This window comes from Perna viridis, chromosome 10 (genome assembly GCF_037379345.1).
Source record: "Perna viridis isolate PV_CMFRI_1.1 ecotype Kerala chromosome 10, ASM3737934v1, whole genome shotgun sequence".
Taxonomy (NCBI): Eukaryota; Metazoa; Mollusca; class Bivalvia; order Mytilida; family Mytilidae; genus Perna; species Perna viridis.
The window spans coordinates 29,735,528-29,846,443 of NC_142454.1; the positions used below are offsets into that span (position 1 = coordinate 29,735,528).

The window sequence follows — 110,916 nt, forward strand, 5'->3', positions numbered from 1 at the left end:
AACTTATTGTTAAATTTTTTGCCTTTGAAAGGCGAAATTCAGCTAGGTGTACAATTCATGCTCATGAGAGCCTCTTGTTTTGTGCACGTTTTCATTTTTTATTTTATTATATTTAGGGTGAATTAACAAAACACTTGCTAACTCGCATCTGCTTTATAGTTGTCTGGTAAATAATTAGGGTTGTTGAATTGTTACATCACAGATATATATGTAAGTAAGTATGTACTTCTGTAAAAGGTTGTAAGCCATTCTCCATACTCCTGTCATTCTCATGTGTGAAACTTTGAAAAGTTCCTACAGAATCTACATGTATATAAAATATTGTCAAAATTTTCCCAAATCTAGGTTCTTTTTTCTGGAAATTGAGTATAGTGACCTGCAATGTATATTTTTTTATTTAAAAATTTTGCAGCATGTTCGTTCAAGGTCATCTTTGAGAAAAATTCGGAAAATCAATATTATAAGGTATGATCTACATTAACTTCAAATAAACTTTACCTCATTATACCCCTACAAACAAAGATTGGGGGGTATATTAGAATCATCCTGTCTGTCTGTCTGTCCATCCCTCTGTCCACATCCCTTGTATGTGGAACTCTTGCTAAATCACTCAAGGGATTTTGATCAATGTTCATAGGAAGGTTTGGTTTGGTACATTGTAGATATGCATGAAGGAATATAATTACTGTAGGAGGAGTCAAAAGAGAGGTAATCCAAATTAAATTTTTAACATGTTAAAACCTAGTAAGCACACCTCTTCTAAACTGCCCTATGGTCTTTGATGAAATTTTATAGGAAGGTTGGGTATCATATGTTTATGTAGATGTGTATGAAGAATTATACTAGTAATTACTGTTGGGAGTAATCCAAATTAAGGTTTTACATGTTAACATGTTTACATGTATACCTCTTAAAACCACTGAAGGCATTTTGATGAAATTTTATAAGGAATTTGGGGATCATGTGTTGATGTGCATGAAGGAATATATTTACTGTCGGAGGACACCAAAGGGAGATAATTCAAATAAGAGTCAGATGTTTTAACCTTTCCTAAACAGCTCAAGGGATTTTGATAAAATTTTATAAGAAGGTTGGGTATGATATATTTATTTAGATCTGAATGTAGGAATATAATTATTGTTGGATGACTCCAACGGGAGATAATCCAATACAGAGTTTTACACGTTAAAACCTTTTAAGTGCAACTGTGCCTTAACTACTCAAGGGGTTTCAGTATGTTTTTTTCATAGGAAGGTTGGACATCATATGTTGATGTACATGAAGGAACATACCAGCAGTTACTGGTGTGGGACTCGAGAGGGAGATAATCCATATGAAGGGCTTTACATGTTGAAACCTTTTGACAGCAACTCCTAAAACTGCTCAAGGAATTTCGATATTACATGTATTTAATAGAATGTTTGGGATAGTGTAGATGTGCATGATGGGAATGATAACTCCAAAGGGAAATAATCAAAACTGAAGGTTTTACATAAATAAATGAATGTAAAAATATACCACAAAGTACCATAGCTCCAAAGGAAAGTTTGAAATGATATTGGGGGTTGTAACTGGAAATATTTACGAATAAGGGGGTAAAAAAGGGACTTTTTAATTCTGGTCAAATTCTTACCCTTTGTCAAATATTTAATTGGAATCAAAATTCAGAGATGAATGAAATAAGCTTATATGGTGTATCCATACTTACCCATATTGTGTAGGGTTCGAACTCTGCTGTCATATTCAGCTACTCCCAGCGAAGGATTTTTTTAAAATGGTGTTACCGCCTGTATTCTTTTTGGAGAATTTGACTTTTAGTTTCAGAGTCTTGTTCTTATTTTATGTAATATTTTTCCCCGGGAATAATTTCACGTCTGACAATAACTTGAGAGGAAAAATATCCTTTTTGCATCCTTATACATTTGTATTGTATGAATTTACATGTACTTCAGCATGACAGAAGTATAAAAATTCTGCATTCATGCCGGAGCTGTTTGTTCACATTTTCCTGTTTTTGTATGTAGTACGAATTATTTTGACAAAGTTTACCATGAGTGTAAATACTTTACAGCAGGCAATATTCAAAATACAGAACGAGATTTCCCGCTTTAATGATAATGTACGCACAAACTCTCCTAGGCTAATTTTACGGGTTTTTTTTTACTTATTTCTTGTTTAGATGGTTTTTTTTTTCAATAGTTCGTGTTCTTTGTAATTTTTATATATTTGAAGTTTCTTTTTGCGTTTACTTCAATCTCTACACAATTATTTAATACCTTTGTTAGAAGGTCTGTAAACTCTTCCATTTGATGAAATTCCTTCTTCTTCACATTTTTATGGGTTTTCTCACATATCACATGATAACTTGAAAACCCATTTCAGCAATAAATATCATACACTCATGGCACAGCTGTAAATTTTGTATGTTCAGGCACGTAGCTGAGGCCAAATTGAAGAATAGGCAAAATTACGGCAGGGGGTCTTGGGGCCGATGAAGGCCTCCCACAGGTCCAGGGCGGAGCCTCTCCCCCCCCCCCAAGCTCCGCGGAGATAGCGTTTTTAGGGCATCATTTATGCCTCTCCTGGATGTATTTTATCTAAAAAAAAATTGGCAAAATTAAGTGCAGGCAAAAGCTTTTTTGCCTAACGGCAGCTACGCGCCTGATGTAATATAATATATGTATGAATAAAAACGTCTTAATTACATGTACAGATAGAATAACTGTGCAAAAGCTGTAAAGAACAGTAATTGTAAAATTGTCCCCGAAATTATATCACATCTCACAGTTTTATCAGTACTTGGGACGGGACAGGAGTTCTGATTATTTTAAAACATTGTTCTGATATCAGTCGTTACAGTGTTGGTTTCTGTTACAATGAAACAAATATACCATAAATAACGGAAGAAAATAAAACAGATTTAGAAAAAAGAAAGGGAAGTGCGGAGAAACTTTGCCCTGTCCTCAAGTACATGAACATGTACCTTTGGAACTTTCGTGGTATTGATCTTGAGGGTTGTGCCCTTACCCATGAAGAACAAAGTTTAATTTTTTCTAGTGCATAAATTTGGTCATGTATATAAATTTAGTTTTAATTTCAGGTCTCTGCTTCGGTAAATGTTTAAGGATAAAACTTTATAAAACAGTATCACTATATGTATGTTCCATATCATAAAAGAAATGTTTAAAAAAAATAAAACAATGCGGATTCAGGACTTATGAACAAAAACAGCAGGATGAGCGGTATCTGGTTTTATTGTAAGCAAATCCTCATTTCGGAAAATAGTAGTCCAGACCAAATAAATCTAGCGTGATTTTCAGCTAACCTTTTTGCAAGCTGACAATATTCACGGTATTATTCAGTAAGAAACAATTTTGATTAAAATTTTATTTTATTATTTTATTGACAAGCAACGACATGTATAAATTGAAATTCACGTACAAAATACAAAGCCACTACATAACATACAGTATACAATATATAGCGAACTATAAAAGGCAGCGCAAATTAAGGAGGTAGACCTAGGGTAAGGGACACTTCTCCTACAAATCACTGGAATGTTTGTATTCACCTTTTACATCAATCTCATGTAAGCATCAAAGTAAAATGGACTGATTTCATGCTGATTCAAAGAAAAGCTTGAAAGGTTTAGGTGAAATTGAATATGATACACACACATCACTGATTTCAGGAGTGATGTCTCTTACCCTAAGTCTACCTCCTTAAGCGAATCCTTCATTTGTAGAAGAGGGGACCCTCGTTTTTTCTTGAGGAAAAGAGTAAAACGATAGTGCTGATCTTCGTCACGTATTTCAATAATACAAAACTACAAATCATATAAATAACAAACTTGCAGAACTATTTATTAATTCATATACTATGATTACATGGATAATTTTTCCTTTCCGAATATAAAATTGTAAAAAATATTTTTTTTTAATTATTCGACCAAATTTGTTTGGACCCGCCTACGAAAAGACACACAAATATAGTAACAATGTTTATGTGCACGTACATATATGGTTTTATATTTTTGTTTGCTACAAATTAAATATAAAGTACTGCAGATCAAAACTACATATATTCTATCTATTTTATTATGATTATGCTGTCTTTTTGAAAGATTCCTTTTGTTTTGTTTAATTGTTTTTTTTCTCTCTCTCTCTAATCAAACATACTGACAACTGATCTCAGACTGAAATTTAAAGAAAGCATGTATTAATGTAAAATACAGTAAGCTACGCAAAGGACACATTGCATGTGTATCATGTAAATGTCGATAATTAAACTTTGTAGAGCTTTTTAACTGACCGCAAGATTTACCACCGTTTGTCTATGCAGTGCATGGTACACATGTTTGTTCCGACGCAGTCGGTATTGAGTAGGCATTGGCATCACGTGACACACATGATGCTTAAGTATGACAACGTAGGCGATGGCAACCGAGAAATTCAAGGCATCATCAATCCAAAACAGTCTTTGAATTTGATATATTAGATAATTGTAAAAAGGTAAATTGTTGAACCAATTAAATAATTCATTGAAATACGAAACATACAGTACATTGATCACTCAGTTTACCAAATAAAGTCTAAAATAAAAAAAAAATCTCTTAAATTATACCAGTTTTTGTTATTGAGGATCGTTTAAAGGCGTTTGGATGACAATTAATATCTCGGGAATCTAAACGTAGTAGTTTATATATTTATTTTTAAAATTTTTGATATGGTAAAGTAGTATCATTATCAATTGCATTCTCGAGTTAACTATTTTAACGAGTAGACAGACAAAGCGAGAAAATGCATCAGCTACCCCTTTAAGCTATTCCTTGTAACTTTCGGATTTTAATGTGCAACTGAGTGCCCAGGTATTAGAGAATATCACCTTTTCCCGTCTCTTTGTAAGTCGAAACCTTCGTTGATTTTGTCAAGTGTCATTGTATGAGTAATGAACTCATCAAGCATTATCTCCCCTCTCATGTATTTGTTGACTAATTCGGGTACGTCTCTGGCTCGTCTGAAATCTAACCAAAGCGGAATAACTCAAAAACATTTAACAGAGAATTCAGTGAATTTAAATACTACAATTTTCATAATTGTACATGTTACTTCTACATGTACCCTGTGTGTACTAATCGAATATTACATGTACACATGTGCTTATGTATGCACCAGAAAAAAACTATTTGATAGTGCCTGTATTATGGTACATGTACATATGCAGTGCACATGAGAAATTTCATGTACATATACCTGTGTAATTACGGATTACGGATTATACCGCTTTAGTGAGCGAAAAGTGTACAGTTTGAAAGAAATAATAAAACTGCGATTAAAGTGAGTAAGCTTGGGGCTGTTATTTCTGTCTAATAGAATAAAATCACGAAAAATAAAATACCTCCATACAAAGCTCCAGTGATGGACCTTCCGTAAAGTAGTTCAAAAGGGGGCACTTTAATGGTGTCGCCATCTGGTGCAAGGCCAACAACACAAAGTTTTCCCCAACCTTTGTGGGTAGAACAAAATGCTTGTTCCTTGAACAGAATGAAAATAACAAGTTATTATTGTACAAGTCTGTAAGAATCAATCAAAATGGTAAGAAATTCGCAAATACATCGATATGACAAAAAATTCCACACATTCTTTTTCCTTCGTCTACCCTGGACATGACTTTTTATGAGCAACTTGGCGGGTGTTTCTCGAATAGCAGAGGACGCTTACCCTACCGGTACACCTGGTCCATGCTCCCAATTTTTAGTGGAGTCCGAGTTTCTCATTTGCTTTCATTACTTTGTATGAATTATTTTAGTTAATGTTCCTTGTTGTGTATGTCTGTTTTCCATGTGTGGTCTTTCTCCCTAGATTACATTCTTATTTTTTCCACTAAAACCTTGTTTCCCTTGATTACTCTTTCGATTTTAATTGCCGTAACTAATCTCCGTACCTGAGATTGATTTTAGAATTGTACCAGAGATTGATTTTAGAAATATTTCATTAGGCCTAAAAAAAGCTATAGGTTACCAGTAATCCAACCGAGCCTATTTTAACGCCTCCTACTCTAACTGTTTTATGACATCGACGAAAATTATATTTAAAAAAAAACCGGAAATTGGTTGTTCTCCGTCTTCGGTTCCTTTGATTGCGCTCAAAACTATCGGCATGACTGCTGATGGTTCCACAGTATTTGCTATTATAATACTGAAATCCCGACATATGGAGACCAGGAACCTACTTATACTTGAAAATATAAAGACTTAGATTTATATCATGTGTATATGCAAGAAATTCAGGCAACGTGACACATTCATAAACTGAAAAAAAAACCCCGACCGTAATTATGGAGGGGACGTTTCCGTAAATACATATTTTTAGACCTTATAGAGAGTTAATAAATCGAGGATGAATTACCCATAATACTTGTTAAATTACAAGCCTTACCATAGTTTTTGTAGTTCCAACACACTCAAATGCGAAATCCAGACCACCATTTGTCTTTTCTCTTATGACCTCGTCAATTGGTTTGTCGTAATCCAGAGGGTTTAAGCCTTCAGTCATCCCAAATGTCTTTCCTAAGTATACAGAAAAAATACAGTGAAACCTCTAGATCGCCAAATCAAAAACTTGGCGGGTGTTTCTAAAAATGCAGGAGACGCTTAACCCCATTGGTTTACGTGTTCCAAGCTCCGGTTTTATTTTTCAGTTGAGTCTGGGTTGCTCATTTACTTTTGGTTCCTTAATCAAGGAAACCAAGATTATAACGGTTATGTCATGTTCTTTGTTATTTGTGTTTGTTTTCCATATCCAGTATTTTTCCTTGGATTAGATGCTCGATTTTTGGTTCGCTTGACTACTCTCCACGATAATCCGAAAATCTTTCTTCACAAAAAAAATTTGAAGCTCCTTTAAAATCTAAAAAGGGTTTGGTTTGACAGGTCTCAGTAAATAATCACTGTTCCATTATATAGTAGACATATGCCAAGCTGACAACAGAAACCAATTACATTGTAACAAGGTAAATTAAATGGAGATCGAAATGATGCTTGTAATAATAGAAACAAAAATAAAATAGAAAAGAAAATACCGAAACTGTCTGTATAGTGCCATAAAATTTACCATCAGAATCAACCAACATCAGTTTGTAATATATTCCCTGTTGCTATTGCGTAAAATAGTTTAAATTTGATAATTTGATTTCATATTTTTATGACAAAACAGGACTCTAAATGACTGTAACATTTTCTATACAATAAAAGAGTAATGGCTTGACTACATAGGGACCACATTCCATGTAGTAATAAAATGAAATCACAAGCTTGTGCAATATGAAATACATGTACATTGTACTACCAGGGACAATACTGCCCGATATTCTTAAAATTACAAATTTTACACAAAGTCATGGTAAATTTAAAAGACTTCGTTCCTTTCTGGCTTCCTTTTGAACAGTTGATATAATACTTAATATTTATATTGACTGAACATTTTGAATTAGGATATACATGTATGTACATATACCCTAAAATTAGGAGTGGTTCTTTTGAGATACATTATTTTTTTCCCGTCTGGAGTCCGTCCTTATTTAATCTAGTGTAACTTATTGTTATTTGTGTATCATTATATATATATAATGATACACAAATAACAATAAGTTACATTTTTGGACTTTGTGCATGCGGTGTTGCCATAGATTTCACAGCGGTACAAGTTCGAGTCCCGCGGAGGGAACGACCAAAAATTTGCATCGCAAATTTGACAGTTCTAACATCGTTCGGAATTTTTCAGGCCTATCTATATGTTTACATATCTTCCCTGTATCAATTAGATCCGATGGAGCAGTGTAGCGAGTAGAGTCGTCACATTCTGAGACGTTGTATAATATTGATTTGTTGTGACATGCATCATTAATTTGATCCTCTATCCTACATAATAACACCTAAATGAACTGTACCGTACTACCATACATCGTGTACTAAGTTACAGCCCTAGATTTATCCTACGAGGAGGAATGACCCGGCTCGCCAGCGAAAGCTATATTTTTATATAGCCTAGCTGGCCCAGTGGTCTAGGGCGCTGGATTTTGTGCAGGCGGTGTTGCCATAGATGTCACAGCGGTACAAGTTCGAGTCCCGCGGAGGGAACGACCAAAAATTTGCATCGCAAATTTGTCAGTTCTAACATCGTTGGGAATTTTTCAGACCTATATATATATATATATATATGCACGACAATGATATAACGTTTAGGTTTAGGTACAACATGTAATGATCGCGTAGTTGGTGTTATTGACCTAACTGGACATCAGTATATATATTCGACACCTTTGAAGTATACCGATCATCTTTATAATCGACGAAGTAAATAATGCCTTCTCAGTATTAATACCTACCCAGTTTTAATTTATCAGGATTGATATCAATTCCAATAATTCTAGCTGCTCCTCCAGCCTTGCATCCCATAATGCAAGCCAGACCGATACAACCGCATCCCCAAACTGCGCATACTGATCCGGGTGTTACCTACGTTGATAAACGTTTCAATTTACATTAAATAAAGCAATAAAACAAAAAAAAAAAAAACAACAAAAAACATAAAAACTTAGGGAGACAAAAGAAATCACAGATTGCTATCATCATTAAAAATTTCTATGGTCATCACCATGACCTAGTTGATAATTGCGGTTTATCTGTTTCAAGAATGAACAATGAACTATATTCATCATAGAATGTCGCCCTCTCTACCGGACTAATACTTAAGGGTAAGTGTTTGTAAAGATCAGGCAAAATGGGGTAAATCAGAAACATGCATGTCAATACCCCACCAATCTGACAATAAACTATATCTCAAGGATGCCTTTTCTATTTGAAAAGACCATTTATTTATTTGATCTCTGCATCACTGGATTTGCTAAAAAAATATTTTCAATAGAATCTTAGAAAAATTAGGTTTTTGACAGAGTTACCTGCCCCTGAAATGTTCATTTTCAGTGCATTTTAGTGGAATTGTAACTCAATAGTCCTGCAAGATATGGACAATCTTGTCTATTTTCCTTGATTCTGATGGTGCAAATAGTCAAATTAAACTATGAAAATCATACCATGTTTCACCTACCGCCTGATTCTTACCGGGACTAACATTTAAGTAACAGTCTTTGAAAGAATCATGTAAATACTGTAATATGTGATACACACACAAAAAAGGCTTCATATTTTTATTTTTGTTACAAAGTTGATTTATATATATAAATCTATATAATGAAATGCATAAGTTTTCATTCCAATCAGTCTTCTTCTACGAGATAATTGTCCAGTAGACAATACAGTTTCTATTGTATTTTATTGTCATTTACAGAGTTATCTCCCTTAATTTTTGAATTCTACAGTGCATTCTATTTATACATGTAATTTTTATCTCCTATAAACAAGGGTTAAATGAAAACCCACATGTTAATTTCTGTTTACTATAACATTTTAAACCAAATATCAAAAATTAAAATATGTAGGCTTGCCAACCATGAATCATATTTTGGATGATTCTTATCTGGAGTGCTACTTATATGGTGTAGCATACCGGAGCTGTGTTAACAGCAGTGCCATATCCAGTTGGGATGCCGCAGCTCAGGATACAAACTTTCTCCAAAGGAGCTGCTGGGTTAATCTGAAAATTACAAAATATACAAGAACCATGCAATATAAGAGCGTGTGGCTATTTTTATATTTTGAACAAGTTTTTACAACTTAATTATTTAGAAATAATTGCCATAATTCATTTAAGCTTATAGTAAGTAACTAAGTTGACTGTAATTTTGCACAAATTCTAAATATTACGTACTAAGGCGCATTAGCGTACAAATACAATATGTTTTCATATGCTTTTTAGATCTTCAACAATTATCAAAGTACAGGAAATTTCATAAAGACACACAACGCAAATATCGCGTCACCTATAGCTCGATTTTTAATATATATGTAGGTTATAGAGCTAGGTCATTGACAAATTAGCGATCGGGACAGCAATCCCGATATAATTCGGTAGAGGCGTTTTACATGTACTCGATATACTATGATTAGATTTATCATTGAAAAATAACAGGAACCACTGTTTACAGACTGCTCCTCACCAACTTTCATACCTCCACAAGAGAAACAACAGGAACCACTGTATACAATCTGCTTCTCATCGTACCTTCACAAGAGAAATAGCAGGAACCACTACGTTCAGACTGCTCCTCTTTAACTTACATACCTTCACAAGAGAAATAACAGGAACCACTGTTTACAGACTGCTCCTCACCAACTTTCATACCTTCACAAGAGAAACAACAGGAACCACTGTATACAATCTGCTTCTCATCAACTTACATGCATGTACCTTCACAAGAGAAATAGCAGGAACCACTATGTTCAGACTGCTCCTCTTTAATTTACATACCTTCACAAGAGAAATAGCAGGAACCACTGTATACTGGCTGAAAGTACTGGTATCGAAGAAATGAAAAACAGTCTGTCCTTTGATACTGAATCTGGATGTACCGTCCAGTAATAACCCACTGGCATAGTTATTGCTTGAAAGTAAATATGATATAAAGAAGTTTTGGTAATTCAATTTCTATGAATAAGATAGTCAAAACATCAAAAATAACACACACAAAAAACGGGTAATTGAAAAACAAGCTGTTGCTGTTTTACAAATGAGAACTACATGTACTTGCGTAAGCTAAGGTAACATGTACCTGGAAGCTAATATTGTTGTTGAAGAGTTTAAGTAATGAGGTGCCGTAAAGGGTATCAGCCCAGGTACACAAGTGAAGTTTGTAAAATGTTCTTAGTATTTAAAACTTGTATTCCTTGTTAGGTTTTCAATCCATTTGTATCTTAAATTTGATTATTGTCTTTTTCTATTGTTTGAAGAGAGTGCGCATGCGCATCTACGTATGTGCTTTTCTTTGTAAGCCATTCTTGATATAATATCACGAATAATACACAGCGTACTGACTGCTTGCTTTTTTTTTACTTTTTTAAACCTTTACCAGCAAGGAACTGAAGCAGTACAATTTCAATCTAATTCTTCCATTTGGTCACAGCATGTAGGTAGTTGCTTAATATGTTAAAATAACTTAAATAAGTTTAACTGTAATAGGATTCAGTTTATTATTGCTTTGTGTACATGTACATTTTTACCTCTTGGTATTCAAGAAAGGACGAGTTACATGTATAATACCATTTGTACCTACCATAAAAGACTGAAGTGCATGTAGTCCATGATTTTGCCTACATGTACAATAAACTTAAAGATAGTTAAGTGACATTCATTTTTAATGATACATACTCCATAAAAACCTCACAGCAAGTGTTCTTGCCTCCAGCCTTACAGCATCTGCACTGGTTACATTCAGGGAGAAACATTACCATCACTGTATCTCCTTCAAAGTAAAAAAAAAATGCTTATTTTCCACCGGAACCTCACAGCGGGGGTAAGTTTCTGCTATACTGTATGGTTACAGTTGGGATGAAACATATCCATCACAGTAGCTCCTTTAAATGGGAGATAAACTTTACCGTCCAAATACATTGTACTCATCAATTTGCTTAAAGACTGTTCGCCATTTGGTCCAAATTTCATCTTACATGTACATGTATATGGTCCCATTAATTTGGCTTACATGTATGATATGTATGTGTATGAAGAAAAGACAACACAAAACGTCATTACACATATAAATGTATTTAATAAAGCTAGAAACACGTATACGAAAGGACATCATAGTCGTATATAAAAATAAAACTTTTTTTTTTCCTGTTGCTTCCGATTTGATACAAGAATTAAGCATGTCATTCAACAAATGTGTTTTAATTAGAAAAGTGATGTTCTTTACTAGTTATTAAAATTGACTACAACAAAAATATCTAGCGAGGATGTATCATAAACGATATGTTTTCATAGGACATGGATTTCATGCCTTCCTCCTTTTCCCTCAAGGAACCTCGCTTTGCTCTAATGGGTCCAAGATTTCTTCCACGTCGATCTACTTTTCAGAAACCTTGATCCACCTTAGCATCGTGTAAACAGTAGTTCGGTATTTACATACAGTTATAATGAAAATGTTATGCAATGAATGATAACAAAATATAAACAGGACATTCTTTTCAATGATAATACCGACGAGCGTATAAACAAACTACAATAACTAGGTTGGTTGTCTTTATATAAAATAATAAATCGATTTGTGATGAAAGAAAGAGAAAGGCAATCGTTTAAAATTAACAGAGGATACACTTTTAAAGCATTTGTTTTTTAATTCTTATTTATAATACCTACATGTATGTCATAAAGTAGAAGCTTGCATTTTATTGCATATGTGTATCAAATTATTTCTTGCAGAAAATGTACATGAATGAGGAGGTGGACAGGGGGTACTTCATCTCCGCTTTCCTCCCTCTAGACCACCGCCCCCCACACTCCTGGCCTCCGTTTCCAGACCCCTTTCATTTTATCCCTGGTTATGGACCCCAACCATAATACCCGCTCCCTGTTTTCTTCACTCCCTGTTCCGCGCCCCTTCAACTACCGTTCCCCACCCTTTCAACCACCGATTTTCGCCCCCTTAACCCCGTATCCATAATTATTCCTTTGTTCACCATACCATGTATGGCTAGTCTTTTAATACAAATAAGTTTACACCAGCTTTTACTCAACAATTCTCCAACGCCCGAACAGAGTATCTAGTTTTCATACTTTCCAATCCATTGATCGAAACAGGTAACTCAAATGATTGTAATTTTTCCCGTTAAAATCAATTTTACATGTACCACCTATAAACGTTTACATGTAACTCTGCGAACACGACAAAGAAATATAATTAAACAATCTGTAGAAAAAAAACATTTTGTTTGTCTGGAATTTACCATAAAAAAATTATAGTGTACAAATGTACATGTGATATGGTTTATGAGTCTGGTAAGGTACTCAGTAAATTAACAGGAATGAGTCTTTACCCTGAAACGTGTTTGCATATGAATACGATGAAAACAATATATATGGCGATTTACTACTCCTGTACTAAATCGTGATTATGTAGAAGTTGTAAGTACAAATCGGTTTCCGATTTTGAATGCTTTTCCGGATCAAATAAAAATGAGAACAAAACTAACAAGCCCTATAAAACTCTCTGTAGTCATTAGGTTTTGGATATTTAACGTGCATTTCGCTGTTTTAAAGAGCAGGGTTATATATATATTTTTTAAACCAGCCATCAGTTCATAGTTTTTTTTGGAGACCATGAATTTAGTTTTGGCTACCTGAATCACGAGAACTATTTAAGCCCCCTTTTAGAAATTTTGTGTAACTTTTTTAATATAAAAGATTCAATAAAATGTGAAATGTTGTGTTGTGTTGGCAAAACAGCGGCAGAAAGCGGAAAGACGAGATCTAGTAAGATAACACAAACCACCGAGAAGCAAAATGGCTAAGGTAAGCGTTTTTCTGGTAACAGAGATAACGGAGGTTCCTCCGTGCATAACTGAGTGAACAGGGAACTCAATCCTCATAAACGTAAGGCCACATGTACACACTGTAAATAAATCACCCTGGTAACAGAGGACGTGAAATTTCGGCTAGTACCAGTCGCAAACCGACCGCTCTGGTAAAAGATAAAGCCTTATTTAAACCCACCTTCCCATGGTACTACTGCAATTAAAACACAATATATTCCAACACCGAATTATAAGATCACGATCCCTCTAATCTTGCCAAATTCGGCCAAAATGGATATAAGAATAAGCGTGTCCATCCCCAAAAGCGCGGAAAAAGAGAGTTAGATACACCACTTTTTAATAATTTATACTACATGTGTGTATTCATCAAATGTGTACCATCGTTCTAATATTCCTTAGCGACCGAGTTTTCTCACTTTTCGAGTTTTTTTTTTTTTTTTTTTTTTTTTTTTTTCGAATTTTCTCTACTGTATGTTTTGTGCAGTGGCAGTATTAGCATTGTTGTTGGATAGTATTTTGCTCAAGTTTACTGCCGTGTTCCATAATGTAAAAGAAAATAATAGATGAATAAAAGAAACTATACAATAGTAATTGAAAGTAAAACCTTCCTATGATTACCCAAAGTCTGTTTGAATCTGCAGATGCTAAACCCCGAATTTACATGGTAATTGTTAAATTCCTAAAACGCACCTCTTCTCACCGTCCTGAACGAGCCCGGTTTAGATTTTTTGGGGACCTGGTTTCTGTAACGCAAGATGGCGGACAGGCACTTTGACGAAAGGTAGGTGTCTTAATATATATCTTTCTGTTACGACGGTATGCATATTTGTAACTGCACATGCTTAAAATTCTAACAAACAAACAGCAATGATACTCTATTTTATTATCAATTATACAAGTATACTGACGAACATGCCTTTAATCTCAAAAGACCATCGATTGAAATCTTGTTTATTGTGAAAAAAAAAAACGAAATCAAGTGGAGGGTCGAGCATTCTGTCAATCATTTCATCTTATAAGCTTCATAGCTCCATCGTATCAAATTGTTACAGCGAAGATAACGTAAGCATTGAAGGGTCTGAAAATTTCCAAACGATGTTAGAAATGTCTCGAACTGGTACTGCTGTCCCACTATAATGGCAAAACCTGCACAAAATCCAGCGCCCTAGACCACTCGGCCAGCTAGGCTATACGGGACAGCTCGATCATCTAGGTTTGTTATGTAGGATAGAGGAACAAATTAACGTGTATACATATTCCCCCCTAAATGTCCGAGTTTGTTCAATTTTTGTTTTAATTTTATTATTTTATGAAGAGACTTTGATCATGCTTTTAATATTTTCATTTTGTTAAATGTTCTTGCCGTGATTTGGCCCTGGTCACCGAAACGGCATTAAAACACAACAATCAATCAATCAATTAATCAAACATTGGATTTCTAGGTCATGCCTCCTTCTGATTATGTATACCTAGCTCTCTGTTTTTATCAATGTATCCTTGTTTTTTCTATTTAATTTGTCAATCAAAATATTTACATCTACATTAACGTCAAACTTACTGCAGGTTATCTAAGTTGAAATTGAAAATAGAAGTCTTTTGATTTGTTACTCACGTATATTAGTTTTATTAGAGAAACCTTGACAAATGATTTTTTTTTATTTTAAATATTGTATTTCAAATACTGACTAAATTATATAACTTAGATTATTTATGACAAAAGAGAAATTTTAAGTTTATTTTGTGAATAAAAATTGTGTTAAGAGGTAATTTGACATAAACTAAATATCCATTGAATGATTCTAGTCTTTGCCGATGGAAGACGAAGCTGTTTTTATCGTTAGGTTTTGATTGACGCACTGCTACCATCGCTTATGTAGCGACCGACGGGAAAGCACGAGACTTCCAATAACACACGCTTTGTGTCTGTCATTCAATTCCTAACTGCAAACTCACTTCAGGAATACGTAACTACCGACAGAAAGATTTTGAGCTCACATCTACATGCATGCAAGACGTCGCCGACGCTTTGTCGATCCCTATCAATTTGTAACAAGCCTTTTTTTCCCAATTACTCATCCTGGATTTTTCACTATTTATTTCATGCTTTGCCCCAATGCACTACCTCTTTTGAATAATGGTTAAACTTTTAATCGTTGGATAAAATACATCGGTCAGTAAATTTCAGCACACATGCATTAAAAGTTAACCAGTAAACAGTGTGGCATTTGTCACAGCGAAATCGAGGAATGTAATACCAATGAAAATATGTTAAAATATTTTCTATGTACGTGTTTATCTTTGATGTGATTGCTACACTGATTAGGGACAATATTTCTATTAATAACGATAAATAATTGTTTATCAACATCCTAAACTACGGAATTGTACGCCCATGAACTCAAAGAAAACATTTCCAAAACAGAAAAAAAAAATGTTAGTAATACACATATTCCGTACCTTCTTGAAAATTGGTGACTCCATCGCCAACGCTTTCGACAATGCCCGCGGCCTCATGACCCAGGATGACTGGCATCTTAGCATCGATGCACCCATTTAGTATATGGGCATCACTGTGGCATATCCCGGTATTGATTATCTGAAATAGATGAAGGGCGCAACAATGACAGCGATGTAAAAACAAAACAAAAACAAAACAAAAACAAAACTAAAAAAAACAAAAAAAACAAAAAAATATCATTGGTTTTGGAACAATGCTCAAAGAAGAAACGAACAAAATGTAATTGGGTACCTGTAATTAAAAAAAAGAATCAGAAATCGACTGAAAAATATAATAAAAAAGTTAATAAATATCAGCAAAAAATACCGAAGCGTTATCAGCGAGAAAAACAGTCTAATTCCATTTCAAACTGTATACGTATATAAACTATGAGAAGGTGCGCGTTAGCAGCAACACAAACAGTCGAATTCCATTACAAACCGTATACGCATATGAACAAGGAGAAGGTGCGCGTTAGCAACGAGAAAAAAAAACAGTCGAATTCAATTACAAACTGTATACCTATATGAACTAGGAGAAGGTACAGCAATTTAGAGTCATAACCGTTTAAGAAAACAAAACAAAACAAAACAAACAAACAAAAAAAAAAACAACAATAAAAAACAAATTAACAAACAAACAAACCAAAAAGCCAAAAATAGACTTTTATTGATTGTATACAGACTCAAACCATTATGTAATTTAACGAACAATCACACTTTGAATGGTATGAAACCTTCAGACTACTGGTTACGGATATTTGTATTGATCTTGAAACGAGCATACTTGTTCGTATTAATATACAACTCATTCCTTTATGGGAAATATCACGTAGGCTTTTCTGTGTGAATTTTATCAATTTGTACAGAACATACATGTATATCAACTGGATTTATAGAACGAAACACACCAAAACATATTTAAGATTTGGTTTGTCGTTGTGCTATTTTTTAACAACATCATCTTACAATAATTATGTTTGCATTGGGAATGTACACAGTGCAGATGGTTCATTTAAACAATTATACATTTATTTACATGACGATCTAACGTATCTGCACATATTTACATTACTTTGAAAAAAAATGGAGTTGATAAATTAAGTTTTAGTTATTGTAAGAATTAGGACAAATGAAAACAAAATCAGAAACATTCATGTCAGTGCCACACCAGTCTGACAATATAATCATTATCTCCTTGATGCTGATGGTTCAAATAGACAAATTACACTTTCAAAATAGTGGTTTTTTTATACCATGTTTCACCTACTGCCTGATTTTCGCACAGACTGACATTTAATTTATGGTAGTATCCTGAGTTTTATCCTTGAGTCGTTTATTTATAAACTAGGTCATTGACAAGATAAAACTGCCTAAAGTATCCAAAAAATAAAAATGATTCGCTGAGAAGCCAGAGAAATCATCGTCAAACTATTGACTATTCAAAATGCAAATAATAAATTAAGTCTTTCTAAAATTATATGCAGTTCGTTTTGAACAAACATACAACAGCAGATCTCCATTTATTAAAACAAACAAAACAAAACAAAACAAAAACTGATGAGTCACTTACTGCAGACTGGCCTTTTCCCAAAATGTTGGATAAAATAATAAATTTGATGACTATTCACAGTCAAAATGTAACTGATACTGATAAATTAAATACGTGTATTTAAACGCTTACTTCGTTGTGATCAGTCATTTATTAACCATCTCAACATTTAAAAAGTTCATTAACTCAACACGAATGTGGGTTGTTATAAACAATTTTAAGACATCAAAGTATATCTAGGGTTGACATGGACATAAATTGTCTTATTCAACATTTTTGTTACTTTGAGTAGGACAGAATATGACTAATACAGTGTATATCAATGACTCTAGGTCGAACTATTTTGTTTACCTCAACACAAACAGTAGTGCTGCAGAAATGTTGTCTAAATCAATCATAAAAAAGCTTGTATGTAGACATTTCTGCCAACTCATCCAAATCAAATGTGTTGACACAGTCATTTACAGTCTAACTAAATATAGTTTGTGTTTAGGTCAACAAAGAAGAAAACAGCAGGACCTATATTTTCTCAAATTAGACAAAACTCAAGAAAATTATCCTAGTCCATAAAAATCAAACAGTTGCTCCCTTATAGATAGCGAACGTCGCATTTCATTATGAACATATGCAGATCGATGCTGTATTTACTGTCAGATCTACATTTTTCTTGGGGAATAATCTGAAATCGCTTGGTTAATACAATAAAACAAATTAACAACAAAAATGACAATGTTGACACCACTTACAATATTGGCTTGGAAAAAACTTTACCAACCTTTACACGAACCTCACCTCCCTTAGGAGGTGCTACTTCAACAGTCTCAATTGATAGAGGTTTCTTTGGTTCCCAGCATACAGCTGCCTTGCATTCAATGACCTGAAATTCACATAGGATATGTCTATATTAATAGTCAAAACAAAAGTTAAAAGAGTATAGCATCAACAAGGAAAGAGTTAAAAAGGGAACTATGATTCACGCGAAAATCAAACAAATATAATTCAGAGACAAAGACCAAAAATGAAAAAGATACACAAACAACAATATAATGAAATAACTAAAATAGTAACAAAGCAACCAAAGTAAATGAGCAATTCAGACTGCACTGAAAACTTGAAGTAGGGGCCAGGTGCACTGGTAACGTAAGTGTTTTCTGCGTTTCTAGAAACACCCGTCGAGTTGCTCATAAAAAGTCAAGTACAGAGTAGACGAAAGAGAAAAGGAAAACTATGACACACTGAACACATTGGGTCTCACAAACAGATGGATACACTGTAAGGATCTATGAGTTCATGGAGACGACCATAAAACTTCTGTATTGATTACTTCAATCTTGTTCATGTAGCAACATAACTCTGTTCCAGAAACCTAATTGTAAGAAATTTAGCTCGGTACCAAAAGAGCAATGATGAAAAATAAACAAGCAGATACCACGAATTAAACAATGAGTTATCAAAGTACAGAAATAACAAACACATAAACAAACGAGCAAAATAGAATATACATAGACATACACTTGTTAAACGGTAATATGTGAATGTAGAAGGGATTTATACTCTAACAACCATTATATAATTCACTATACTTGTATTGGGTTTAAAAACATAAAGTTGAGGACTAAATTCACTTTACAATTGACTCCGTCAACAATACAGTATACCTTTACTCCCATTAAAACTAATACATCACAATAAAACAAAAACAAAAATAAAATTAAACATTAGTACACATGTGAACTAGAATAAATGTTACCAGCAAGATTTATACCAGTAATTTATTACATTTGCATAAGGCCTCTGGCGTCACAAAAAGTCGTGAGTAATGATGTCACAACCTAAAATAACATTGTGACGTCATAATTTACATCAATTTCACACTTACGACCTTTTGTGAAATTGGCACCTGAGGCGAAAAGATATATTCAGTTCAACTAGTTTTCTTTCTACTTCCTTAGAAATCCTGAATAAGTTACATGAAATTTAACGTGAATTATGGAAGATGATCGATAGATGCCAAAATATCCACAGCGTCTGAAACTGCGAATGCTAAATACGAAAAGTATAAGGTTTTTAAAACCATTGAGTATCTCTTAAGGTAAACCGACGAAACATAGCGTTGTGGATAAGCTACAAGGTCTTTTTTCAACTATCTTATATTCTAATTTATTGGTTCAATATCAATTCTTTTCGCTGCATTTAACTAGAAAATATATGTAGCTACAAAAGGACACAATAACTGCAAAATAAAAACAAACAAGCAATAAGAATAACAGATGTCTGAACCTGCGTCACTGTCATATTTTTGTCAGTACATTCAGTATGTATATACATGTATTCACGGAGCAAATTTAGAAATACATTGAAGGTTACAAATTCCTACATACAATATCCTAATGATAGCATATAATGAACTACCGAAAACAAATGGCTAAAATCAACATGTACAAATGTAGGGGAATAATAATCAAATTTCTCCATAATTGGGTGAGCGCATCTTCAATAAGTTTAAATTGTATTATTTCAATACCTTTTGAGTTACAGATTACACAAAGAAAGTACCTTTACACGTGACGGACGGACGGAGTGGAGTGGCTACTGTACCTGCTGTCTTTGTTGGTGACGCAGATAAAAAGCATAACAATAATCGGACCAAAAAAATAAAATAAACAACATGAACTTTGAACTAACAAATAAAGTTAAATGAGTGTTGTACATCAGTCTACCTTCGAAATATGAAATGCAATTCCAAACAATAAATTAGAAAATAAAACAAATCCATACCTAAAGAAATAAACGAAAGAAACAAAATGCAATAAAAATATGGAAGTAAAATTCATACCTTTCCTGATGTTGAAGACATGATGACAGTTTAGTAAATCACAACAATCACGTGCTTGAGGGTAAAGCACCGATGGAGATTTAAATCACGATATACTTACGCGCATATAGTGCAGATTTCGGCAGTGTCCCACTTTTTCTTATAAAAAATCAATGAAAGAGAACATATTCATCCGCGCTGTTTCGATAAAGGTATTTCTAATGTTGGTTAAAAGCATACAACGTTATATATTGGAGAATGTGTGTTGCATTGAAATAACTTAGTTATTTGTTTTTTTAATCAGATAATCAAGGATGTTTTTATATAAATAAATGCGTAGAAATTAAAGGAAATAAGGCCCATAACAAAGAAATATGTTAGTGTATACATACTAACTTTTTACAAGAGAAGAAAAGAACACGCACACACTAAAATGAAACGATAAAATATTTACAGAGGTTCCCAGATAAGATAACTGCCTTCTGAATTTCAAGAGCCATTTCAAACGGACATTGACAATGACAATTGCTTCTTTTCAATGGTGAAGTGTTAAAAGATATAATGACATATTACAATTTTAAAGAGTAATTGTCACGCTTAAAATACTGCAGAGGTTTTCAGGGATTTATATGTTCATATTTTGTGTCAAATGTATAAACTACTACTACAGAATACAACAAGAAAATTCATGCACAAGTCCAAGATATTAGATAAAGCCTGAACAAATTATGTGTTTCCCCCCGACCCTTTTGTTAACACCCATCCCCCCCACACACACACTAATTTTGTTATGGCGTCGGCGTAAATTAAATGTTTACAAAATTCATTTTTTCCGTCATCGATTCCGTCTTTAATTATGTTTAAATCATTCTCCAATGTGGAAGTCGCCATACAAGCGTCCGTTTAAACGCACGATACAGGCGTTCGTTTATTTCTGTACTTTGATTATTTCAATGATTCAACTGTTATTCTTATATTTTTTTTGTATTATTAATATACAAATTTTCATTCAATATATTTTCTTTCGTCATTATTTTTAATGTTATTATTTTTCATCGTTCGTCTATCGTGCGTTTAAACGCACGCAGTTAGCGTTGGTCTATCGTGCGTTTAAACTCACGCTGTTAGCGTTCGTATAAAAGCACGATAGAAGCGTTTGTTCAAACGCACGATAAAAGCGTTCGGTTATCGTGCGTTTGGTGAGCGTTTAGTGTTCGTTTGGTAGGCTTTTAGCGTGCGTTTAGGTAGCATGCGTGCGGGAAACCTAAACGTCTCAAGGAGTGTATATATGCAAGAAATGCAAGGGAACCAAGGTTATAGTGGTAATTAAAAGAATGTAATCCAGGGACAAAGACCAGACATGGAAAACACACATACACAACAAAGAACATAAAGTAACTAAAATCATACATACAAAGTAACAAAAGTAAATGAGCAACTCGGACTCCACTAAAAACTGGGAGCATGGACCAGGTGCACCGGTAGGGTAAGCGTCCTCTGCTTTTCTAGAAACACCCGCCGAGTTGCTCATAAAAAGTCAAGTCCGGGGTAGACAAACGAGGGAAGGAAAACTATGACCCGTTGAATAAATCAGTTTTCATGGTGCTGATGGATACACCATAACAATCCACGATTTCATTATAACGACCATAAAACTTCTATAGTGATGACTTGAATCTTGTAGCAACATAACCCTGTTCCAGAAGACTATTTGTTAGAGTTCTAGCGCGATACAAAAAGTCTGCGTAGTTTCGGCAAGCTCTGGCATAACGTTTGAGTTGTGATATGAACACTCCATACGCAGGAGCCGAAGGGATGTTGCCACAGATGAAAGGAAAGTTGACAATTCTGAATGAAAAGTCATCACGTTTGTCGTAAAGTTTAGTCAATAGTTTTTCTTTACCATCGATTTCTAAGTGTAGGTCAAGATATGAGGCTGACTTCACAGTGTCTGTAGAATCCTTTATCTCAAGTTCTTTTGAGTAGATGCGATGTATCAAATCCCCGAAATTAGAATTGTTTAAAGATAATACGTCATCTGTATGGCACACATTCTTAAATTGTCAATAACCAAACCTTCCTGCCGACCTTAATTTTTGGGGACGTCTTCGGATACACATATTTTGTTATAGCCTTAATACAAGTGTGACTGAAACAACAAATTGCGTTCGTAAAAAGGCTTCCTATGATCTTTCTTTTCACTGAAATCAAAACATTTTCAAAAAGTAATTCGGATATTTACATCTAAATATTATGCACTTTGAAACCAACTCCAATAAAGCATTTCATACAACTCTTATTAAATGAAGAATCAATGGGATATAATTAAATATTCTGCTGAAGATACAATTTGTTTTAGTTATATAACGAAAAATTGCATAGCTCTGAAAACCACGTAGAGCCATGAAGTCGTAAATGCATACAACGATATCATAATATGCATAGACTATTATTAGTACAAATTTAGGTTATCAGTCTGTCTACACCATTTGACCTGGGAAATCCACGTTAGAATTAATTTAAAATAAATTTGAATAGAACGAAATTCAGTAGCTTAGTTGCTAAATGCATAACTGGAATGTGCATACAATAAAAACTGTGTAATAATTTGCAATATCTGCATTTTCAATTGTTTAGAATAAGTTCGAGTCTTGGTTGTCATCTTATTGATATGGAATGCATATGGCAAAAGTATACAAAACATGAGCATGATGTTGCAATATAAGAAATAATCTCATACGTTGTATTTCGTTACAACCCTATATGTACCCCCACTTACATTCATTCCGTTACAAATGGGGGGCATCTCTTATCGTGTTTTAATTTTTGTTTTATGTTACCGGTATTTTACTTTAATTTTGTTTGGTATGTTTTTTTGTTTTGCTTTTTTGCTTGTTTTTTCTTGTTTTTGTTTTTGTTTTTGTTTTTTGTTTTTTGTTTTTTGTTTTTTTTTTTGATACTTTTTGTTTTGTCTGTATGTCTTTTTCCCAAAATTGTGCGATATTTTTCGTGATTTCTAGACCAATAGTTTTTGTTTTATATTTTAGCTAATATAAGGCGTCCATATACACTGCGGCAAATTTTTTATATCATTACATAATGCCAGGCGTACACGTTTACAACAAAAAAAATAGTAGGAATCTTACACCGCTGAAATTACTACACTGAAATATAAGATTCCCAGACTGGTGAACTTTATTGTAAAGACGAATGGTTGATTAATATAAAAATATCATGATTTATTCCAAATTTGAAATTCTTAGGGTCTTGGTTTTTTCCTTTCTTTTTAAAATTGTGTCAATATCTGAAAAAAAATATCGAAGCATCATGAAAAGTACTCAAATTCAGAACACCAAGCAAGAAGCTACATGTATTTCTCTGTGTGTACAGAAACGTCATAAACGTCACAAACGATGCCTCTTTTCCTTGAAATTCTGAAAGGCAGAGAACAAGAATACTAAAATGATTTTAATACAAAGTGAAATACATGAATATTTTGATTTCAAAGTTTGCATACATATTGAAAGATTGCCGTTGTGTTAGTTAACTTATCATCTTTTAGTCCTACATTCTTACTTGCAGGGTACATATGTAGAAAATGACATTTTAATCCCAAGGCATGATAACCTTGTAGTTCATTGAAATGATTACTTTTAATAGTCGATGATATAATTAACAGGTAACTGGGTTAAGTACATAAAACACACTGTGAAAGTCATAACGACGTCTGAATTTGCAGTGACATATTTGTTATGTAATAATGTAATCGATTTGCTAGCTGATCCGGTTTATCTAAGTTTTAGTGGTCAATTATGACCAATGATGTATTTAAGATTAAATCCTCATATGATGAATTGTTCGACAAAATCAGGGCCCAGCGCCACAAAACTTGAAAACATTACTTAAGTCTTAGACAATTAACTGTTTGTGACGTCATCAATTTCAAAGGTTGATTTGAGTTACCATAGAAGAGCAATCAATTGAACCAATATATAAGAATATAATCCAGGGACAAAGACAAGGCATGGAAAACAGACACACACAACAACGAACATATAATAAATGAAGTAATACGTACAAAGTGACAAAAGTAAACTCCATTAACAACTGGGAGCATCAGTAGGGTAAGCGTCCACTGATTTTCTTGCTTTTCTGGAAACACCCGCCCAGTTGCTTATAAAGAGTCAAGTCCGGGGTAGACGAAAGAGGAAAGAAAAACTCTGACACGTTGAACAAATCAGTTTTCATAGTGCAGATGGATACTACGTAACGATCCATAAAACATCTGTAATGATGTAGCAATATAATCCTGTTCCAGGAGCCTAATTTATAGAAGTCTAGCGCGAAACAATAGTCTGCGTAGTTACGGCAAGCCCTAGCATAACGTATGAGTTGTAGTATGAAAACTCCATACGCAGGAGCTGAAGGGATGTAACCACAGGTGAAAGGAAAGTTGGCAATATTGAATGAAAAGTCATCACTTTGTCGTATAGTTTAGTCAATAGTTTTTCTTCACCATCAATCTCTAAGTAAGTCAAAATACTTTTGATTATGTCACTGTACCCGTAAGATATTTCAGTACCTAGTCTGCGTATCCAGTATTCCTCTCTTTCCCTACGATAGTTTTTACTGAGGACGGGACTGTTTGTTGGATGGTAAATTTTTTTCAAGAATACGAACTTTCATAGAGAGGATTGAATGATCTAGTTGCTTAATATGTTGAAAAATTGTCGGGAATATGTTGGTATTAATTTCCAAACGATTACCGCACATTCGTTTGTTCAATCGTTCTTTTGTGTCACCCACATAAACTAGACCGCAAAAGTTGCATTCTAATTCGTAGATTAAGTTTGTCGATTTGCACCTTCAGTCGTCGTCATTTTTCGTGTGAATGGTTTTATTCATAAGGGTATTAGAAATGAAAAACAGACAAACACAACAAAGAACATAAAATAAGCAAGATTACACATACAAAATAACATTAGTAAATGAGCAACTTGGACTCTAAGTGTATCAATGTTTTGTTTGTTATGTTTTTATATTATATCTTATTTTTTTTTTCTTGTTTTCCGAAAATTAATACACAACTGGCTTTTGATGATTCAGATTGTAAAAGGGAAAAAGTCTGAAAAATCAAAGGAAAATCACGAAAAAATCTCATGTGTTATTCTTACATTCATTTAGTCAGTTCACGATGCAAATTTTGTCTAGCCCAATGCCGAGTTGACTACTGTTTTGCCCATTGTCTATGTAATGCACAACACAAATTTACACTGGAAGCTTTATGGCCACTATGGAAGCGGAAGGTTTCCCTAGTTCCCTAACCTTGTTTGATCATGCATCCACTTCATTTCAGTTGGATTCCTGTGCAAAGTCGGGAACATAGTTGCTAATTTCACTTTTCCGTTTTATCAATGATTTTGCAATTTTTTTCCATCCCGATTTGTGATGAATTCGGTAATTTTGTTATTACCTTTTTTTACCAGTTTAACAATTTTTTTTTTCTCTATTTAATGCTAATTACAACCTGATTATTCTTTTATGTTAGGTGTTTCTGTAATAACGCCTTTGTTATTTTACGAGCAGTTCTCTTTTTAGCAAATTAGGCATAATAGAAACACAGACATTGGATCATTGGAACTGATGTAAAACGAAAAGAGTGAAACGTTAATGTTTAATATGGATAAACAAAATGATTATGCTTTGTTGTATCCCTTTGTCTTTTCATACATTCTTTGTTTCCATTTGTTTCTGTATTTGTAAACAAACGGCCATATATGGCATGGCAGGAGAAGGCGATAAATAACGTTGAAATCCGTTTTTTTTTTCATCATTTGTTTGTATTACAAATACATTTATTAAACTAAAATTGTGTCATATTATGCCAATCACCGTCCATATATAAAAGAAGTATATGATAAAAGTTGCATTTTTACATTGTTTTTATGGAACACAACCATGATAGATCTCTTCTATGTTGGATGCTTTTTATGCCCACATGTCAATTACAGTTCTCAATCTGAAAATTATTGTAAGTTTTTTATTAGTACTCTATTACAGAATGATTTTTTTTTATTCCAAAGATCGCTCAATATGTATGTGTTGTTGTCCGGAAAAAGCCTAATACTGGTTTTTTTCCTTTTGAAATAACTTTCTCTTATTCAACTTCCGGTTCGTCTGGCTCGTCTGAGACGAATTACTTGGTACGAATTAAGAATTGACAAAAACAAAAATTTTGTCTATTGAAAAATAACATAAATTTTCCATGCGAATATTGTTTATTGCGCGAAATGCAATAAACAAAATATGCACATGCAAAATTTATGCCATTTTCAATAGACAAAATTTTTATTATTGCCAATTCTTATAAATTAATTTTAAAACATATATTTATCTTTAAACATGAGAAAAGTAGCACTGAATTTAACTGAATAGGGGCGTGTCAATATCTTTTTTATCCATTGAGATATTACAAAATTATATTAACCAATCAGATTACAGTATTTATCTCTCACTAATTTATTTAACAATGGAACACGAACCTGTGGTTCAAGTGGAACGGACCATATAATGGAAAGCACCCCTGGTTTGACATATTGCACCATTCCGATAGTCGCCTTGATCGAATTTGGCAGCTATGTGCAATTCGTATTAGTTAATAACTTTTTTTACATAGATGCAATGTGTATTGCATTAGTCACATGTTGTACATACGCAATTCATGTTCCCTTTTTATCCAAGATATATAAAGCTGGCTCAAAATGTTTTCTTTTCTTTAAAAATACGCAATGCATGCTCCTTTTTTACCCAAGATGTAATTAAAACGGACTCAAAATATTTTCTTTTCTTCAAAAATACGAAATTCATGCTCCTTTGTTTACTCAAGATGTAATTAAAAAGGACTCAAAATGTTTTCTTTTCTTTAAAAATAATCGTAAAGAGTACATGTAATACATGTAGATATCTTACCCTTTTCCTTGGCGGAGTAATTCGAATCCTTTATTGATGTCATTCAATGGCATCCTGCCTGTGACAAAATCATCAACCAGAATTTCTTTTCTCAGATATTCCTCTACAAGTCCTGCAATTTCCTTCACTTTGTATCCTGCAGGTTGATAAAAAAATCTTTTTAGACAATTATGTATTTTTTATATAAATGAATGACCAGTAATACACACGAGAACTATGTATATGTATTTTGTTGCTAAATTTTAAAAACGCATATATAGCAAATCTCAAAAACTCATTCCTCAATACCGGGAGGTTGTTGTCTATCTGAATTAGAGTTTTTCTTTGTAAAAATGATACTATTAAATAATCCCGTTCGAAACAGAATTTCACTCTAAACAATACATTTTAACGCAGTTTCGTGTGTTTTTACTATGTTGGTTCTTTCATACATGTAAACCTTAGCTACAGTTTGTGTATATGGTGCTCCTGGGCAAATATATCTTCACGAAACTTTACGTACGTCTAATAATTCTCGCTAGTCATGCATGTATCAGCTACACCGAATTCATACAGACGCTTGTTGTTAACATTGCATCTTTTGTAGCGTCTTTTCATAATTAAATTGTGCCTAGCTTGGTCATATGTGTTGATTCAGAAAACATTTCAAAAAGAGAAAAATAACACGTACCTCCAAATAGTGAACCCAGAACTGGTCTACCCATTGTGATAGCGAATGAGTCAGTAGAGAATTGAACTGTTGTTGGTGTTATACCGATCAGCAGAGTTTTACCATACCCTCTATGACAAGACTCAAAGGCAGCTTTCTGGTAAAAAGAAGTAATTTCATTTCAGAAGTAACACGCTTTCTGATTGGATAGAACATTAACATAACAGTTATTCCTTAAATAGTCCATGTTTGTTCTATGTCCGATCGCAAAGAAACATATAACTGTGTGTTCATAATAATCAGGTTATATTTTTGGCTATTATATGTACAAAATAAATGTACCTTGTGCATGTACACGTACGCACATTGACTCATATGAAAAACATTTTATTAATAATGTTTTTTTCAATGTACATGAATTAAAATAGATATTCATTAGAATCTTTTATGGCGCTAATGAAGTAATGAATTCGTCAAAAACACAATCCTGCATTTAAGAAAATTCTAATTTTAACATATGTAGTATACATATGCTACATAATTATGTATGACCATATGTGTTGATTTTTCCCTAGTTCAAGATAGTGTACCTCCAACAAGTACTACATAAATCGACATGGATATAAGATTTTTTTTAAAGTTTTATCATTAATAAAATCGGTAACTGCGAAACTTTTCATGCTGCATTTTAGAGGCGAATCTAGGGATTTCAGTTAAAAAGGGCGCAAAGCGTCGCAAAAGTTTGCAAGAGCAATTAAGAAAATACAGATTGTTATAATGTTTTCCTTAATCAATGCAATTTTCCATATACGTTTTGTTTTCTTCCTGGCTTTTTCCCCAGTTTAACTCATGCCGTGTCAGTTGTAGGGAGATTTCACGTGAGTCAACCCCCTGTTGAAATACATGTACGTCCTTGCAGTGTATTGTTAATAAAACCAAAAAAGGAGAAAGCACAAAAAAGTCGGTCTAACAACTGTCAAAATATTAGTGTGTACTACAGGGACTGAAGCAAATTAAAGCGTTGGTACGTACCACCGTATGTATGTTTCCAATACACTCAAATGCATAGTCGAGTCCACCATTGGTCTTTTCTCTAATAACTTCATCTATTGGTTTATCGTAATCCTTAGGGTTCAAACCTTCCGTCAGACCAAACTTCTTTCCTGCAATGGTATGGAGAAACAATAATAAAATAATGGCCACATATTGGCGCAAATAAAATCAACAAAGACAAATTGTAAGCATGGATCATTTAATTACCTGGGGGAGGAGTTGGAAGTTGGGATTTTCGCCCATATTGCAGACCAGACTTTTTCACAATAATATAGTATTATTGCGTAAGGTTTACCATATTGGCTTAGTTATTGGTTCTAGGCTAACCATATTGGACTGAGGCGTACCCGAAGTTCATTACAGCTTGCCGAGGACCAATAACTCAGCCAATATGGAAAACCTTACTCAATTATACCATTAGTGAATAATTAGTTCAATTTGTCATATTGGCCTAGGCCAATATGAATTTTTACCTTGCCAAGAGAACGTATTGGACGGATAAATCCCATATTGGACGGCTAAATCTCGTATTGACGCTCTTATGTATATTTTTACATTGTATTGGCAGTTTTGATCATACATGTATTTAGGTTTATATTCGAACGTGTGTTTAAAATATGATACATGTGTTGAAGAATTTATTCGGAAAACAATTTCCCAAAAAGACAATATGGAAAAAATTTCAAATCAACAAGCTGGCCAAATTATTTATTTTACATAAGCCCCTCCCCAGTGAATCAAATACACACACTTCACCTATGAGTAGTCCAACCTCATATGGTCCGTAAGATTGCTTTTAATTTATATTTTTATTTTACACTGACAAAGACCACTTTTAAGGTCAACAGTGATATTTACGTAGTTATTAAAAATATGAATGTCTAGGTAAACCATATTTTAATTGTTTCAAATCGTATTTGGATTAGACAGCTTCAATTTTGATGACTTGTATAATATTCCGAAAATACTCTAAATCTCACAGATTTACAGACTGTACCTAATTCAAACTTTTCTGGGTTAATATCGATTCCAATAATTCTCGATGCTCCAGCTCTCTTACATCCCATCACTGCCGCCAAACCAATAGTTCCAAGTCCCCATACGGCACAAATTGATCCTCTCTCTACCTAGGAAAAAAAGAGGAAAATCTAGCAATTTTGATAATAATACTTAACAATAACAAGTACAAATAAATAATAAGCAAGTAATATCTCTAAAAAACATGATAGCCGACACAGTAAAACTTGTTCTTTTCACTTACAATTTTCTGCATTTCATTCAGGAAATAACACATGGCAGGCAATATTAATTTTCGAAAAAGTTCCTTCGAACGCCACTAAGTTATCAGTATTTGGCCAATCAGGAAGCAGACTTGCGATCAGATGATTAGCGTTTCCATGGCAAAGCGTCTTAAAGGTCAAAGGGTAAAAAGCCTAACTATACCGACTGCGTCGGAAAAAAAGACCTAAAGTGGAAAGAAGGAATCGGTATGAATGTACTTAGTTTGATTGACGATGTTTTCGGTCGCTTTAGTTTGCTTTAGAATTAAGTCTTACATAACCAGTACCTGTTCACTTAAACTTTGTTATGTGTACCTTGGCTGTGTTTACTGCAGACCCGTACCCTGTTGCTATTCCACACCCTAGCAGTGGCATTTTGTCTAAGGGCGCCGCAGGATTGATCTAAAAATAAAGTTGTTCTTGTTAATTACATGTGAAGGGAAATAATTCAAACGAGAAAGTACCGTTTCGCATATAGACAGTATGGTGTCGGGTATACGAAATACACATGTAATTGAATTTCTACTGTTTTGCATAAATAGTGGTATGAATGTTCGGAATGCTTTACCCGTCTTCGATTGCTCTTGCTTTTATAATATCTTATTCCCACCCATTAAAATCAAAACAGTTATCTCACTTGCCTTCACTAGGACTCTCTCGGGAACGACCGTATACTGACTGAAGGTACTGACATTCAGATAGTGGTATACAGGTTCACCATTACAACTAAATCGTGGAGTACCATCCATCATGCAACCTTGTCTATATTCATCTCTTTAATACCGTAAAAATAAGAAAATAACACTCTAACAAATTGCATAATGATAATTCAGTGTTAATTACAAGTACCCAGATTAAAGGGGAATTCATGTTTATCATGAAAGGAAAGGGATGGGGCATTTTACATTATTCTTTTTGTAGCAGCAACCGAAATCAATATTTGTAGTTGAAAATATATCTTGCTACGTTATGGGAAAACAGGTAAAATCATTAATTCTATTTTCCCAATGGATGAGTAGAAAGGAAAATTCTAAAACGTTTGAACATTTATTTTGTTTTAAAAAAGATTACAGTCCCTTCTCCTCGCTGATAAAATGGTTGGCGCCTACGTTACACTACAACAAGCCAATGAGTAATAAATTTGCCTTAAATCTGAATTTTCCAACACACACACACACACATACAATAGATATGAAATAAAACTAACTGGTCAATAATTCAATTATCATTTATGTTCAGCTATGGAACGCCTAAACTGTCTTTTGAGATACACATTTGTTAATGCGTTGTCAATTTTATATTACTTGCTGTGGTTTTATAATTACATGTGGTCAATTTGTATTTACGTTATGTAGGGACATCTTTACATTATGTCGTTTTGTCTTTACGTTTTGCCATTTCGTCTTTACGTTCTGTCATTTCGTCTTTACGTTCTGTAATTTTGTCTTTATGTTCTGTCGTTTTATGATTACGTTATGTCAACATATATTTACGTGATGTGGATTTACGTGCAGTGGTTTTCTTATAACGTGAAGTCGTTTCATCTTTACGTTATGTCGATCTCTAAATACTTTATGTGCATTTTCTTTTCGTATAAACCTTTTCAAAAACTCAGATATTCTTTGAAAACTGAAAATCAATAACAATATAGGTGGTCTGCGTTATCGGCCAATAGGCAATTGCATGTACAAAAAGCTCAAATTCATGCGCGGACGATTGATGTATTTTTTCATACCAATGGAACGGAACAAATATTTATCATACGCATGAAAACAAAACTCAGAATCAGACATGCAACATCATGTTGTGATCACTTATATCGTTTGATTCGAAAACTGGTGAAAGAATTTAAGTGATTTACTCATTTCTTGTTTTATCTTATGTATGATTTAAGAAATCTTTGTAATTGATATATAATGATCAAGCTACTAAGTAACCCAGATGCTGATATACATGTATATGAAGGCGTTTACGAAAAGCATACATGCACATGTACATGTAACTACTTACGATCTGTGTTCATCACAAATGTTTGTTTTGCCGCTGTTACAAGCTCTGCAGTTATTACACTGTGAGACAAAGATTGGAATAACATGGTCACCTGAAAGAGAAGAATATTGTCATTGCAATATATCCACCTCGGAAAAAGACTGAAACACATTTTTTTCAACTTTCTTTTGACGTTACTTGCCATTTTTTTGGGTCAATTTGGGAGATAAGTTTGTTTCTTCTTGCCCGTGTTTTGCGCAGGGATATTTTTAAATATATTTCTTGAGTGTTCATATGTAGACAAATTGTACATCTACATGGTGTTTATGGTAACGCGTTTGTTTATATTACATCTATTTACCAATTTTTCTTGGTGGGTTTGGTTAATATTCATTACTTCAGGTTAACTACACTTGAGGACATTTCCTAAATATACATAGTACAAGTTTTAAAACCCACATTTGTCTTGTTACATACATTTTCAACTTAATAAAATGTTTTATAGGTATTGTTTGCTGCTTCATTCTTTCTTTTTTTGTATGCATTGTAACTAATTCATAATTGTTTCTCTTTTCCAAAAACTAAGTTCTATCCTATGTAAGAATCAGGCAGGCAATGGGTGGCACATCATTTTTCTCAATTTAGTCTTTTTTGCCTCAAATTCAGTACATCTAGAAAATAACTGAAAAGCTATTTAAACATATCCGATAGCATCTGTCACGTAGATAATTTTTGACTGCCTATATAACGAAAAGTGTGGGAAATTTTTCCCGCCTTTTTTCCTAGTGTATAATAACTAAATTATCTTAAGAAACTTCACAATCACTTTGATGGTGCAAACAAATCTCTGCGCCTTTTTCTTCATGTGCCATACCTTATACATATTTTGCCTGACTCTTTGACAGAGAAGTACTTAACAATCAACAAAGCTACACGCAATCTGCACTCATATTACCATAAATAAAATACCATTGAAAAAAAAGAAAACATACCGGCTTTGAATGCGGTGATTCCATCACCAACACTTTCTACGATGCCTGCTCCTTCGTGCCCTATGACAGAATTTATTTTCCATGGTCTTACTCCTGTCAAGTAGTTCTCATCACTATGACAAATGCTGGCATACATCATCTAAATATATAAGCATGTATGGTTTTTATCATGAAAATGCAAATTTGATGAAGAAACATACAATTTGAAACATTTTAGAACCAACAGATATAAGTAACGAGTGGATCATGAAAAAAGGGAGAAACATTTGGTACACATGCTGTAATGGGTCAAGGGAGGGTTCCGGTGATTGTCCCTACTTTTGAAGGAAAACTATATTAATTTTGTGGAAATATTAAGCACGTAAAATCCCCCTTTTTAATATCTGGATCCTCCCTTGACATAACAATACATGTAATCACTATTTATGGGGATGCAGTGGATATATACATACACATAACTCGTTTTAATTTGAATTTTCAATTCTAATTTTTGCAAATCCCCAAATTGCCATTTTATAGTTAATAATTTATATCATAAACCAAACTGTGCGAAATTAAAATGGAAAAACAAATATGATATTTTTACTTTAATGTATGTACATTTTGTTGGACTATTTTCTTTTCTTTTTGTTACGGGTAGGTTCGTGTACATGAATACGGCTAGTAATTTTTGGTGTAGTAAACAAGTCATTTAGAATAACAATTCAGTATATATTTAAATTGATATAGACGCTGAAAAATACACCATGTCTACTGACTGACAAGGAGCAAACAGTTTACGCAACGAGTCGTTTTCTGCATTTATTGACTTATTTCTGTTAGTTTATGACATTCATGTTACGCAAATATATACATTTACATGTAGTCGAGATGAGTGAAGGACATTCAATTCGTGTAATGCATGGGTCGAATGGTGCTATTGTCATTTTTTAGAGGATTGTTGTTACATGTACATTGGGGTTTTCAAAATTCTATCATGTACACAATCAAGGATTTTTGTTTGCAAAAATAAACATCGTACAAAATTACCTTGACTCTGACTTCTCCTGCTCTTGGAGGAGCTACATCTATCGTCTCCACAACCAGAGGCTTCCTGTGCTCCCTCATCACTGCAGCTCTGCATCTTATTGACTACAAATATTGTTTTACTATAGAAAGGTCAAATATTTTTAAAGAACAATCGAAATTGGAAAAATCTGAAATGACAATTTGAAATAGCATTGTGTTTATTTGTAATCATTATCATGGATTTCTCAGTGGGTTTATGGGATAATTCGGCCAACAGACAAGTCGTACCTAAGCTACTAGGACCTTGTTTGTGTGTTTGTTTGTTTGTTGGGGTTTAACGTCCGAGCAGCAATATTTCAGCTATATTCAGACGATGAACATGAAATTGATGATAAAATGAACATAAATTGATGATGAAATGAAAAAGGGATGGGACACAATGGACAATGGGGTCGAGAAATTATGATTGCCACTGGAAATCGGGACATGTGGGTAGGGTCGGGCAATTTAGCCTCCTGTGGCGGAGCCCTATGGTTCCTACTCCGGGAGAATACCACAGTCGGGTTCTTTAACGTGCGAAGAACGTGGCATCTTTCCCAACACGGTGCAACACTATGGTTTACGGTCAGGTTTCCGTATTATAGCCTGACAACCCCAGCATGCAACACGCCAGGGGTACCCCATTCAACCACCTGGGGCACACATCCCAGTTACTCTGTGGGCAAAGCGCCCTAGCCCCCGGCTAGGGTTCTGAGCACTATGTAGTCGCCTTTTACGACAAGCTTAGCGCTGCTGCAGGCTTCTTCTTTTAACACCCGGACCTGCACGGGGCCAAAAACATTATCCAATTAATGATATATGACATATAGTCGCGGATCCAGGAGTAGGAATCTGGAGTTCGAACCCCCTCGTTTTTGTTAAAAAAAATTGTTCTTTTGAACAAAAGGTTTGCAAAATATGTTCAAGCAGACCCCTTTTGTGAATTCCTAGACTCTCAGCGTCCATGACATGTATATATTTATCGGACCAGGCCTTTCTAGCTTATACATTCGTCCCCTTATAAGTTATAATTGTTGAATATTATGTATTTTGAAAATTGTTTACAAGACAAACAAACAAGATATGGATGTGACAATGTTATAACTTTTATTACATTAAAAAAATAGATATTCTTAATCTTATAAGAGAATGGCATATTAAAAGAAAACGTTTCTTACATAAAATTTAATATTTCATTTTTCCCGACAGTGTATCTTTAAACTTAAGATACTTTGATTAAAAAAACACGACTTAATGGAATGGACATTGTTTATTTCAAATCTGAAAAATTGAACAAAAAGTTGGTTTTTGTATCTGAAATTTTTCCAAATCTAGCGTGAATTAAAGACGTTTACGTTTCTATTTGAATAAGCAAATTAAAATGCATAAAATGTTCTTACCTTTCCAACCGTGTCTGTCATTGTCGAAATTGTAATGCAAGTCTAGCTATGATCCAAAACTATGGAATAAGACAGCTGTCCCATGAAATACCTTATGTCCTTCGGAAGATTTCGGACGATAAAAGGTGACATGCGACACATTGCTACGTTGTATATGCGCAAGCATAGATAGTACGTTATGTCTGAAAAACAAGACTTATTTTGGAAATTATTTAGGTCAAGTTCTTCAATAAGTAACGTCTTCATATTTTATCTATCCTTGATAGTTAACTTTAATAGGAAGCAAAATAAGTTTTGCCTACTTGACAAATAATGCAAAGATTGTCATATGAATGAAAATAGGACACTAATTGAACTTAAGTGACACCCCGCTACGTAATGGTAGAAGAAGGGGTATTGCAAAATGTCCCAAATGCCCCAACGTAAAGACAAAATAAGATTTTGTCTGAAATTCAACTTAACCTGTATTTTGGTTTCAGTATTGCATTAATATTCCCATAGACTTCTAGACTGAAGTGCATATTTTTAGAATTGTTAACTGATTCAATAAAACTTTATGTGAAAAATAAGTTTCCTGCAAAAAAATGGAGGGTGAGTTCACGATATGGGACAGAAAAGTAGTCTTGAACTATAAATAACCATTTTCTTTACTTTCACTTTCGTTTTACGCTCATCAAACCAACCTTTTCAGTGAAACATGTTATATATATTATAATTTAATTTTCTTAACAAAAAGTTTGTCATCTTATGGTATTATTTTCTCTCTATATTATAAGTCATTGTTCATATCTTTTGACAAAACAATTAAGTTTGTAAAGAGGGAAAATGAAAACGCACTATATTTTATACCCTCCATGTCTTGACGTACATCCGCTCAGGGATATGCAATGCAACACTGGTACAAATGTATCAAACAACTGTGCAAACTCCCGAAAAAAAATCATTGGTCCGTACTCAAAACTGGTAACTATAACACTGGAAAGCGGATAGACAGACAGACAGACGAACGAACGGAAACACACCTTTTCCGAGCGCATCATATACGTTATTGTAATACATCATCACTTCGTGTGGCGGGGTATAAACATAGCGAATGCGCAAACGAGGAAAAATCGTTTGACAGACAATTCCGGAAACACAGTAAGCACACACGTAGAACAAAACGTACCGAGAGAAAAATGCACATACACGAACAAAAACTCGAAGCGCGTGAAAGAAAAAAAAACCGAGACGAACCCATGTGTTCAAAAAGTTTAAGCAGTTCCTGCATCGTGCTGTTCGAAACAATTAATTAATCGAGGTTGACATTTCAGTTCAGTATATTTTTGTTGACCAGTAAGGTCATGGCGGCACTATGGATATCTTATACCCAATATAAGTTACAATTCCAAGGGAAGCGTAGAGACTTAACTACTTATCAATCACCGGTCCTGATCTTGCCAAAACATTTATCGCCAATTTCAAGATCATATTAAACATTCTTTCACTGAATCGGTTAACTACATTTTTGTTTGAAATGATAGTTTAAGATCGCTGGCCCTAATGTATTCAAAATCTTTATGCGTGTATCTGCCCGTCAAGTAATACATATGTATATGGTGTCAGTATTACTTGAAGGACTTGTGAAATGAAACTTTAATCTATGGGCAAAGATAATCACAGGAATCAATAATCTAGCAGTGGTCAAACGAACATTCCAAAGATGAAGACTAGATGTGGGAAATAGGCACTCATAAAAAAGAATATAAAAAAATAACCATCAAGTCGCTCATAAAAATGTCACGTCTAAGATACACAAAAGGGGAAAGGAAAACTTTTTCACAGTAAACAAAATAGTTCTCTTGATGCAGATATCCACGAGTTCATGATGACGACCACAAAAGTTTTGAAGTGATAAGTTTAATCTTGTAGCAACATATTTCGTCCTACGTATAGTTTATGTATCAGTCGCTGAGCAATCATGCATGCAATCGGTATACATTTTTGAGGAAGTGTAGTAGTTGAAAATAGCCATAACTGTCGGCTTTGAAACATAGGAAAGGGTCTATAGTTGAAAATTTGGTTATGAAAGTTGTTGCATTTGTCACATAGTTTTCATTAATGAAAAAATGAGTTATCAACAGTAGCAATCTGATTAAAATCAGCTGTTTGCCTACGTTGATGGCGTAGTAATCAGAGCCAAACCAACAGCTGATTTTAATTAAATTGCAACAATAGAACAAAATGAGAAGTCGACCGTAATAGAAGATGCAATATGCAGTATGCATTTCAACATTTTACTAACCGGTTTGTTTTGATTGAAAAAAAACCAAAAAAACGTGGAATAAATGTCCTAGCGGCATTACAACACTGTGTTTTTTCAAAATAGTTTATACCGTAGTAGTGTAGACATCTTTGTCACATTCACCGTTTTACAAGATGTACTGTCGAAATAATGAAATCTCTTATCATAACAGATTTTACAATGTTGTGGTTTACAGAATATTAACTCCTTCATTTTAGTCTGGATTTGACATCTGTGAAAAACTAATTGGACGTATCTAGAAAAGCTGATGGCGCTAAGTTTACTGGTGTACTTGGTTCATACTCAGTTTTAATGGAGTAAGGTTCAAGTCAATATTATTCAAAAACGTATTTATATATCTATAAAGATGTAAAACTTCTGTATAAACTATTTAAAATTATCAATATATATATACAATGTAGGTACACTGTATCTGCAACCAAAATAATTCAGTCCAAATTATTTAAAGTCAGGTGCGTAGCGGGTACGACAGGCAATAATATTTTTGTTGATACTGCATGCCATACATATAATTTGGGAAAATTGAAAAAAAATCAAGTTTAAATATAGTAAGGCATCCTTTCGGTCGTACGAATCGCGATTCGGGTGTTGCGCCGTTTTTTTTTTTTTTGTTTTTTTTGTTTTTTTTTTTGCAGAATCACGTACATGTACTGTATGTAATTCAGTCAGAGAAGTATTCTCGATCTAATGACTGTCAGAATCTGTCAGGTACTCTTCTAATCCACGTATCTGTTCTATCTAGAACAGGTCCTGACAGGAGGGTGTCAGGACTCATGACAGATTATGACAGAGCCCTGACAGACCCTGACAAGGTGTGTCACGGGTCAGAACAGTTTCTGACAGTTTAGAACTGTTCTATGACAGCGAATCCTGACAGGTTCGAAGAGAGGTTAGAAGTGATCGCAACTGTACTTGCAAATGCGAACTTTTACAGAAAGGATGAAACGTAATGGAATTTTGACTTTGGGTATTATAGTATTTGTATATGTACATAGATAGATTCAATACTTTTAATAAGAAAGATGTGTTAGATGCATGCTTTCAACTATACGGAAAGATTCAGGTCTACATCAGATTAGGTTGATCTTATTAAAAAGTTTTAACAAGGTAAAAAAAGGCTTGTGTAGATTTTGGGGTTTTGGAGGAATGCCGCGTAGTCCTCTGAACAACTAAAATTATGTCCAAATTGTGATGTTTTCTCGGTGCTGCATCCTGTATACTTTGTGCATGTGTTTAGTCTAATTGCTTTATTGTCTATTGACAGAAAATCCTACTTGGTTTTGAATTTCGTAAAGCATAGAATTAGAGACTGTAATTGTAACACAAACATGAGAAATTCGGGTCTGAAAGCGTGAGAAAGGAATAAGAGTAAAACGTAAACCTGAATTCAAAAGACAAAACGCATGGGATAACTAAAACAAAAAAACAAAAAACAACCGACGTGGAAACAAAACCTAATCATAAATTCACACGGTAAGTGTTGTTGAACTGACCATTCATCAGATTTCAACAGAATCCCAATAACACAGATTTTTACGTAATTTGTATAATTTGACAGAAAAAAATCTGCGAACGGAAACGTTTTAAATCAAAGCCATGTTCAACACTACCACGGATACCTCAAAAGCAAAAAATTATCAAATTTTCAGATTTTCGAAAATAAAACTCCTATATAGTAAATAGAGTGAAATGTGTACTCAAATAATATTTGCTAAATGAGTAAATATCGTGGATAGATGTACAAGTGTAGTAAAACACTTTTGGTATTAAACCACTTTGCCGATACACACGTACATGTGACCTTGAACATTCATTGTTGACAAGCTTATTGACGGGATTATACAGGTAAATTTAGGTAAATGTATGTCATGTGTACATCGGCAAGCCTTCGATGTTACAATTCACTTATTTTTTTTCTTTAATTATTACAGCTAAAAAAAAATTTAAAAAATGGCATTTTGGCTGATACGTATTTGACGGACTTCAATACGTTTTCTTGATTCATTTTTTATTAAACGTACTCCCACTGAAATCATTTCAATTAAAGATCAAAGCTTTATTTTACTATCATTTGATACTGTTTTTGTTGATTGTTCATAATTTGATGTATATTAATATATTCCTAAACTAAATTGAAAATAATAACTTTTTGTCTTAAAGTAACTTTAAAGGCTATTAGCAACGTCAATAAATAACCGGTTTCACTTTTCCGCGAGAGCGCGATTTCTATTTTTCTCGTCGCGGTATGTTTCTACCTGAATACACTAAAATTATGTCGAAATGCCATGGAAATTGGTAGTTAAGTCCATTCCGATCTGTAGCAGTTTTGAAATATTATTTAAAAAATGTGAGCAAAAATACAAATGAGGGGGGATATCAAATTATCATGTAGCATAATCTTCACATCAAGAATAAAAAAAAACATTACCGAATTATAGTAAAAGACATTGTTCACATGATTTTATTTATACACATATATGCGTAATGTCTTCAGTCAAAATTGTTTACAAAATTGTTATTTGATTAATAACAAAAATATCACAGCGTTTTACAAGAACACCCTAGTGACCATGTCTATATGACAATCCATCTTTATCCTTTACGATCAGGAAAATGTGAGTGGTGAACTGGTGGTTTCTCATTTATGCAATATGGGGGTGGTGGAGTTATTTTCCTGCCCATGTTAAGTTTCCTACAAAAAAAACTAAACCATTTTCTAATTATGTACAATTGTAAAAAATCTACATGTGCCATCTGATGGTTTTAATGTGCATATACATGTACTACAATTTCTTTTAAAATAATAAAACCCTTAAAATACAGATAAATACCATTGTAAAACGTTTACATTTTACAAATACAACTTAAATATGTCTACACAAGGGTTTATCATTAAAACCCCACTTTAGAGTATGGTAATACTTACGTTCGTTTATTTGCTCGTTCATATCACTTTTATATCCAACTTGATCGATTTTTATGAAACTTTCAAACAATATCACATACACATGTGAAATAACAAATGCGCATCTTTTGGAACCACAAGGTCTTTTCAATAGTACAGTTGACATATTAAAATTGGCAAGTACTTATTTGTCACATAGACGCAAAAAAAAACAATGAAATGTATTTTCTAGCAGTATGAAATGCTAATCATTTTTTTAATACCTCATAAATTGATATACGCGCAGCATATTTTTACTTGGCAGGTGTAGGGAAAATGACAAACCTGACGAAAATATGTTTACAATCTCAATTTAGTACACAACTACACCGAAACTATTTGGTGGATCTGTGTTGATAACAGGTAGCTTTTGCATTAACTCTGATATATTTTCTGGCCGATGTATTATCATTTTCAACTCCGCCAAAGCCACTTTTGGAACATTTAGAAAACGTCCAAGGTAGTTTACATAAAATACTCGATGATACTATCATTGTGCATTTACTGGTATTTTTTGCAAATGAATAAGGTGTTGCACAAGCATAGGATGTTCATAAACTAAGATTGATGCTCGGGGAATCCAGAGTTCCCACTCCTAAGCTACCTATTACATGTATATTTGGATTATGATAATTCGACATTCGGTACCATTCTGAGTTTTCATTAGCGTTAAAAGAACTGCGCAAAGTTAAGGTATAATACATAAGATATTATTTTCAGCAATTCAGCAATTCAGCAAATTTGCTTGACAGCGAAATGAAAGTCCGTTGGATATTACAGGAATAATCACTAAGAACCGCAATTCGGCAATTGGTAACTACATTGTTCTTTCTAAATGAACTATTGGTATCTAATTGCCTTTCCTGACTTACAGTTAATTCCAATGAGTTACACTTTTTTTTAGGATGGAAAAGTCATTATTGTTAATTTGTTTACCTTAAATTCAAACTTCCGGTTGACAGTTTTGGTTTCATATCAAAACGTCAGAATTGAATGTGAATTTTTGAAGAAATTATCTTTGTGCAAATCTAATATGAGTGCTGGTAAATTTAAGGTTGAATTGTTAACATATATAACGTATGAACGTATTAAATTTTGGCTAAAGTATTGATAAAGGATCTTAAGTTATTAACATTAATGGTATTAATGGTGTCCCTACCATAGGATTACATTTATTTTTTTAAACTTACTTAGCAAGTAACATACCGCTAAGAACAAAACAAATAGTTGCCAATACCGCTACTGATACCACCCAAGGTAAGTTGTTATTTCCTGTAATAAAAGTAGACGACATTTATCAGGTATAGTTGTAAATATTTCTCGTTGGTTTGTTTGTTTGATTTTTATCCGTGAATATATTTCAAATCATGTCAAAACTAAATGTAGTGCATTTTGATCAGCTGCTACTATTTAGGCATTCAAACAGAGAAAATTAAACTGTATAGAAAAAATGATGGAGGTCTACATTTTCAATATTAAAAACTAATTTAATGTCCTCTTAACCTCAACTTAACAGAGTCAATTTAACAAAAGCTATTAAGCAATTCAAACTATTTCAAATATTCAAATAGTTTGTCAATGAACTAAGATGAGAGTGTTTTTGAATTAGGAACACATACATTGAGATATCCTTTCATATACAATTTGTAATGATTAATCAAGCAATCTGTCCTGGCTGGCATACAAATTTCCGCAAAGAATATTCGTGGATTCCTTTTCAGTATATGCCTATATTTCTATCCCAATGGGTCAAAGAGCAAAGATATGTGTGACTAAATTTTGAATTGGGTTCAAACTTCCTGGAACAGCATGTGTGAAGAAAGTAAATACTGAATCATGATACTCAAGCGGTTTTGACATTGAAAAATGTGTAAATTTAAAGTATTTTTTGGTGCAGTAGGGGTACATTTTTCATTTTTCTCCAAAAGTGTTACCGCAACTATCAAGGTACCATTGTAAAGCTGAGACATTGAGCTACATGTTAATACCTACATATATACCAATTACGTCGTCTTTTAAAAAAGAAAAAAGTTCAAAGAATAAAAAAAAAACAAGTATGCATCAGTGTTTTGTTTGTTATTTTTTTTGTTGTTGTTTTTTTTTTTGTTTTGGCTACAAAACGATTCGTAAATGGGAGGTATCAGGGCACATGAAACTCATATTTTGATTGATGAGTAGGAGGGGAGTGTACAAGCGGTTACCTCAGCCCACGTACTTTAGTGCTTGTGTCTGTGTATCAACTTGCAAGTAATTAGTATATATAGAAGGAGCATATATGCTTTTGACTTCGGTTTCTTTTCCCCCTTTCTTTCTAAATATTGTTTTTCATTGGTGTTTCTTGCATGATACTATACAATCCAATCCCCCCCTCGAAGCTCCGCGGAGATAGCGTTTTAGAGCATCATTAATGCCTCTCCTGGATGTATTTTATCTCAAAAAAAAAATTGGCAAAATTAAGTGCAGGCTCCTGGAATATTATTCATAACTATATTTTAGAATTAAAGTATAACATTATGGTTTTTTTTATATTACCTCCATTCTTCTGGTCATCGTTTGTACCATCTGTTTGAAAATTGACAGGTAGAGTTCCTAAAAGAAAGAAAACAGGCTGTACGAATATTTTCTGTTATGGTTGCATGCATCCCGCAATGTCAATTTCTTGTATATTTCACGTACCATTCAGTATATTAAATCATTACGAATCGTCGACCAGACATTGCAAATGTTGACTTTATTTGGTCTATTAACTTTTATAACAGCCATGTGTAATCAAATATTCGGTTTGATTTTGTGTTAATGAATCGTAAATAACTACAAGTTTCTTTTTCCTGAAACTGTTATTGGTTTGAGAACAGCATTATGCCTGGGTTGAAATACATTTCGCGATACTAAAACCCAATAAAGATAATACCAAATTACATACAATCGTTCTAATGAATTGAAAAGAGAGATAAATAGTAAATGAATAACTGGTTTAATCAAAGGCAAATCCTAAAAATTGCTGACTTCGGGCAGATATTTTTGGAGTGAAATGGTAAATTAAACCAGGTTTTATAGTTATTCAGACCCCAGCTTCTATAGTGACCATATAGTTCTGGTGTACGTTTGTAGGTTTACAGGTCTCCATACTGACAGGATGACAGCATATCAAATTATTACCTGTGTAATGCCGTATAAAGAAAGCTTTAGTTCTGTGTGAAATTCAAATTCATTGATTTTTTCGTCATCAGGATATGCTTACATCAGACTTGCGAGATATAAATTACTCACCTATACAATATGAGCTGTTCTTTAATGGCGAAGGCTTCAGATAATACACCCTAAAGTCCTCACAGTTTTGAACTACATATGCGTTTGATTTTGACAAATGTTATTGTAACCAGATAGGCAAAGCTTTCGTGTTACCAGTTTTTCTGATACATTAGGCAAAGCACCTAAAATGGAAAATATTACCACAGTTTAGATTTTTTGTAATTTGTTAAAACCAGTACACTTGGTCAATGCTCCCAGTTTTTTGTGGAGTCTGGATTGCTCATTTAGATTTGTATCTTTTTAAGTATTATTTGTTGCTTTTATGTTCTTCGTGGTGTGTGTCTATTTTGCCTTTCTAGTCTTTATCCTTGGAATATATTCTTTTGATTTTTGCTTGAATCTTTGTTCCGTTGATCACTCTTAAACAATACTAAGTACGATGTATTTGATTGGAAACAAATCCAAATTATTGGCGATGCATTACTATACATAAAAGTATGCGATTAGAATGGTCAATTGTTACAATTTAGATTCTAAAACAAATGAGTACAAATTGTCAATGATACATACCTGAGATGACTTACAATTTGCACAATATTTTGAAGCGTAAATAGATTGATTTTAGAAGTCTTTAGGAGTGAAAGACAATTACCTTCCATGTAGATTGGATATTGTGTTCCGCACTGGAACATTGGTTGTTTTGTGTTAACCATATCGTTTCCTGTCGAGCTCATAAATCGATAATAGCCTTCAGTCATGTTAGTATCGTCAATGGGAACATCACCGGCCATCAAAGTGTAATTGGCCGACCTCCTCACTTGGCCTGCTATAACTCTGTAGTTACTGTTGTGACAAGGGTCAACTTTATAAAATATTTGTAGTTATTAGTAATTTAAGTGACATTTCTAAATGTTGTACATGTCATTTACCCAAAATATGTTAGCTTCTTTTTTTTTTAACTTTTCCACATAATTACACTATGATAGTGGTCTATTAAGTAGATACTAGTTTTAAACTCAAACACTTTTTATTTCTTATGTCTCATGTGTATGTTATGATGAGAATAAAAATCTAAAACGTTACTTACTTTCACAACCAGGAGTAAAACCGTTTCCTGATATTTCTCCTTCTTTGCATGGAATCTCTTGTCCTGTTACAGAAGAAAGGTTTTTGTGAAAAAACACTCTTTATTACTAATGTGATGCTTGAATTTCAACACAAAATAGTAATGCGGCAATGCCTGTATCATTTGCATTTTATTACAAAAATCACTGTCGTAAAAAATGAAATACACAGTGCTTCGAAAAATTATAAACTAATTTATATTTGATTAAACCAAGATTTGACCTTATGTAAAAGTCACATGCAGTTTATTAAGACCGTAAATTTTTCGTTGACATAGTCGATTAGTTTGCCATTGCATAAGACCATAAATAAATGTACTGGTCGATACTATGGTCAAAAACAAAGATTTAAGGCAGCATTAAGTTGATAAGTTTTTTAATCAGTGACGAAAAACAGGATACATTTTTTCATGATAAACTTAAAAATAAATCTGTACTTATCATGTGTAGCTATCATAATAAAAGAATTGTTATAAAATCGGTTATTTCAACTACTTATCAAATCGTTTAAAGTGGGAGTATGTTTAATACAAATGACACATTTTGTCATACTCACCAAAACAATAAGCCTCAGGACAAGATGTGGTTTTTTTTAGGTTGTAAAGTAGAAAACTTGAACAGTTTCTAACTTGTATGTCGTAACTTTTCCAACAGCAGTCTCCATTAAAATGGGCTGTGCATGCGGTCACATTGTACGTCCAAAAGGTCGGTGGGAAAGTACCTATACAAAATAAAAAAACCCCAAAAATTCTTGAAATACACGGTTTGGAATATCATATGTTTTTTTTGCACGAACAGTAGTACTAGTTTTTCTATTCAATGTTTCAACAATTGCTCATCTTTAAAGATACAAAGACTTTTATTTGATAGACCATAATTTGTTGTCAAAGTTAACGAAGAACGCGATTTTTACCAGTCTAAACCAAGTCAGATTTATTCCAATAAGGACATAAAATATTGCACATGCTCATAGTTTTTTGGGGTGGATTATTTATAAATCTTGCTGTACAATTCTTAAAAAAGGAAAAATCTTAATTTATTGTTTACTTGAATAGTACTATTTCGTTCACAAAAAATGATAGATAGTAAGAAAAGTACTATTTTACAGTATTTCAAGAAATTTTTTGACATGTTTTTCAATAGTTTTCGAAGTAAGTAAGGAAAATGAAATAATCAAAAAAAATCTTGAAAAGTAAAAGGCCCCATTATATTGAAGTAAGGCACTCTGGCCTTACGCTTTTAAACGAAGTTGTAGTGTATTCTCATACATGTAAAATGTCATCTTTCTGAATGCTTGAAAAAAAAAATCTATAGACAAAATTGTTTCTTATTTTCGACAATTTGTGTCCTTACCTGAAGGTAAACGGAAATTGAAACCACTGTTTCATTGATACGAAAATGTTTCCTACCGTTCATCCATATTGGATAAGATGTTCCACATCTGAAACCATTTTTGGTACATTCTGTAGACATTTTGTCTCCCGCCAAACTTGTAGGTCTACACCAACCGGAATCATGGAATGCATCGCAAAGAGCTCTATCGGCTGTTCCAAGAACATTGTTGACTGATCGTTCCCATTCCGAAGTTGTCTTGTAGTTAACCGGAAGACATGGTTCGTCTTTAAAAATAACGTTCAGAGATTTCAGGGCATCAACTCTATCACAACAATATACGGGAAATATCGGAATTTTGTGTAAGTCGGAGGCGACCTAACACAATTTTAATGATGTCGTGCAAAATGTTAAAAATGAATATAATAATATACAAACTAAATTGAAATTGTAGTGCAAAAAAGAATGCTAGTTTTACCACGGAATTTTTTTACAAGATGCTTAAGCTCAATGTCTTAAATGATAAAAGATAAAAAGGTCTTCGAAGAAAAATTCAGAAATTACTATTTTGAATATTAAAAATAAGATTTAAAAAATTGTAATTATAAAAAATGGTAAATTAAATCCCTTGATAAAAAGTTCAAAGTCTAGACAAGGCATGTTAATAAATATATGATGTTGCTTTTTCCATGGTTCCTTTTAAAATGTTCAATTGTTAAAAAAAAAACATTATAAACCAGTTGATATAAAACAACACTGACTGTAAAATATTTTAAGCTGTCAAATTGTGTATTCCTGGTGTTCCCAAAAAAAATCTAACTGAGACCAGAGTGACGACTAGAAATAACGGAAATTACCTTTAGGATTCATGACAAAAAATGGATTCAATTCAATCTCAGTATTACAAACTCACTTATAACATTAAGACATATCATAATTTTATTCACTTTCCTAACACAAATGTTTATAAAAATATATCTTTTTCACATTTTTCAGTAGCAAGCACAGGAGCTAAGCAATTGTCAGAAAGCATGAAGTATGGTAATTTACGTATGCATATATAGATATACACTATAACAAGTTGGTTGTCAAATATCCTTAGAAATATAAATACATATTTCCGTTGAATTTTGTAGAAAAATATTATGTTATTATACACGTTTAGTTGTAAGTCTTTCCAGTGATAAAATGGTATTAGAAAAAATTAATTTATTTTATAAATTGGTACACCTATGGCAAGTCTCTAAATATGCCAACATCCCGGAAGAATGATGGATATCGACTGTAGGGTTTATTCGATCAAGACTGGTATTGGGTTATTAAAGCACAAAAACCTTTAAACTGATATGAAGGGACTTAAAAGTGTATGGTTATGATGTTTTCGGTTTATTCAGGGTTAGGTTGAGACAAATTTCACTGTATATATGTTTCAACGTGAACTTTTTGTATAATTTATCATTCAATTAATTATTAACTATGCTCGTAGTCATTATTGTGAATAAAAAAAGCGATGAGATGTGGAAGAAACTACTATAAATTGCTAAAGTGATTGTTTTCTGGTTCACATATTTAATATTGTGAAAACAACAAACAATATTATAAAAGTCAACAGTTGAATAATTCGCTGAATTCTACTTACATTTACAACCGGGTGTAAACCCAGTAGGAGAGGTTTCACCGGATGGACAAGGCAGTTCTGTACCTACATATTAAATTTACAATGTGAATGACTCTAATATGGGGATACATATTTGAAGTCTGTCTTCTATATAAAAACAAATCCGATTTATAGTAATTTTATTTTGTTTAATCTATTTATGATTAATATGCAGCAGCAATTTGCCTATAAAATGCCATTTTGCTGCAAACATGACTATTTATTTCCTATGGTAAAAAAAGAAAAACCGTGGTATTTTTAAATAATTTATATTTTTTCTTTTTCTTTTCTTTTTTTTTAAACGTGATCTGTGCGATACATAAACACTGTCACTAAAAAAAAAACATAAGATAATTATAAAGTACCCAGATTTGTTACTTTTCAATTTTTTACCTTTTTTTCTTTCTTTCTTGCTTTTTTGTTTTGTTTGATTTTAGTTTTTTTGTGACTCCCATATCATCTTTCAACTATCATGTTTGATGTTGTTTACTTCTCAAAAATTTTATTCTTACCAAAGCAGTAAGCTTGAGGACATCCAGTTGTTGGAACTAAGTTATATACATAAAATCCACCAGAACAGGTTTTAACTTGTATATCATAAGATGAAAAACAGCAGTCGCCATTAAAATTGGAGGCACAAACAGTTATATTTTTTGTATTCCCGACGCTTGGATACGATCCTTAAACAGTATTTGACTTTGTTACATAAATGATACGATATTTACTATTTTTAACAGATAATTCCTCGACAAAAAGAAAACCGCAAGGGTTTGAGAGAAATCATAATTTGCGGTAATTATTTAGTTTTTATCGAAAATATACGACTTTCATCGAGCTTGGTAACATTTTAAGAATTAAAAGGAAATTGTTGAAAAAATAATGATTTTTATCAAAACAGGCAAATACGTCGTCATTTTATTTATTCTTATAAAATAAATTAATAAAGAACTGCATGGTAACTTACCATTCATCCAAATACTATAGGCTGTTCCACATCTAAACCCTCCATGAATGCACTCAGTTGGCATTTCTTGCCCAGCTCCACTTGTTATTCGGTACCATCCAGCTTTAAGAAAATTATCGCAAATGGACGAAGAAACTGAATTACCAATGGAACGTCTCCAGTCATCTAGTTCTGTATACGTTGTACATGGATCCTCTTTAGTTACAAAATAAGATAAATAATTTTAAATATTTATTGATTTTGAATATAAAAACTAAATTATACTTTTCTATTGATAAATGTATACGGAAAAAAAATTAATTAAAATTTACGTTTCAACGAAGCGTATAGAACTCACCTCCCGTTTCCGCATATATCTTAAGAGAAACATATCACCAATTTAATTGCATATTATTAATTTGGGCGGCGAAAAGAACTTGGATAACAAACTTCATCGAAATCGGACAACTTAGAATTTTTGATCGGGGTGACGATCATTCTGAAAATTGCGACCGTTACGTAGTTCAAATTATCAATTGGGCTGCAGAGATATCAATTTTCTTCAAAATCGGACAACTTTGAATATTTTGCGGCGGTGGCGGTAATTTTGAAAATGGCCGCCGATACATAGCTCAAATTGTGAATTGAGCCGCAGGTTATCAATCGAAACAACCTAGATATATATTTTTATCAAAATCGGACATATATAAATTTTTGAGCTCGTTGGCGGCCATTCTAAAAATGGCGGCCGAGACGCACGCGATTTTTTTTTTCGAAATCTGTTTGGATTATTGAGCTTAATATATAAACCAAGTTTATTGAAATTCTGATCAGCAGTTTCCGAATATATGAGTACGTTCAGTCCGGCAGCCTTTTTGAAAAAATCGTGACAACTGAATTTTTTTCCGAGTTCTGTATCCTTCGAAGAGTTGTTCTAACTTACTGAGAAGCTTTATTTTAATCGGATGAACCACTTTTTTTAGAAAAAGGGCGGACACTTTCAAGAAATTTTATGACAGGAGAATTAAAATAGTAACAAGTTTTAAGTTGTGCTTGCAAGCAAGTCACAAAGAAGTCCCCGCACGTTTTCCAAATGACCACAGAACCCAAAAATTTAAATTCAATATACAATTTTAAGCCTGTATACCACGTTTCATAAAATTTGGATGAAAAGTCCCATTTTGAAAGGCAGGCACCTACACTAATCCAAAATTTGAAACATATTCATACGTAGATGGTTTTATATATCCTTTAACTTTGTGAAGATATCTCAAGTCATTTTTTATAGAGATCATCAATTTCTACCACCACACCAATTTTCAAGTCGATGGCTACTTAGATTTACGAGTTATCACAATGTCCTATACCCCTTTCGACCGAAGCACCCTTCCTTTTGTGAAATGAACATCTTTGGGTTAACATTCCAAAATTTTGAATTTAGCGTACAATTTTAAGCCTAAATATCACGTTTCATAAAATTCTTATGAAATGTACACAATTTTCCAAGGGGGCACCTTATTTTGGATGGCGGCCATTTCAAAATGGTGGTCATCCAAAATAATCCGGAATATGCATTCAATTACATTAAGATTGTTCTAAATATGTTTAAGTTAGGTAAAGATATCTCAAGTCATTTTTCCTACAGAAAGAAAAAAAAATCTGAAAAATTGCAAATATGGCGATTTTTTCGGGGTTTCTTTGTTACCATGGCAACACAAAATATTTCGATTCACTTGTTTTTACTTAATACATGTATTGTAGAACTTTACCTTCACAACAATTTTCAAGTTTCTGGCCACCTACGTTGCCAAGATATCGTAGTGTCCTAAATTGTTACCTATCCCCCTTTTCCGCCAAGGCGCCCCTCCTTTTTTTTGTGTGATGTGCACATATGTGAGGTAATAATAATAATAATAAATAATAACAATAATAATAATGATACTAAAAAAAACGATGCAGAAAACAATAAGTCGCAAAATTCGTTTTGGCGACTTAAGCTTCAAAATAATAATAATAATAATAATAATAATGATAATAAGAAACACAATAAAACAATAAGTAACTGTCAAATTTTAAGTGTGAAATAATAAATGAACACGAATACTTTTTTTTTTCATTTTCGTTTGCTAGGTAGTTTTTTTATTTGTAATAACAAAGTAGATATATGAAACTATTTCTTCGAGATAAATGTATATAACAACTTACGTAATTGACTTATTTTCACAAAGCCGAGGAAAAAGCTCGTTATCCAAAAAACAGTTTTCAAGGCTTCCATGATCGAATTTCCTTTCAAAATGCATGCATTTGCCGCTGTGTCGTCTTTTACGGCTAGCAATAAATGTACAAAAACTTCCTTATTGCAGAAACAAATATGGTTATATTGACATAAAGAGTATGGCCATATAATAATATTTACGAGGATTTAAACACTTCATAATACTGATAATTGCTAGTAAATCTCTCTCCTAGTTGATAACTTCTTCGAGTATATTGTTTAAAAATATATTTTATACGGATAAGTATTTTTCATTTTTTATCATAAGCATATATTAAACTTCTTAATCGCCGGTCATGTACACATTTTCTCATAACTGAAGAGGTAATTAAAGGTAGAGGTAATTCTATTTCATTAGAATCTTAATTTACATCAAGTATTACTTATCTTAGTTTATGGCAGGATGTCTTCCTTGTCTGAAAAAAAAACAATGCTCTACTGCTAAAATTATCCAATGAAATGGAAAGTGAAACGTATATAAAGTGAATGTAATTTATTTAGACATAATCAGCCAGATATTTAACAGCAAAATGATTCGCTTGATATTATTTGTTGTAGCAGTGGTTGCACAAGAAGGCAAGTAATAAACACATTATTAGTTATATATTATAGTAAGGAAGTTTCGGAAAGTTGATAACAATTATTTATGTTTGCGATGTTCGTGCCTCTTATGCATCAGAGTTGTAGTTAATTGTCTATCAGGTTATCCCATATCTTTATAAAATATCCTCAATATCGTGATTATTTTAATAACAAGGGCTAAGTTTCATATATGATCAGTGAAGTATCATGGATTTCTCAATTATAACCTCGAATAAACAAAATTGTTCATGTACAATCTGCGGTATTGATGGTTACACTTGTTTGTATCCTTGCTTTCACTTTTTAATACCTATGTATTTACTGCTTTTGTGAAAAGCCAGTGAGTTCAAAATTTCTATTTTTTTCTCGGAAGATGATTATTAATCTATTAATCTATGCATGTTCATTTTGAATTGAATGTTTGTCAAAATGAATATGTTCGTCTAATTAACACTATGATTGGATTTGTTTTGTTTTTTTGTTTGTTTTTTTTTTTTTTGTTGTTGTTACTTTTCGTTTATTTGGACGAATTTATAATGAACTTGACCACAACCTCAATTGAAAGTCATTACTACGTGTTCTCTGTTGTCTCTTGTCGCCCTTTGCTCCTAAAAACTTGTACCCGTCATATTTGTACCCAAACATATAATGTCACATAAAGTGTGCAATTTTGTGTTTGGATTTTTATGTTTCTTTTACGAGTTCACTCTTTTTGCTTTAGTATATGAAACAATTAATTTTACAAAGAAACTATAATTTGTCATATAGCGTTATTTTTAGTATTTTTGTCGAAATGTCGAATCGACTCTTTAAATTATGTGACGACTTATTGTTAAATATAATGCATTCAAGATGTATGGCTTTTGGAATAATATTCAAAAGCTGACATCTAAAAAATAAAATTACGATGCAAGACATATAGTCGAGGATAAACGAAAGATGAAAATATGATGAAGTGAATTAATCGGTTTACATGGTGCGAATTGAAACATCATAATGATCCATGGGTTCATGGTAACCAAATTACTTTTGGAGATGATGACTTCAGTCTTGTTGCAAGGTAATCCATTTCCTGAAGCATGTTTGTAAAAACCTAGCTTATCACAACACGTCTGCATAGTTTCGACGAGCTTTGGCATAATGTATGAAATAATTCAAAATGACTTTTTAACATATTTTTGGCGTAACAAAACAACCAATTTCAGCGTTATAGGAACAATTGAACTGACAAGTAACATAACTTGCTATTTGTTTGTATACACATGCAGATCCATGCCTGACAAAAAATCAGTTAACAGATATATGGCGGTCTTTAGCTTACACAAATGCTTCAAACAACTGTGATTCGCTGATGTGGGAAGGATGGTATATTGTAACAAGCAAAGCTGGGTCAGATATGCCTACAACATGTCCTACAGGCGGATTCAGATGTGGAACAACGTATCCCTTGTACTTATCACCAGGTAGAATAACAGTGACCACTTATCAACCAAATTGTAACTGCATACTTTTGTGCGGAATATTTTATTAAATATATTATGATGAAGGTAAAAACTAAAACGCTCACGAAGAAACATAAATTCAAACATTTTTCAATTTTGTGTCAGCTCTGATAGCTCATACTATTCATATCAACCACCAAAATGATTCAATTTGTTATGAAATACGGTTTTTATTGTGCTAATGCATTTTACTATTTGTCGTGGTCTGAAATGTCTAAGCACCAAACTGTCCGGCATTCGTAAAGAACTATGGGTTGCCATAGTCCGAAAAGGTTTTGAATCGAATTGCCCGGTATTATTAAGCTGATAACGGCATTTTCGAAAACGTTCCAGCGCCATGTTTTGACAAAGATTTTTTGTTTGGAAATTGCTTAGATTGTGTTTTATCACTTTAACTAAGGAATTTGTGTCCAAAACTGGGATAGCTCTCAATCGCATTTACAAATCAAATGAGAAAGAAGTTGCCATGGTGCTTTTTTTAAGCTCCAGACTGAAAGGACAAATAGGATATTGAAACCTTTTCTGACCATAAGTACGGTAAACCTAGATAATGATACAGGCATTTATGCTCCTTCGGGAGCGTATTGATAGATGTACCGTGCAACCAATTACAATTGAGACAACAAATCTTTTAAATATCTTTTTTATCGTCTATAAGCCATGGTTATTGTTGTCAAGAATATTTGAACAGGAAACATGGATATGAAACTGTTATCTCAAATGCAAAATTTATTGAAATGATGTTTTAATGCTGGTGCACATCTCAAATTTAAACAATACAAAATATAATTATTAGTATGTAATTAAACAATTTGAGAACAAATTACTCGGAATCACAAAAAAATTGTGAAAATAGCAATGTTGTTTCTTATAGCTATAATTTTTTTATATGTGAAATTTCCATATGCCCGTTTCATGTATAAATGTACTGTATGAAATACTGTCCACCTTCTTCGTTACTAAATTAACCAACAAAATATACAATTTAATGATATATTTGGGAAAATATGAACACAGGATTCGCATTTTGCACTAATTAAAATCAACTTTTCCCTGCGTTCTTGTTCTTGATAATTCAATATACGTTATATGTTTCCTATTTACATGATCATATATTTTGTTTTTGATTTTTATGGACAAACAATACTTATTTTTCATTTATGTTGTTTGTTTTAGTTTTGCAACAATATGTTTTATAATGCTGTAATATTATCTGATCAGAATGATTTCCATAATTCTTTTTGTGCACTAGCATTATTTTGTGTAGTTTTGAAATATTTTTATCTTCGGTTTTGTTTCCTTACCGAACTGATACAATGTTTATGTAATTGATGTAAAAGGGAAAATTAAGCAGAACACTATGCCATAGCAAATTTTATTGTATTGGCCTATATTATCCTTAATCGGGTTTATAAAATACGCCTATCTACATACACATTTCTTAGAAAAGGATAGAAAAATTATTAGGTAAATCTCAAAGAATAATAAGGTCGTTTTTGATTTGTTTGCGTTACCATTTGACATGAATTAGAACATACATGCACATTTGTAGCCCATAATCCTACTCCGCTATTACCCGGCCCGGGAAAAACCGTAAACAGGACAGTTTGTTCAGCGCATTTCACCGGAGATTGCTGCAGAAATCAAGTAACAATCAAAATCAAGAACTGTGGGGAATTCTATGTCTACTTTTTAAGACGTCCATCCTCCTGTCCATCAGCATACTGTTTCGGTAAGTGTTTTTTTACGTTACAGTGTTATAAGGATTATTGGTTTATTACATTTTTCGGTTTATAATGCATGTATATTACTTCATATAAAAAATCATATTAGCAATATTTGCTACTAAACAGATGTGTCCTGTAATAAGGCATTTCAGTTTGTATCGTTCAGTTCTCGGTTACGATCTGTGTTTCCACGGCAACTATTCCAATTTTTATTTAGATCTGATATGCATGGTTAAGCAAGTCTCGGATTTGTTAGAAAGACGTTTTCTGCATGCTGCGTAATGTAATATTCTTGAATATGTCGCTTTCTTAGTTTATCTTATTATGCAAATGATTTTTATTTTCTTTTAGGTAATAATTTGCCATGCCCTCCAGGAGAAAATTCTGAAAACGGTTTTAGTCCAGGCTGTGATAGTACGTTGAACACGTCAAATCAAAACATCTTTTTATATGTATATGTTTAAAATGTATATTTATTTATTTATTTATTTGTTTGTTTATTTATTTTGTACTGTAACATTTCAAAATTTTGAAGACGTGTATTAACAAGTCAGTTTTAATAACGACGCAGAATTATTTACGAGAATATTTTTCAGGGAAATTCAAGTATCTTTAACTGTAAATAAAAACTAGCGCTTAATTATTTTGACAAAAAAGATGACAGAGTTACGAGGAATACTAGTACATGTTCAGTCATACATTTCTCACAGCTGTAATCTTCCTATTGTTGTCAATGTATGGTCACGATTTTTTGTAGAATACCCGAACATCACTGTTCAATCGACACAAGTAACTGCTGGATTATACAAAGAAAATAGAATGAATAATAATGAAATGTATACTTACGAAACAATCCAGTTTCAATGTCATACAAATATAGATACTCGATACCGATATGATGTTCGTTGGTATATAGACGATTTCGAAATTACAAAGGCCGCATTCGTTAACATGTCTCATACAGCGTTGGTAACCGAAACCATGCTTCATCAACATCATTGGGAACAGAAATTTAAACCGAACATGATGGTAAATTTGAAGTTCACTCATTTAATTTCCTCTATTTATCCCCGCTAAAAACATATTTTACAAAAAAATACTTACATTTTTTTACTTTATCAACACTATGCATGTCGATTTTTTAAACCCGAGATACAGCAATATGTTGAAAAAAACTACGCAGAATTTATTTTGCCTGAAAAAGGAAAGTTTTTATTATTTTCAAGAAAATTATTCCCCTAAGTTTCCATTAATAAACTATAGCTTGCATTTATCGCGGTATTACAAATATTTTATTTTAATTTCGTTTATTTTTTTATTATACTATTTTATAGGTACAATGTTCCATTCAAATACGCGATGCAAATTTCCCAGCTCCTGGACCGAGAAAATATTCAACTAAATTTTTTGCCGGTGTGCAGGTAACATTTGTAGTTAACATAATCATGATAATGGTGTCTTTGAATTATTGTTAGTATATTCGTTTTTTATTATTATTATTATTATATTTAAATTACGACTTTTTGTCATTTTGCAAATAAAACTGAATATAATGTAAAGACTTTGATTCTGATAGATTAAACAAGATGCCAACGCTAGAGTTCTTGTTGAAGGAGATCCCCCAGTCGGAATAGAGGTTTCTTTGACGATACCTATAGGATGCATGTATCCGATTAATAACGCAATGTAAGCTTTATTTCATTCATAGCAATGCACATTTCTTTGACCTGACATAATTTCCATGTGGTTCAGGTCTATCTGTTTTTACATGATCATTTATTTCATGCCAATCGGGACCTAAGGGAAATATTGAAAAGGACGCTACAATTTTATTCCCATATGTATGTCAAGTGGTCACAATGGTTTATTTTTTTAAAAGGCGAGAGAAAAGTACTTGTAGAATATTTGGTAAATGAAAAAGAAATATCACACTATGATACCGAAAAACGAATAAGCATGTAGGTAGAACTTTGATGGGTTTACCAAATATGTCTTTCTAAACGATTTAATAGAATACATTATTTTTTATTCCGGGAACAAATTTCTGTCGTCCTAAAGCTTATCAGCATTACTTTTTGCGGTATGATATACCCAGCGGAATAAACTATACGTAAGGTTTCATGGCGTTGAAAGTTTAAAATAATAAGTATCAAATTCAAAACGAATGTAACGGGTATATATCATTCTGTTTAATGTTAAGGACGAGAAATGAGTTGTGGATACGATATCTAATATATATATATATAATTTTCGGTCAATTAATGACATTCTTCAGTGCCTTAAATAAACTGAATGTGTATGAAAGTAAATGGTCTTTAAACACAACTCACTATCTAATCAGGTGAATATCTGTGACGCATTTGAATTTAATGACAGTTAACAAAGATCTTCAACATTGTGTTATAAACACACGTTTTGTGCTGCTATTGAACATTGTGTAAAACTATAAAACTAAAGATATCTACAAACACTGTAATAAGAGATTATACAAAATAGGAAGAACTTAATATTTTTTTAATCAATCCCGTGTGTATGTAAAATACGGAGTTATTTTAAACAAAGTCCCTCCCGCTTCACTTTTTGTAGATCGCATCTTTTGCCTTCAAAAAGTTGGTGAATCTAAACAGCCTTTTCACAAGGGCTGAAACGAACACAGGAACGACCTAACAAAAAAGCCTTTTCTCCCAATTAGTCAACACTTCAGATAACCAAACCATTGTCTCCATAATATCAACAATATCCAAATCTTTATCGTGGCACAAAACACGATCTGGAGCGATCTACAGAGAGTGAAGCGGGAGGGATTTTGGATAAGAGAACTCCGCAATGTTGCTCATTATATGTTTTATTATAGTGTTTTAACATCTTTATCGGTATTGTTGAACCATTCTTAAACTTATATACTTTTTATATATGTATGTATATATATAAATATATATTTGTAATTTGATCATTTCAGTTTATCTGAACAAATTAAGAGTCTTTGTCTGTTGAACCTATTGACAGCAGTTCCATTGTATCAGGTAGATAACAGTCATTGCAAAAATGGACTATCGGATGAATCGTTGGCATTGCAATCACAAATGTGTGGAGTTGTTTTTAAGTTCAATGAGACAACTAAACATATTGTAAATGTATCAGGAGCTGTTGACAAAAAAATTAATTTCAATGACCGTATATCCGTATTGCAACTTTACCAGGACATCACTACCAATACTGAAATTGATGAACTAAATATATGGCTGGGTCTTACGCTTCCTCAGATAATGGTAAATACAAGTAATATTTCTAGCTGGTTTAAAAGAAATTTATTCAAGTTTATTTAAAATTGTGTGCCTAACCATTGTTTTTGTTTTGATTCGTTTCAGTGTTTTTTTCTGCTTTGTTCTGTTTTGTTTATGTCTGTTAGTTTTTGTTTTGTTTTGGTTTTATGTTTTGGATTTTTTTCTTTGTTTTCTTTGTTTTGGATTTTTTTTTTTTTTTTTTTTTTGCTTTAGCTATGTTAGTTTCTATTCGTTTTGTCAATATAAACAAATACTAATAAAAACAAGAATCAAAATGATATAAGAACATAAAAAAATAAAGTAATTAAAAAATACACCAAACATTAAGATAGATAAATCATGTTACAGTAGACCGAACATGAAGGACATCAAATATGATTTTTAACCAATACCTCAATAATAGAACAACAGATATCTTTCATCACTTGTAAAATGTGTTAACTCTTACCATGCTGATTTGTTTGGAAAAAATATCTAGATTTCGATATTGTGCAAACTTATGCAAATTAGTTGCATCATGGTGCTGATCCTGATTGTTATATACAAGTTAAGGGTTTAAGTTTTCATATCACAACTCTTACGTTATGCCAGAGCTTGCCGAAACTACGCAGACTTTTTGTATCGCGCTAGACTTCAAACAAGTAGGCTTCGGGTTATGTTGCAACAAGATTGAAGTCATCACTACAGAAGTTTTATGGTCGTCATCATGAACTCGCGCATCGTTACGGTGTATCCATCTGCGCAATGAAAATTGATTTGTTCAAGGTGTCAGTTTTTTTTCCTTTCCTATAACCTTGGTTCCCTTGATTACTCTTTGACTTTATGAGCAACTAGGCGGGTGTCTCTAGAAAAGCAGACCTACCCTACCGGTGCACCTGGTCCATGCACCCAATTTTTAGTGGAGTCCGAGTTGCTCATTTGCTATTGTTACTTACTATGGATTATTTCAGTTAATTTATTTTCTTTGTTATGTAAGTCAGTTTTCCATGTCTAGTATTTGTCCCTGGATTACATTATTTTGATTACCACCAAAACATTGGTTTCCTCGATTACTCTTTGCAGTTGGTGGCCTCAGATTGGCCTTAAAAAGAAAGTGGTTTGTATAAGCAGTTGACATCGCGGGAGTGGACAAAAGACATTATCATTCAACAGAAACCAGGTGAAATGAAGCATTTTCGGTCAACTCTGCTGTTGGAGACCAAGAAATGAACCCAACCCCTCAAAAAACTTTTTGTGGCCACCCTAACTCATGACCCTTCTGTTCAGCTCTCAAGTCCCAATTTTTGATAAAACTCTACACAAGATAGTCTCTTTCTAGAGCACATTTACTCTGCTTGCAAATGAAATCAAATTGTGGTTTTCTAAGCTAAAAATAACACTACCAGAATCCAAAAATCTGAAAACATGGTAAGAGTTAATAATTTATTTTTATTCCACGACTATACAAACTACGTGTAATTATGTGTGTGTGTGTTGTTACAGTTTACTGTTCAAGACAAAGATCGTATAACAGCAGGAAGAAAATGCTACTCGAACAACGATCCACATATGATTTCTTTTGATGGAAAGCAAGTACATTTTTCTCAATGCAAACTGTTTTGATATTTTGGTGTTTTGTTTTTAATTTACTTTTCAAGTAGGTTTGAGTTGCTGCTGGAATAATACAAAAACCCAAAGAAGTAACAAAATATGAAAATGATGCAATTTTAAATTTCCTTTCGCTTCCTATAATATAAAGTGACGAAAATAAAATTAACATATTTTTGAAAGCTACATTTTGTACAATTGAAACATTTACACGTTGAGAATCAATTAATTTGATACTTTATTATTCAGTTGTTTTGTTTTTCGGTTTGCCTAAAAGATAATCAATGCGACATATACTAACATGCATATAAAATTCAAATTATTTTATTATTTTGGTTAGCGTAATATATGATAACAGATAAGACATGTAAATACACACATGTATTTTTTTATTTACTTGAAAGTTGAAAATTAATACTATATATATAAGTCCGTCGCTCTAGACCACTCGGCCAACTAGGCCATATAAAATACAGCTTTTGTTAACGCAATGATAATTACCCGGTAACAAATCTAGAGCGCGAGCAATAGCACATGTTGTAACTGAATAGGACAACAATTCCATAATTTTGATTCTTATATTTATTAATAAATTTTAAAAGAGTGCATAACGAACACTTTAATGCACTAGACAATTTTTTTTCAATTTGTCAAAAAAAAACAATTATCAAATTTTCTCTGCATAAATCTTTGTCGGAGTAGCTATAAGTTGAACGCTTAAAACATCACACGCATCAATTTTGTACAAAAGTTGTTACTAATCAATAAATAAAAGTGTGTTGTCTTGCATGAAATAGACCAATAGCTTTAGTACCTAAATGCATGGTCGTAGAGGTGGGGGAGATTTACCCGAAAATAGGAAATTTTATGTAGTTGTAAAGATCTCGATATTGCTAAGATATGATATTAACATCGTCTCATTTTTTTCAGAAAGTATGAATTACAACGCTCAGTTGGTGAATATATTATGTATCAACATGCTCAATTACCTATCATTGTAAGTCACAAATGTAATTTTAATTGTACAACGACCTTCATTTAGACACATGTGTAATAAGCAGATGACATGCTTTGAAACAATCACTCAAATGCTCAAAATAGCTTTTATATGTTTCAAATAAATGAAATGTAGAACATAGATTATTTATTCATGAATCACTTGTATCATTTTCGACAACAAAGAATACAAGTATAAGACTGAACACGTATGTTTTCTGAAATTTTACTTCCTTAAGATTGTATCGATAACTTTGGTGACATATACATTTAGAAGTGTATACACCTCTGAAACAAATAAAAGCAAGGAAATACAAAGATAATATAAAATTTATGAGAGGAATTTATCTGATAAACTTTTTACTACTTTTAGGTAGTGGTCTTTGTAAGAATCATACAAATTCTGTTATATTTGATACATCCCAAAAAGGCTACACATTTTTATTTTTGTTGCTGTTTTGTTGGTCAATTTAATGAAATGTGTATTTTTTCATTCCAATCTGTTTGCTCTTAGCAGATAATCCACATTTAAAATCAAATAATTTCAATTGTTTTTTAGTGTCATTTACGGAGTTATCTCCTTTAATTTGAATTCTACAGTCCATTCTGCATATTTTTGTCTCCTAAAAAAGGTTATATGAAAAGCCAAATGTTAATTTCTGATTATCATAACATTTAAAACAAAGTATCAAAAATAAAAATATATTGACTTTTCAACTCTGAATCACATTTTGTTTGATTCTTATTTGGAGCGGTACCTTAATGAAGTAATTGACTTCAATACATGTGAAATAAATTGTTGACTTAATGATAACGATGAAGTGTAAATTGAACATAAATTTACACGTAGTGTGTCAAATAAATATGTCTTTTAAAAATATACATTGCATGTCTAACATTTTAATTGTTATTTGTTATACAATACTGAAATAAATTAATGATGATATCTTAAGATATTAACATACATGCCTTCAACTTGATATAGAGCTTTTCGGAACTTTCAGCCAATATTAAGACGGGATGTATCAGGCGAAAAAAAAGCAATTCGGATGTTGATTTTTTCTTGCAATATGAGTTGTTGCATTTTTACTACAACAAATATATCTTTTCTTTGCTCCTTTGTTCCTCCGGACAATCTTTGTGGAGTTACTTTGATGTCTTGATTTGTAGAACAACATACATATGCTTCAAACATGTCATGTATTGTATTCATATTTTGTATTAGATTCATAGTTACTACCAACGATGTCACTCAGCTTTGTGCAATTGTGGTGCAGATGTGCGGAGTGGCAACAGTATATTTGTTGCTAATTTTTGTGGAAGAAATAATGTTGTTCAAAATATTTGCGACGAAAGTGACATAGATGTACAAAAACAAGTAAATGGATACGTGGTTAGTTTATATATTATCTAGTGATCTGGATGTATGTTCTTTAATTCTAACTGAAAGCCCTAAGATGAATGTTTAGGCCCTTGCAAACACATTTTATGAACGAAACTGCAATTATTGTGTGTCCTGTCTAGTTCGCCTGTACTGCTTGTACATAAAATTAGATATAATTTTTTTTTGACAAGTCTTATTTATATAGAAAAAAACTAAATCCCTAATCAGAAGATATTATATGTCAAAATCGACAAGAGTATAGACAAATAAAAGCAACATTACATTGTTGGGTTTAACATCCGAGCAGCAATATTTCAGCTATATTCATGATTTGAGCTATCGCTATTGTAGGTTTGATCACTTTTTGTTTATAAAAAACGCAATTAAAATCAAAGGGGTAAATTAACTAACACTAGTTTGTGGCCTACAATTTTGCCAAACTTTCAACTTACTTTTTGAAATTTATTATTTGCCTATTTTAAAGCTAAGATACTTTTTGAATATTAATATACACAAAATGCATGCTGTTGCGTGATAATTATTTCATAAGGAGGGCACAAAACTCTACATCTACACAGTTTTCGAAGAATTTTCACAAAAATATGAGAATTTTTTGGTAGTTTTTTAATCCAAAAAATAGAGAGAGCAAGCTATGAACAACAAAATCTTTTGTCAGGAGTTGTAATGGTACAGAATGTTATTTTTGTAGAAATATCAAGGAGTTCGATAAATGCGCTCTATTTGCTCATGAAATGAGTTATTTTAATACAATTCAAATTTTGCGTTATTTACCTCAAATACTTTAGTGCAACACATGCGTTAACAGCAATGGAACTTTGTTTTTCACGAAAGTCACATATTCAACTAGTAAATTATGCAATTTTCAAATTTATTTGAAAAACGTCAGTTTTTAGGGCTGATTTTGATATTTTCTGAACATACTCCTTTGGTAAAATACTTGAACAAGAAGATTAGCTGATATTTTCAAAGTGCTTACACGATTATATTTACATCTAGTATAGACCCCATGACTTCGAATAATAGCAATTTAAGACCACAATACCATATAAATACGTTCAAAGTTATATATGCACCCATTTTTAAAAATACAAATTAATATGATAGATAGGTAGATACATACATACATACATACATAGTTCTGGATCAGCACACATTTGAAAATTATTTTAATTTCAATTCTCCAAAGTATTGATTTCACAAACAATGTTAATAAAGTATTGTTTTAGTATAATGATACATTTAACAAGTGCTACTGATTTCTGTTTTCCAAATATCTTTATTAATATCTAGATAAAAACGGACTCAACGATTAATTTTCAGGTAACTGTACCATCAGGAACACGGTTGATTATAAGGATGGGTGTATATTGGGGTGCTTATATTATAACGACGTACCAAATACAATCATCATCACTTGATTTTGGAATGACGTCAGGATTATGCGGAATTTTTAATCTTAAAACTGGAGATGATTTTACAATGAGGAATGGCCAATTGACATCATCAAATAATAATTTTGCCGAATCATGGAGGTAAAACATTTCTGTTGTGGTAATCGTTGATCTGTTTTGTACACATATATTGTATCTACCTCCGACAAAACGTATGGGATGCCCTATTGTTACACCCTTAACCACAATGATTGTTCAACAACTGTTCAAAAGTAATTATGTTATTGTAGTAAACATTTACATGTATATAACACATTAAGGTCACATTTTAAATGATCCTTATGCACTGACGTGATGATGTAGGAAAGTTTAATTCAATGTCAAAAGTGCGTCAAACATTAAAAAATGATAAAATGCACTACTTAATAAATTGAAAACGTTTCCTTTATAGCTGGTAAAAGAAACATTGAAATTAGGAAGAGAAAGGTACGGTTTGCAAGGATGGAATTTCTCTCTTTAATGTCCATGCCACCTGCTAAAATGAAAACCTTGTCCTTTGTATATATACGAGAATATATATTTTTGGGTAGAATAAAGAAAATGAAGGAAAGCTTGTTCAATGCAAAGAACCTTCAACCTGTCAAGTCTAAAGCAAAGGTACATTGCACATGCAAGAAGGCGGCTGGAAGCTTTCCGTATGGAAAACCTGAAATTATATGTAATGTCACAGCTGCAATGACACCCTGTCGAGAACAGAATCTACCGTCCTCCGTATTTGCTGGGCGATGTAAATCTGTAACCCACGAACGTCGTAAACGTGAAGCTTCGGTTATAACAGATGAAGAACCGGAACAGTATCCACTTGAGCTTAATGATTCAAATCCTGTTGTGGTAGTATATTATACAATTAAATTTAAATTTAATGGATTTTTTCCAAATATTAAGAAACTGTCCATATGGAAACTAGGCAGATTTGAGATTATTTGTGAACAGATAAATTGATAATTTCCCCTTATTTTAAAGTGTTTTGTGCAGTACATTACAAAATACTTTTCATTAATTGTTCAGAAAGCATACGTCTTATATATATAATCGATGAAATGTTTTTTGTTGTTATTTGTTTTGAAACAAAACATGAAATGTGTCACCCACTGATGAAGTCTCCCCTTTTTACTCCCTCAAGTGTTCAAATATATAATTCACATGTACATATTTTTTTATTTGCGTAAATGAACTAAACATTGGATTCAAACAATTAAAAGCGCATCTGTTCTTTCATAGGATATTGACATTTAGAAATACATAATCTGTCCGAACTTATTCTTATTTTGTGAAGCAATGCAAGTAGTCTGATAAGACAATTGAAAGATTAGTTTTGTTTATAATTTTTTTACTTTTAATATGAGATATTTAGAAGTCTATTTGAAGTTGCTTATGTGCTTAATTTTATATCATGAATGAATACATTTCTTTAAAACATCCATTTTTAATAAAAGCCTGACCTAACTTGGAAGAATGGTTGGACAGAACAAAAGGCAAAAGATCACTGTAATCAGGCTTTTGACTCTATGACCACATTAGAGTTATGTTCAACATACGTTCCTTCAATACCTGCGGATAGTTTTATCTCAGAATGTGTGTTTGATATTCAGGTATGTATCATTTTATATACGTCTAAAAAAGGTGAAAAACTTTATTTTTCTGTTGTTCAAAGATGAACATTTCAGTGCGGGCATTAAAGAAAACATGATGCCGCTACTCAATGATTGGGTGGTATATTGGAACCCCCTTTTCGGCCTATCCGTCTGTCCGTCCGCATTTCGTTCAATTGATGTGTTCGTATTAAATTTTGTGTGATGCTTAATATAGTGTAAATACGTTAAAAGCAATTTGGATGCTATCTGAAATCACCCTCTTGTACGATTGGGGGGACCCTAGCACTACCACGCGTGTATCTTCATCTTTGTGTAGTACAGCAATCACATGTACTGACTTCATTGCAAGTATTACACAAGTTTTAATCTTTATCACAGATAACAGGTAACACTGAATGGGTAGAAGAAAGTCAAAACAACTTTGCAGTCTCGTGTATGGGTGAGGCAAGTAGAATGGAAAATCTAACAAAATCAAATTCTACAGGAAATGAGTCAGAAGAACAGTCAATTTTTGAACAAATTGCATCTGTTAGTTGTCCCAAAAACTGCAGTAGACATGGAGTGTGTAGAGAAGGTAATTATTCAGGTTCCAGCACCAGCAAATTTCAAAAACTACCACCTTAACTTATTTTTACTGTTTTGACATCATTAATTTCAGCGAACAGTAATGCTCAGACCTAAATAATGCATACAAATTAACAAAAATAAATGAGCAACTCTATAAAAACTTGAAGCATGGATCAGGTACACCGGTAGGTTAATCGTCTTTGCCAAGAAATCTAGATTTTCATTATTTCCCTTCATTAGAGGAGGAGTACGCAATGTCTATCCCCTAAGGTAGCGCAACCGTACAGGGGCGGATTCAAAGTTTTAAAAATAAGGCAGGCTACATTCTTCTTTTTTTTTGCCGAGTTTTTTTTCAAAAAGAGAAAGTTCAACCCAGGACTCCTTTGGCTCTGCCACTGCATAGTACTTTATTCTAAAAATGCTGCTTTGCTGATTGTATCAATGTCAATGTCAATTTGAGGTTATTTTTAGCTTGTATAATTTATTTATTCCAAATTTGCATGTTTTTTTTTATTACAGACTCATGTCTATTTTCAATTTTAATTTGACTCGTGAAAGTCCTGGTATTAAAGAATAAGCCCACAGCGGCATTAAGTTTGTCGTAAAAGACAAAAAAACACAGTACTCGGGGACCGGAGAACTTTACCCAGAGAGCAATTAGATTTCTGCCCTCGGTAGTAGAATGGGGTACACTCGGCATGCTTAAGGCTTTGGTTGTCAGGCAATGATACGGAAGACCTGATCTTGATCAATAGTGATGCACCGTGTTTGGTATAATGTTATAATCCTCGCAGTTAGGGAAAACTGCTGTGGTATTCGATAGGAGTACGAGCCTCGCTACAATAAACTAAATTGCCAAATCCACCCACCTCTACCTATTCCCAGTGACAATCGAAATTTGTTTTACACTTTTATCCTTGTGTCCCATCCAATGTTCACCTTACCTGACACGAAGGACCATGTGAGCTATTGCCATCACCTGGCGTCCGTCGTCGTGTTGTTGGCAATTTTCCAAAACTCTTCTCATAAGAAACTGCTTGACCAATTTAAACGAAACATGGTATGAATGTTTCCTAGAGTATGGTGCATAGAAGTGATTTGGAGATTTGTGATGCTTTAAAAACATGACTGCCGGTTGTTTAGAAATAGAACATAGGAACAACACACCATGCCTCTGAAAATTTTGACCCATTGTTCATGCGCAAAATTGAGTGGTAACATTTGATGAAAATTAATCTATTTACCGTTCGTCTAAACTATACATTTATTTTAGGTGAATGTAATTGTACTTCTGAATTCTTCGGTGAGGATTGTTCAATGCCAGTAACGGCAGCACCGATAATTTCGACTTTTAAGTTTAACAGTAAATGCGATACAACACAACGGCCTGTAGAAAATACATTGTTCCGGGAATACATTTTAGAGAGGGCAATTTAACATGTCGCTTCCGCTCGTACAAAGTGAGTTATATGTTTTCCTTTTGTATTACAATGCTTTAAATTTCATAGCTTATTTTATTATGTTATTGACAAAACATCTTACTACATAGGAAAATTTTAATTGATGTTTTCACATGCTTTAAAACATATGGAAACATATAATTAGCACCTATATGGAATCATCTTTATTTTTGTCCATTAAAACTCGTGAACTGCATATTTTGAACCAATTCAAATAAAAAGATATGCCTATAATGATTGAAATCATTTGTTTATTTTTTACTATTCTAATGAGTGTGTGTCATATTTATATTTATTATAATTAAAAACATATGTTTTTCACATGTTTCGGAAACATATGAAAAACGCGTGTTGCAAGTTTTCCCATGTATACTCAAATTTGCGAATGCAGTAATTTTTCCGGCTGTAGTAGAATATCGCTGATTTGATTTTTCATATTTAAAAAAAAAACAAAAACTTTCATTTGTTTAAATGTAATTTGTTTTATTCATGAGTATATATTATGAAAGTGAAAGTTGTTGGCATAAGTTCCAATTTGATTTATATCAACAAATTCAAGCATTTTCAGGTGGTAGATCTTTTTAAGTCAGTGATTAGTCTGTATCATATTCAATTTCACCAAAGCCTTTGAAGTTTTCCTGTGATACAGAATGAAATCAGTCCAAGTTACTCTGATGCTTACATACGATTGATGTAAAATGGTGAATACAAACGTTCCAGTGATTTCTAAGAGTTACCGTAGGTCTACCTCCTTATTGTATCATTGTGTTTAGATTTATTACAATGAGACCGTAGAAGATGGCATAGTCGAGGAAGTAGAAAGGAAATACGTTGGACCCTTTGCAATACATTGCGTCGCGCCAGAGACACGTCTGAGACGGTCAATACAAAATGATATCACACCACGTGGATATTACCTTAGCATATCTAATGACGGACTAAATTATACCGACGAAGTTCCATTGGTGATTTACAATTCATTGTGTTTCAACTGTACTATGACCACCATGATTTGCCAAGAATTAGTAAGTGTTAAATTACGAGGAACCGTTAGTAAGGATAGTTAAGTAGCAGTCTTTATAGAAATCAGACAGAAGGTGATTCATGCATGTCAAAAACCTATTCAACAACTTTACTTTTATTTCCTATTCAGAATCAGTTAAAGACCATAATCAGTCATAGTTGTTCATTTTGGTGTTGCTCTTTTGAGAAAAAAATTATATAAAGTGTACATGAAATTGGCACTTTGCGAGAGTTATTGTTCTTGTTTTTGTTTGATTCGGTTGATTTTAGTGGGAGATAAATGTAATATTTTGTCAAAAGTGCAGATCTTAATACAGAAACAATTATTGTTTTGTAAAAGTATTGCATTTGTAAGAAAAAGCATCAAATGTTTAGGTCGGGGGTATCTACCCCATGAATCACTTTACCATCGGCAGTGTCTGAATTGTATGTGCACTGGTACTTAAGTAGACTTGTTTTGTAAAAGAGATGTGCCCATGAAACCATTCCAACCATAAAATTGGCTTTTGCCCGTCTTGTATAATGCTATTTGCAAAAATGCAATTTTGATCAACAATCATTTAACAAATGTAATCATGTTCTCTCGGCCTTCGAATTTTGAATTTAAATTATTTTCAACTGTATCGATCGCTCGGGTGAAATCTTTCTATGATTTAACCTTAAAGTGTAATTTATTATTTGATATTTTGAAATATTATACGTCATACAAAAATCTTGAATTCTGATTAGGTAATGAGTAATTTTAGTCTAATCTCTGAACATCTTAACTTGCTCCGCCCCCACTGGACAATGATTGAAGGATCGATATAAAACCCCTGACGTCACGATATATCACACTATCGGATTCAGTATAATATAACACATATTGCCTGTAGTATAAGGTGTTATGCATCGTATCACACTCTGTAAATGTATCACCCTCGACTTCGTCTCGTGTGATACTACAGCGTAACACCCTCTACTAAGTGTATACTATTTAATGATGTGATTCTACACGACGGATCGTATAACAAGTTTCAAGTTTATAAGCATAGAGGCAGTATGAAAACTACCCATTAGAATCTATGTTCGAAAACATGGACGTAAAAAAAGAAACGTTTTCTTTAGGTAAAATTAACTTCATTATTAATTATAAAAAGAAAACAACTTTATCGCCTGTATAGTTTCTATCCAATGTAAAGACTATACATACATAATATATTAATTTCAGGACTCATGTCCAGAGAAACAAGGTAAGTATTATTTTTTTACAAGTAGTTTGTTATCCAAACATTGGCAAACACTATGTCAGTTGTCCCTAAATTTGCAAGCCCGACCATCTTCACATTTTCCTCATACCTTACAATTGCTATCATTGCCATTTTTGCAATATGAAGCCAATCTTTAAGTTAACCGTTTACAGTATTTCTAAGAATCAATCTGGTAAAATAGATATTACACCGCCATCTACGAATCAAGCAATGCGTGTGTTAGGTATGTCACATACAGAAAAAAACGCCAAAATTATATTGCACTATCCAAGTATTTATACCTATAAGCTCCACAAATAACAAACAAAATGTCGAATGTAAATGTAAAGTTTTACTAGTTATTTTGTTTCCAATTCAATTTGTAAACATATGTTTTATTATATCCTTTGTAAACAGTGACATTTAATCCGATCTCAGATTATCTGACGGGTATCTCATTAATTTGGGGTTAAAATTAAACGTTCAATGTAAGTCGTGTTATTCTTTCAACAGAATGCTTGATTTTTTTCAGTTCCTGTGGTTATTGTGACAACAGCGAATGACAACACAGCGTATTTGATTATCGGTATATGCTGTGGTCTGCTTTTGGCCATTTCTGTCGTCATAGTTTCTATCGCAATCAGATTTAAAAAGTAAGTAAATTTCAACAGTTTTAAGGAGTGAATTGATTTAACCACATTGATTAAAGACATAGAGAATAGCTCTAGAATTTTATAAACTTCCCATATACAAGTACCTTTTTGCACGAACCTTTCCTACTTTCCGCATACATATATAACAGAAAGTGAAGTCCGAACCCATATTTCTCGTTTAGAACTAGATTAGGACCACATAACTCGTCTAAATCTTCATTCGGTTTGCATTTTTGGATAAAATATTTACAGTTTTTACATGAAATTGGCAATTTGCACGAATTGTCGTTCTTGCTTTAGTTTACATTAGTTGGGGTGAATCCACGTTATTCCCAGGAATACTGATCTGTAAGCAAAAGGGGCTATGGTTATATGGCCTTTGTAAAATCGGAAAAAAAACTTTGTTCGGTAGAATTTTCAGCACTATGAATCACCAGCTTCACAAATGGCCGTGTCTTGCATTTAATTTCATATGAATTGGAATTGAAATATAACATTAATGTAAATAAATACATTTTAAACCAGCGCTCCTATCTCCCCCTATCTCCTCCATTTAAAATCCCCATCCCTATTGCGAAATTCCCATCCATTCCCCTTCTCATAAAACACAGGATGGGAAGTTTGACCATTCCTCACATTTTATTGCGGTCATATCATCTAATAGTTCTAAACCACTAGTATTGACGTACAAAATCATTTCAAGTCTCTGAGACTAAATCAGAAGTAAAACAATATACACTCTTAATTTATCTCTTCTATTTCTACTGTTTGCTGCTACATCTGTACTTACAGCTGGCCTGGATTGAAATGAAAAATAATTAAGCTATTTTCATATATTTTTTTTTCCAATTCTGTCGATTCCATGCACACATATGATACATGTGGAAATTTGATAACATAGCAGGGATTCAGTAATTACTAATAAGTTTCGTGTAAGCACAAACTTATTTTTAAGCATTGGTATCATACAAGTCAAAAACGGAACAATAATGACACTGCAAACAGTTCATTTAACAGGAACGTAAAGTTAATTAGCAATAGTAACGTACCCAAGGTATTTCATTGACTTGATTATTTGATCATTCTGACCCATCAAGATTACATTTACTATTATACAATCTTCATATAAAGTACAATTCTCGACCTCACTAGCATTGCCTAAACTTCAGTGTATTGAACAATCGAAATTATGAAAAATATGTTAAACAAATCTTAAATGCAACGGAGTCTAATTACGATACACTACAGACATGCGTGGCTTATTGGTTTATTTTTGTTCACTAAAGACATGTTATGGTTATGTCAGATCAATCAAGTGCAAATGATTAAGAACTGATCTCTGCACAAATTAGTCTGTGATTGAATCATGGTAAAATCAAAAACAAGTTCACAATATTATCTGAAATGCAGAAATAGCATGCATTTTTTGAGTAATACATATGAAATGTATTGAAACATCATTATTTAAGAGCGATAACTTACTTTTCTTCTATCTTTCTATTGTAAATCTGGATTCTTTCATCGTCATCTGGCCCGTTTAAGACGATTAAAATGTCAATTCATCTGAAAACGTCCACAAACTCTAATGACAACATTGTAAAATCGTGTATTTTTTTTTTAGGTTGATTTAGTTTTTTTCTTCATTATTTCCTAATTTCTTACAAATTCCAGCGCTTAGCCGTTTGTCTAAAATGCATGCAGAATAATTACTCTTTTCATTTCAGAAAACAACGAATTTCAGACTCAACTCTTGGTTTAAAGACAGACTTTTTTCATAGACGTAAAGCATCCGAGAATTAAAAAATGTATAATTGTACCTCTAATCTAAATGACAAATGCTATACAAATCAACTGATGTTACATAATTAATAATTTTTAAAACGTCTTAAACGTATTGTTATACCCCGCTCTGAAGAAGAGAGGGGCGACCGTAGACTGTTTTACCAATGTCCGTGCGTCCGTGTTCCCGTCCGTAACATTGTTTTCCGTCAGTTTTTCACAGCAACAACCAATCACTGCGGCTTGAAATTTTACCGCATATCTTCTGCAGGTCATCCATATGGCGAGAAACATTGTATAACAAATTGATGTTTACAGTGGACTTATTTTTCTAATATCGTGATTGAACGTATCACTAGAGAGACATTGCTTACAGATTTCTTGGTTTATTACCTTGTTAAATATACATTATTGTAAACGTATTTATTTTAGCTATTGCCATTTTTTTGGGAACTCTATAAAGTGAACATATTCGTTGGTATCAATTTTTGGTCTCCCTATGATTGCTTTATCATTTAATTGTAATTTTACCGATGCATTTTTAAATGTGTTAATAATTTGTCATTGTTTGATTATTTGTTTATTTATTTACATGTTTGACTGTTTATATAAATAAAGCATTTCTTATTATAGTAACGTTTACTTTTCATGCCTTCCTTGTTTGTTATCTGACTGTAGACTTCCATTAATTGGTTCTACAGAAAGAACCGAGTTTTCGATTTTCTGTTTGTAAAGAATTGTGATATGCTTCAAGGTCCATGAAATTGTTGTCGAAACATTTGGTAATCGAATACGTTCAATGTACTTGTAACTGATCGGAGTTCTTAACTTTCATTTTTACGTGCTAATAGGGGCGCACTCAATATATCTTCACATTAACAAATTTATGAGTGTATTCTTGAGTTTCATTCGTTGGGATGGGTAAGGCCATATTTACCAGTGAAATGTGTCTTTATCATATTTTAGGTAAATCAGTCTAACTGAAACATTTTATGCATTGAATTCTTCCTGTTGTATCGAATTGAACCCATGTAAGCGGGTACCGTCTAAACTGATCAACCCCACCAACTGCAAAAAGGGTGGACTAGAAAGGCTTCAATATTCTTATTTTGAAGTTAAAATAGAGAAAAAGTAGTTGTAACAAATGTATAAATACGGTGTCTTCGGGGGCAATCATTTAAGGTTGTTAATCGCAACTTTTCGTTGAGAAGAATGTCCATATTGGCAGAGGTAATAAAAAATGTGAGATGCTTACAAATTATAGAAAAGCAGATGCAACTTTAAAAATGATAAAAAAAAATACAAAAAAAACCATCTGTCAAATTTTTAAATTGACTTACTTACACAGTTAACATGCAGCCATTCTACAAATATAACTTTTATTTGTTTTGTGAAATATTATTTTGTTCTTTATAATTTATTTATATTTTTTGTGTGCATGATTTGTCAGGATATAATTAATTTAAACAATCCATTATTTAACAAAATATGTGAATTTACACGTACACGTACAGATAACGCAAATAATTTATGTAATCATTTTATATTACTTTCATCGCTGAGTAGTCTAGGGTGTTAAATTTAGTGCAGATGGTGTTGATAGGTCAGACCGATACGAGTTCGAAGCTCGCGGAGGAAAAAATATATCGGCTTTGCAAATTTGAAAGTTCAAACAATGTTGGGATTTTTTCTTACCCTTGTGTTTATATAAATCTGTATTTCATTCTTTTACATAATTGTAACTCATCAAATTTCATTGCAAATATGTATATTATTTATATGCAAAGTATTGCAACAATCTTTTAAAATTAAACTGATTTGAAGAACATGTCATATATTGACAGCCATAAGAAACTTGAGGCCAAGCCTGAAACACTTCCCGCTTTTCCGGCGATTAGATGTGATTTTGAAGGTAATTGCCATTGGCCCCAAATGTATCCATTTGAGTACTACCTTGTTTATTTCATAGTTTTACAGCTCTAGTTTGCTTGAAATTTCTCAGGGTATTAAGACAAATCTTAATTTGAGATCTTCAATGGTCCTGCCTTGGTACATGCATTTCCGATGAAACATAAAAAAAATCAATCAGTTTCTATTTACTTGCTTGTTTACTACTTATTGGGCAACATCCTGCTTCATGACATTAATCAGAAAATTATGATACAAAGGGATATATAGTTCTGCATCAAAAGCTCTAAACTAGTCGTAATCATTTTCGCAGTGGACAGAAAAGCAGGAAAAATATTATCCACAAACTTTACTTTTAAAACAATATGATACAATTCCTTTTCCGACGTCGCAAGAAAAACATGTATCAAAGCTGATGTGCGTAGGTCGAATTTAAAACTATATTACATTATGCCGTGTCTGAGTAAGTTTATATAGAAAATGTATATTAAAACGCTACCTTTCTATGGCTAATTACTGAAAAAAATATATATTAGCATTTTATTTGCGTCGAATATAATATGCATCTAATTGAGTTTGAAACGAAAGAAATTGATATGCATAACGATACATGTATTATGAGGAAAATAATTTTGAGTACTGATACTTATTTTAGTATGTCTTCCTAGCTTGTCCTTTCCCTTATCATCTATTAATTATGTAGCAAATAGTATCAAATAAAATTAACTAATATTGAATTCAAAGCGCATATAAAGTTTAGATTAAAATTACATGTATCATAGTCAATAGAGTTTCAATTATGGAATTGGAAAAATTATTCAATTATTCCTATTTTTTTTTGTGGTAGCGGCTGCAGAAAGAAAGGTAATAAGGAATTTCCTGATTCTCAAGGTTTTCAAACGTTTTTCAAGTTTTGTACAATGTCTTTGTTTATTAAACCACATTATCATAATTCTAATGGTGTTGTATTTAGTGAATAGCTTGGTCTGTCTATGCTTCAAGAAATTAGAAATATTTCATTTAAAATTGATCAATTGATCGGCAAATTATTTGTTCGCTATTTAATTAAGTAGCTGTCTTTGTAAGAATCATGCAAAATCTGAAAAATGTGATACAGCCCCAAAAAGGCTACATATTTTAATTTTTGTAATTAAGTTATTTTATGGGTCTAGAATATAAAATGTCTAATTATTCGTTCAAATCTGTCTGCTCTTAGGAGATAATCAACATTGAAAATCCAGTAGATTCTATTGTATTTGAGCGTCATTTACAGAGTTATCTCCCTTAATTTTGAAATCTACAGTGCATTCTATGTAATTTGTATCTCCTAAGAGCACGGGTCATATGAAAACCACATGTTGTTTTCTGTTTTCTCTGATATTTCAAACAAAATATCAAAAATAAAAATATGTAGGCTTTTTACCCATGAATCACATTTTGCATGATCCTTACCTGGAGTGCTACTTAGATGTATAGTGTTTACTTTAAAATATTCATTTGCTTAATTTGATATTTGAGTCTATCTTACGGATTCTAAAGTAGTCAAATATATTTTAGTATGATTGATATCATAACGTTTTAATCTGAAATTTATTGTCAATATTATACAGTATAAATAGCAGTTAGTTATCGAAATGTACCTGTATGATTCACATGTAAAATAAATGTATGACTTTCTCCCAAAACACCCAGTCCGTCCCATCTTGGGATTTTCACTTAATTTGGATCACTGAAAGTCTGAATATTAATTTGGTGATGAAAAAATCAAAATCCGCATGGAAAACATTAGTAAATCGAGATAACATTAGTAAATTATTAAATATTCTATAAATAATCATAATAATAGGCATATAAAAACAAATATAAATGGGCAACCAGGACTTCACTAAAAACTAGGAACATGGACTAGATTCACAAGCAGGGCAGGCATCTTCTGTTGTTTAACCGATAATGTAATGGAAACACGACAAACTCGGGAAGCAGTTAAAAAAATTTGAAATTATGTTATTGAAATTATAATTGAACTTTAACATATACTCGTCTCATGATAATAGTCGCCAGTTATCAGTTTGTTTAGTTTTCCCTTTCTCCTATTTCGGTTAATGTAAAATAGGAAATATTATAGAGAATACTTTAAAGATGTTTTGTTTAAATCAAACTCCAAAGTTTAGTTCCAAGGAGTTTGATGTCATGAATTTCAGAAACAAAGTGTCATTTTTTAATTCGTTTTGGGAATTTAAAATTATACTCGCACCTGAATTTTATATTCCAAAGACAAAACTATAAGTTAAGCGTTTCTTTTGTTGATGAGTATGCATGTTCATCTTTACTTAATCGGACTTTCGAGTAAGGCAGATGTATATTCAATATAATAGTATTCAGGAATTCTTGTGTGCGTATATAATTATTTTCACTTCTTTTGTTCATATCTTCTGAAATGTTTTGACTACAGTACTGGATAAATATACATGTACCAATTTTGACCGGTGGCAATTTTATGCTGCACCTTTTCATTGTAATATACTGGAGACAACTGGAATGAAGCGAGGCGTATAGTTGTTTAAAAACTGCTTACCCCACTATTTTCATCGGCAATCCCTGTACCAGGATAGGACCATTGCTTCGGTTTCCATTTTTTTTTTTAGTTTTTCCTTGATTTTGTCATTTAAAGTTTTTTTATTGTTTGTTTTTCTTTTCAAATCGTCATTATAGCTAACCTTTAAAGTACTTGTATTATGTCCTGTTGTCTTATATGAAAAGGATTGTAACTTAAATTTAAATGCACAATTAACGAGTTTGTGATAAATCAATTACCATTGAGCGCTAGCACGTTTTTCTAATTATCATACAGCTATTAAAATCCAATATGTTCGATAAACAGAATTCATTTCTAAATTAATTGAGTTTGAAGACTCCTCCGTCCCATAACACCTTGTTTCATCAAGATAAGGTGACCATTTCTGTCAAATTGCCTCGTGGTTTTCTCTACGGAATGGAAGAATGTACTCGCCTTAGAGATTTTACCCTTGCCAGCCCTTGATTAATTTCCATTTCAATTATCATTATTTCTTCTTGATGATCTGTTTGTTGCGTCTGTAATGATCCTATGATGACGGTACAGTCGTTCTTATTAATTACGTGAATTCCATTCGATGAAATTATGGTTTTCGATACTAATATTGTTGAAGATTTCAAAAGCTCCACAACTATTCATGGACTTTCTAGAGCTGGTGGGCCGGAAATTTACCAAAGGCGCAGGTAATTTCGATAAAATTCAAACTTCTTTTTTTTTAATCTGCCGTTCTGTGGTAGGTTCTGATAGTTTTGAGTCAATGCCTCTGACAAGCATGCGGTATATACACAGGCAAATTTGGCACACATGAGACTCGTATGGCTTGAATCATATGATTATCATATAAATCGAGCACCATATGATAATCATATGTTTCAGTTTACATATATGATAATCAAATGTTTTTCATAAACATAATTATGATAGTCATATGTTTTCAAGCAAATATTTATATAAGAGAATCATATGATAATCATATGACTTTCATATGTTACATATCATATGATTGTCATATGATTACCATATGATTATCATATGTGGCACATTTGCTTGTGTAGTGACGCAATGATAACTGGTTGAATTTGATTCAAAACAATGCGCCTTTGTTGCAAGCCAGACTTTTCCTCAGTGTGACTGACTAGTACAACGGAGGGTCTAGTCGATAGTCTACTGATCAAAGGACTGGAAAAGTCGGAAGTAATTGTCATGCGATGTAAAACTGCGATCAATCAATCATTTTTTAAGTAAAATTAAACTCTTTTATTTAATAAACAATTTAACCAAGTACTTTTAATGGAATATGGAATCGCCGCTTTTTTAAAATTTGATTAAAGTAATTTGTTAGTGTGTTGATGCGCTGCTTTGTAAATGCTAACATCTTAAATCTTTGACTTGGCATACATGTATTACCACGAAGTGCATTTTATACTTGTGCAATTATTATTTACCCATGACATAGACCTGATTTTAAAAAAAATAAGCATTGCTTACACGTATGTTTTCAAAGTGTACAGTGAATGAATAGTTTCCATGCCATAATTTAGTAGTCAAATATTCCGATTTTATATTAAAATGTTAGAAATTCCACAATTTTCAGGTTCGAGAAATATGTAAAAAGTTAATTGTCTTATCTTATCCTAGCAATGTGTTAGATATAATACTGTCCAGATGGAACCTTATCCTATGGAAATTATTTAACATTATTTCTTTCGGGAGGATGTTACATGTATTTCTCTATGAAAAATTGACCACACCTATTAAATTGTTTCCACTTCGGAATTCCTTTCATCTGTGGCAAGATCCCTTCGGCACCTGCGTATGGAGTGTTCATATCACAACTCATACGTTATGCCAGAGCTTGCCGAAACTACGCAGACTTTTTGTTTCGCGCTAGAACTCTTAATACATAGGCTTCTGGAACAGGGTTATGTTGCTACAAGATTGAAGTCATCACTACAGAAGTTTTATGGTCGTCATCATGAACTCGTGGATCGTTATGGTGTATCCATCTGCACCATGAAAACTGATTTATTCAACGGGTCATAGTTTTCTTTTCCTCGTTTGTCTACCCCGGACTTGACTTTTTATGAGCAAGTCGGCGGGTGTTTCTAGAAAAGCAGAGGACGCTTACCCTACCGGTACACCTGGTCCATGCTCCCAGTTTTTAGTGGAGTCCGAGTTGCTTATTTGCTTTTGTTACTTTGTATGTATGATTTTAGTTACTTTATGTTCTTTGTTGTGTATATCTGTTTTCCATGTCTGGTCTTTGTCCCTGGATTACATTCTTTTGATTACCGCTAAAACCTTGGTTCCCTTGATTGCTCTTTCCTGAACAATGAAATTTACTATAATTTATTATGAAAAAGCTAGAGATATTCCTAATTGTATATATTATGATATTATTTCATACTATTAAATAATATCCTGAATATAATTCATATACATGTATGCATAGTGAACAGAATTCTGACTCTTGATAAAATGGATAATATTTGACTTTTCAATTAAATAATATCCTGGATGAAAAACTTAATGTGTAAAACTTCCAATGAAATATCATCCAGTATACCTATCAATATCTGAAACATCCTGGATGAAAATTATTCTCTAAAAGCATCAAGGATAACATGTCATATCAAAAACTATCCAATTTGTTACACATCTGCAAGTTATAGTATAACACTGCAAACTTTTTTTCCCGCAATAAAACTAAGCCCCACTTCTTTATAATTCCCCTGAAGAAAACTCTTTCAGGCACGTGTATGTTTTATCATTATAAGGTTGAGTTCGGAAACATATAATAGCCATGGAACACATTTACTTATTGTAAAATATCCCCGGAATAAATTTGATATTATTTTTTCTCTGTTGTGAAAGTATTTTACACAGGATACCATTGGATGTTCCACATGTACTTCTTATTTTTTGTGTGATTAAATGTGATTGGTTAATTTGACCGGAAACCATTCGGAATTACCGAATCCATATACCGAGATAGAACAATATATAATTTTAAATCGTAAATATCGTTGCATATAGAAATTTATATTTGAAATTTCATTAATTAAGTTAATGTTCAAAAAAATCTTTTAAAGGTAACACATACATGTACGAAGCGTCACCTAGGCACACCTACAAATTGTATATATCGAACTCCCAGATTATCGGAAAAGATAAATAGAAACTTCACATATAGTACAAGTCAAATTTACGGCACGAAACAAATTTTAGGAGAAGAATTTATTTAATGGAAATAAATTTAACTTTACGAATAGGCTTTATATTTGTAAAAATATTATGTTCATTAGTTCGCCATAACACCGAAAATTATATCAAACACGTTGCCTGTACGTGTAAACAAATGTATGTGTCGATTATGAGCTCTTTAATTTATGTATAGTCTATAAGGAAAATCAGAGACATATTTCATAATTTAATTACAGATCTATGAGAAAATATTATGTAATATACAAAGATGTATTTTCCAAATATTACAAAAAGACACGAGTTACATGTAATTTTGAAACAGCACATGAGTTACATGAAAGTTTTGAGTACACAGCATATTCGAAATATCGAACACTCATTCTTAAAACGCCGATGTTCCGTAAAAAGAATGCAGGATTCCGATGCAAATTCACCGTCAATTGCACATAATGAAAAACTATCCATCCCACGTTTTAAAATGGCACTCTCAAAAAACAACTTATTTTTTACATTTTGTTTTCAGACTTATATGGTTTTTGCTAGTATTTGCCGCAGCAGGAGGTCTAATCACAGTACTTATTCTTGAATTTGTTCATCTGTCAACACATCCGACTAACACCATCTTCTCCACCAAATTGAAAAAGTCGTTAAACTTTCCATCCATTACCGTCTGTAACTTAAATCAGGTCAAGAAAACAATACTTAACTGTCTCAGTGACAGAGAAAAAGAGGAAATAGAGGAGGTATTTTTTACGATAAGTGAGCTCTCTATCATACTAAAATCTCATGATATAACCTTAGCAAGATCCGGTATTTCCGGTGAACAATTACACGCATGCGTAAAAAACCATTCTCACCAATTAGACGATATGATTACTTACTGCCATTACCAAGAAGAACGTGTAAATTGTTCGGAATTATTTACACCTAAAATGACTGAATATGGACAATGCTACACGTTTAATGACGACGGTAACAAAAAGACGATAGCAGTCGGCGAAAATTCTGGAGTACGGTTCTTCGTGAATATTCAACAGGACGAGTACTTCTTTTCTTCTTCCATTCGATCCGGAATTAAGGTAACGTATAAAAAACTGTATTTTAATACTCGTAGACTTACTTTGAGATTGTCAGGAGCGGATCCAGGATTTCAGGTTTATAAAGACCGAATGAAGCTATGCAAGAAATTGGAAGGGGTACTAAAATTTTTGAAAATCATGATTTCATGCATATTTTTATTTATTTAAAAAAGACTTGCGCCGCCTCCTATGGATCCGTGTTTGTATCTGTACAAACGGATCCATTTGTCTTTTCATTTCAGTATATATGTACGACTCGGAACTGCGATGGGACACGTACGTGTACAATATAGGTACGATGGTCGCACGGAACGATGGTAGTACGCCTAAGTGCGTTTATGATAATGTTGAACTGCGAAGTTTAGACATGATTGTTGACTGCCAATATCAACACGGAAATGCGTTGGTCACTACGAGGAGGAATGGTACTCTTTTACATTAAAATAATTCTTGACTCAAGAACTTCTGTATAAACTACATGTACTAAATAAAATATGTCTGATTGATATAGCACTTGTAAAATTTGCAAATACACATGTTATGTAGTATAAGACGGTGCTTTCTTTCTCTGCATGTGTGTCATCCTATACACTGCTGCTAAGGTTATCAAAGAATGACTGATGCTACAGAGGTCTAGATTTGATGTAGAAACGGACCAGACGTAATATGAAAAGAAACGTGAGAGTCTGTTTCCCTGGAACTTAATTTGTGTCTTCAACATTCTAATACACTCTTTGAACTTGTATATTGCAGTTTCTATTTCGCCTTTCAACTATAGAGTAATCTCCATGATTCGTTGTGAAATCATATTCAAAAGGTAAAAATCCATAATTTCAAATTTATAAAAAAGCAACATTTTTCCGATTTTTTATACAACGATAACAAAGTGGTCCCGGTAAATATTTTAATTTTAGCTAATAAAATTTTCATGATGCATGTAATACGACTTTCAGTATCCGCTATCTTGCTTTGCTGCAATTTATGTTTCTCGAATTATCTCGAGTATCGTAACGTGTCTTTTAAGTTTTGATACTGCATTAAATACATGTACTGTTAACACTCAAAATTAGTAATGATGCATGGCACGTTTGTTTATTCAGACAACAATATATATTACTTACTTTACTGACTTTCCTTCCAGTTTTTTCTGTAAATTGTAAGCGCTTATGAACTTAAAATTTCGTGGCGACGTTGAATGGGTTACCAACGCACTTCCGCGCATTTTCGTTAAACATCCAACGTACTTAAGTGTTGACCATCGTAGATCACCACTACACGTCGGAGTCCCCATCGCACTACTGAGTCTCACATATATACACATTGGATTTATATCAACCAAAACGTTGTGGTGAAAAATCTTCGGAACTGAGAGGACGACATATTACACATGTAATTGAGTTCATGTCCCCCTCATATAAAACATATATACATACATGTAACAATTATCTCCTCTTATTGCAATTATTTTTTTAAGCGAAGTATATCTAAAAAGCTCTTGGGAGGATTCAAACAAGTTATTCAAGGAAAGAACGCTTCCACCGCTTTTTTATCTTTTTTTCCTGAGTTTTAGGACTTAACATTTTAACAAGGAACACGAATATCATATATTTAGATTAACAAAAATTGAAGGTTTATTAAAGATCATGACATGATTATTTGTATTTGTCTTTTGTCTCAAGTTTATACCACTTTTACGAAAATTTTCACTCGCAAAAGTACACTTTTTAGATGGAACAACTAAGCCAAATTGTATCATTTTCCGATAGGTCGTTCTACATGACCCAGCTGAAGAACCCCTTCCAGCATTTCGGGGATTTCTTGTCGGTCCAGGGGTCTCTGCTGGCTGTTCCATCAAAAAGAGCACGGTAAGTTCACCGAAAAAAAAACTCCTTCTGTTTCTTTATATGCGTATTTTCAATGTATTTCACTATTTTCGCTATTTCAAAGCTTTTTTTACTTCTGCCACACCATTGTTAAACTTCATCCCTATATACACATTAGAACAGCACATCAGAAACAGCTTCACTGATTTGTCATAAGTGGTGTTCTTGCCCTGTGAATTTTTTCCCACCATGAAAAACAGAGCCTATAAGATAACGGAGTGATGCATTATGTGATAGTAAAACAGGTATAAGTTTTTGGAGGAGATTAAAGTTGGTCTTACAGATTTTAACCACAGATGAACGTGATTGTATTCACAGTGATTGTTTATCCTTTTAGACCTTCAGTTTTTCTTTTTACCCTTTGACCTCAAAGATGCTCTTCGACGGGAACGCAAGTCACCTGATCGCAATTCTGTTTCCCGAATACAGACAATTAACTAAGTGGCATTCGAAATAATAAACTATCGAAAGTTGAAATTGCGTGCCATGTGTTATTTCCTGAATGAAATGTAGAAAATTACAAGTTGAAAGGACAAATTTTACTGCGACTATATTTTTAAAGATAGTACTTGTTAAACCTTACTCGCAACCCTGTAATACGTTACAGAGGCACGAATTAGTATGCAAGCAATTTTCTTGCAGCTTGACCAATCTCTTTTTTTTACTGATTTACACAGATGTGTTTAATGCGCATGCATGTATAAATCATCAAAATACCAAATTCTGTGTGTGAGTAAGAGGATGCACTATGCTGCATTGTATAATGTACAATCACGGGGGTCCACATCCTATATACCAGTATATATGCTGATGTGCCGCTGGAATGGGTCTGTTTTTCTAGAGTAGAAATATATGATTGGGTCATAGATTTTCTACTTTCCTATGTGAATAGGTTGTCATTTCTGAGCTGTACTATATCAATGGGTCATATTTGTAGAATATATGAATAGGTGTGTATTTTGCACTAAAATATATGAATGGGACAGATTTTCTTGCTAGACAAATATATGAGGGGGGAGTTTTTTTTTCCAGCTCCAGCTTCACCCCCGAATCCAATTTAAACAAAAGTGCCCCCCTCCCCGTGTGTACAATAAACGAGCACAGTATATTTTTAATATTAGAATAAAATAACATGCGTGTTTTAAGCACATATTAATTGGAACAGAGTTATTTCTGTTCTTATGACAGCAAACTATGAAACTTTGATGACTTCTGAAAACAACGGTGATATCATACGTGATGATACTCTTCCTTATATACATAACATATTGTTTAAAAAATGACTACACTTTTATTGACACCTTCCGATTTTAAATAACTTGCTCATGCATATCAGAAAACGGCTTCTCCGTAAAATTTCAATTGTTCAAGTCCGGTGACATTTTAAATTCAGACCACAATGTTTACATTGTCCAATCGATCGTATTTTGTTACGGAATCTATCGTTCTTACTTTATAATTGTTTATTGTCACATTCATGAGAAATAAATCGGCAGTTAGCGATAAAAATAGCGGAATTACAATGGAATTATTTATCTATTTATTATTATTAATTTGTTTTTTATGCATGTGCAAGTGCATTTTTATGAACTGAGAAAAACATAACAAATATGAAATAAGAAAGACAACTCTGCCTCGATAAAAGAACGGCTGAAGAAAACTGATGAAAAAAAAATGGGGTTTTAAAGTAACTGACGTGGAGTATAATAAATGGCCATAAACCGTTTTTGGAACTTTAAAGTATATAAAACGCATTTCAGCCTTATAACCACCCAGGGGTATTATCTTCACCATCCGTTTGATATTATTTAATCTGAAGTAGCCTTACATATTTTAAAACCTTTTGAACAGTCCCTGCAATTCAGGGTTCTACCGTTATTGACGTCCGTCCAGAGATGCATTTTTAATAAAATAACTACAGTAGGACGTAATACTATGACAATCAATAACCTGTGTCTTACGAAATGTCGTATTATGAGAGACCTTTCCCTTTCCATGGCGTAAAATGTTGTAATGTTCCCATTTTGGCGGGAATTTTGTCTGTACTTATATTGTTGACCAATAATGTCAATTAGGTCTTCTGACTAATCATCATGTGTGCATATGATACATGTAGGTGCTGTCTGCTTTTTCACAATTCACAGTGGCGGATCCAGAGGGGTGCAGGGGATTGGCGCCCACCTTTTATTGAACAATTTGTGATTTTCATGTGTAAAATTGACAAAAAATGGCAAATAATGTTGAAGCACCCCCTTTTTCGAAGGGTCCTTTTCAAAGTATCGGTATCCGCCTCTGATTCGTTAGTGGTACTACATTATGTAACTTTTAAAAGTACAAACTTGCATAATGCGCTTATTTTCAATGTTTACAATGTAGGTGACTACGTTACCGGAGCCCTATGGTAGTTGTCGAGATGTATCGGAGAACATGGGGTCGGTTGGTACTTACACAGAAATAACCTGCTTTAAACAGTGCTACGAAGAATACATTACTCGAAAATGTGGATGCAGACACCTATTTCTAAAAGGTTTGGTTTTAGTAAAGGAATAAATTATTTATTTTAAAATGACGCTACTAGGATCCTTTGTTTTATTCGTGACTTTTAATATTCATTATAAACATTCGAATTTTCTTCTTATTTTTTCACAATAAGTTCTTTGGATAACATACATGTACATGTATATTCAACTGAAATGAAAAAGTATCATGTTGATGCATCTTCGACTTACAGAAAACTTTGTACATGTAACAGGTAAACTAATTTAGTTTTGACAAAAGGAAGTCCACATGTATACGGTTCTATTTCATGTACTTTCATAAACGCTCAAGAGCTTAATATATTCTTATATTCATGAACATGTTTAGGAATTAGGGATTGCCGGTTTGAATGTCTAGGTCCCACTACATGTACATGTGTTAGTATTAGACTCATTGTAAATCTCTCCTTGTCTTATAGGCAATGCCTAAAATCACATTGCATTTATTCAAAATCATCTCCATTCAAGACCATAAAAAAGCATAAATGTGGATACAAAAATGCAGTTTTTTTTAACATTCATTTGGAAGGTGAGAAGCCCTCAGAGTTGTTTTTGTTGTTTTTGTTTTTGTTTTTTGTTTTTGTTGTTTTTTTTTTGTTGTTTTCGTATTTGTTTTGTTTTATTCGTTTGTTTGTTTTAGAAAGTGTGGCTAATCTGTTTATCAATTTTAGTAATTATCGCTATTGTAGGCATGACCTATAAAGTATGTTTAAGGTACAAGGAGACTATTCTGGTACATATGTCCATGTATGTACGCTGCATAGATAACATTCATGCTAATTTCAATAATGCGACGAAACGCTATTTACTTGCATTTATCTTGTCTTCATCTATTTGATAGGCTCTTTATCATACTGTGATAGTATACAGCTTGTGGATTGTTATTCCAGATACCAACGTAAGTTGCACACTTTGATAGCGTTACGGGATCGTTTTGTGTGTGTCTTTGACCCGTAAAATAGGGAACTGACTTTATACACCATTTGACGATTTGTGTGGAATGTTGGAATCACTTTGTCCGTCCGTCATTTTACTGTTGTTGTTTTTTATAAATAAAATCTTATTATCCATTTTATTAAGCCTGACTTTCAAACGTTACGACCGTTAGTAAAGTACACAATTAGCACCATAGTTGTCATGTATAGAGTTAACCTTTCAGATAATGTTAGCAGGGACATAGAGGTTCTACAAGGATGTTCTTGCCCTCAAAACTGCAAGACCCAGAAATATGATGGAATCGTTTCCTATGCTGCTTTTAGTTCCGACTTTATAGCAAACTTTCTCTACAACAAATCCATTCTTCCAGATGCTAACTACATAAAGTATGTATAATTCCAAACTGTTTTCACATCTTTGAAGAATTTGTAATCTTTAATCTTTTGTACCGATAAAAGAGAAGTATGTACTTGCTTTTCCTTTATTATCATAAAATCGTATCTTAAACAATTCTATTAATAGACTGCCCAAGTAGAAACCCGGCAGATCCTTTGATATGGATGACACACATAGTATTTTTTTCTTTCCTTCCAATGAAATGTTAAACTCATTATGATTTTAGTAGGAAACTTAGATCACTCCGAATAAATGTTCAAAGTTTCCCAACAAATAATTTGATTTCAGAAGTAGCACGCTTTCTGATTGGATAAACAATTTTGTCCATCATCTCATCGACCAAATTCTGTATTATGGCTGTGACGTCGTCAGCCTTTTTTAATGATTTACTCCTTAAATTTTTGTATTAAAATTAAATTATAATTATTTGATTTAAGGAATGGCTGTCATGTTTTTTCGGCTCATTTAAAATTACCCCAATGCCGTTGGTACACACTTAAAAATAACCTGCTATGCAGGTTATTTAATGTGTACCACGTGATTGAGGTCATTTCAAAAACCGAAAAAAAAACGTAACAGCCATTCCTTAAATCAACTTAACTACAAACAGAACAGCAAGTTATGTCCCTTTTTGAAGTTTTCCAAGAAATTTGTTTAATTTTTACCACTTCAGTAAATTGCAGCCTAGAAAACATCTGTGATCTCTAATGGATGCGAATATTTTGGGCCAATCGCTGCCTTGGTCTTCCATAGGCACACTCTGAAGTTCAGTTCTGCCTTAAAACCAGATAGAAACCTAATATTTGTGCATTTCTTATTCCCAAATATTTTTTAATGAATTAAAATCCTTCAGTAGGCCTCATTGAAGTGCAAATGAAAGTTTCCCACTGGAGATATAAGCACTTAAAAATTGTCACATACTACAGCAGAAAAGTACGGGAAAATTTCCTGCAAGAATTTTGCACTATAGCCAGTCAAATATTTCACGATATACAGCAGATCCAAGCAAAAGAGCATAATAAGGGTTGTGTCAGGACATAACAAATGTTTTTGAACAGTTTCATAGACTGTCGTGAGATATGATGAATCCCCTCTTTTCTGTCTGGTTTTTAGACAGGACCATATTTAAATTGTCGAACTAAAAGACCTTAACAAGGTCCGTCTGCAAAAAATAACTGGCTGTTATTTAAACAATAGTCAATGCCTTAGTCATTACAAACGATACACTTTAGTAATGTAATTTCAATGTTTACGCTGTCAAATACGTTAGATATGTACAATGTACATGTAATTGTAAAGATCATTTGGTAAAAATAGTTATTTGTTCTTGAAATGCACACACATAATCAGATTAGAAACACGAAATACTTGTTGAAAAGAGCAGATTTTATGCAATCTATTACACCACTGTATTTTGCAAGTGCATGTACGTTCATGTTTAGTATATGTACATGTACTACATTGTAATCTTATGTCGTTTTCATTTCAGTAGAAATTTTATAGACTTGCGTTTATATTACAATACACTTATAGAAGAAGATATCACCGAGGTTCCTGAAAAGAGCGTGGGCAGTATATTGGGTAATTCAATTTACAGTAAAAATGTTTCAGGAGTTAGACCTAGGGTAAGGTAAATCAGTGATGTGTTTGTATCATATTCAAGTTCACCAAAGCATATCAAGCTTTCATTTGAAACAGAATGAAGTCAGTCCAAGTTACGTTGATGCTTACATGAGATTAATGTAAAAAATGTTGAGTATAAATATTCAAGTAATTTGTAAGAGTTGTGTCCCTTACCCTAGGTCTACCTTCTTAACGTGAAATGAAGCAGCAAGTTCATTTAAAAAAACAACTCTGAATAGTCATATACAAAACATACCTTTAATAAGCAAATTGTGTAAGTTATGATTTGTTATTTATTAATTTAGGTAGCAGTGTTTCTAAAAATCAGACAGAAGGTGATTCATGCATGTCAAAACTCCACCAAATTCTGTCTTATTTCTTGTTAATAAACAGTAACAGTAACTGATCACGTAACCAGTCTTAGTTATGCATTTGGTTGTTGCGCTTTTGTGATCAAAATTATATAGATTGTACATGAAATTTGTACTAGATTTGGCTTCATTTGGTTGCTTTTAGTGGGAGATAAATGTATGATTTTCTCCAAAGTGCAAATCTGAATACAGAAAAGGTTGCTGTTATGCGAAAGTATAGCATATGTAGACTAGAAAAGCATCGTTTGTTTGGTGGGTTTTTCTTGACCATGAATCATTTTTCCATTGATAGTGTCTGAATTTTACGTGAACTGGTACCTAAGTTTTGTTTTTCGTTTGTTTCGTTTATAATTGCTTGTTTGTTTGATTTTGTCCTATCAAAGCGACAGAAAGTTCCTATCTCATTCGAAATCATCCTGAGCTACAACAGAATTCAACAAAGCAAAGCCACATTGTAAGAATGACTGTTACATACAAATTTACAGGACCCTGTTTACATTTTTTTTTTAATTACTACATTACATGTATGAAATTTCGATTAGAAAGTTTAAACGATCCAATAAAACATTTGAAAACTATTTTACAGGTACAGTTGGTGGTCAGATGGGTATGTTCATCGGAGCAAGTATTCTTTCAATCATAGAACTTGTTGAATTCCTCTGTCTCTTACTGACAAAAGGCAGTAAGAGATGGGTGGAAAGAAGCACGAGAAAACCCCGTCCAGATGTGTGTGTTAACGCGGGTTTTGACGAGGAGCTCGGAAGAAACAATTTAGGAACAGAAACCGTATGATTAAAATGCGTTTTGAAAATTTATTTGGGGTGGGGCGAGGGCGATTGATACTGCCTCAAATAATATAATTTTGATTATCTAGATATTATACATGTAATTCCATATTCATTTTAATAAGCGGGAAGTTTTCCATACTTTGATCGCTCTTTGATAAAATCATTGTTGACTGTCTGTTTGTAATTGTTATCATGCAAATAATTTTTTATTGTTCTTAACATGGATTTTGTAAACAAACGTTCTGTGATTGAAAATACACTTTGTATAAGCCAGTTTACATGTTCACGTAAGCCAAATTTATTCGGTTTTAAAAACACTGTATTTAATATCTGAAAAGAAGCCCAATTAATATACTTTCCAAACATGTACTTACACGAGCACTTAAAACGCTGTATTTTAAATCACATTCAAACTATTAACATGTATGATCGATAATTTCAAGATACAAATACGACTTTTACAACCCAACCATTTTTTGAGACGGTTTAGGAATCACAAAACTATATTATGCCTTTCAGTATTTTAAAAAGTTGATATAAATAAATTGTCACGTGACTAAACGTACGATATATACATGAGATTGTACCCTTTTACTGAAATTTGTTCGTTTTGTTTTTGTTTTGTTTATTTTGGGGGATATGCGGACAATCGGGTATAGGAATTTTTTTTATACATGTACGTCTCTATATGAAAAAAAGAAAATAAACATTACATGAGATCAGTTTCTTGATTGATTATGGTTGAACGTCCAATGGCAATTCCATGCTAATAGTGTACACTTTTAAATAGTAACTAACAGAGAAAACAGAAAATACAAACACTTTGATACACAGCAAAAATATCACTGATATTCTTAGTAAGAAAATGTAGTCCGAAAAGGCTTAGTTTACTTTTTTTTTCTTCCGAACTGTTTTACTTCAAAAACAGGATATTGTGCATTGGGAAATTTTTTATGGGGGCTTACTTAAAATTGGCGGGTTTAATCAGGGAGTTGTGGCAGGTACCGGAAGTAAATTGAAGGGGGTTGTAATGTCTCGTGAAGAAATATGGTCAAATTGACACGCCGATCTTTCATTTTACGCTGAATTGAAAACAAAGCAGTGATTATCTATAGGCAACGATATGCACGCATTTATAGTAAATTAAAGAGAACTATCATTGGATTGTTTTGGAAAAGGGGGGGGCAATGACTGATATTGAAATAAAAAGGAAGAATCCATATATTCCTGAAGTAAAATGGTAGAGCAGACCAGGAGAAGAAAATATAAAGACAGGAAAGGAAAATCCTAGCATCCATGCATAAAAAGCAAATAGTTGCTCCCTAAGTATGGAATCCAGGTCAGCTAGTTTTGTTCTTAAAATTGTCTTCGCCACAAGTTTGGGAGTTTAGGATTGTATGGGAACTACTGTACTTGGGCTGACTAGGCATAGATTGTTGTATTTTGCACAGTTGAGTTTCCGCCTTTGTATCTTAATTCGGCTTCATTCTCAAACCAACCTTTACTTTTTCTGCACTGTGTGTGATTTTCACATACATTTCGAACCTCTAAAACAATCCGCCCTAAAAACGTAGTAGTCCAGGAAAATATACAAATGAAACAGATAATACAAAGTTGTTTAAAAAGTCGTTTTGACAGAAATAAATTGATAAAGTGTTACGTGTATGTACAGTAGTTGAACAAAAAGTCTTATTTATTATTTTTAAAGGATAAACACAAGTTTGTAATGGGTACATATACATGTAGTTTTCATGCCTTTAGATGCATTGTTAAATAGCAGGTCCGTCAAAAAGCCTGACATTTTTAGTAAATCAGGAAGGGATGAAAACATACGATTATCATGTTGTATATATCACTTTTTCTTCGTGGTTTCGGAGAAAGACAGATCAGATACTTGTTTCTGAGGAACCACGGCTGGCACCCCTCCTTTTCAAAGTGTATGGATCCGCCCCTGTTACAATACTTATAACTGAAGCACGATATTACAGAGGAAAATAACTCTGTCAAAACACTCGATTGTCTTATATTCTAATGAAAAAAAATCCCAAAGTCGCCTGTGATTATATTAGGGATTACCAGTAAGTAATCATTGAAAAGAGAGATGAAAAGATGAAGATTACTCTGAATGATTCTACATGGATATGGTTTGATTGGTTGGTTTGAGGTGTATGTTTCAATTTGTTACCATTTTGATTGATTCTTCAAAGAAATGTTATTACACTGTAAATCCTCCAGGAGAGAACAAACAGATTTCGATCTACAATTAACTGTTAATTCTTCCTCGAACTTGTTGCTTATCCACATTCCTCACATGGACCCCTGACAGATTTCGTTGTACACATATACTCAGCAAGTGACAAAAACAGCGCTTATGTTGATTTATCGTATATAAAATAAAAATATTATCAAATAAACTGGAATTTGAAATATTGTTAGTGGAATTCATGTACAATTACAATCATATCATTTTGCAAATATTAAGTTTTCTCAAAATTTATTTACACACCAGCTTTATATTTTTGACAGAAGAGATAAAAATATTTAGCCTTATTACAAAAATAACCATGGTGTTCTTTTTTGTTTTTTGTTTTTTGTTTTTTGTTATTGAACTCAATATAATGCAAAAGGGCCAGTCCTATGGCAGGTATTAAGCAATCGGAAATACCATGTTTTCAATAAACCACGCAATGTTCCAGATTTATAAAATTCAAGGTTTAAAGTAGTTTAATGTTTCAAATCATGGGCCCATTTAGAGCAATGACAAAAAAAATTATGATTAAATTCGCAGATATATATGTATGTGTATAAAGACAATTTAAGACAAGTAAATGAGACCAGGGGAGCAGATAAACTATGCAATGGTTTTCATTATAGGATAGGCTTATAAAATTGTACTCTAACCTTTGTCCTAAATGTTTCGTGCTAAGCGGAGGTGCAGTGACTAACAATTATTTGAACATTCCGTGGGACTAAGACCTGACCTCCCGCTCTCGAGGCTAGCATGCTAAGTATTAACCACTTGTTTGCGGGTCAAATAAAAAAATTACTTAAAAAAACTTGACAAAGATAATGCCAGTATTAACTGCTGACCAATGAATCTAAATTAAAACCCTGTTCCATTTCATATCGTACACCATTTTGTCACAAATGACGTAGCAATACTTAAAATTGATAGAAGCCTGTTCCTACCGGAAAAAAAGCAAAATAAAATATACTCAGCAATCGAGGAAACGCACCGCCAATTTTAATTCATCAGAAGCATGTATCCTAAAGAAAAGAATATTAAACTGGGAGTTAAAGTTTTGTAAGTCTTGTATTTCTTATGGAAATTTAGATTCATATATATTGACATCGCTTACTCCACCGGTGCACCTGGTCCATGCTCACATTGTTAGTAGAGTCTGAGTACTCAATCATTTTTTTATTTTTTTTTTGTCATATTTCAGCACTGAATGAGATATATAAAACAGGTGGGCAATAATAATAAAAATTAAGTGTAATAATTAATGTTCACTTTATTATTGCTCATTACAGACACCGGCAGCTAACATATATTCAGTAGAACGCCAAACATCACAAAATCTTTAGTTTTCAGGCTGTTCAAACGGAGTATCAGCAATCCATTATTTACTCAGTGTGTGTTTCTTGCTCCATGTTTTTAGTAGAGTCTGGCCTGCTCAATTACTTGTATTTTTTGGACATGTTTTTTTTATAATTTTTTTCTTTGTTGTTGTCATGTTTTTATTATTTTATGCTAATTGTTGTGTGTGTTTATTCCCTTTTTTAGTCATCATCCTTGGAATATATTATTTTGATTACTCTTCCATCCTGGTTCCTTTGCTTACTCGTTCACTTTCTAAGACACCTTCCATATGCATGGTATGGCAGATTCAGGGGAGAGATGGGGGAGGGCCGCCCTCATTAAATTGATTTTTGTATACTGGTTTTATTTTTATTTATACACAAAAAGTAATGAATAAGCCAACAAGCAATCTAGCAAATCATTATTTAGAATTGCATTATAAACAAAAGTTAATCTGATACAATTTTCACATATTTCTTAAGGGCAAATTTGGGCCCTCGATTCAATCTTCGTCCTTTCTGAAAATCTATGGATCTGCCCAGTGTACAGACGAGATTAGTTCTAACCTCTCACAAAACTGTCACAAGACTGTCAGAAGAACAGATGTAAGATAGGTTTAGATCAGTTCTCGGACAGTTCTAGAGCCAGATCTTCTGACAGTTCTAACAGAGACGGTTCTACTAGTAGAACTATTCTCATAGCGCTAGCTCTACTAGTAAAACTGTTCTCATAGAGACAGTTCTGCTAGTATAACTGTTCTCATAGAGACAGCTCTGCTAGTAAAAATGTTCTCATAGAGACAGTTCTGCTAGTATAACTGTTGTCATAGAGACAGTTCTGCTAGTATAACTGTTGTCATAGAGACAGTTCTGCTGGTATAACTGTTCTCATAGAGACAGTTCTGCTGGTATAACTGTCATATAAGAACTTTTGTATGACACTTTTACAGTTCCCTTGTAGTGGTTAGAACTTATCTTATCTACAACTGTATGACAGGCACTCTGTACTGATCAGTTTTGATCTCATGTGCTTTTCTATTTGTATAGCTCTCTTGTTCTAAAGGGTGCTATTATATGCATACTCATTTGTACTGAACCGCATTAAACATGATACATGTAAGTAGGCCGCGAAAACACAGTTAATCTTTCAACATAATGAGAATTATCTTTATTTTTGCTTTTCGATAAGAGATGCTTGTACATGTATATGTAACAAATATATTTTGCATGTAAGGAACATACCATTTTTACTCTAAGTGAGGGGGATGGCTAATATTTTATGATGAATAAGAAAATAATAATGATTAGAATAATAAATATGGTCGTTGCCATAATATTGCTGAAAGATACATACATTGAAGGTACAATAAGACTGTTTTATATGTACAAAGCAAAGACAAGAACGACAGCTGTAACACTAAACATTGAGCTAGGCCTGTTTCCCTTCCCAATGCAGAACTCCACGCTTGGAACTCCAGCTTTTACAACTTTCATCCTACCAGCACTGCCCATCAGCATTTTTTCCAGAGTGGCATTAATGAATCTGAGGTGCTCATTTAAGTCTGTAAGACTTCTGTAGCACTTTGGTTCCATTGTTCTTTTTACGCTAAAACATGCTCTGTGGTATATATGGATGTCAACATCTGAAGTGACAGACACAAAACATATAGTGAAGCATTAATTTGATTTGTAAGGGTATTTTTTCTTAAATTAAATAAACAATAATGACAATTTGAAATCGATATTCTGTCTCTTTTGACTTTTTTTTTTAGCAAAATCTGGATCTTCACTCTTTATTTAAAATTTCTGTCAATCCCAATCCCCAATTCCCGCATTTTGCTCAAAAATATTCCTAGTAAAAGATCACTATCACAGCTGCTTCGATCAAACCATTATTTCAAATCTGGTTTTTATTTTCGTTTCTGTTTATACACAAATTAGCTTCGATGAAAATGACTTTGTCGACTTACAAGTTAAACGATTCTCAGAATAAAATCTTACCAAATGTGTTTTTCTTATCCGACAGTTTTGGGGTAAGCATTAAAGTGACTCTTCCACATCTGCTGACTCGTTGTAAATCTGAATCAGGACAGGTGGCATACGTTACCCCGAGAGATGGTTGCGCTGCTCTTTTGCAGGCGGGTACGCGGAATTTGCTGAGGTAAGTTTGTGCCTCCTTTGATATATCAGAACTTGAAACCTCAATATTAGTGCATGTGATGCATTCTGAAATAAATTTGAACCATTATGTATTGCGACGAACCAGTGGATTAGGGACGACCATACATTTGATTCTAGGGCATGGGGTATGTGTGGTGGTGATAGTACATGTAATATTTATTTGCGAATCAGAAAATTTATTTTCATTTGCTTTACATGCATTTATTGTTAGATGTTATATTTCCATTACATTTCCATGTACAGAAGAAACTTTGGACCAGAAAATCTTTTTTTTTTACTTACTAAGTGGGGGGGTGGTGGTGGCAGAATGTTTATTTCGATTGTTTTCTTCCAAGATTTCTATTTACAAAAACTTTGTATCCCCAAAAGTTCAGACTCAAATGGTCACCCCTTAAGCTGTGTTGTTTTTGGACTTTGGTATATATTTATATAACGGTCTGAGGTTAGAAGTCACCTGGTCCGTTGAATGAATTTACATTGGGTCTATAGTTGAGATAAGTTCGAATCGGCGGCCATCAAGAACTCCCATAAATCACAAGGATGACGATTCTAGAAATAAACTTCGATTAGCTTATAAAACCGTTATGATCTATGGCTACATGTGCTCATGAAGGCTAATACATTGAGGACAATCCAACCCTGTATCTGTTAAATGTACATCCGATTTTAGTATGCTTAAACGATTTATGTGCAGAATTTTAAAAGACTTTTGGGCAATGAAAGAAACATACACCCTGAACATTTCTAAAATTGTTTTCCGAAGTTTTATGTGAACGACAATTCCTTGCGATTCTAACCTAGAGAGTACATTGTAGCTAACGTTCTACCCGGCCCAGAACAATAACTTATATTCATACAAAAATCTAGGGCAAAACTACTTTTAATTTGAAATTGCCAATAACATAGAGCAATTCTGAGTAATATAATATAATATATAATTTATAGTAATAATATAAATTTTATTCATGCTTAGGCTGATACAATTCTGTGATTCTAGAAAAGCAGAAGACGCTTACTCTACTGATGCACCTGTTCCATGCATCCAGTTTTTAGTGGCCTCCTTATTGTTTTTCTTTTCGTTTTTCGTCTACCCTAGCTTGAATTTTGCGGCTGTTTCTAGAAAAAGTAGAGGACGCTTGACCTATCGGTTTACCTAGTCCATGCTCCCAGATATAAATGCAATCTGAGGTGCTCATTTACTTTTATTTCTTTTTATACGTGTTATTTTACAGAATTATTTCAATGACATGTTCTTGGTTGTAATTGTCTGTTTTACTTGGGTTGCATTATTTTGATATCGGAGAGACCCGTGCTTTCCTTAATTACTTTTTGACAATTCTGCACTAAAATATACTTTATCTGTACATACTGCTCTGTTATGCCAATTGACAGTGCTAAATGTAATGAAAAACAATAAAACCTACCCAATTACTAAACCAAACAATAGAAAAAGGATTTATGTACCTTTTAGTGATAAATTGTTCAAACTATTTCTCCACTTGAGATGGTAAAATTAGCATTTTCAACATGAGAGCAATAGCGAGCATGATGATATCGTAATTTTATCATACAGAGAGGAGAAAAACATTAAATCAATAATTATTCTCGCTCCCATGAAATCTGTAGAAAACTCAGAAGTATAAATGGCGGGAAAACCATAGCAGAAAATATATTATCCGTTGTTTTCTTTCTTCAGCCATAGCGCCAAGATTACGCAACATATTATCTCAAGAGTTGAACTTGGTATACAATATTAGTTTTAGAAAGGTTCCTGTGACAGATCCTGCTAAATTTATCTATATGTACAAGTATAATGGTAAATTCTATCTAGTAGAGAGAGAGAACTTAAAGATACAACATTGCTCAAGAGCACAAGTGGCTTTTTTTTTGGGGGGGGGGAATCTACGAAAGCTAGTTCAGCTTTTTTTTCGGAAACTTTAACATTTTTGTTCGCGAAATATCGCAAACAGCTTCTCTTCTTTGTATATTTAAAAGAAGGACAACGGACGATTTGTCCGCCTCTTTTTTATTTTAGAATTTCAATGTTGCTTCTTGTGTTGTAGGTCTAAGTGACGAGATTTGAGCTTGTATTGTTCTTAAAGTGATTTAAGAGTTATTTATATTTTTGTTAGGTCAAATGTAGTCATTTTAAGAGAGTTTTTTATCGTGAAAGAAAATAGGACAAAATATAAAACAAAAACAACAATAAACAAAAACAGCAACAACAAAAACAATTAAAAAAACAACATCAACAACAACAAACAACAACAACCATATAAACAACAATAACAAACAATACAAAAAAAAAAACATAAAAACCGATACCCCATTAAATACTTAGTTAAAAGTTAATTCGTTTTATTATTGTGAGCTCAGATATAAATAGGGGTATCAACACAATTACCGAACAATTATCCCATACATAATCAAGTCAAATCCAAAATAAATCTGGTATAATAAATATTACACCACCGAAGCAGCTGTTGACGCAATAGTCCTGAATTGGTACCGGCACTTCAGACGTAATGGGAGGTGGGGGTTCTACCTAAGGTTTTTACTGCGCGCTTAACCCCCCTCTTACGTTAGGCGTGACTATATCAGTGGTGATTAAATAGCATTTGCATGCTTTTGTCATACTCGGTAAATCCGGAGTCACATCAACACAAAGGACATTATACAAAAACAATCATAATTACTAAATGTTTTTGAAGAAACTAAATATTTTTCTACTAAGCAACTAAGGACTGATATCCATAAAAGAATTTTGTAAGAGATCTTTTTAAACGCATTTCCTGATACACCTGATTCATTAGTCTGTTGCGCAGGATATTTATGGCATGGAAGTAAATCAGAGTAGTTAGTACTTGCTCTAGCGTAGCGAATCTATTGTGAAATATAAATACCATATGCCGGAGATGAAGGGATATAGCTGCACAGGTAAGGAAAATTTACGATTTACTCTTTTACAATGTATCTTAGTGTTGAGATGACCATTGTTGTCAAATTCGAGATGTAGGTCCAAAAAATGCAGGACAGGTTGCATCCCTAGTCTCCTTTATCTCGAGTTCTGGAGGTTATATTTGCGGTAACTATTTAGCAAAATAAAGGTTGTGGATGGACAATAAATCATCAGTATCTCTGTATGTAAAGTTAAAGAATTTAATATCTTTTAATTGTTTTCCTTTACGAGGTTCTGACGAAATTCAGTCTCGTGTGAATATAAAAACAAATCGGCTAAGAGAGGAGCACAGTTAGTGCCCTTCAGAATGCCAACTTGTTGTTGAAAAAAATCTACTCCTAATGTTAGAAAAATGTTATCAGTGAGGAAATCAAGCATATCGCAAACCTGCTTTTCTGTGAAGTACACTTTGCCTTTCTAAGATGTTTTAGAAAAAAAATATGTGAATTCGTAACCAAGAACAAAATAAATTTTTGAAACAGCTAAAGATTTACGAATAAGACGAGATTTCAATTTATCATGTGGTAACTTATTATTGATTTTAATTTGAATTATAAAAGCAAAAACATTGGGAAGCAATATCTTTCTTATAACTATGCAAACAAAAATAAACAGATAATATCACATAATAACATAAATGACAAAAACATAAAGCATGTAACGCAAGCCGAAAGTTGCTTGGTGATAAAATATTTTGATTACCAGATGCACACTAATTCCCCCACTACACCCACTTTGATTATATAGCGATCACCTTGAAGCCTTGATCTAAGAAAAAAGCGCTTTCTAGATTGCTAGTTTTCGACTGAAATGCTTTCACTGCCAAGGAGAAGTTTATTTGTGATCTCCATGACAGCGAGACAACCTACTGCTACGTTTATTTCAACTTTATAGAGATATTAGGATCATTAACATACGTACCTAGCATTCTTTCTCAACCAAAAGAATCCCTTAGAGTCAGTATTTTAAATTATGGTTATCTCCCTTATCTCAAGTTTTGTGATACACTGTAACAGTAATGATTCAAATAAGGAATACTTTCAGTTTGAAAAGGAAATCAAATTGTTGTTTAGCATTGTATAGCAAACGTTAATTATATTCTTATTTTCTGTCCAAGGAAGTACCATCTTTTCTGTTAACCTCTGGACCCGCCACTTGTTTGCCTTATTCTTAATTAGTATGATATTTTGGACATAAAAATAATGGATTTACAGATCATTTGAAAATGTTTAAGTCTTTAAATTAGTTAGCTTCTTTAACGAAATGTAAAGCTTACAAAACATTTTAATAAATGTAAATACAAGTTAGATTGAAAAACGTGTATCGGGATTGAAAACAAAAGTTGCTCAAAAGACAAATGTTTGTAATAAAAACCATATTCAAATTTATTCGTGTCATTACGAAATCTATATACTATAATTTTGAGTTACACGTAGCACATGTTAAGACTATTCTGTGACATATGTATGTAAAAAAGATTTATTTTTTAATATGCATACTTATTGCTCAGAGGTTATTTTTTTATAATTCCCTATTTATAGGTATATGGCACATACCCGCTTTTCACAATACATTATTGAAGATATTCTACATCGTCTTTCAACTTCTAACAGTACAAGAAAAGAGCAATCAAGGGAACCAAGGTTATAGCGGTAATCAAAAGAATGTAATCCAGGGACAAAGACCTGACATGGAAAACAGACATACACAACAAAAAACATAAAGTAACCAAAACCATACATACAAAGCAACAAAAGTAAATGAGCAACTCGGACTCCACTAAAAACTAGGAGCATGGACCAGGTGCACCGGTAGTGTACGCGTCCTCTGCTTTTCTAGAAACACCCGCCCAGCTGCGTAAACTTGCATTTTGATTCTGATTATGTTTTTTATTTCACTTTTTTTGTAGTTTTCGGCTGAATTTTAATAAATAATATTTAATGATTCATTATTTTTGTCGTATTTAAATGTTTCATAAAGAAAGGGAAAAACAATTGTACTGGTATCATGTTTATTTTGTTTCTGGTTTAAAGTATCACCCTTTGCAAATAGAATAACATCAATATGCTGAATAGGAAAATCGGTCTGGATCTACAAAATATAATTATTAATATGAACAGTTGTCTTCAATTCTATATTCACGTGCAAAATTATTATGATAGAAGCTCAGAGTCTTGCTCCCACTATCAAATATGCAGCCCAACTAGTATATAACCTATACAAGGTTGATCCCAGATTTTGGGCGCCTCGATTCAACTCAATTTTAATTTATTCATATAATATCGAATGTATCGATAATTTCAGCTCAGCAATCACTTAACAAATGACGAATCTAACGAATAAACACAATTGGAATATAACCTTATTTTTAGACCAATCAGAGTAGAGAAGTGGCTCTATATAGAAAACCACTTAACTATTAAGTTTTTAAACGGTTATGTCATGACAACGGTGCCGCGTGACGGCATTAATTGACAAAGATGAAATACACAGTCGAATGCATTGTAAACTTTATTATGACATACACATGAAAAAGAATATAGAATAGTCACACATTTTCTGATACTTTTTTTTTCAATTTCACACTGTAACACGAAGAAAATAAAAATGATCATTTTCTTTGTTATTTGCTACACTCACTCCGCCCTTCTTAACTATTAAAATTTCACTAAACATACTCTAACTATTACGAAATGCCCCACGATGGATAAGTGTTAGGAAAGTTTTCCCACATATATTCCCTATAAACAGGCAAAAAAACTAAGTGACAGTTGCTTCGAATTCATGGTTAGATATGTTGGATATATTTAAGTTTAAAAAAGACCAAAAAAAAAACAATGATGTACCACCAATTGCCTGATTCTTACACATAATTGTACTGAAGTATTTTTCTAGCGATGTCAAGATGGCAGTAGTTTCATTTTCATTCCAACTAGATTCATCATTTGTCAAGTGATTGCTGAGCAGTAAATAGTAATGTATTTGATTTTAGTTAAAGCTAGGCACCCTCTAAATCTGGGATAATCATTGTAAAGGTTTTATGATAGTAAACATATTTGACAGTGGGAGCAAGTCTTTGTCGTTGACGAAAACTATACATGTACATGAATGCCCGGTGATATTTAAATCTCAAATTTAATTCCCTATTTTACTCTAGTCTTTTTTCTTGTATACAGTGTAAGTTTATTTCTTAAATTATTAATAATGATTGTAAACTGCAAACATATTACTTTGATGATGATTTGGTTTATAATTTCCAAATATGTTATCATATCATAACTTACATGTGCTTTTTGGAATATTTTAAAATTCGGGTTATACCTTCACAATTTAACATGTTTGGTATATGTGTAACCACACCTCGGAAACTAGTTAAACATAAAAAGAAATACACAGATCTAAAATTAAATTACCGAAATAAAAACACCCCCTACCTGTCACGCTATCATTTGCAGACATTTATAAACTCAACAAATAAATGCATTTTTTTAATGTTCAACTTGTATATTTTGATGCCATAGTTAGAAGTGCGCATGAGGTTAATTTGTTGACCTTGAATTAATTCACATCAGGAAAAAACGGTAAGGGTGGAAAAAAATATTGAGTAGTATAAAATATCTAGGTTTTTAACCTGGTATATGGAGGTTCACCACCTAAAACCATCCCTGGACAGTATGAGGCGGTAACGGATATACCCCTGCTTTTACAGTTATCTTGGTTTCAAATGTTTTTGTTTTTATTTATATTGTCATCGGAAATGAGCTTAATTGCAACTACTTTTTACCAGGTAGAGAATAGTACAGTGTACCAATAAAATCAGTTTTTTTAGTTTTAATTTGTTTTACATAATTATATTTATTTTGGCGGCTCAAATCACGTTATCACTTCAATACTTACTACCAAAATGCAAACACCCCCAAACCAATGTATATTGTAATTTCGATATTTCCTTTATAAAGAAATAGAAGTTTTTTATTGCTATTAAATATTCATTATAATTTGAATGGAATCCATTAGAAAAGAGTGACACCAACCAAATTACATGCCTAAATCATTGGCTTTTTTTTCTAAACCCTCCCCACCCCTAAGGTACATTTACAACTTGACCAATTTCTTTTAAAATCAATCTTAATCCTTACCACTGCAAATCATTTATAAGGTTTGTAGGAAAGTCATAAGAAATGAAGGCAGTATCCAAGCAGTTAATTGGTGTTTCTTTTTAATTACCCTCCCCCTTACCCCGTAAACAGATTTTTGAATACAAAAAACTCATTCGAGATTTTGATCATCCCTTCTATTCACTCACTAAAGTGTGAATCCTACCATTGCATGCAAATCACATATCATTTTTTTTTGCATTGTACTCGGAATTTACGCAATCTGCCAACTAATTTTATTGACGAAACTAATGAAAGGGGAATAAATAAATGTAAATTTGGGACTTGTTGCGTCAAGAAGATTTGTATCCAGATCGAAAATTTGTCCATTTCAGGACATTTCTGCGAAAGAAAGATAACAGGAATGTATTTTTATTACTTTTCACATTACGTCCTTTCGTTAAGTTAGTTATCCGTCTATCTCTAAAGAAAGACATTAAAACAGATTATAAAATCTCGGTCTCCATCGACTTGTCAAGTCTTTCAACTATGCATGCGTGTTTTCATAATATGCATAAAATATTTCGCGTCACATCGCGAATATGTTGCGTTATAACGGGACAGTTTCTTGTTACATCTGTATTTATTGAAAATGTGAAAAAATGTCTACGAAAATGAGCTCAAGGAGCTTTTGTAACATTTGATAACTGAAAAAAATATTTATTAGATAAAAGAATATAAATAGGCTATGTAGGAACATGTAGATATATTTTGAGGAAAGAAACTATAGAAACTTACTTTGCTTAAGCCAAAACGCCCATAAGAGGTATTGGGTAATTACAAAAATTGGGTAGGTACTTATAGGGTAGCAGGAAACAGACATATACATTCAGTGGCCTTATTGGTAATGATTTGAGGGGGATACACGCCCAAACTGATAAACGGTACAAAGGTGCAATGTGCACAGGGAACAGTCATGTCTGTATAAATGTTTGAAATTTTGCTAATGACCCAAACACTTTTGAATTAAAATTGAAGGTATAGATACCCATAAATAAAATCATATTTTTGTTTGTACAAAACAAATATTTCAATTACAAGTAAATGTAATGTAAACTTGTTATTGACACACAAGTATATATCGGTATGCCTACACTTTCTGATAATTCAAGTAATCAAGGGGACAAAGTTTCGAGCACAAATCTAAAGAAGAAAATACAGGCACGAAGACCAGACAAGGTATATGAAATAACCAAAACAACACGTACAAAAAATAAAAATAAATGAACTCGGATTGTACTAAAAACTGGGAGTATGGACGATCGAAGTTCACCGGCTGGGTAAGCCTCTTTTGTATTTCTAGAATCATCCACCGAGTTGCTCATAAAGTGTCAAGTCCAGAGTAGACGGAAGAGGAAAAGAAAACTATGACTGTGACACGGTGATTCTCATAGTAAAGATGGATACACCAAGATATGCCAATAAGGCTTTCATGAATAACTGTATATTTACATTCTACAGTAAAAACTGTCTTCGCCAATTTATTTTTACTATATAACTTTCTCGGTTTATACTCGTATTCAGCTTAAAATTACATTCATTCAAATTCATACAGAAGGACTTTAAAAAGTATTTGGTTCAGGCAGGTCTTACTGTAGTGGAATTAGAAGAGGGAATATAAACTTTGTTATGGATAGGCAGACAGACATACTTAATTATTTTTTACACATTGTATACAGAGTACTTAACTTTACAATTAAAATTTATCTTACCAGTGACCGGCTTGTGTCCTGAAACTAGTGCAACTGAAGCAGTCAACCAAAACATAAATAACATGGTGAAAGACGTTTGTGTCAACGACTTCTTTGTAGATTACTTTATAACAGTAACTGACAAATCAAATAAACTTTACAATATGTACACGGTATATATATATGCATTTCAACTTCAACTTCAACAAGTTCACTTCCTGCTACAATGTATATACACTAGTATAAAAAGAAAAAGAAAACGACAGGCTTATTTAGAACAGTATAATTTCTACAGATACAGTGATTGAAAAAGCGAGACGGGTCGCGCTGACCGATCAATGACTTGTCGCACATCGCCACGCTTCAGTAATTTTTCATTTTAACATTTTTCATGAAAAATTGGAGGACGCGCGCATGATTTGAATCCACATTTTATGTTTTTCTCTATTTGAGGATCTGAGGTTGCACTCCCGGAATCTCTTATTTATATTGAAAATTTTGTGTCTTAACAATTTAAAATTAACATAACAGAGACCGTTTTGTTTCTTAAAACAAGTGTAACAGGCTTACATATCATTCTACTGTACACAGTTTAATCAAGATTGTTGAACACCATTAAATATATTTTTTAATTATTTTTCTTAAAATGCGTGTGGCATCAACAGAAAAAAAATGGGAAAGAGACTTAACTTGTTGCCTATTGATGATACAGTGACATTTGTAACTTTAGCGACATTCTGTCACCATTGTCGTGGTTTTGTGGTAACATCGACAGAAACTACTGATTTGTTGCAGACATACAGGTACATTAATTGCTGTTCAAATTCTGGTCGTGCTCTCCCAGAGCATTTATAGTGTAAGTATATTTCTTGTGAAGAATAAGGGTGGAAAGGAAAAATCGGGAACATGCACGTCAAACCCAACAATCCAACCATATCCATGTAGAATCATTCAGAGTAATCTTCCTTTTCATTGATTTCTTATTAGTAATCCCTAATACGATCATTAACAATATTGCAATTTATTTCCTTTGAATGTAAAAAAAAATTGCCAGAATTTTCTTCCCTTTGACTTGACTTTTTATGAGCAACTCGGCGGGTGTTTCTAGAAAAGCAGAGGACGCTTACCCTACCGGTGCACCTGGCCCATGCTCCCAGTTTTTAATGGAGTCCGAGTTGCTCATTTACTTTTGTTACTTTGTGTGTATGATTTTAGTTACTTTATGTTCTTTGTTGTGTATGTCTGTTTTCCTTTCTGGTCTTTGTCCCTGGATTAAATTCTTTTGATTACCGCTATAACCTTGGTTCCCTTGATTACTCTTGAATATAAGTAGTGTATAGGGCGGATCCAGAAGCCTTAAAAAGGACGGTGTGGGCAATGTTTTCTCGGAAAAAGGGGTTGCTAGGACATTATTTGCATTTTTTGTCAATTTAACATATGAATATGGAAACTATTTCAATAAAACGGTGAATGCCAACCAACCCCGAACCCTGCATCTCTCTAGATCCGCCACTATGTACGAAACTACAAGTTCAATGTAAATGTACTTCTCTATCATTTAGGTTACCCTAGTATTACGCCATTAAAGTTTTCGGAATGGTATTCGTTATTCAAGCATTTCATGGAAATTAAGAAGAACTTAAAGAACAGTTTAATTTCGTGAAAGTCTTTTTTTGTATAGATAAGAAATATATGATAATCTCGGATTTTTATACTTAATGAAAACAATTGCAACATTTGAAATCCTACTTAGAATACACATCCGATGTCTGTTAATTTCTTAGACCTGTCTTTCCCCGAAACAACGAAGAGAACGTGATATGATAACTGTACGTTTTCAACGCTTCCTGTTATACTAAAAATAAAAAATTCTCAAAACTTTAACTTAAAGGATGCATATATATTTTGTATCACTCTATTACTCATGTGTAGACTTTGCTATTCAAGATCGGATTGGTTCGTAATTAGAACTACATGTCCCTAGTACATACTTAAATACAAGTAATACTTTTATTTTTGTCAAAACAACTTCTTAAACGTGTCTGTATTATCTTTTTCATCTGTCTATTACTCTAGACCACCAAGTTTTAAGGGCGGATTGTTTTAGAAGTTTAACATCTAAGTGAAGGTCACACACAGTGCAGAGAAAGAAAAGGTTGGTTTGGGAATGAAGCGTTTTAAAAGAAAGATACAACGACGGAAAATCGACTGTGCAAAATTAAACATTATACGCTTTTGCGGCCCAAGCACAGTTAATCTTCCGCTACAATTCAACACCCCTAAACTTGTAGAGAAGATACATTTAAAGAACAAAACTAGCTGACCTCGACTCCAAACTTAGGTAACTATTTGCTTTTTTATCCATAGGTACTAGGAATTTCCTTTCCTGTCTTTATATGTTCTTCTCGTTCTAACTTTTTAATTAAGAAATATTTTAATCCTTTTTCATATTTTTTTCAATATACGTCCTAGCTCTCTACACCCCACTTTTTTTCTATAACAATTCAACGACAGTTCTTTTAAATTTACGGTTCGTGCTTACATATCGTTGCTAATTGGTAAACAACTGCTTTATTTTACAAATCTGAGTAAAAAGTAATGATTGGCTTGTCAGTTTCACCATATTTTTTCACAAGACATTACAAGTAGTTCCCCCAAATTTACTTCGGGTACCTGCTGAACTCCCGAATTAAAACAGTCAATTTCAAGCAAGCTCCGATAAAAAATGTCTCGAATACACAATATTTTGTTGTTTTTTTTTTTAAAGGAAAACACATAGTCAATTAAGCCTTTTCGTACTATTTTTTTCGCAGATTTGCACCATTTATGATTTATCAAGCACGTGCATGTACTATAGTTTTACAATTTCGAAATTTCGCACCATTTGATACACTAAATATGTTAATGAAATAAGACGTTGCAGGCGAAACCATAAATTACAAGGATATGCCTGTATAATACATTTATGCTTCAGTACCTGTAACTGTTAAAACAATTGTTTAGAATTTCATCACTTTGAATAGATTTAAGGTTTTAAAGCAAAGACGAAGTTCCACTAAAATGGGAAAAAGGGGTTTGGAGCTACATCTTTACATTTGTATGCAGAACTGCAACATCTCTTCAAAACGTAAGTATAAATGTACAAGAATAATGTACTTTCAAATTAATTAACAAGGTATATGATTTTTGGTTTATTGTTTTTAACCTTGAAAAACAATTTCACATCTGGAATTGTTTTCACTTTATGTTCGGCATTGTAAACAAAATTTAAGTTTCGCGAAACGTAGGGTAATTAAGTTATCTTCCGTAAACATATTGCCACAAAATCTAAAAATTAAACTGCGGCTCATTACTTTCATTCCTAAAACCAAATTATATCCATATCTGAGCATTTTGAAGTCTTGGTGAAAAAATCAGTCACCAGGGCAACAGAAACTTTCACATTGTCTTGGTATCCTGAATTTTAGATTCAGCATGTCATTTTTCACCATAGAAATCAAATTTCATCCAAATCGTTTTTAAATTTTTTTGCGGGAAGATTGTTCTTGTATTGTCAAAATTCAATTTCGGTATGGAATTTTCACCCTAAATACCAAATTTCAAAGTTTGTGTCAACGACTTCTTTGTAGATTACTTTATAACAGTAACTGACAAATCAAATAAACTTTACAATATGTACACGGTATATATATATGCATTTCAACTTCAACTTCAACAAGTTCACTTCCTGCTATAATGTATATACACTAGTATAAAAAGAAAAAGAAAACGACAAGCTTATTTAGAACAGTATTAATTCTACAGATACAGTGATTGAAAAAGCGAGACGGGTCGCGCTGACCGATCAATGACTTGTCGCACACCGCCACGCTTCAGTAATTTTTCATTTTAACATATTTCCTGAAAAATTGGAGGACGCGCGCATGATTGCTGTTCAAATTCTGGTCGTGCTCTCCCAGAGCATTTATAGTGTAAGTATATTTCTTGTGAAGAATAAGGGTGGAAAGGAAAAATCGGGAACATGCACGTCAAACCCACCAATCCAACCATAACCATGTAGAATCATTCAGAGTAATCTTCCTTTGCAATGATTTATTATTAGTAATCCCTAATATGATCATTAACAATATTGCAATTTATTTCCTTAGAATGTAAAAAAACAATTGCCAGAGTTTTCTTCCCTTTGACTTGATTTTTTATGAGCAACTCGGCGAGTGTTTCTAGAAAAGCAGAGGACGCTTACCTTACCGGTGCACCTGGCCCATGCTCCCAATTTTTAGTGGAGTCCGAGTTGCTCATTTACTTTTGTTACTTTGTGTGTATGATTTTAGTTACTTTATGTTCTTTGTTGTGTATGTCTGTTTTCCATGTCTGGTCTTTGTCCCTGGATTACATTCTTTTGATTACCGCTATAAACTTGGTTCCCTTGATTACTCTTGAATATAAGTATTGTATAGGGCGGATCCAGAGGCTTTAAAAAGGACGGTGTGGGCAATGTTTTCTCGGAAAAAGGGGTTGCTAGGACATTATTTGCATTTTTTGTCAATTTCACATATGAATATGGAAACTATTCCAATAAAACGGTGAATGCCAACCAACCCCGAACCCTGCATCTCTCTAGATCGGCCACTATGTACGAAACTGCAAGTTCAATGTAAATGTACTTCTCTATCATTTAGGTTACCCTAGTATTACGCCATTAAAGTTTTCGGAATGGTATTCGTTATTCAAGCATTTCATGGAAATTAAGAAGAACTTAAAGAACAGTTTAATTTCGTGAAAGTCTTCTTTTGTATAGATAAGAAATATATGATAATCTCGGATTTTTATACTTAATGAAAACAATTGCAACATTTGAAATCCTACTTAGAATACACATCCGACGTCTGTTAATTTCTTAGATCTGTCTTTCCCCGAAACAACGAAGAGAACGTGATATGATAACTGTACGTTTTCAACGCTTTCTGTTATACTAAAAATAAAAAATTCTCAAAACTTTAACTTAAAGGATGCATATATATTTTGTATCACTCTATTACTCATGTGTAGACTTTGCTATTCAAGATCGGATTGGTTCGTAATTAGAACTACATGTCCCTAGTACATACTTAAATACAAGTAATATTTTTATTTTTGTCAAAACAACTTCTTAAACGTGTCTGTATTATCTTTTTCATCTGTCTATTACTCTAGACCGCCACGTTTTAAGGGCGGATTGTTTTAGAAGTTTAACATCTAAGTGAAGGTCACACACAGTGCAGAGAAAGAAAAGGTTGGTTTGGGAATGAAGCGTTTTAAAAGAAAGATACAAGACGGAAAATCGACTGTGCAAAATTAAACATTATACGCTTTTGCGGCCCAAGCACAGTTAGTCTTCCGCTACAATTCAACACCCCTAAATTTGTAGAGAAGATACATTTAAAGAACAAAACTAGCTGACCTCGACTCCAAACTTAGGTAACTATTTGCTTTTTTATCCATGGGTACTAGGAATTTCCTTTCCTGTCTTTATATGTTCTTCTCGTGGCCTGTTCTAAATTTTTAATTAAGAAATATTTTAATCCTTTTTCCTATTTTTTCAATATACGTCCTAGCTCTCTACGCCCCACTTTTTTCTATAATAATTCAATGACAGTTCTTTTAAATTTACGGTTCGTGCTTACATATCGTTGCTAATTGGTAAACAACTGTTTTATTTTACAAATCTGAGTAAAAAGTAATGATTGGCTTGTCAGTTTCACCATATTTTTTCACAAGACATTACAAGTAGTTCCCCCAAATTTACTTCGGGTACCTGCCAAACTCCCGAATTAAAACAGTCAATTTCAAGCAAGCTCCAATAAAAAATGTCTCCAATACACAATATTTTGTTTTTTTTTTTAAGGAAAAATAGTCAATTAAGCCTTTTCGTACTATTTTTTTCACCATTTATGATTTATCAAGCACGTGCATGTACTATAGTTTTACAATTTCGAAATTTCGCACCATTTGATACACTAAATATGTTAATGAAATAAGACGTTGCAGGCGAAACCATGAATTACAAGGATATGCCTGTATAATACATTTATGCTACAGTGCCTGTAACTGTTAAAACAATTGTTTAGAATTTCATCACTTTGAATAGATTTAAGGTTTTAAAGCAAAGACGAAGTTCCACTAAAATGGGAAAAAGGGGTTTGGAGCTACATCTTTACATTTGTATGCAGAACTGCAACATCTCTTCAAAACGTAAATATAAATGTACAAGAATAATGTACTTTCAAATTAATTAACAAGGTATATGATTTTTGGTTTATTGTTTTTAACCTGGAAAAACAATTTCACATCTGGAATTGTTTTCACTTTATGTTCGGCATTGTAAACAAAATTTAAGTTTCGCGAAACGTAGGGTAATTAAGTTATCTTCCGTAAACATATTGCCACAAAATCTAAAAATTAAACTGCGGCTCATTACTTTCATTCCTAAAACCAAATTATATCCATATCTGAGCATTTTGAAGTCTTGGTGAAAAAATCAGTCACCAGGGCAACAGAAACTTTCACATTGTCTTGGTATCCTGAATTTTAGATTCAGCATGTCATTTTTCACCATAGAAATCAAATTTCATCCAAATCGTTTTTAAATTTTTTTGCGGGAAGA

The 110,916-nt window shown here is 32.9% G+C and overlaps 4 protein-coding genes and 2 pseudogenes across 7 annotated transcripts; 2 read left to right on the plus strand and 4 right to left on the minus strand.

Annotated features, from left to right (window-relative positions):
• Positions 1-3,929: 3,929 nt before the first annotated feature.
• On the minus strand, positions 3,930-20,609 carry LOC148605301 (alcohol dehydrogenase class-3-like). Of its 2 annotated transcripts, none has more exons than XM_088549134.1 (11): positions 20,374-20,508; positions 18,313-18,414; positions 15,947-16,085; positions 11,325-11,418; positions 10,428-10,560; positions 9,567-9,653; positions 8,386-8,515; positions 6,438-6,568; positions 5,398-5,533; positions 4,885-5,023; positions 3,930-4,195 (listed from the first exon to the last, which is right to left on the minus strand). In XM_088549134.1, exons 1-11 carry the CDS (start codon positions 20,392-20,394, stop codon positions 4,165-4,167), a joined length of 1,143 nt encoding a protein of 380 aa, XP_088405260.1. In that variant the 5' UTR covers positions 20,395-20,508; the 3' UTR covers positions 3,930-4,164. The 2 variants fall into 2 exon arrangements, with proteins under 2 accessions (XP_088405260.1, XP_088405262.1); XM_088549136.1 differs by having other exon boundaries at positions 4,023-4,195; positions 20,474-20,609.
• A 5,570-nt stretch (positions 20,610-26,179) lies between these two features.
• Positions 26,180-35,890, minus strand: LOC148605302 (alcohol dehydrogenase class-3 chain L-like). The gene is made up of 11 exons (XM_088548688.1): positions 35,732-35,890; positions 34,314-34,415; positions 33,285-33,423; positions 32,314-32,404; positions 30,945-31,077; positions 30,619-30,705; positions 30,021-30,150; positions 29,003-29,133; positions 27,992-28,127; positions 27,322-27,457; positions 26,180-26,371 (listed from the first exon to the last, which is right to left on the minus strand). The coding sequence occupies exons 1-11, from the start codon at positions 35,750-35,752 to the stop codon at positions 26,341-26,343; spliced, it is 1,137 nt and encodes a 378-aa protein (XP_088404814.1). The 5' UTR covers positions 35,753-35,890; the 3' UTR covers positions 26,180-26,340.
• Positions 35,891-40,468: 4,578 nt separating this feature from the next.
• On the minus strand, positions 40,469-49,498 carry LOC148605303 (uncharacterized; annotated as a pseudogene). The gene is made up of 11 exons (XR_015915912.1): positions 49,310-49,498; positions 48,858-49,025; positions 48,328-48,390; positions 46,766-46,975; positions 45,913-46,077; positions 45,320-45,382; positions 44,885-45,094; positions 44,251-44,414; positions 43,513-43,569; positions 42,171-42,252; positions 40,469-40,728 (listed from the first exon to the last, which is right to left on the minus strand). The product of XR_015915912.1 is annotated as an uncharacterized LOC148605303 (transcript).
• A 2,552-nt stretch (positions 49,499-52,050) lies between these two features.
• On the plus strand, positions 52,051-74,067 carry LOC148605304 (von Willebrand factor D and EGF domain-containing protein-like; annotated as a pseudogene). Its single transcript, XR_015915763.1, has 20 exons — positions 52,051-52,139; positions 53,414-53,608; positions 55,200-55,379; positions 55,726-55,788; positions 56,132-56,403; positions 56,709-56,795; positions 56,951-57,060; positions 58,334-58,643; positions 60,141-60,226; positions 61,176-61,242; positions 62,467-62,634; positions 63,967-64,178; positions 64,628-64,928; positions 65,534-65,689; positions 66,071-66,266; positions 67,533-67,719; positions 68,493-68,744; positions 69,953-69,974; positions 70,504-70,624; positions 72,349-74,067. The product of XR_015915763.1 is annotated as a von Willebrand factor D and EGF domain-containing protein-like (transcript).
• Positions 74,068-77,471: 3,404 nt separating this feature from the next.
• LOC148605305 (acid-sensing ion channel 1-like) lies at positions 77,472-90,448 on the plus strand. The gene is made up of 8 exons (XM_088549702.1): positions 77,472-77,569; positions 80,614-81,169; positions 82,936-83,034; positions 85,429-85,579; positions 86,431-86,487; positions 86,749-86,911; positions 88,411-88,502; positions 89,502-90,448. Exons 1-8 carry the CDS (start codon positions 77,472-77,474, stop codon positions 89,705-89,707), a joined length of 1,422 nt encoding a protein of 473 aa, XP_088405828.1. The 3' UTR covers positions 89,708-90,448.
• A 3,990-nt stretch (positions 90,449-94,438) lies between these two features.
• Positions 94,439-104,412, minus strand: LOC148605306 (uncharacterized). Its single transcript, XM_088550736.1, has 3 exons — positions 104,295-104,412; positions 95,287-95,511; positions 94,439-94,928 (listed from the first exon to the last, which is right to left on the minus strand). Exons 1-3 carry the CDS (start codon positions 104,356-104,358, stop codon positions 94,663-94,665), a joined length of 555 nt encoding a protein of 184 aa, XP_088406862.1. The 5' UTR covers positions 104,359-104,412; the 3' UTR covers positions 94,439-94,662.
• Positions 104,413-110,916: the final 6,504 nt, after the last annotated feature.

Bases quoted from the DNA above. Each gene is read 5' to 3' on its own strand.
- LOC148605301 (XM_088549134.1), bottom strand. From the start codon at position 20,394: ATGTCTTCAACATCAGGAAAG. The intron at 10,561-11,324 runs GTATGTATCATT...TTTACTTTCAAG, and splicing joins TGCTGTGAGGTTTTTATGGA to CAATAACTATGCCAGTGGGT. The intron at 6,569-8,385 runs GTAGGTATTAAT...CTGTATACTTAG, and splicing joins TCCTGATAAATTAAAACTGG to GAAAGACATTTGGGATGACT.
- LOC148605302 (XM_088548688.1), bottom strand. From the start codon at position 35,752: ATGACAGACACGGTTGGAAAG. The intron at 34,416-35,731 runs GTAAGAACATTT...CAATATTTGTAG, and splicing joins TGACAGACACGGTTGGAAAG to TCAATAAGATGCAGAGCTGC. The intron at 30,151-30,618 runs GTACACATAACA...TTTTTTTCCTAG, and splicing joins CTGCAGTAAACACAGCCAAG to GTAGAGAGAGGATCAATTTG.
- LOC148605305 (XM_088549702.1), top strand. From the start codon at position 77,472: ATGGTTTTCGATACTAATATTGTTGAAGATTTCAAAAGCTCCACAACT. The intron at 81,170-82,935 runs GTAACGTATAAA...ATTTTCCGATAG, and splicing joins CCATTCGATCCGGAATTAAG to GTCGTTCTACATGACCCAGC. The intron at 83,035-85,428 runs GTAAGTTCACCG...TTTACAATGTAG, and splicing joins GTTCCATCAAAAAGAGCACG to GTGACTACGTTACCGGAGCC.
- LOC148605306 (XM_088550736.1), bottom strand. From the start codon at position 104,358: ATGTTATTTATGTTTTGGTTGACTGCTTCAGTTGCACTAGTTTCAGGA. The intron at 95,512-104,294 runs GTAAGATAAATT...AATTTATTTCAG, and splicing joins AGGACACAAGCCGGTCACTG to AATGCATCACATGCACTAAT. The intron at 94,929-95,286 runs GTAAGATTTTAT...CTGTCACTTCAG, and splicing joins GGATAAGAAAAACACATTTG to ATGTTGACATCCATATATAC.